Here is a 121,896-nt window from a genome sequence, read left to right as displayed (position 1 = left end):
GGGAAGCAGATTTTCCTGCCTAGATTTTTTTTTTTCCTTTTTTGATATGGGGTCTTGCTATGTAGTCCAGTTGATCCTCCTGCCTCAGCCTCCCAAGGACTGAAATTACAGGCATGTGCCACCACCCCTGGCTCTCCTGTTAAAATTAAGATCAGTGTTTTCTTTTTCCCCAAGTAGACCTGGTTTTGCCATCCTTGGGTGGCACTGTGGTGTCCTGTGGCCTCATCCATGATGCCAAGCACCCCACAGGAGAGAAGCAGTTAGGTCCAGGCCTGAGGCACCCACGGGAGTGAGGGTACAAAGGATCCTGAGGAAGCGTCGGTCCAGCCAGGCATCTCAGGGACCTTTCCCTGTCTCATTTGGTCTCAGAACTCTGGAGACTTATCTATTCTGAGGTCTGCACCGTAAGAACTGCCATAGTTACAAAAATCATATGTCCCGGTTCAGGCCTGAGCTCTGCTCCTTATGGGCGGTGTGACTGCCTTGTGCCTCAGTTTCCCCATGTATAACATAGGTGATAACCCTAAGCTCCACAGGATTGTGATAAGTGTGGAACCAGAGTGGGTCTGTGGAGCTGGTCACAGTGGCACACAGCTGTAACCCTAGCAGCCTGGGGGAGGCTGAGGCAGGAGGATTGCAAGTTCAAACCCAGCCTAGACAATGTAGTGACTTAGTAAGACCCTGTCTCTAAATGAAAGAAAGGTCTGGGAGTGTAGCTCAGGGAGAAGGCACTGTGTTCAATTCCTAGTACTTCAAAACAAGGACAACCACAAACCACAGGCTGGTTTTGGTTCCAGGGCCTGGAGGTCAGAGCGCCAAAATCCTGGTGTCAGTCAGACAGGCAGGTTCCTCCTGAGACCAAGAGGAAAGGATACAAGGTGGCTCTCTCCCGGGAAAGGACTGTAGGGCGGCCTCTCCCCATCCGTCCGTGGCCAGAGGCACGTGGCTCATGGCCCCCCGGAAGAGAAAGAGCCTGTAATTGTGTTAATTGCCACAACGCCAGCTCTGCAATTAATATGCCAGGAACAAAGAGCAAACGCAGTAATGATGCATAATTGGGCCCCAAAGACACCCTTGGCCAAGCCCCGCTGGTTACGCTCCTTTTTGAATTAGTGAGGATGGACAAATTAACATTGGTCTCCCCTCAACCTCCTCAGAGGGGACTGGGGGGGCCTTGCATCCAGGCGCTGAGGCCCAGCCTTTGGGGTCTTGGTATAACAAGGGCACCAGCTACCAGCTGCAGAGTGAGGTGCCCTGATCCTTCCAGAACCTGACTCTGTGGAACCAGCCTCACAGGCCACAGATGTGGGAGGCCGAGATCCAGGGGTCTGGGCACAGCTCTTTGTCTTTTAGGGTGTAGGGCCCCCACACCCAGGTGGGTACTACTAGGGGCTGTGGGGACCACTTGGGTCACATTTTGAGATTTGATGCTCGGGTTCAACCCTGTGGGGTCAAGTCAAGCCCCAGGACAGCTGGCTGACTACTAAAGAGGAGCGCAGACCCCCGAGAGACCCAGATGAGCACAACTCTGGCTCAGGCCTGGGAGCTCGGCTACACACTCAGCAGCCCCTGCACATCCCCAGGCCCGGCAGAGACTCTTGCATCTGGGGCTCCCATGCCTCGACCTCCTCCTAGTGCAGCTCCTGGCGCTGGGCACAGGGCAAAGACCCACCTTGCCCTCCTCTCTGTCCCCCCATGCCTGTGCTTCCCCTCCAGCCAGCCACAGCCGGGTGCAGGAGGGGTTCCCCGGAGGAGCCTTTGCGCTGGGGTGCCACGATGCATCCCCTAAATGGATGCCTGGTTCTGCGGCTTCCCCAAGCCTCTAGGGTTGCAGAGGTGGTGCAGAGCAGGAGCCCAGGGGTCCCTGCCATGCTGCCCCCAAGCTCAGTGCCACATGTGACAATGTGGCTGTGATGTTCTGGGGCCCCGGCTCCAGCCCTGGGGATGATGCGGGGGGGAGGCCCTGCAGCCACCCACCTTGGTCTCCATGGCAGAGACCTCAGGACTTCATTTGCTGGACCAAGGAACCAACAGATGGGGACAGGTAGGGAGAGCAGAGGTTCAGTTGTCCCCTCCCTGCCTACATCTTGGGCTGTGGGTGACCCGGGACAGTCCAAGAGTACTCTGAGCCTTATTTTGCACATGTATCTGGTTCTGTTAATTAGTATGTTTACAGTCCATAATGCTGATGCTCACTTTTGGGGGTAGACCCGTACACTTACCAACCCTGACCCCTTTTTTTGCTTGTTTGAAACAGGGTCTCCCTATGTAGTTCAGGCTGGCCTTGAACTCACTATGTAGCCCAGGGTGGCTTCAAACTCAGTGATCCTCCTGCCTCAGCCTCCCAGGCACTAGATCACACCAAGCCTGGCATTTTAATTATTTTTATTCCCCCATCTCTAGATTCCCTTCCTATTTGCAAAAGATCTTGCCAGGTGTGGTGGTGCACCCCTGTAATTCCAGCACTTGGGAGCTGAGGTAGCAGGATCACCATGAGATCAAGGTCAGCCTGCACTACACAGCAAGACCCTGCTGGAAAAGAAACCCCCCAAAATGATCTGTGTTCCCTATTGCCTTTCATTTTGTTTTAAAATTAAAATTATTCATATTTGGGGTTGTTCACAGAAGCCATGTGATATGTAAGCTGTGTGTCTGGTTTTTCTTAACACTGTGGTCTCAAGGTGCATTCATTTCCCTGCAAATGACACATTTATCCTTCTTTGTGGCTGCATACTACTCCATCTTCCCAAGCATTCACTTTCTCCTGAAGCCCCGCCCCTATGAGCCCCCCCCAGGAGGACTGGGGAGGGGAGACCTGAGAAGTGTCCGGGAAGGGTGTGGTGCTCCAGCCTCGGGGAGGCTGTGTCTGCTCCTGTGGGAGGGTGTGTGCTGGAGTGTGATCCTCGTGGCCCTGGGGGCATTTCTTCTCTCACTGTGCCAGCCCAGCACCTTGGTTCACTCACAGTCTCACTGTGCAGTTCAGGCTGGCCTTGAGCTCACATTGTAGCCCAGGCTGGTCTTGAACTCACAGTGGTTTTCCTGCCTCAGCCTCCTGAGTGCTTGACTACAGGCATGCGTCACCGTGCTGGGATTTTTAAAAAATCTTTTTGAGACAAGGTCTTGCTATGTAGTTCAGGTTGGTTTTGAGTTTATTTTGTAGCCCAGGTTGGTGTTGAACTGGTAACCATCCTCCTGCCTCGGCCTCCCAGTGCTGGGATTACAGGTGTGAGCATCTACACCGGGCTATTTTTGTTTGTTCATTTGCTTTTTTTTTTTGAGTTGAGAACTTACTATATTTCCCAGGCTGGTCTAAGATCCAGCAATCCTCCTGCCTCAGCCTCCTTAGGAAATGGGGTTACAATTGTGTGTTACCACAGTTTTTCATTTTTTTAAAGTTACCCCTCGGTTTCCTCCAGTTCCAGGGAAGTAAGCGCGATAGGACCCAGGTGTTCTGACTGGCACTGTGGTGCACGCACATGCTCCCAGCCACTGGGGAGGCTGAGGCAGGAGAATCATTGGAGCCCAAGAGCTGAAATCCCATCTGGGAAAGACAACGAGACTCCATCTCCAGAAAGAAACAAAGAAGGAAAGAAAGAAAGGAAGGAAAGGAAGGAAGAGGAGAAAAGAGCCCCATTTCCTGATTCTCAGTTCAGTGCAGCCATGCTGGGAGCTGGGCTCCCTTCTGTCCTGGCCTTTCCCTCCTCTTGTCCTCTTCCTCCCGGCCACAGTGTGGACAGAACATAGCATATTTGACTCGAGTGTCCTCAGAGGTGGGGACCACATTCCCTGCTGGAAATGAAACAGTCAGGGAGGGAGCACAGATAGAAAATGTCAACCTTTGGCCCATCTTTGGAGATGCAGAAACGAGCTGCCTTCGCTGAGTGTGGAGGTGCATGCCTGGGAAGCTGAGGCAGGAGGATGTCAAAATGGACCCCACCCTAGGCAAGTGACTATGAGACTCTGGCTCAGAATAAAACAAAGGGCTGAGGCTGTACCCTGAAGTAGTGAGCTGCCTGGTCTCTGCGGGGAGGGAGGCTCCCTACCCTGGGAATTCTCACCAGCTTGTCCCGGCTGACGCGCTGAGTATGGGAATTCTCTCGGGTCTTCTGCCAAGGGCAGCACTGGAAAAGGTGAACAAGCCCACAGGTGCCAGTCTGATTCCTGAGCCCAGGGGGTACCCCTTTGGAAGTTGGAGTTCTTCCTCCTCCCCTTCTTCTCCCTCCTATTTCTTTTTTTTTTTTTTTCTTTTGAGACAGGGTTTGAACTCATGGTGATCCTCCTGCCTCAGCCTCCCCAAGTGCTGGGATTACAGGTGTGTGCCACCATGCTTGGCTTCGCCTCCTATTTGTATTTTTTCTCCCACTTTTCTCCTCTCCCTCTCCCCCTGCTGCTTCTGCTTCTGTTTCTCCTTCTTCGTCTTCCTCTCCTCCTCCTCCTCCTTCTTTCTCCATCCGCTTGTGATATTCGCATTAAACTCTGGAAACAAAGAACTACATTCTCAATCCTTTTTCTTTTGAGACAGGGTCTCACCATGCAGCCCAGGCTGGCTTTCTTTTTGGGAGTGGGTCCTGTCCTGGGAATCAAACTCAGGACCATGTGTTTGCCAGGCAGGTGCTGAGCTGCTGAGCTGCCCCTCTTTAAACTTTCAATCTTCCTGCCTCAGCCTCTTGAGTGGTAGGATTCTGTATCTGGGGGAAAATTAAAAAATGAATAAGTAAAAATTAAAAGAATTTTCCCCTTACAGCCATGGAGTCACCAGGCCAAGCCGCAGAAGCCAGACTGGGCTGGGCTGCCCATTTGCAGCTAATGCAGGGAATTCTGGTGGCCATCCCCAGGCTGAGGTGCCTAGTGGCTGGCTGCTTTCTTCGGGCCTCCTCCCTTGGGGCACGTTTTAGTAGCTGCCTCTGAGGACCCTCAGCTCATCTCTGTGTCCTGTGAGCGCTTCCTGCTGCCTCCAGACCCGGGAACTGATGTCCCCAGCAAAGGCAGCCAAGCCCCCAAGACCTGGGCTGTGCAGAGTGTTGGCTAGGATTCTTGGGGTCAAAGGCTTAGACACTGTTTTGGGCTCAGATGGACGACAAACAGAATCCTGGAGTCCTGCTTCTAGCAACGTGCTCTTGAGCAAATGTGACATTTTGCTCCTCTATGGAGTGGGAACAACATAGTCCCCATGTAGAGGCAGACAGCAGGTCATTGGCAGGCACCGGGCTGGGTGTGCAGCACTGGGGTTGGCAAAGTCAATCCTGGTACCCACTGCTCCAGGGCCCCCAGTGCTGCCTGTGCGGGCAGCTGGCCCAGCTGACAACAACTTGTCACCGCGTCCAGACCGAGTCCCACCTCAGAGCCCTTTTGAGGACTATCAAGCCATTGCAGGGGAGACCTTTGAAAAATGACAATATTGCCAGGTTTGGTGGCTCACACATGTAATCTCAGCCCTCGGGTGGAAGGCTGAAGCAGGAGGCCAGCCTGGACTATACTGTGAGTTCAAGTCGAGCCTGAGCTACACAGTGAGACCCTGTCTCAAAAACAAACCAACCAACCAACCAAAGGAAAAGCAAAGTGCCGGCATGGCTGGGGCAAGCATCAGGTGCACCTGGAACCAAGTGCCCAGCCTCCTGGCTTCCAGGCTCCGGGCTGAGCTCTGTGACTGGCAGCTTCCTGCAGTGGCATCACAGTGACCACAGGTCCACTGAGCTCACCAGCTGCCCGTGGCCCAACCTGATGCTGGACTCTTTTCCTCCATCTCTTTCTCTAAGGGACAGTGGGGGCCAGAAGATACAGGGCTAAGGGCTCCAGATAGGGAGGAGCTTTTGTTTGTGTTTTTAATAGAACTGAATACATCACACTTCCCTTTGAGTATCCAGTGCAGTTCTGAAATTAGACCTTCCTGATTTTACGTTCTGTAAATCTCAAAGATCCCTGGAAAACCTACGGGGTACATTCTTTCTAAACCCTCTTGAGACATGAACTCCATTAAAGAAAATCTATCAGCAATTCATTTAGTTCCTCATCCGTTACGTACTGAGTGGCTACTCTGTCAGGCAGGATCCTAGGTGCTTGGAAGGCTCTGGACTACGGAGGGGAGAGAGAAACTCCATCCACCTAGGTACCCTAATCCAAGCCTCTATCTAGGACACACTCACTTTTTTTGTTTTTTAAAGACTGGATCCAGCCACGTAGGTCAGGCTGGACTTGAGTTCACTATGTAACCAAGATTGGCTTTGAACTCACTGGACTTCTCCTGCCTCAGCCTCTCGAGTGCTGGTCTGTTCTTTTTCTCAGGCAAAGAAGGAGACTTAGGAAATCCTGCAGCCTGTGCAAGGTCTCTTGTAGGAGAAGCAGGCAGAATCCTGAGCGGCCCTGGCTGCACCACGCTGGCTCCTTCACGCTGGAACGCAGCTGGAGCAGACACTCCTGGGAGACTCAGAGACTGCAGGTTAGGGTAGGTGCAGCGGGGCGGGAGCACTTCCGGAGGGCGGACGTCATCATGTGCCTTGTGACACAGCCCTGGGGAGACGCCTGCCCTGGGCTCAGCTGTGCCGCGGGCTGCAGGCTGGTGATGAGGTGGCAGTAGGAAACCAGTCATTGAGTTTATGAGCCAGGAAGAGACACAGCCAACAGCAGCATGATGACCAGCCCGACCTGGTGACAGGATAACATCTTTGGCTGGAGAAGGGTGGAGTGTGGTGTAAAGATGGGGGGCAGGTGTCCTGGAGGGTGCAGCCCCAGAAGGGAGAGACTTCACTCCCCTGGACCCTCGGCTTCACTAAAGATGCTAAGAAACACGAGACACGGGCAGGAAGGCGTGTTCGGATCCCCTCCTGGCCGGCCAGCCTTTGTTCCAGGTCTTCCTGTTCCCTGGAGAATCAGGTCCAAATTCCTGATGCATCGTACAGCCCGGCCTCAGTCTACCTCTTTAGGCTCCTCACCCAAATTATCCCCAAACACCCTGCCCCTCCTGGAATGCCGACGCCCCCTTCCAGCCAGCTGCCTACTTGTAACCCCCCCAACAGATCCTTCCCACACCTCGGCCCTGTGCACTCTGGGAGGATGATACAGGAGGATAAGTTTGAGCCTGGTCTGGGCAAGTCAGCTACTTGGTGAGACCTTGTCTCGAAAATAATTGGATAAATAAAAAAAGACTGGGATGTAACTTAGTGGGAAGATCCAGGGTTCAATTCCCCAGGTAACCGCCCCAAACCTTGGCCTTTGACATTGTTTGGTAGCTCATCCAGCAGCCTGGCCATTCCGTCCTGAGGACTGAGGGTACATTTTAACACGCCGTGGTGTCTCAGCCCGGCCAGTCATGCCTCTTCCTTGGCTTCCTTCTCTGGAAAATGGAGCCGCTCCTAGCAGCGTCCACGACTTCCCCGGGCCTGGCCCTCAGGGTGGGGCGCTTCTGGGGTCCAGCTGCGAGATACCTGGGACACAGGGAGCGGGGATGAGCCCGGTGTGCCCGGGTCCTCCGCGTTCCGGGCGGCGGGCCCTCCAGGGAGAGCCGGCGCCGCCAGCTCGCAGGCTTGGTCCTCGAGCGGCCCGGCCCGAGCCCACGCGCGCCGGCCTGACCCCAGCCCCGCGCGCCCCCGCGTCCCGTCCTGCACCTGCAGGGGGCAGAGACGCTCAGGGCGGACGGGGCCGCCGCCGGGAGGCGCGGGGGGCCGCGCCCTCTGGGGTGTGAGGGCGGGAGCCCCGGCCCCTCGGGCTGGAGGGGAGCAGCGCCTCGGGGGCGCAGGCCCCGGCCCCGCTCAGGAGCGCGCGCGTGGAGCGGACGCGGCGGCCCGGGCGAGGGGTCGGAGCGCGGCGCGGCCGGGCGGGGGCGGGGGCGCGGCCCTGGGGGCCAATGGGAAGCCCGGCCCCGGCGCGCGCCCGCCTGCCCGCGCGCCCCCGCGTCTCCTGGTGCGCGCGCGTCGGGCGCCGCTCCCCGCCCGTCCCGCCCCGCCCGCGCGCCCCGCCCCCGCCGGTCCCCGAGCCGGACCCGAGCGCGCGCCGCCGCCGCCGCCATCTTAGTCGCCGCCGCCGCCGCCTCAGCGAAGCGCTGCTGCAGGCGGGAGGGCGCCGCGGCCGGACGCGGCCCAGGGCTCGGCACGGCGCCTCCCGCTCGGCCCCCGCCGCTCGCCGCGCCGCTTCGCGCCGCTCCGCAGCCGGCCCCGGGCCCTGCTCGGCGTCCCGCCCGCCGCCCCCGAGCCCAGCGATGCCGCGCCGCCCCGCGCCCGCGCTGGCCCCGGCCGCCGGGCTGCTGCTCGCCGGGCTGCTGTGCGGCGGCGGGGTCTGGGCCACGCGAGGTAAGCGGGGCGGGGCGGGGCGGGGCGGGCCGGGGTCGCCGGGGCCCGGGGCGCGTGGCTGCCCTGCCGCGGGGCTGGCTGGTGCCGCCGAGCCCACCGCGGGGGCGCGGAGCCGGCTTCGCTCCGGGCTGCGGCGTCCGCGTGTGGCCGGCCCGGGGCGCGCGGGTGCGGGGCTGCTTACATAAGCGCCCCCTCCGGAGATCGCGGGGCCCGGGCTGCGCCCCTGGACCCGAGCCCTTCGCGCGTGGGCTGTGCGAAGCGTGGAGCCCCGCAAACTTCGCGCTCTCTCCCTCCCGCCTTGTCACCTCAGGGGGAAATCGCGAGCGGGGACCCTGGCCGGGGCGGGGGTGGGGGACGGACAGACGGACGCGCATCTCCCCTGCAGCCTCTCCCCGGCGGGAGCGGGTGGATCGTGCGGAAAGCGCTCCGCGGCCTCAGCACGAACGCGAAACCCCGCTGGGTACTTAGGATCGGAGAATGGAAATTATTTTGCGGCTAGGGAGCAAAGAATATTTCTGAGCTGATTGATGGTGATTCTTTTTAACCTTCATCCTGTTAACCTTTTGAACGTTCCCTGCCTTTGGGTATTGACTGATCGTGCCCGACGAAGAGCTTACGCATTGCAGATGCAGGCTTCTGAATGGGGCTGGAAATCGTAAACATTTTCCTTGGCCTTGGAGTGAAGAGGGGTATCCTAGAGGGAGTACGTGAATCTACCTGATTTATTTATTTATTTTTAATCAAAAGAAATTTGGAGGAGGAAGGAGGATTGACAGAGCTCTAGATGCAATGGTCATATCCCAATTTAGCAAGCTGTAAAAAAAAAAAATTCTTTTTTTCCTCTGGGCATGACATAGAGAAGTATGGTGTTTGCAAATTAAAGAGCAGAGGCAACCGAGGCATCTTTTGTTCCAGCGTCCCTTTATTTTCGTAGAGGATGATGAACTTTGAATATTTCTTTCATTTCATTTGTAACATTTTGTCCATCCTGTCAAAATTCGGATGTTCTCCTGCTTGGCAGGTGCAAGGTCATGAGTTCAATCCCTGGTACCAAAAAAAAAAAAAAAAAAAAAAAAAAAAATTCAGATGTTAGTCACTAAGTACCTTAATCGCCCTCAATTTGACTTTTAAAAGTGAAGTCCGTATAAATTGGAAATGTTCTTTCCAGATGTAAAATATATTTCTGAAAATCTGATATAGCCAAGAGGAAAATGTCAAAAGTTTTTACTTCTCTCGAGGGTAAAAATATGCATTTTAAATTTGTGCTTTTAGTTAGTCACTGATAACATTTAACATCTTGTTAAATTCCATGTTTTTGGGGCTGGGGATTTAGCTCAGTGGAATAAGCATCTGCCTTGCAAGCGTGTGGTCGTGAGTTTGATCCCTAGTACCTTGTAAAAATACAAAAAAAAAAAAAAAATTCCATGTTTTTGAAGTTTCTCCACTCACCTACATTTGCTATTCAGTAACTGATTACTTTGGTTAAACAGTTGGCATCGATTTCAGCTCCTGACCTGCTTTATTTTGGTGGCCTGAGAACTCTTGTGGGAAGGATGTTTTGTGTATAGTAGTCAGTATTCTCTGAGCTTTTCTTGGTGCAGTTATAGTACTTCAGGATTCTTCGTCTTCAAAATCAAACCATTCTGAACATCAGTTATTATTTTGCTTTTTTTTTTTTGAGCCAGCATGGTTAGAAAATATCTCATGAATATTACATAAAATGCTAATAAAACAATTTAATTTTGAAATGTTGCAAATGAGTTTTAAATGTAAATATGCAATTTGTGGCAGCACTGTGTGGGTTCATTTGAAAAGATCATCTCAACTAATTTTTGTTTTTGTTTTTTGGAGTGCTCAAGATGGAACCCAGGGTCTGGCCTGTGCTAGGCGATCATTTTTCTACTGAGCTGTGTCCCAGCCCAAATGCTGCATTTCTCAATTTCAGGATGACGTGAATGCTGTTCGTCCTCCAGCTACCTGGGGATAAAGATCATATCCGAACTGCTGGCGAAAATGAGAGATTTCCTCATTAGAAACTGCATTGGGCTATTAATTAGTTTTGTAGAGAACCCCTGAAATTCACTTTAATTATAGTTGTAGTTCTCAGAATATATCAAGTAAGCCAAAACATTAGGAGATGTATCCTTGGCGTGCCCCAGGTAGCCTCGATGTGGGCTGCTACCTTCTTTCTACTTCTGGAGGTCAGGAAATAGAAATTGAAGCACAGCAAATAGAAAGCTAGATGCATGTTTAGAAAAAAAAAAAGCAAAAGTAATCATTAAGTAAATTTTAGAGCCAAATAGTATTCACTGTAATTTTCCCATTTGTACACATGTCTCAATGAGACATCACACTATCATTTAGCATTTCATCTCCTGGAGCTCTTGGGCATATTATCTCCTACTTTACGTTTTCATTTTTTCTGTCACAGTTAACTTCCAGTAACCTGCCATATTTATCTGTATGTGTTGCTTGTTGTGTTTCCCCTCAGTAGAACAAGCCTGAAGAGGCAGGGTGTTTTGTTCACAGACATCCTATGTGACACTGCTGCAGCCTAGAATATTAGTGGTGTGGTGGAAAATTAATGGTTGGGTAGCTGTGTCTCAGGTTAGACAGCATAGATTTTTTGGCTGGGAGGTACTGGGAATCAAACTCAGCACCTTGTGCTTGCCAGGCAGGCACTTGTGCCGCTGAGCTATGTCCCTGGCCCCAGCATAGTGTTTTTACAGTCTAATTTTCATCTGGCAAATAAGTGTCCTATACTGAAAAATGCATCACACGCTACCACAGAAGTAAAAAGCAAACCTGAGTCCTGCGCTGTGATCCATTCTGTTGATTGCAGCGTTGGGGATGTTAGACTGGAAAAGTCTAGCTGAGCCTCAGAGACTTGGAGCTACCACTTTGAGCCTGTTTTTTTTTTAAATAAATACCGTAATTGTTTGCTATTTTGAAAGATTGTTTTTGTGTGTGTGTGTTTTTTCCCCTTAAAATCTATTTTACTTCGGAGGAAAAAAAAAAACAATAAAAACAAAGGGCTGGCGATTTAACTCAGTGGCATAAGCACCTCCCTGGCAAACAGGAGGTCAGGAATTTGATCTCTGGTACCAAAACAAAACACAAAATTTCAAAACACCAGTCATGAGATAGCAGTGCTACATACATTGTGCATTGTTATCCCCAAGTCATTCACCCAGAGAGAAGGTGGTTTCTGAATTTGTTATTCTCTGTGTGTGTGTATGTACGTGTGTGTGTGTGTGTGTGTGTGTGTGTGTGTGTGTATGCATGTATTCGAGTTATTGGGGATTCAACCCAGGGGCTCTGAATGTATCCCCAGAACTTTTTATTATTATGATGATTATTATTATTTGGGGACAGGGTCTCTTTAAATTGCTAAACTGCCCAGTTGAGACTGAAAGTCACCGTCCTTTTGCCTCCGTCTCCCAGTGCTGGGGTTCTGGGTGCCCGCAAGTCCCAAGCTTGTTACCTTGCTGTTTAGAAGCAGTTTTAAGGGAAGAAGTTACTAGAATAGAGACTTCAATATTACCCATAGTGTAACATTTTAATTTCTTTTTTTGTCTGAATTTTAATACTGAAAGCAAATAATGTCTCATAGGAGACCTCTAGCAGAGTGTATTCTATTTTAATTGCTTTAACTTGATTAGTTGAGATCTTCAGAGAACTGGAAATTTACCCTTTGGCTACATACTTTCGGAAGAAAAAACATAAAACCAAACAGTTTCATAGGAAATCTTTTTCTTTTTTTTTTTTGTCTTTTTCCTTTTTATCGGTACCAGGGATTGGACTCACGACTGCCTGCTTGTAAGGCAGGCGCTTATGCTTCTGAGCTAAATCCCCATCCCCAGAAATCTTTTTTTCAAAAGGAAGTTTTAGGAGCTCATATCTTGTATTACCTGTGTTGATGGTATTTGATTTTTAAGTCAGAAAAAAGCAACTAATTCTTCAGTTTTAAATTTGAAGAACATTGCCTGGTGTCGTGGCATAAGCCTATACTCCCAGCACTCAGAAGGCTAAGAGGCAGGAGGATTGTTTGGAGTTCAAGACCAGCCTGGGCTACAAAGTGAGCTCCAGGCTAGCCTGAACTGCATAGCGAGACTGTCTCAAAAACAAAATAAAAAGACAATAAACAAAGAAGAATATGACCAGAAATGAAATTTTTATGAAGTGTATATTTACAATGAAATTAGAAATGTAGAAATTCACAGCACTGATTTTAGGGATTGGGCACATTAAACCAATCCTGAAAGTAGGAGAAGAACCAAAGGACTGTTAAAATTTTAGGAAACACAGTTACTGAATTAATTTTATTGCTAAATGGGAAAATGTACATTATTTAATTTATTTATTTTGAGACAGGGACTCGCTATGTTGTTCAGGTTAGTTTTGGACTCAGTATATAGCCTGAAACTCTTGAGTGATCCTCCTGCCTCAGCCAACCAGGTGCTGGAATCACAAACATGCACCACCACACCCAGCTTTGTTTTATTAAAATGTAATAGTTTGGATGAAGTTTTCATTTATAAGAGTTGAAACAACATGAAAGGTCTGCTTGTCCTCAAAACCATCAAGAGTCTGTTTCTTCCATGCTCTGTTGTGGTTCAGGTCATTGTGCCATGCTCTTTCCATGATTTTGATTTGACAGGAGCACAATCGCTTGAAGAAAAAAAATTTCTTTTTGCAGTATTGGGGATTGAACTCAGTGTCAGCTTTTTAAATTAAATTTGGAGACAGTGTCTTACCAAGCTGCAAAAGTGCCCAAGCTGGGCTTGAGTTTGTGATCCTCTTGCCTGGAAGCCCGCAGGCTGGGTTTACAGCCATGTGCCACCACACTTGGCTGAGACGAAATTTTAGAATGTTGATCTGCCATAAAATATAGGTTTGAAGTGGAGCATTAGGCAACTTGAGAATAAATAAGACACACACGTGTAAACATTGTGTTGGTTCATTAGTGTGACAAGCTGAAAGAAAAAACATGTACATGTATATGTGTATAAAAACAGTTAAAATAGGTCCACTGCTGATTCTCTGAGCTTGCTGAAGAGGGGGGTTAGTGCTGGTATTGTTCCCACATTGAAGGCAGATGTGCCCTGGGTGACTGATTTGGAGATGACATTGTACACTGTATGTGCCACTGTTGCCCTCTGCTTTGATGCATTTTGAAACTTTGTTGTAGGTTCTTCTTCTTCTTCCCCTTCTCCTCCTTCTCCGTGTCTTCTTTTCTTTCTGTTTATCCTTGAATAAAATGGATTTGAAAAAAAGTCTTGAGCAGTGGGAAAACAAAGTGGAGCCTTAGGAATACAGGCCCAACACTGTAAAAACAACCTATGATGCAGTGTCATATTCTTGAATTCTGTCGCCTGCAGAGGCCACACAGGGGCCACAGGTAGGGCCCTCAGGCCCGGCCACCCGCAGGTGAGAATGTGATGTGCTCGCTGGCCTCGGACTGACAGCTCTGCTTCCCTGCGTTTCAGGCATATTTTTGCTCATTTTCTCATTGAGCTTTAGAATGATATTATTAGATTAAAGATTTTCACAGGATCTGTGGTTGAGTCTTTTTTTTTTTTAAATTTTAAAGGTTCTGGGCAAAGACTCAATTACTTCAAAGTGACTGAATTTAGAACATCTTGCAAACTTGTAAAACATATCAGAAGGTTAACTTCTTCCCATTCCCGAGCCCCAGCGGGGTGTGAGGCTGCACATGAAAGGAGGACCTGTGCCCGCCTTTCTGCCTTTCTGGTCAGGCTCGGTGTCTTTCAGCCCTCTGTTTCCATCCAGTCCGACTGTCCTGTGATAAGAACTACTGTGGAGCCTGTTACTGCTCAAGTCTATCTAGATCTGTATTTAACTCATGGTTTAGGATGAAAGAAGACCACATTTTCCTCCACTTTTTTTTTTTTTTTTTTTTTTTTGAGACAAGTTTTCACTGTATAGCCCATACTGGCCTTGAATTTGAAATTCTGCTGCCTGGGGCTCCTGAGTGTTGGGATTATAGATGTACACCCTCATGCCTGCCTGGCTTCCTACACCTTGAACTCACTGTGTAGCTAAGGCTGGCCTCGGACTCACAGTGATCTTCCTGTGTATACCACTTTTTATTTGAAAAAAAATTATTTGAAAAAAAAAATAAAAAGCCTTAAGAATTTCAAGCTAGGGATGTAGCTCAGTGGTAGAGCCCTTGCCCATGGGTGAGGCCTTGGGTTCAGTTCCTAGCAGTGCCAAAAAAAAAAAAATCATCCAACCAAAAAACAACCTAAGCAAAGAAGAGCAAATAAAGCACAGCTTTGTTGACACACTGAAATGGCAAATTTTTTTTTTTTTTTTGGTATTGGGGATTAAACCCAGGGTCTTTACACTGAGGTACAATCCTAGCCCTTTAAAAAATGGTTTTGAGGGCCAGGGATGTAGGTCAGCGGCACAGTGCCTGCCTAACAAGTGTGAACTCCTGAGTTCAATTCCCCAGCCCCCCCCCCCCAGATAAAATAAAAAATTGTTTGTGAGACAGGGTCTTGCTTAGTGGTTAAAGTGCTCAGGCTGGGCTTGAACTTGTGATCCTCCTGCTTTAGCCTTGCAGAGTACCAAAATTACCAGTATGATCACCACGCCTGGCTTCACCTTTCCAAAATGTGTAGTTCAGTTATTTCAGTATATTCACCAAGTTGTGCGACTGTCAGCACTATCTCATTTCCAGATGTTTTTGATGCCCTCAAAAGAAGCCCTGTTCACATTGGTAGTCACTCTCCATCCCCTGGTTTCCCGTTTCTTGGAAACCATTAATTCACTTTTTGTTTCTGGACGTACTCATTCTGGACATTTCCTATCAGTGGACCCTTGCCTTTCTTTCTCTTGATTATATATGATTTTCCCCCCTTTTGAGACACGGTCTTGCTGTGTAGTTCAGGCTGGCCTTGAACTAACTACATAGTGCGGCCCTGTCTAAAAACAATGAAAAGACAACAAAAGCAGACCCTGGGGGGAGGCGTGGTCTCTGTTCTCTGGGTTGGGTACCCACAGTGGAAGAGGTATGCCTACAGTGTGAGAGGTAACTCTTTTTTTTTTTGTCTTTTTCCTTTTTATCCGTACCGGGGATCAAACTCACGACTGCCTGCTTGCAAGGCAGGCGCTTATGCCGCTGAGCTAAATCCCCAGCCCGAGAGGGAACTCTTACAGTGAACAGCAGGCTCAGCAGCCTCGGGGCTTGCTGGTCCTATAACCTTTGACCACCGTAACCAAGCAGGGCAGCAGGGCAGCAGGGCAGCGGTTTCCAGCCCAGGCGCCCTTCTTCCCAGGTGTCTGTGCGAATCTTACTGTAGTTTTCTGCCTCTGGCACCAGGTGCCCTGTCACCTGGCTGGTTCCTTGCTTTGCTGTTGTCTTACATGTGCTTGCGTTCCAGGCCTGGGGACCTTGAAGGATCTGTCCTCTTCTCCGTGAAGCAGGTATCTCTTCCCGCGTGGGCACCCAATAGCTGGCAAAGCCATTCTTCTTGTTCCCTGGATTGTGCCTAGGGGCTTATGCACATGCCAGGCAGGCGGGCAGGTCCCCACGCTGAGCCACGGCTCGGCCCCTGAGCCACTCTTTCCTCACCTGGGCTTCAGATGCTTGTGTACCTACCGCCCCTTCCTGCCTCTGCTGTGCGTCCGGGCCTGTGGCAGTTCTTGCCTCTCTCCCCCTGCTGGCTGGAGGTTTGCGAGCTTCTCAGCAGCCCCCAGACCTGAAATCGCCCCGTCTGAGGCTGCGGGGGGGGGCGGGGGGGCGGGGCTGCAGCGTGCCTGCTCAGGTAAGTGACCAGGTCCCGCACGCAGGGTTTGGGGAAGAGAGGCCTGCGCAGCCGCTGCTGGGTTAGGAAGGAAGCAGCTTCTTCCATTGCATCGTCTGCACCATGCTGACCTGCTGAGAAGTGTGGTTTGTTAAATACAGCCCACGTTATTTTGTCAGGTTCTTTGATTTTATTAACTATTTTTTAGGGCTGGGGATTTAGCTCAGCGGCATAACCGCCTGCTTTGCAAGTGCATGGTCGTGAGTTTGATCCCCAGTACCGATAAAAAAATTATTTTTTTATTTAACCAATCTTAATTGTAGTATGAAACACTTAGAAATAAATGTCAAAATGCATTTAAAACTCAGTAGAAAAACCCAAAACTTAGTAGAAATGAATGTCATCTTTGTTTAATACCTACTTAAAATGTAACAAAGACAAAACATAGAGCGCAGACATTTATTCTGAACTTCTTAAATGCTTACCAATTTTTCCCATACAGGAACTTCTCTTTTCTCATTTTGTCTGGTACAGAGAGTCAAACCTGTAGGTGTTCTGTCACTGAGTGGCCTTACCAGCTCCTTTAATTTTTTTTTTTTTTCTTTTTCTTTTTTATCAGTACCGGGGATCGAACTCACGACCGCCTGTTTGCAAGGCAGGCGCTTATGCTGCTGAGCCAAATCCCGAGCCTAGCTTCTTTAATTTTAATTGGTGAGGTTAGTGAGGCTTGAACCCAGGGCTTCATGGATGCTGGTTAAGTGTTCTACCATTGAGCTACACCTCCAGCTGCCACATTGCCTTGGTGGGGCTTGAACTTGAGAGCCTCCTGTCTCCGCCTCTAACCGTGCTGTGATCACATGGTGGGTACACCATTGCATCTGGCTTCTCCTTCCCTCTGCCATCCATTCTCCGTTTTCTTCCTCTTTAGTTCAGGCTGGCTTTGCATGCACTGTGTAACCCCAGTCTGGCTTCAGATCCCCCTCCAAGCTAGGATCTCATGTGCCACCTAGCACACCTAGCATTCTTTTTCTTTTCTTCTGGTGATGCTGGGTTTTGAACCCAAGGCCTCAGGGCCAGTGATTATCACGCTAAGGGTGTGCTCTGTCACTGGTCTGTGCTGCTAGCCTCTGACTGTGTGTCAGTGTCAGCATCATCACCTCTGAGAGTTTTCTAGAACCACAGGTCCTCTGGGTGGCTTCTTGGTAAACCCGCAGTGCCCACCCACATGGAAAGATGGCACCCTGGTGTCCTCCATTAGCTGCAGGGCAGAGGCTGTTTGCCCCCTTGCTGTCCCCTGCATCTCGCAGGCAAAGAATGGACTGAATTCACAGGAGACGGTGAGCACAGGCGGAAGTAGAGGCTCATAGAGGAACAGGCTGGCTCCGGACAGGGGATTAAGACGCCGGTTGAGCAGATTGTGTTTACCTTTAGAATACCTCTGCTAATTCATACGGGTTTCCTATTACGTGTGGAATTAGTAACAAGGACATCAGAAGCAATTAAAATTCCCTGGTAATCCTTATTGTTTTCCACCATGTGATTCAAACATTACCAAAGCAGTTTGTAGCACAGACAAGCTCAAATATAATCTCCTGGCCTGCCTTGGGCTTTGGCTGTCACAGGAACAGTGGGTGACTAACAGGTGGGCTTCAGCCGTTGTCGGTGCTGGGTCCTCGATAAGCCTAGACGGGATTGTGCAGCCCGAGCTGGCAGGGCTGACCCCAATTCTGAGATTTTACTGTAAATACCACTGACACCTGATCAGGATTCCCATAGGAAGCATTTTTATTTGGTCAGGATTTAAAACGTCTGTCCCCAGGTGTCCAGGACTTCTCTTGCTGAGCTGAGGAGCCCTGGAAATGGGCCTTCAGACCCTGTGGCTGGGTGGGCAGCTGCACTTAGTGTGTGCCAGGCCCTGGGCTCCATCCCAGCACCAGAGGAAAACATCCAGCACAGAGGAAGGTTTAACACAGCGGACTGTGGGTGAGAAAGCATTTGCAGCTTCTTTTCTCTGTAGCACTGGTGGAGGGCGCGCTTCACTCCCTGCTGCTGCTGAACAGCATCCCTAGCCCTGAACGGTTTCACGACAACGCAGTCCCCTTCTCCTTCCGCCGACTCTAACACTTGTCTGGTGAAGGGCGGTTTCAGGGAGTCCTTCTCCTTCTCGCCAGTGGTTATTATGCATGTGCTCATTCAGCTGGTTTTCCCCAGCATCATTCTGCCTGTGCTTAGGGGCTGGAGCTTTTAAGCATAAAGCCAGTGACAGGTCCACCTGGGCAGTGGTCTGGTGGGTTTTTCTTGTTTTGCAGGAGGCATGTACTAGGTTTCTGTCATCACAGGGTTAGAGATGTGGCCAGCATGGCTGGGGTCCTTCCGGGGCCTTCTCAGGGAGGGTCCTGGGGTCCTGGCAGAGAATAAGGAAGGCCATCTTGTTCCCTGAGCTGGTATCTTCTGCTTACAGGGTTTTCGGTCCCTGTGGACACAGTGAAGGAAGACAAAGGTGGCTAGTAGGGCCGGGTGTAGTGGCTCAGGCCTGAGGGAAAAGGCCCAGGCGGCTACTTGAAATCCCGGTTTGGTTTTGTCTGGAAACTGCTCGGGGGAAGAGAGAGGATTGGAGGCAGGAGTGTCCACTTGTAATAGAGTACTCACTGTCCCCCTTTTTTTCCCTTTGGGATGGGAGTCTTCCTGTATTGCCCAGGCTGACTCAAGCCTCTCCTGCTTCAGCCTACTGAGATCGTAGGCTGACTGTGCTTTCTTATTGGAAACCCAAGTATAGGCAGGTAAACTGAGGTGAGTTGGTAGGGAAGGCAGGCCTCTGAGAAGTCGCTTACCATAGCTTACAAAAATTAGGCCTTCCGTAGACTTGGTGATGGAAATCTGCTACCCTGGACACTTAACACTTTTACTTCACTCTCAGTTCCCTTACCAGGTAATGGTGCCCGTCCCCTGGACTGCCTTGTCCCCCAGCCCTAACTGCCCAGCTTTGCTCCCTGAGGTCAGAGCCAGTTTTGATTCCCGAGGACTGGAAAAGGCAACTCCCGTGGATTAGTGGTGGACTGTGAGACGCTTGCTCGGCCAGGGTGGCAGGAGGCGTGGATCTGCGGTGAAACACTGTGTGTGTCCACTGGCCCAGGGCCGGGGTTTGCAGGTCAGGGATGTGGCACAGAAGCCAGTAAGTGAGCTCTGAGGGACGGTGCCTGGGGCACCTGGTGGTATCCAGTCACCCAGTTGAGGGACCCTGGGCTCTTCTGGGAGCAACCTGTGGGCCCAGGCTCCTTAGGACACTCTGGAGGAGGTGCTGTGCAGGGTCCCTCTGGCCCTACACAGTGGAAAAAGAAAATATAGTTACCACAACAAAGGATAAGTCAGTGGCACTAAAATACCTCATTCCAGGGACCTGGGACATAGCTCGGGGGCACAGTGCCTGCCTGGCAAGGCCGAGGTCTGAGTTTGAGTCCCAGCACCAAAAAACAACCAAAAAAACAGAAAAAAGAAAACTGTGTTTCCTCTCTGAGATTACACTCTTAACGTTCTGGTATAAATTTTTTCCATGGAAAGTTTATCTGCATAAAAGTTTAAATAGAATGTGATCGTATTACACAGAGAATTTAGCTAATTAATTTATTGTCATCATTACTATTTTGTAGCAGTGCTAGGGATTGAACACATGGCCTCAGGCATGCTGGGAAGCTGCTCATTCTGTCACTACGCTGTAGCCCTTGTCCTGAGTAGTGGTTTATCGTGTTCCCTTAATGTCACTTATTCACCCGACATCTGGCTGCGTGTGGTGGCACATGCCTGTGTCATCATAGCACTTGGGGGACCGGGACAAGAAGAGTGCAAGTTGGAGCCTCACCTGGGCCAATCAGTGAGACCCTGTCTCAGACAATAGAGGGGAGGATACTGGCGCAGTGGGTCAGTGCAGAGGCCCAGGATTCAGCCCGCAGCACCGCAAAGAAAGAAAGAAAGAAAGCAGAAAGCACTTGTGTTAGAGCCAGGCCTGCTGGTGTGCGCTTGCAGCCCCAGGGGAAGTGGCGGAGCCTCGGTGTTCAGAGCCAGCCTGGGCGAAGGGAGGAAACCGGTTTCTCAGAGCCAGACCAGAGCAAACATTGGTTCCTGTGTGTGCAGATCATCCCTGGAGGGGCATGGCATAACCTGTGTGGTGAATCTTTATGGTTGCTACAGTGTCTGGTTCCCTGACCTTGTGCTCAGAAATTAAGAGTACTTCAGAGAACTTGTGTGGGTTGTGTTTATCCATATTTACTGTATTGAAAATTAGAAGTGAGAGCCTATTAAATAATGTGATGATTAATTTACTTAAAATAGCAATAATAAAGTAATTATGTGGTAATTTAACAGATTTTTTTTTTAGTGAATCATGGCCGTATTTTCTAAAACAAAAAGCAGTTTAAGGGGCCAGGGAAGTAGCTGAACAGTAGACCACTTGCCTAGCACGCATGTACTCCTGGGTTTGATCCTCCAGCACTGAAAAACAAGTGAAAACAATTTAGTAAGAAGACGGCATTGATGTACAGTTTTGCTGATCTCTGCAATGTCCCACCTAAGGGAGTTTCACCAGGTTCTGGGCTCAGTCTGTGGCTGTGTGCTCTTGGGTTACCGGAGATGAAGGGGATTGGTCGTGACGCAGGGAAAGCTGGAAAAGAGGCTGGGCCCATGGGTATCCCCGGAGCACATTCTGCTGGCTGTGTCTGGGGCAGTGGCTGATGTCACAGTATGTTAGTCACCTGTAATTTGCTTCTCAATAATAGTTAAGGTTGTGAAGCAGTGCTTGAGCCAGCACACCTGTAATCCCAGTACTGGGGAGGCTGAAGCAGGAGAATCATTGCAAGTTTGAGACCAGCCTGGACTACAAAGTGAGCCCAGGGCCAGTCTGAACTGCATGGTGAGACTCTGTCTCAAACAGACAAAAAAACCCCAAAAAACAAAAAACCCATGCTTGCGGTAATTTACTCAAACGTAGAAAGGCAGTGGAGTTAATCCACCTCTTCCTGTGACCAAGCCTGCCCTCAGATTCAGTCCTGCTTTCTTGGGTGGTAGCAGAGTTGCACCCAATGAGACCTCGTGTGGGACTGATAAGTGTCCCCCAGGGTCAGTGTCAATCCCTTTGAGCCCAGGATCCAGTGCACTTGTGTGTACTCACTTCTGGTTCCTTTTAAATTTTAATGTCAGACTTTTTCTTTTTAATAAGCCAGAAGGCAGGGTGAAAAAGGTGAATGTTAAAGTCAGGAGGCTGGGGAAGCTTGTTATGTAGTGGTGTATGCTCATTAGCTGTCAAAATGTTCAGGAAATCCTGAAAGTTAAGGCTTTCTAAAAAAAGTTTAGTCATTAAAAACATTACCATCAGCGGCATAAGCACCTGCCTTGCAAGCAGGCAGTCATGAGTTCGATCCCTTGTACCGATAAAAACGAAAAAGACAAAAAAAAAACCCCAAAAAACAAAAAACAAACATTGCCATTTTTGTCCTCACAATGTAACGTTTTTGAGACCTTTAAATGGTTGATTTCAGCCAGGTGTGATGGCGTTGGCCTGTAATCCCCCAGCTCTGTGAGGCTGAGGCAAGAGGGTCAAAAGTTCTAGCCCAGTCTGGGCAGTTTAACCACTTAATGAAACCCCATCTCAATACAATGGGGGTGGGGATGTAACTCAGTGTCAAGGCCTCCCCATCACTGTAAAGTACTTTATATAATTACTATACTTCGCAGTGTTTGCTTTTTGGGATTTTCTGGCATCTGGCTTCCTCCCACCCGGGATGTCTGTGGAGGCCTGACGTGAGCTGGTGCTGGGCTTGGTGGGGAAGGCTGAGGACTGCCTGGGCAGGTTGTCTGTTTGTTCTGGCATTATCCCTGATGGCCAGGCCTTCTTCAGCTTTTGCCATAGTGTGTTCCGTGAATCCTGTTTCCCCTTGAGAGGTCATCTAACCCTTTCTGCCCTTTTATGTGAAAGTCTTTTATTGCTAAAACCTGGCAGTTTGCCTTCCTGCTTAAATGGCTCACTTACTTCTACGCTGTTGCAGTAGGGTGTTAAGTGCTTCTCTAAACTCCTAAACTGGAACCACATTTGCTAATTTATTTTAAAAACTTGAGCTTCTGAATTGTATGGCTAGAATTCTAGGAATGGAAGGGACTTTAAAAGTCTTTGAGCTCAGCCCATCTTACCAGAGAGGAAACAGATGAAGTTGTTTGATCCGCAGGGTGAATTTTTTATAGCCCAGGATATGAAAAGCAGGAACGTACAGTGGAGTCTGATTTGGGGTGTTTTGGCACTGTTTTTTCAGTAATAAACATTCAGAAAGCCTACACTTGGGTGACTTATTACCTACCATATCTTCCATACACAGATGAATCAGGAAGGTAGATTATAAAATCCAAGTGACTTTTGTTTTTTTTTGGAACTGTGGATCAAGCTCATGACCTCAAGTTTGCCAGGCAGGTGCGTATGCCGCTGAGCTAAATCCCCGGTGCCCAGACTGATATTTTAACATTTCTGCGTAAGTAGTTGTTGTACTAACAGAGTCCCCATTGTTTTCAATTTTGTAGCATTTTTTAATGTAAGTATCTCAGAAATTTGCACCTGATGTTCCGATCACAGTTACTCCATGGACAAGAGCTTTAGGAGTGATCTGGGAGGTTTTAAGGTGTAGTTCCAGTGTAGGCCAAGTCCAGTGTAGACCAAGTCAGTTCCTCTCATTCAGAAAGCAGCCTTCATCGTCAGAAAGCCCCTCGCACTTAGGCATGTGGTGCTGCATAGGAGGCTGAGGCAGGAGGGTCCACAAGTTCACAGCAGCCTGGGTAACTTAGCATGACCCTGTCTTAAAATAAGGGACCTCAGTATAGCTCAGTGCTCGAGCTCTTGCTTAGCATGTGTGAGACCCTGGTTCCATTCTTAGCACCACCAAGAAAGAAAGCAGTCGATCATCCCAGGTTCTGCCTCTAAATCCCCGCGGAGTAAACTTTGGCCTTCCTGGACTGTGGTGATCCATCGGTTAAGAGCAGACTCAGGCTGAACTGCTGGGTTCCAGTAGGTCCCAGCTCTGCCCCCCCTGCTGTGTGTTGTGGGCCGGGTTAGTAAATCTGTCTGTGCTGCAGTTGCTTCATCTCTGAAGTAAGAACAGTAGTAATACCTGCTCTCATAAGCTTGTTAGGGAACTTGTGTTTGGAACACTATAGTAAATGTTTGCTGTTTCATTAATTCTAGATAAAACTCATCTCACTTCCTTTTTAAATTCAGATGAAATTTATGTAACAAAATGAATAATCGTTTTAAGTTAATGAACTTTATTTTAAAACAGATGAAGTCACAGCTGTAGGTTCGCAGTACAGTGCAGGGGGAGATATAGAGGTTGCCTGCAGAGCCCTGGCCTCCTGCAGGACAGTGCTGGTGCTGTGTTCCTGAGGGTCAGGGAGCCTGTGCTCAGGTGTTGGGGGTGCCCCAGCCCGCAGCTCACGTTACAGCCCTGGTGGAGTTGTGTGTTACCTGGCCCTGATAGATACGCACTACCGTGATTGCTGTATGGTCTGGAGCTAGCCCCACTGCCCTGGAAACCCTCTATCACCCGCCCCCTCCTGCCTCTATAAACCCCTGTCTCTTCAGACTGTCGCAGGGCTGGAGTCACACAGTATGGGACCTTTGCACAAGGCATCTCTCACTCACGTGGGTTGAAGTTGCCTCCCGGTCTTCCCTTAGCTTCGTGTCTGACTCCTTTTTTGTACTCAGTAATACTCCATTACTGGATGCACCAGTTCATCTGCTGCAGGACATCTTTATTGCTTTCGGGATCTGGCAGTCATGAATAATTAGGGATAAAGCTGCCACCACCCCTGGTGCAGGTTTCGGTGTAGATGTGAGTTTCAGTTCATGTGGGTGAATAGCGAGCAGCACAGTTGCTGGGGTACGCGGGAAGAGCGTGTTTCCTATGTAACAGGAGTTCAACCCTCTCACTTCACGCTTCCCACACTGGATGTGTGCAGTATCGTGCATTGGAGCACTGTGGTAGGCCGTGGCAGTGTCTCACGCTTGTTGGGGTTTCTGTTTCCCGATGACATAATGTGGAGGGAGCATCTCTTGGTGGGCTTACCTGTCATCTGTAGCTCTTCTTCAGGAAACTGTCTGTTCCTGTCTGTTGCTCAGTTTTTGATTAGGTTATTCATTTTCTTTTTGTTTTATTTTGAGGTAGGGCCTATGTTGCCTACCTGACTTTGAGCTTGTGGTGTCAAAGAGTTCCTGTCTCAGCCTTCCAAGTACAGTAGTTAGTACTGCAAATTGGTGCCACTGTGCGTGGCTGTTGTTGAGTTTTAAGAGATCTTGAATAACAGCCCCTCATGAGATGTGTCTTTTAGAAATTTTTTTTTTGGTCTTTTTCCTTTTTTTTATTGGTACTGGGGATCGAACTCACCACTGCCTGCTTACAAGGCAGGCGCTTATGCTGCTGAGCTAAATCCCCAACCCCTTACAAATATTTTATCTCAGCCTGTGGCTTGTCTTCTCATTCAGTGTCTTTTGCAGAATAGAATTTTAAGTTTTAATAAATTCTGCTTATTTTTTATTTTAGATATAACACCTTTTATGTTGTATCTAAAAAATCATCAGTAGCCTGGGCCACATAGTCACACTGTCTCAAACCAAAAATAAAGTTCGTCACCTGATAATCAAGGCCACCTAGATTTCTTCTGGTGGATTTCTTCACCTTTGTTTTCTTCTGGGTGTTTTACAGTTTGTGTTTTACGTTGGTCTGATGACCAGTCCCAGGTCTATGATCCAAATTTTGTGGGGGAGGGTGCTAAGGATCAAACCTAGGTCTCACACATGCTGGATAAGTGCTTTACCTCTGAGCTGCATTCCAGCTCCTGATGGAATCTTTTTAGAGCGAGATTTGTTCAGCTTGTGTATTTCTTCTGGTCTGAGTTTTAACATATTCTGTCTTTCAAGAAATTGATCAGTGGGAAAAAAAGGGAATCGATCAATTTCTTCGGGTTATCAAATTTGTTGGAACAGAGTTAATAATATTCCTTTATTTGTCAGATTTTGTTGGTACATTTTAGATACACATAATGATCACATTCGTCATAGAGAATTTCTGCCTGTACATGATATAACTTGGTTCTTTTTTTCTCATTCTGCTACCCTCCCTTCAACTCTTCCCCTTTACTAAAGCTTTGTTTCCATTTTTTGCTTTTTCCCTTTTTTACTTTTCTCCTCTTTTTGCCCTTACCTTTGCTTGTTCCCCTCCCCATTTGAACATTTCCTTCCTGTTTCACAATACCTGATACACACTTTGGTCCTTATCTACACTTTTGGTTTCTCATACCAGAGAAACAATTCGGTACTTACTTGTGTATCCGATTTATTTCACAGAAGAGTATGGTTTTAGAACCAGGTGTGGTGGTACACACCCGTAATCTCAGCACTGAGGAGGCTGAGGCTGGAGGGTTATTGCAAGTTTGAGATCAGCCTGGGCTACAAAGTGAGCTCACGGCCAGTTTGAACTGCATAGCGAGACCCTGTCTGAAAAAGACCACCTCCCCACCAAAAAAAGTATGGTCTCGAGGTGTATCCATTTTTTGTTTGTTTGTTTGCTTGAGACAGAGTCTATGCAGTTCAGGCTGGCTTTGAACTCAGTTTATAACCCAGGCTGGCCTTGAATTTTGCAGTGATCCTCCTGCCTCAGCTGGGATTACAGGCATGTACCACCACGCCGAGCTAGAAGAGAGGCCGTTATTTTGTTTTTTTTTTTTGAGAGAATTTGTTGCTGTGAGGTCCAGGCTGGCCTTGGACTGCTGGGAAGTCCTTACCCTTCTGCCTAAGATTGAAGCTTAAATGAGTGGTTTCAGCCTTTCTTGTGTGTCACGTGTTGTGTAGCAAGTGTTCTTGGTGGCTCTGTCTTGAGTTCCTCAGAACTCACACAGACCTAGGTGGGGTGGCGCTGCACACCTGCACTATGTTAATGTTAACAATCAAGACAGCAGAAGCTCACGCATTAGCCTAGGCCTACATAAGGTCAGGACTGTCAGCATCTCCCACCTCCACATTTTGTCCCTTTGAAGGTCTCTGGGGCAATGAAACAGCTCCTGCAATAGCGATGTCTTCTGCAGTCCCTCCTGAAGGACCACCGGATACTGTTTGACAGTGAACTTTCTTTTAATTTGCAAGTAGAAGGGGCAAACCTTAAAATAATGGTAAGAACAAAGGATGACATGGAAATACCTAAGCTGGTAGTTTATTAGCACTGGACATTATGTACTTGACACATTGTTTGTATGAGGTTTTTTTTTTTTTTTTTGTCTTTTTCATTTTTATCGGTACCAGGGATCAAACTCACGACCGCCTGCTTGCAAGCAGGCAGGTGCTTATGCTGCTGAGCTAAATCCCCAGCCCCCTCGTCCTTTTTTTTTGAGCTAGGTCTTGCTGTGTAGTCCAGACTGGCCTTGTACTAGGGCAGCCCTTCTGTCTCAGCCTCCCAGGTCTTGGGAGCACACCAAGTTTTATTTTATGAAACTTACTTTCTTTTTTTGGTCTTTTTAAGACAGGTTCTCACTATGTAGTCTGGCTGGCCTTGAACTCATCTTATAACCCAGACCAGTCTCGAAATTGCTGCAATCCTGCCTCAGCCTCCTGAGTGCTGGCTTATATAAAACTCCTGTACGACTGGCAGCTCTGTAGTCTTGTTGGCAGTGTAGTCACCACAAACATGAGTAATATGCTGTGCAGTGACATTATGATGGCTGATAGGAATTTTTCAGCTTTACTGTAATCTTACAAGACAACGGTCATATTTTTGTCCCTTGGCTGAAATGTTACTTCATGGCACATGAAGATGCATGGATTCACTGTTGTAAATTTCCCACGAAGTACTGCTTTTACTACATTCTACTTTTCTGTCTGTTATCTATCTGTCTGTCTGTCTTTTGTTCTTTCTTTCTTTCTCTTTTTCAGACAGGGTCTCACTATGCAGTTCAAGCTGGCCTTGAACTCACTTTGTGGACCAGTCTGGCCTCGAACTTGCAGCAGTCTTCTTGCTTCAGCCTTCTGAGTGCTGAGATTATAGGTGTGCACCACCATGCCTGGCCTTTTTCTCCTCCCCTCCCCACTTCTTCCTCCGCCTTCCCTCTCCCTGTCTTTTTTTTTTGTGTGTGCAAGGCATCAAACTTTTGCATGCTGGCATGCTCTACCACTGAGCTGAACCATCAACCCCACAACTTTTGGTAAGTTTCTTTTGAGACAGTGTCTCCCTGTGTAGTTTAGACTGATTTTGAATTGGTCATGTAGCTCAGATAGGGCTTGAACTTGTAGCAGTTCCTTTGTCAGACTCCTGAATGCTAGGATTACAGGTGCATGCCACACACTTGTCACAGAGTTGTTTTTTGTGTAGCTCAAAATATTTAAAAATTTCTCTGGAGGGTTTTTTTTTGTTTTGGTATTTTGAGACAAGGTCTCACTATATACTTTAGGCCTGCCATGAACTCAGCTATGTGGCCCAGCTAGCCTTGAACTTGAAATTGTCCTGCCTCCGTCTCTTATTTACTTTTAGGGGTATATTGGGGATCAAACTCAAAACTTCATGCTTGTCAGGCAGGCACTTATGCCACTGAGCTAAATCCAACATGCCTCAGTCTCTTATATGCCTGGATTGTAGGTGTACACCATTGCGCCTGGCTGGGAGTACTTCTTTGACCCATGTGCTATTTTATTTTATTTTATTTTATTTTATTTTTTTGGTGGTATTGGGGATCCAGCTCACGGTCTCATGCTTGCCTGGCAGGCGCTTACTGTTTTGTTCAACTTTATAATATCTAATGAGATAGACAATTCTTTTTAAGGAAACAAGAGACATCGTTGATAACCATTGTTGATAACCTTGTACTCTGTTTTACTTCATGTGCTATGTCTATCCTTGGTTGTGACTGACAGCTTTGTTTTGCCATATTTGACTTTATTCTCTCCCCCCCAAAAAAGTAATAAGAACTAAGGAGTAATAAAATCCAAAATGTGTAAATTTTGTTGTAAAAAAGAGAGGGGAAAAAAAAGATCTCTAACGGATATAACAGCAAGTGTGTTTAGGGGTGTTAAATAGCTGACTATATTAATGTTTTTGGATCATTGAACACAGCTGTTTACAGTCTCTCTGTTTGAATGTCCACTTTGTATTCTTTGATACTGTGATTTGAGCAACTATTTCTAAGATGATAATATGTAATCTATTAACAGGTGATTTCTTACTGTTTTTTTTTTTTTTGTATTTCTGTATTACGTGTACCCTTACACCGCTTTGTTTTGTTTTGTGTTTTTCTCTTTTTCCTTTTAAATAAAATTAAAAAAAATATTTCTCTCTGTTGCTGATTTCTGATTTCATTCCATTGTGGTCTGAAAACAGTAGACGTATGATTTTTTTTTTTTTTTTATCCTTTAGAGCACTTTATTTTCCTCTCTTTTGTACAATGACAATTACACATTTTGGGTTTTATTACTCCCACAGTTCTTATTACTTTTTTTTGAAGACCAAATGTGACATAACAAAACAGAGTCAGTCAAATCAAAAGATGGACGTAATACATAATGTAAAAACAAAATACAAGCTGATCAACAGTGGTTACCATAATGCCTCTTGCTATCTTGAAAAGAATTGCCTAGGGGCTGGGGATTTAGCCCAACAGCATAAGTGCCTGCCTTGCAAAAGCAGGTTGTCGTGAGTTCGATCCCTGGTACAGATAAAAACTAAAAAGACAAAGAATTGCGTCTATCATCAGTTATAATAAAATTGAACACAGAAAAGAACAAAACCAATAAAACCAAAACATTGGAGACATTATAGGACTTCAAAAGAAGATAATAGTCAACCAGAATGGGCATCATAGTGAATCTTATTTAGTCTTCACAGTTGTTGCCTATACTTTCGAACTTGGTACTATCAAGCAAAACAGAATAGAGGAAAATCAGTCAAAACAAGATGGTGAGAGCAACACAGAGTTTCAAATCAAGTTAATAGGAAATCAAAGTGGGTTATAATAATATATCCTGCTATTTTTTATTTATTTTTCCCTTAATTAAAAAGATAAAAATAAAAAAGTAAATAATAAAAAAAAGGAGATTGAGATAAGAGGGCATAACAACAAAACAGTGGAGGTCAAAACATAACCATTTAAGCAAAATAGTGTTTCACCACTAGATATCCTGACATAAAAGTAATTACCGTAGTATCTCTTTACTTGAAATCTTTGAGTATAACTTCGTGTACTATAGCATCAAACATATCAAGACAATGTAAAATCATTCAAGAGAATGACATTATTACAGGGTATTTAGAATCAACTAACAGAAAATGAACAATGGTTTCTGTATAATCTCCTTGTCTATAAAAGTTTTTGTTTATATTATCACATATAATAAAATCCAATAAGATGCAACATGTTAAGACCGATGGAGACAGAAGAGCAAAAGCTTGATGGGACTTCAAAACAAGGTGATATTGGGGCTGGGGATTTAGCTCAGTGGCATAAGCGCCTGCCTTGTAAGCAGGCAGTCATGAGTTCGGTCCCTGGTACCGATAAAAATGAAAAAGACAAAAAAAAAAAAAAAAAAAAAGATGATATTAAATCAGCACTAGCTACTAGGATGTCTTGTTTTCTCCAAAATAGCTGTTCCTACCATCCAACCTTTTCTGCCTCATTTCTGTTGAGCTCTTTTTCTGTCATTAGTTGTCAGTTTGTCTTCTTCATTTTGCTTTCTGCTCCATTCATTGTGGCCTCTCTGCCACTGTTTCTGGAATCTTGGTATTTTTCTTTTTTAAAATATCCTGCAGTATTCTCTGTAGAGTTGAATTGGTGGTTGCAAATTCCCCTAGTTCCTCTTTATCCTGGAAGCACCTTGTTTTTCCATCAATTTCTAGGGACAGTTGTGCAGGATATGTCAATATTGGCTGGAGGTTATTATCTTTCAAAGCTTGAATTATTCCCCCCCCCCACTCTTCATGATTTGATGGTTGTGCCAAGAAGTCTGCTGTAATTCTGATGGGTGTTCCCTTGTAAGTGATCTGTTTCTTGTCTCTGACGGCTTTTAATATTCTGTTCTTATATTGGATTTCTGGAATTTTGATTATTATATGCCTGGGTGTAGCTCTGTTTGGGTTGTAGGTGGCTGGGGTCCTTTATGCCTCATACATCTTGCGTATCTTTACCTTTTGCTAAATTAGGGAAGTTCTCCTGGATTATTTCTGTGAATAGCCTTTGTAGTTCATTTGTTTGTATCTCTACTTCTCTTTTTTTATTTTTATTTATTTATTTTTTTTATCGGTACCGGGGATCAAACTCACGACTGCCTGCTTGCAAGGCAGGCGCTTATGCCGCTGAGCTAAATGCCCAGCCCCCTACTTCTTCTTTTATGTTCTTAATTCTTAAGTTATAGATCCTCTTATCATCTTCTAGCCTTTGTATTATTGCTGATTATTTCCTTGTTATTTTTAAGAGGTTTTTCATTTCATGCTCCCACTTTACAAATCTGTCCTCCAGTTCAGATAATCTATCCTTAGTTTCTTTCAAGCTGTTATGTCAGCTTTCAATAGAGTTTTTAGTTTCCTGGTAATTTCTTTGAACCTGCTTCACGTATTCTATGTTTTCTCTATTTTCTCCATTAAACAATTCTCCCCTTTTTTTCTGTTCTTCCATTCCATTATCTGTTTTTTCTTGGGCAGTGCTTAGCATTTCTCTAAGTATTCTACTTATATCTTGCCTTACTTCATTAAATACTTCGCTTTTGAACTCGTCTATGAGGCTCTGGAGATATCGCTTTATGTCTATTGGTGCCATGTCTGATATTGCATGTTTTCTGTCCTCATTCTCCATTGCATTTACCTTTCCTGGATCAGTGTTCTCAGGATTGGGGACTGAGGACCCTTTCTTTTTGCTCCCTCTTCCCATACTTTTTGTTCTTTCCATACAAGCGTATATAGGAGGCCCAGTTTCCTTCTTTGTCGGTTACAGTTTGTTTGAATCTGCCGACTAGGCATTCCCGCCCACTGCAGTGTACTAGGGAGACACAGACCTGGACAGCCTCTGCTGGGCCCGCCCCTCCAGGTCAACCTACTGAAGGCTTCACTGCTAGGGTGCACCACCAGATGCTGGGACCTGGTTTGGGCTAGCCTACTGGGTCTTAGTCTGTGGTGTCACTCAGGCCAAGCACTCCCCACCAATCCCACTTGAGAGGGGAATATGCGACTAAAGTCACTGCAGCGTCTGTTCCGGCTAGTCTGCCTGCTCCTTAGAATGTCCTCTGTTGGAGCCTCCTAGTCTATGGAAAGGTCCCCATTCCTCTTACTTATCTCAGGTCGATGCAGGGCTCCCCGCCAGTCCTGCTCTCAACTCCATTCGCTGATTCCCACTCTCAGAGCTTTCATGGGTCTCTCTCCCTGCTGTGCCACTTGAGACACAGCAGCGGCAGCAGGAAATTCAAATCTCGATTTCCAGAGGCATCGGTGTCCAGCTTCCATGCTGAGATTTTATCTGTTCCGGTTATAGCACTGGGATTGCATTTCCAGTTGGTTTCTCTCAGCTTAGTTGATTCCTGGGTCGGCAGGGTATATCTCCCCTTGCTTAGGACTCCCCACGCCGCACCATTCCTGGATTCTATGCTGGCTATCTCAGAGAGCCTCTGTAGCTGCTGTTATGTATCCCCCGTGTTATCCCGGAAGTCATGTTGTATGATTTTTACATTGACTTTTTTAAGGTGGTGAGAAGCTCCACGGTAGAGCTTTTGCTGCAGTGTATTTCAGAGATGACTGCTTCTCCTCCCCTGCCAGAAGCACGAGGCCATTTTTCTGGTGTTCACCATGAGGACCTGGTAGACCTCCTGGAAGTCAAGTTGTGGGGACCCAGAATCCCTTGTGACTGTCTACCAGAGCTTGTAACTCTCAGTTTAAGCACATGGAACCCTAGTCACAGGTCAGTGTCCCCCCCTTACAGTTGTGATGCTCTGTGTTCACTGGGTCATCTGAGTGGTGCCAGTGGGGGCAGCAGCAGTTTGCCCTGCAGCCTCACTGCTCTGATGAATCACAGAAGTCTTATGATTTTTCTGCCTGTTCTGCTATTTTACTTGCTATTAGGACCAAGTGCGAGAACCAAGCTATTTGTGTCTGGAAACCAGAAGTGCCCAGCGTGACATTTCCCCTGGCACTGGGATCAAACCCAGGGCCTCGCCAGGCACTTGTTGTACCTCTGGGTGACATGCCCAGCCCCTGGCATAGCACTTTTAAAACGTGCAGTTTACTGTCAGGCAGCTTTGTCCTGTTCTCAGATGTGTGCATTGTGCCATGCAGAAACTCCTGCCTGCTGTAAGTGGGCACTGCCCGAATCCTTCCCTTCCTGGTGCCCAGCAAATGCTGAGCTGAATCTGCTCTCTGTCTCTGTGCTTACTGCTCCTGGATATCTCATGTCTATGTAGTCATGTCATTCATCACTTTCTGTGTCTAGTTTCTTTGAACTCATGTAATTTTTATTTTTATTTTTGGTACTGAGGATTAAGCCCTGAGCCTTCACACTGAGCTACATCTCCAGCCCTGCTGTCATTTTCTGTTTTTCTTTTTCTTTCTTTTTTTTTTTTTTTTATCGGTACCGGGGATCGAACTCACGACCCCCTGCTTGCAAGACAGGTGTTTATGCTGCTAAGCTAAATCCCTAGCCCCTCATTTTCTGTTTTGAGGCAAGACCTTACTGGGTCTGCTAAACTGCCCAGGCTGGACTTAACCTTTTGATCCTCTTGCCTCAGCCTCCCAGCGTGCTGGGATTGTGGATCTGCGCTACCTTGCTGGGTGTGATTTTGAGAATCAGCCACCTTGTAGCCGCTGGTGCTTCATTGTGGTTATGGCTCCACTGTGTGCCTGTATCACATTTTGTTTGTTTGTTCATCTGTTGATGCTTATTTTGGATTGCGCGTACCTGCTGGTTTTCCGATTCGTGCTGCTGCGCTGTTGGCTGTTGAGGCACCAGTGTCTGCCTGCCTGCTGTCCCCTCTCGGGCTAAGATGCCAGGTGGAGGGACTGGGTCCTGCAGTGACTGTATTTGGTTCATTGGGGAATACCAGCTGCAGGCAGAAGCATTTTAACTTCCCACCTGCAAAGCAGCCTGCTGGCCTCCACCCTCCCTATCCCAGCATCTCTGTGCCCCAGCTCCCCCAGCATGGTCTTTCCTCTCAGACACCTCCTCAGTCTGGGTGTCCCTCTCAGATAGGGTCTGGGGGCGTCTCAGCGGCTTCCCATGCCAGCTGTATTCATGCCTGCCCTGGTGCTGCCTGGCTGCTCTGTGCTTCTTGCCAGTTCTCTTCCAGTCTTGGCATTTCCTTTATTCATGGCATCTTGGGTGTCGCCCTTGCTCCACATGCCGTCTGTCCACTCTTGCATCCCAGCATTCCTGGATTCGACATCATAGGGGAAGACAGTTAAGCACTCTCAAGCCTTGGAAGGTGACCGAGGCTTCTGGGTTTCCGGGGTACATACAGATCTCTTGGGGTGCCTGTGTCCCCATTGCATTCTTAGTCGCAGTATGTGAAGAGAGGCCTCATCAGACACCACACTGGAGTCCCACACTGGACACCACACTGGAATCCCAGTTGAACAGCTTTTTTGGGGGTGCTTGGCACTGAGTCTGTACTCTCGAAGCTGATCTCCCATGACCCTCCTAGGAACCCTCTGAGAAGTTTTCCAAGTAACTTATTCCTTTGAATAACGTTACCAGCTCTTGTGTCTTCCTGCCTTCTAACGGTACAAAAGCCAACTGGAACTTCCTCCATCCTGAGGGTGGAACTCGTCAAACACAGATGGCAGTGTCCATCCTCCCAGTTGGCAGATTTCAGCCGTCCACCTGCACATCACAGGGTCCTGGGACTCCCCAAATCACTCAACAGTGCAGCCTTCCTGTCCTCCCCCGTCTTGGACTCTAGCTCATCAATCTGTTGATCCTGCTCTGCATAATAAAAATAAGTGTAAATGTGCTTCTTGATTGACTTTCATCGTCTGTGTTTATCACAGAAATGTTACATATACAGTAATCATTCTATAAATAACGCAAGGGCTTCATGTCAGAGTCTAAGCTCACTGTCGTTAGTTTTGTAGGACTGTAAATAGTAAAAGCAAAAAAAAAGAACAAAGGATCATGATGTTTCTGGTTGGCATTTATAGGTTTATCAGACAATCTTAGGCAGCGTGCGATTATACTTGGGTAGCAGGTGCGAGGGACTTTGCATTGATAATGAATGCTAGCGGGGCTTGAATACTGTGTGGCCTTTTTTGAACTGTGTGTGATAAGGTTTCCGTTGTATGGGAAGGTCAGGAAACTAAAAACACATGTGAAACTTGGGAATCAGTGCTCACTGTTACCTTATGATTCAGGACAGTGATTTGCCTTGGCTTATTTTAATTCAAGATGAAGGCGATACTGATAAGGAGAAGGAAAAGGGCAGGCCCAGCCTGCATTTCCTGATAACAGTGCAGAATAGGGCATTTAAGGAAATCATGGCATGTACTTTGTGTATAACTAGGTTTCTGATTGGCATTATAAGAGCTTGTTGATAAACAAATGTGTGTACATCAACCTTCTAAAATGTTGTAAGAGAGATCTGCTGTGGATTTGTTCCTGTTGTGCTGCCTGAAAACATACATACTCTGGATGACTGGCTTTATGGGCTTTTTTTAGATGTAGTCTTTTTATGTTGCCCTGACTGGTTTCAAACTTCTGGACTAGTAATTTTCCTACCTCAGCCTCCTGAGTAGCTGGGTCTCCAGGCAATAATGATGCTGATAACTATCCATGTAAGATACGAATTGAGGGATTCCAGGCAGGCACTTACGCCACTGAGCTATCCCTTGCCTGAGTTGAGGGATTCCAAAGGACTCTGTTCCAAAAATTTTCCTGACCTGGTGTGGTGGTGCATGCCTATAATCCTAGCACTTGGGAGGCTGAGACAGGAGGATCCCTGGGAATTTGAGACTAGCCTGGACTACATAGTGAGGCCAAGGCCAGCCTGTAAGAGATAGCAAGACCCCGTCTTTTTAAAAAAAATGTTTTTCCTCCACCTGCTTGCAAGGTGCCTGTGTTTCTGTTTTCATGTGAAATCATTGAAGTTCTTTGCAAAAAGCAAGTATGGGTGCCTTAACTCATTAACATCTGTAGTGCCTAACTGAGAATTAGTCCCACCAGTGTCAGCGGGGCCATGCGGCAGTGGGAAGCGTGAGCAGGGAGTGTTGATTTGATGCCGACAAGGTGGTGAGGAAAAGCCAGTTGTGGAGTGGGGATTCCCAGGAGGCTGCAGGCTGGGCCCTGGTGGAGATGGCACCCAAGGTCTGCATCCCTGGGTACTATGCTGCACGCACATCTGAGAGCAGCCCTGCCTTCCGTGGCAGTGCTGAGGCCATGGCTGCAGCAGAAGCAGGGCCTGTGCCAGAGCTGGTGCCCCTGCAGAGGACCTTAGGAGAGAAGGTTAGAGACACGTCCCCTCTGAAGGGCAGTAGGCAGCAAGCGTGGAACTGCTAAGCGGGTCTTAGGCTCTCCCTCTCACAGGGGAGCCCCTGCTTGTGATGGCCCTCTGTGTGAGCCTTATGCAACACGGTGGGTCCTGGGGCTCGAACCCGGGGTGCCATGCCGTAGAGCTGTACCCCCAGCCCTTGTTAGACAGTTTTAATTTTTTTTTTGTCTTTTTTGTTTTTATCGGTACCAGGGATCGAACTCACGACTGCCTGCTTGCAAGGCAGGCACTTATGCTGCTGAGCTAAATCCCCAGCCCTGACAGTTTTAATTTTGAGACAGGATCTCTCTGAGCTGCTGAGGACTCAAACTTTGGTTCCTCCTGCTTCAGCTTCCCTCAGAGTGGAATTACAGCCGTGAACAGCAAGCAGGGCCGGCTCTGTGGTTCTGTTTAGTAGTGTGTGGCATTCTGAGTCCAAGTCCAGGTGGGGGTTCAGGAGCTGCTTCGGCAGGAGCCTGCTAGGGGCACTTGTGCGTCGCCCAAAGGCCAGGGGACATCGGGAGGCTTGGGCAGGTCTGCTCTTCCGCCCTCCAGGGCACCCACTTTATTAGGTGAGGTTTCTCTGGCTTTGCTCTCTGCTTCTTCTCTAGCTCTCCCTGTCTTCTTTCTTTTTTGCCCTTCCTCACAGCCCTGCAGTACCTGCGCTAAGAGGCCAGAGACCTTGTAATCCTACAGGGTCCCTGTGCCCACCCACCACGGTTCCTGGGGATGCTGGCCTGTAGGCCCCACAGTTTCCTTGAGCGAGGATCTGTACAGCAGCCCAGGCCAATCGTAAATCGGCGACTCTCCTGTCTTGGCCTCCCAGAAGGCTGTGATTACAGGCTTTGGAGCACCATCACCCCTGGCTCGAACAGCTCTTTATGCTTTACCTCTGGGAGTCTGGAGTAGGGTGGAGAGCCTGCAATGTCCCTAGGGATCCTGTAGTTAAGGGTGGGGCTCCAGGTCTCCCTGTGTTGGGGGGAACAGCTGAAGGGTGTTGGCTCCCAAGACCCAGAGGACCCATCTGAGCATAGGAGCACCCTTGTCCTCATCCCCTAGAGTCCCAGCCAGACTCCAGGGAGGCCTCTTCCTTCCTAAGTGCATATGGACTACACCTGTCACCTTGGGGACTCCTGTGAGAGTCTGCAAAAGCCATTGTCACTGAAAATCTTTCTTGTTGCTGGGCATGAGGCGCCTGTGCTACAGTGACTATCATGTCACATTTGTGACATGAGAGAGGCGCTCAGGACATGTGACAGTTGTTTTTGACACTCAGAGGCAGTGAACATGGAAGGCAGATGCAGGCGGCAGCCTCATGCCCACCCCGGTACGGGGATGGAGCCAGGGCCTCGCCAGCCCCAGGTGTTCAGAGACCTGGCCACCGTACCAGCTCCATTGTGCCTGCTGATTCCTGGCTGGCTAGTTTCACAGGGTGAACCTTACATTGATTGAAAAGTAACCCAGTTAGAAAAGTAATTCATTTCTGTGCTTCATGCCATGGGCATGTTTTTATGTGCTTCTAGAAAAGTTTGTCAAGATGATATTTGGAAAATTAAGTAAAAACACTGATGAAAACCCACTCCAGTGGTAGAAAAATGAGCTAGTACTAGGGAGTGTAGCTTCTTTCTGCATGGTTGTTTCTATTGCTGAGAATGAGATCCAGGACCTCACACTGGGCACACGCTGTACCCCTGAGCTCCACCTCACTGCCAGCTCAGTGTACACTGTGCTTTTTCAGGACATTTGTTGGAGACCACTTTGAGCTAACACATGTTTTCCTAGTGGCAGGAATAAACACTAGCCGTCCTTGCTGGTTTGGAGCTGTGATTATGCTGTGCTGTAGATGGTGTGTGCTCAGATCCGATCTTCAGGCTGTCCTGTGGAATAACCTTGGAACTTGTTTAAAGAAAGAACCTTGCTAGACTTCACGTCATGCACCTGTAATGCCAGCTACTCAGGAGGCTGAGGCGGGAGGATCACTTGAACCCAGTAGTTCACCATCAACCTGGGCAACATAGCATATAAAAGACAAAAAAAGAGGAAACCTTTATACTCTTTCATCTACCCACCTGCCTTCGCAACTGATTCGCTATTTTTGAAGTTTTATTTTCATTTTAAAATGTAATTTATAGAATTCTACTCAATGTAGGACTATTCATAATAGAATAATATTTATAAGATATGGCCTTGCCACACGCCCCGTTTTATTCACCTAGAACCTCACCGTGTTCCCTTGCTTTTCTCGCTGTGTGGTCCAGGCTGGCTGGACCACACTGAGGACCACACTGAGGATCGCCTCTGAGTGCTGGGATTACGGGTGTGAATCCCACACCTGGCAGGACTTTACCATTTTAACCATGGATGCCTCTTCCTTTCCATCTTAAAAACATGAGGGGCTCCTGAGGGAGGGAGCACTGGGATGCCCCTCTGTACTGCTGATCAGGAAGCAGTCCTGGAAGCTTCTCCGGCCCCAGCCTTTATTCAGACCAGACTGTGTCCTGGCAGCATGAGGTTAACTTGTGTCACTTGCCCCTCTCTGTGTCATCAGCCAGTAAGCCCTCTCCAAAGGCAGCAGCAGGCCTCCTCATTTCAGGTTCTTCCTGGCTGCTGTCCTGGGTAGTGAGGGAGTGTCCAGGACCTGACGGGAAGATGTGCCGCTGCAGTCTTGAATACAAGTGAGTTCTAGAGCCACATAAAAGAAACACTTGGGTTTCCAGTTATGTGGAGGCACTAGATGCAGACGCCAGCTTTCTGAGGTCAGTTCAGTTCCACTCTGTGCTTTGTAACAGCAGTTTTCACCAGGACTGTGTCTGTAGGGGTTAGACGCTCCTTAACCTACTGTTTGGTATGTGAGCACATTTTTTGAGGGGTAGAGGGTTCAAGGCTTTGGATAGCTTTCTGAAGAGGATGTATGGTCTGAAAGGTTGTGAACATGCTTGAACCATAGGCTTTTATTTTATTTTATTTATCTTTTTGAGAAAGGGTCTCACTAAGCAGTTCAGGCTGGCCTTGACCTCACGTTGGAGCCCAGGCTGGTCTTGAACTTGCCACGATCCTCCTACCTCAGCCTGCTGAGTGCTGGAATTGCGGAATCATAGACTTGCAGGTACTGCATTTGTCTCAGCTCTGGGGACACTCCCATTTCAGCCAGACTTGACAGCAGAAATGTTAGTTCCACTTGACTTCTTTTTATTGTGATTTTTAAAAGCACATTTGTGATCATCACACCCTGATTTCTCAAAAATAACATTGTGACAGTTGCTGTCTCTTTGCTAATCGTGTAGCTAAATGATGCTTTTAGAAGAATCAGTCTTGATGATAAGCAAAGTGACACACAGTGCCTGACTAGTGACTGGCGTGCTGTAAATGTGTTGGATCTGATGTTGATTGTGCAAAACGGGGCGTATTCAAATGAGTAAGACTTTCAGATCAAAACAGGACTCTTTTCAAATGGCAAGCTTGGGAAAGTGGTTAGAAAGAGTTTCTAGCAAAATATTAGAAATTCAAATCCAATGCTCTGTAAGAAGAATCATTATACCTTGGCTATATGGAGTTCGTCCCCCAAACACAAGGCTGTTTGAGCCTTCAGAACTCAGGTGGGTGGGCCAACAGGCTTACGTGCAAGAGCTCACAGAGATCTTTGGGAAGCTGGCATTGGGTAAGATGCCGTTCCTCCACGAGAGGACTTCCAGTACATCGGGAGGCGGGATGAACCATCTCGACTTGGTAAACATCTGCAGAACCTGCTAAATCCATAGGAGTGAACAAGAATTGGCAAAGCTGCAGAAACCTGTAAAGCATCATCATTCGGGGTTATTGGTGCTACAGTTTTTTTTTCATAGCAGAATTGAGTTAAATGGCACACACTACATGGAGATGTGTATATTAACATAAATTACTTCATACTCCAAAATGGTCAGATCATACGGATACCAAGTAAATTGTGTGTATGTGTGTGTGTGTGTGTGTCTTTTTGAAATAGGGTCTCAGTGTGCAGTTCAGGCTGGCCTTGAGCTCACTTTGTAGCCCAGGCTGGTCTCCAGTATGCAGTAATACTGCTGCCTCCGCCTCCTGGGATTATAGGCCTGAGCCACCACATCCGGCTTAAGTAAACATTGAGTGATGTTAAATAATTACAGTGAGCTTTTTAGGCAGTAATACCTTTGTGGTTAGTTTTAGAAGGAATTGTCTTTTAGAGAGGTGTGTTGAAGTATTAAGGAGTGAAGTTACATGACTGGAATTTGTTTAAAAATAATTGAGGAGCTGAAGAGGTGGCTCAGTGGCAGAGCACTTGCCTGGAATGCTTGCAGCCGTGAGTTCAATTCCCAGTACCATTAAAAAAATTGGAAAAAAAGAGACAAAAACAGAAAGTAGTTGTAATTAGTGACGGGGGTGGCCCTGTATTGGTTGCTGTAGTTGCCGAGTGGTAGGTTCATGGAATCCATTCTACTCTGTCACCTTTTGCATGTTACACTTTTCACATAGCATCAAAATGTAAAACTATTCAATATATAATTTATTTGATCACATCTAGTTATTGTTAAACAAATGTTCACAGGGAAGTAGAGAAACTGGTAGTTTTGCGTACCGTTGGTGCAGATGTAAAGTGTTTTGTCACTGGGGAAACAGCCCTGCAGTTCCTTAGAAACTTACAGGTAGAACTGCCGTGGGACCAAGCTGCTCTCCTTTGGGTGTATTTACAGAGAATGGAGACAGGGTCCCAGGAGATGCGTGCACACCCATGCTCACAGTGGCATTGTCCTGTCACCACCAAAGAGAGGAAGCAACCCAGTGACCATCCGTGGGTGAGTGGACAGTACAATGGAATACTGGTCAGAGTACATATAGATGAAGCCTGAGGGTTTATATGATGAAGCAGCCACTCCGTGACAAGCTCTGTGTGATCCCACTTACATGAGGTAGCTAGAGACAGCAAGTAGAATAGAATGGTGGTTGCCACGGGCCAGGAGGGAGGAATGCTAAATTATTCACTGTTACCGAGAGGAGTCCTGGAGAGGCTTGGGGATGATGGTTGCAAAAACAGCAGTGTAGGGCTGGCTTTAGCCCAGCGGTTCCTTCCAGTCTGGCTTCCCAACCGCCCGGACCAATTGGTCCGGTGGTTCGAGACCCGCGGGCGCTCTCCAGTCCTTTTTAAAAAACAAAAAACAAAAAACAGCAGTGTACTGAACTGGACACTTAAAAACAATTAAGGTTACTGGGTGTGGCGTTGGACACCTGTAATCCGAGCTACTCTGTAGGCTGAGGCAGGTGAATTACAAGTATGAGCCCAGCTGGGCATGTAAAGGCAAAATGTTTTAAAAGGGCTGGAGATGTAGCCCCAAGGTAGAGTGCTCACCTAACACACACAAACTCCTGGGTTCAGTTTGTAGCTCGGGCAGGGGATTGGTTTAAACTGGTGTAGTGGCCCTGCCTATAGTCCCAGCTCTGTGGGGTGCAAGGTCAGAGGTTAGATAGAACCCAGCAGTTTGTGGCCAGCATGAGCAACATGATGAGAAACCTGTTTCCAATAGCAGCCAAAATAAAGGTTAAGATGATAAACTGTAAGTTGTATAATTTTATCGTAATTTTTTTGTCTTTTTGAGATGGTCTCGCTATGCAGTTCAGGCTAGCCTTGAGCTCACTTTGTAGCCCAGGCTGATCTTGAACTTGCAACAATCCTCCTGCCTTAGCCTCCGGAGGGCTGGGATTACAGAAGCCACCACGCCCAACTATCATAATGTTGAAAAAGCAGTTATTTGAAATTTGAAGGAAAAATTAGAAGGCTAAAGTTTAATCTTTCAAAAGTTAGATTGTAGGAATTTTTTACAGGATGTGGTTGCAAATAATTTTTTGAGGGGTGCAGGGAGTGGAACCCTAGGCCTTGTGCCTGTGAAGCACAGACTGTCAGGGAGTACTCCCCGCCCCCAAGTTAGCATTCTCACTGGCTGCTCTGCTGTGCAGGTTCCTAGTTTCTAGGAGTCTTTCTGGGGTCCTGTAAGGATGCAGCTAGGTGAGTGGCCAGAAGGAAGAAAGGAGAGCTCTTTGTGTTTGTGCAGTTTTTTTTTTTTTTTTTTTTTTGCTTGTTTATAACAACAGCAGAGACCAGGTTATTTGTAAGCAAAAGACATTGGTTATTTTGCAGTCCTGTAGGCTGAAAGTTTCGATACCAAGCTGCGGCATCTGCTGAGGGCTTCTTGCTGCATAACATGGCCAAGGACCTCACTTGGAGAGAGAGGGGATAGTGCCAGCTCACTCCTCCTCTCACAGAGCTGCTCATGCCATCATAGGGCTGTACCCTCCTTGCCTTAACTAATCTGTGGCTCCTGGAGGCCCTGTCTGTGACCTATCAGCCTAGGAACTTGGGGGTCAGTGTCCAGCCTGAGAATGCTGGGGGACACCCTCAGACCACCTCAACCTTTCCTTGGGATTCCCCCCCTTTTTTTTTTTGGTCTTTTTCATTTTTATCGGTACCAGGGATTGAACTCACGACTGCCTGCTTGCAAGGAAGGCGCTTATGCCGCTGAGCTAAATCCCCAGCCCCGGGATTCCCCTTTGCCCTGCCATCCCTCCTTAACTTTCAGTCCCAGCTGGGACAGCTGCCCCCAGCCCATTGCTGTAGAAGCCTGGACTCCAAACGGCAGGCTGTGATTCTTCCTTTCCTGGCTGTGCCTGGCTGCTCTCTCCCTGCTCCTAGGGCTCAGGGTGGGGTCTCCACCAAGAGAAAACCCCTCTGAGCTCTTCTTCACCCTGCACTTGCTTTTCTCGTAGCATTTAATGGCTGGCCCTCTCCCAGGTCACTTCGATGAGCTGGGCTAGCAGTGACAACTGCGAGGACAGGTTTCTGGGGCTGTGTACTCCTCCCAGAGGGCCTGGCTCAGATCCATCCCCACCATGCCTGATGCCTTGGACATCACAGGATGTAGCTGGTGTGATGCTCAGTGCTTGTTACCAGCATGGTGAACACAGGACAGGTTTCACTGTGCTACTGGGACAATTAAGTGCTTGACTGATTTAAGGATCTATTTCATGCTGAATTGTTTTTACAAATTAAAAATTACTGTCACATGGAAGTAATACACATACGTTATGAAGTTGGCTATTTCCAAGTTTGCAGGTAATTATAATGTGGAAAACACTGAATTTCTTTAATGAGGCAGATCCAAGGCTGTGGTTCTTTAGGGGACAGGGAGAGGGGCGCTCACGGTCCTGGGAAGTGTCTGGAGACAGCGCTGGTCATCCCAGGTGGCAGAGGTGTTGGCAGCACCTCTAATGACAGTAGGCCAAAGTTGCTGCAGAGCACCCTGAGAGGCACCAGGACGCCCCTCATCAGCAGTGTCTAGCCTGGGATGTCCTAGTGCAGATCTGGCCTACTGGTCAGAGCAGTGTCTAGTGTGTACTGGAGGAGTGACGTGCAGGTTTACTTGAAGCCAGGTTTACTCAGGCTTTAAACACGAGCTCACAGAATGGAGATTCTTTAAAAGTGTTCGGTTTCAGGAAAAGCATTACTGATAGATACTTTTTCCAAGCAGAGAGAAACGGTGCTGTCCTCACAGAAGCTGTTACTGGGAGTGGCCCCAGGTGTAAAGGAGATTGGTGTGTATACATTTCATGTTTGTGCTACTTTGGTTGGCTAAAATTTTCTCTTTTGTTAAAAAGATTTTTGTTGTTCATTTGGTTTTAATGCTTAATAGTATCACTGCAAAATACTGCTTCCCTTCTTTGCTGAATAAAGGGTAAAGGCCCGAAGGGCTGGAGAGCGGGGACTTGCTTCAGCCACAGTTACATATTTAGGAGGTGCTAATTGGGAGGTGGCCATGGGAACCACTCGACTAGGTAAGCCCAGGAGCCTGCTTAGCCCCACACTCTCCCAGCTCAGTTATTTCTGAAACTGAATTTACGCTTGCGATTAATTTATCAAGACGTGCAGAGGGGCCTTCACCACCCTATCCTCCTCACAGCAGGAAGGCCCAGCTTTTGGTGCTGCTCCTGACTTGTGATACCCATTCAGGTCTGGCTGGTTGAATGATCTGCTTCTAGCACCACCTAGCAGGCTCCAGGCCCTGGGTTCAGTCCTCAGCACTACAAGCAAATAAAACACAAACAACAGAACCTCCCATTTACAGAGTGAGTGAGAAGCAGAATCCACACATTAGCCACCGTTGTGCTTATTGTAAGCTTCCTGTCCTTTCTCCCTCACCCTTGGGAAACTCTGACAGCTGCTGTGAGCTGCAGAGTCAGAGTGTGGCAGGGTGGAGAAGGAGAGGGCTTCCCAGTGCCACCCAAATCACGGGTCCCTTTGCACCTTCCAGTGTGCTCAGAGCCAGACATTGGACCTTGTCTTGCGCTTCTCACCACGGCCTGGCAGATGCAGGGTGCAGTGCTTCTGCTGGCCCTGGAGCCCGTGTCGCAGCACATCTCTCAGGTCTCCGCCTGTGCTCCTGCCACTGCTGCAGGTGTGTCAGCCACCAGGCTCTGCCTGGCTCTGTGTCCGACACCTGTGCAGTTGCCCTTGAGAAGGTGAGGCCTGTGACATGTTCTGGCCCATTATGTGAGCAGCCATGTCCGTGCCTTCACCCCACCAAGCACTCATACTTCCCCCCTGCATGGGGAGAAGCAGTGTTGGAGGGTTGGCAGCTTCGTCACGGGGGCCTCTTTGCAGCTGTGGTCAGCCACTGCCTTTGCCAGTGAGGTTCCCCGCTGGGAGCAGAAAGTGTGTCCATGTCAGGCAAGCACGATCAGCAGCCGGGAGAAGCGGAAGGGACTGGGGTGTTCACTGGTTAGAAGGACCAGGGAGGGGGATTGGTCTGATCCTAGTTAGAACCTATGACTGGGGGCAGTACTCAGAGTCAGAATGAGCCATGCCTTCTGTTTCGATTTTGGAACTGCATGGCTACCGTATTATTTAAAGCGTGTTTTGAGGGGATAAAAGATCAGCTGGCAATTCTAAACACAGCCTAAGACACCTTTCTGTGAAATGACCTCAACGGAGGATCTGGGAACGCTCCTTTAGTGAGTAGCTAGTGGGATTTTTAACTGAAGCTGAGTAATTTGGAGCATGTCACCAAAGGTAACTTTCGCCACCTGGTGGCAGTATTCCTTAATTGCAGATTTCTTTTGAAGTCTAGGATTCACAGGTGAAATACCCTCAAAATCTGAAATAATCAGCGGTCATTATTTAAGGAACCATATGACCACCTATGTCTTCTAAACTAAGAGGCGCACCTCAGATTCTAGTTTGGATTTCTCCATATGCACGAGCAGCTCAGAAGAGAGTGATTTGGGGTACTGGTGGATATCAGGGTGCCACGTTGCCTGGGGAGACTTCGGAGCCAACCTGCCAAGTCTCTTGCTCGTGTGGCTTGGTTTAGGGACCAGCTCCTCCGTAGCCCATGGGTGCTCGGGATGCCTAACTTTATCACTACCTGCCGTGGTGCTGAGGATGGAACTTAGTGCTCTGCCCTGCGAGGCATGGGCTCTACCACTTAGGTACATCCCTAGGCCCAGGAGGCACGACTGTGTTCTGTACTTGCTTTGCTGAGGATTGAACCCAGGGCTTTTGCGATGAGCTGCATCCCCGGCCCATTTTTTATTTTGAGATGGTCTAACTAAACCACTACATTGCCCAGGCTAGGTGTCAACCTGTGATCCTCCCTGCCTCAGCCTCCCAGAGTGCTGGGTTTATAGACAAAACGCCACCAATGCTGGCTTAATTTTTATATTTAAGGTTAAGGCTGAAGTTTAACTATTATACTGTTTTGTCTTGAAACAAAATTAAAATCTACCACAGCCATAAAGGATCGTCATGTCCACAAGTATTAGGTGTGTGTGTCCCAGATAAGCCTCACACTTACCAAGGATCTGACTGACAGCGTTGCTGTTCTGTATTTTAAGTTAGTGCTGTGTTGTTTGAAATGTAGCTGGAGTTTAACTATGGAGAATGAGATGAGATGCGTGAGGGGTAGATTTGTAACACAGGTGACTTTTATTCCTAGACCACCTGCTGGCAGTCAGTTGTCTTTGTGAGTTGTTTTTCAAAGGGCTGATTACACAAACATCAATCACCTGTTTCTATAAATGTTTTATAGTGCAAATTGAATGTAATGAAATATTAAAAATACCATTCATTAAATATTGAAAAAGTTCAGTCTCTGGAACTGGCCAAAGATCTTCATTCTGCTGCCAATTTAAATGGGCAGTGTAGAAATTTTAAATTATAAAATGAGAATACTGGAGGGAGGGTGACTGCAAATATAACTGTAGAGTCACCCCACATACAACCCTTACCCATTTCCTGGAGAGACCTGCAGCCTTTCCCGTAGGTGGCAGATCACACATTGTGTTATTAATCATTTATCATAGGTTTTCTGCAGTTTGCACTGCTTTATCTTTTTTCATTCTTGTATAACTAAAGTCAGTCTCCTTTAGTTTGTCAGAATTTTTATGGACTCAAATACTAGAATGTTTCATTATGTTCATATTTGTATTAATAAAACCTTTTAAAGTTTGGAAACAAATAGGAATCAAATATTGTTCTTTATTTTAAAGGGGAAAAAAAACCCTGAAAAATCAATAAGCAACTAACCAAAAAAACAATAACAAGCAAAACTACCACAACAGCAATAACAGAAAACAATATAGGTTTTCAAAACAAGATGATAGGAACTTAAGAATGGTTGTTATATTGTATATTGTTATCTTCACAATAGTTGCTCAGGCTTGCAGATACAAGAATAAAACAAAACAATGCAACAGAACAAAACATTGGATTTCAAAAGCAAGACAGAAGGAAATCCCTCACAGTTGCTATAATGCCTATTGTTATCTTCCAAATAGGTGCTCAGGCCACCAGCATTAGGCCTGCAAAGTCAGTCAGACACCACAGCATTGAGTTATTTTTTTTACTTCATTTGCTGTCATCTTAGCCTGAGCCCCTCGGAATCAGCCAGTTGCGTGGGGTGCGGGGGCGGGGTGTTAAGGCAGGACACAGATTGATGTTGCTCTTCTGTTCTCCCAGCCTGAGTGCTAGCTGGCCCACAGGAGGGCGTGCTTTGGCTTCTTGATTTCTCTTCCTGTTCCTGTTCCTGTTCCACATGGCTTCAAATAGTGTTCTTTTTTTGGCACCAGGGTTGAACTCACGACCTCATGTTTGCCAAGTAGGTGTTTATGCTGCTGAGCTAAATCTCCGGCTCAAATATTAATGACAAATTAAAGTTGGTGACAGTCCGCGGTGCTGTTCAGAGGACGTTCTTCTGTGAAACAGCTTGCTTGTTTCACGTCAGTCACTCCAGGTGTGTCCCGGCTGTGTCATAGTGTGGTTTTCTGGAGAAGACACCCGGAAGCCAGAGGTAATGGTGCACACCCATAATCCCAGGACTCTGGGAGGCTGAGGCAGGAGAAATGTAAATTCAGGCCCAACCTGGCAATTTTCTGACTTAGTGGGACCCTGTCTCAACATAGCAAACAGGGCTGGAGGCAACTTGGTACAGAGGCCCTGGAGTCAGTCCCCATTACCCGGAGAGGACGCAGAGGCCCCACCCTGGTGCCCAGGAGGCTGTCGCACCTTCAGCAGGGCCGTGCTGCCTGTCCCAGTGACGCCACCAGCTGCCTCCTTGGTGCTGCCCCAGAGTGGGACAGTGGTGCTGCCACCTTCTGAGTTCTTTATCACCAGCTCTCTGGTCCCAGAGCAACTCCTGGGGGCGGAGATGTTTCCGAGGTGCTTTGCTGCTTGGTCTCTGTGATCTGTGTTGGGCGTGGAGAGGGGTCCCTCATGATTACGACTGTGGTTAACCTTCTCCTCAGGCTTTCTTGACCTCTTTGGCTCACACAGCACCTCTGGGTTTTCGGGCTTCCCTGTGTGGAACATCCACCTGGCACCTGCCAGAAGCACCCCCTCCCCCAGGTAAAGCCCGCATCGTACCAACCCAAAATAAGTGGCCTCAAAGTGAGGCCAGAGACCAAAGAGAAGTGAGGATGCTGCCTTGAGACCCTCGGCACTAGAGGTCAGCACTGTTTAATGACACTGAGATACTGTGTGCCCTCCCCACCCTCTCCAGAAACACTGAGTTCAGGACAGCTCTGTTTCTGGGGGCTCTGTGGCTGGTAATGAGACCATACACTGCCTGCAGGGGGGTGGGTAGCAGCGAGAACCCAGCTGTTTCCTGTTAAATCAGCCCACTTGGAGGTTTGCAAAAACTTAAGGCCTTAGAACCCAGTGGTGAGTATGCATGCAGTCTCAGCAACTCGGAGACTGAGGCCGGAGGATCACGTGAGCTGAGGAGTTTGAGGTCAGCCTGGGCAGTGTATAGAAACTGGCTGAGAGAGCTGCATACACAGGCACCACCGGGCCCTGCATGAGACTTTTCCTCTGTAAGTGGCCAGGATCCTGATGTGCAGGCAGCAGCAAGGGAGAGGAGGAAGGTTGGTGCCTGGCAGCTGTGATGACAGGAATTGGTTTTGTCTGGAATTACTTGTGGTTTTGAATTCTTTTGTGATTCCAGGGATTGAACCCAAGGCCCCTGCACTGATCTACATCCCAGCCCTCTTATGTTTTTTTGAGATAGAGTCTCACCCAGACTGGGCCCAAACTTGCCATCCTCCTACCTCAGCCTCTCAGAGTGCTAGAATGACAGGTGTGTGGGTGAGCAGGTGAGTGGACAAGGAAAACCAGCAGCTCTGAGCTGGTGACCTCAGAAAGCTGGGCATAGCCAGCTAGGGTCAGTGTCACAGTCTGCGGAAACGTGGCCCAGGCCTGGGGGCCGTGAGCATGGCTAAGCACAGCATGCAGAGTTAAAGTAGCAGGGCCCAAGAACAGTGCTGACCTTGTGCCCAGTGTCAGGGAAGACTGCCTTTCGCCAGGGACCTAAGGGAGCATGTCTTAGAGGAGGCGGTCAAGCCAGGAGGTCAGCTGCTGTTCTGGGGTTGTGAGGCGTGGAGTAGAGGGAGCACAGAGCTGACACTAGGTCAGCCACCTCCAAAGCGGATCATTTTTTTTTTTTAGAAATTCTGCATTTAGTTTCATTTGGTGTTTATAAATATTGTCTTTACTGCATCTGTTTGCATTTTTATTTCTATTGCTAATTTTAGATAATGCCCTGGCACCTAATTGTAGTGAAGAAGTAAAAGCATTTTTTCTTTGTAAATTTTCTGTAATGGCCTAAAAACAGTGGTAGTTTGAGCTTACTTATAGCCATTGATTTTTCCTTTTACTTGATTTTGGGAGCAGTTTCTTTCTTCTTGATGAGATCTCGCTGAGCCTTGACTCACTTCTGTTGCCAAGGCTAGCCTTGAGCTCCAAGTGACCCTCTGGCCTCAGCCTCCCATTACAGGCGTGTGCCACCATGCCCAGTCTTTCTTCCAATTGCTTCACGGATTCGGATGATTTCTACAGTGTTTACTCTAGAATTTACAATTTCATGCAGTTTCAGTCTCGATACCAAATACTATAACAAAAATGTGATTGTTGCTGTCTGACCGGATGAGAGTTGTAACAGTAGATGCAGGCTGGGGCGGGCCTGGGGTGCAGCTGGGTGCTTGCCTAGCGCATGTGTGCCTGAGTGCCCATACCAGCACAGGTGAACGCCAAAGCCAAATCCGTGTACATCTTCCAAGGTGGTGGAGCGTGAAACAGGAACTCTAACCTGGCCTGTTTTCTCCTTCAAAACCTAGTTAACAAGCACAAGCCCTGGCTGGAGCCCACCTACCACGGGATTGTGACCGAGAACGACAACACAGTGCTGCTGGATCCGCCCCTGATCGCGCTGGACAAGGACGCGCCGCTGCGCTTTGCAGGTAGGCGCTGCCCAAGTTGTCTTCCTGGGTGGGCGGGGCGGGAGGTGACGGTGGACTCTCACGCATTCCAGCGCTCAGAGCAGTCTGACGGCTCCTGAGAGCTGGCAGCTGCTTATGTTTCTAGGCACTGCACGACTTCTTTTGTTAGTCAGGCTGGTGGATGCCAGCTGTTCTGGTCCTTGAAAAGCAGGTATTTAGTTTAATGACATCATGCAGCTCTGTTCCTCGATGGTGAGTGCCTCCCTGTGGTGAGCAAGGTAACATCTGGAGCAGTGGGACTCCAGCCTCAGTGCACACGTGGTGGCCAGCTACTCAGCTGCACATTCAGGTGTGCTCGTCCCCGCCCTCACTGCCCCCAGAGACCCTGATGCTGCTGGACCCTGGCGTTGGGGGTCTGGGACTCCAGCACCTCAGTCTCTGTGACCCACAGTGACATCTGAAGAAAGTTGAGTAGTCTCTATGGAGATGCTTTTGCATGGGTTATTTTTTTTCCTGTATTGGTTATTAACCCCCAGGACTGCTGGACTGAGCTGCATCCCAGCCCTTTTAACGTTTTTTATTTTGGGGGCAAGGTCTTGGTCAGTTGCCCAGGGTTGGCTTGAACTTGTGCTCTTCCTGCCTCAGCTTTCTCGGTAACTGGGATTATAGGCACGGAGCACAGTGCCCAGCCAGACACAGACTTTATTTTTATGAAGTAACTCAGTTTAAGAATATTAAAAGTAAGATGCTTCTGGTGGCATGTGCCTATAATCACAGCCACTCAGGAGGCCGAGGCACAAGGATTGCAAGTCTAAGGCCAGCTAGGCAACTTCTTGAGCTCCTGTCTCTAAAATAGAGAGCTGAGGGTTTTAGCTCAGTCGTTGAGCACTCACTTAGAATGTATGAAGCCTGGGTTCCATCCCCAGTCCCAGAGGAGGAAGAACAAAAGGACGGTAACCTGTGTCTTTATGGAAAGGAAGGGTGGGACAGCATGGAGATGATCATCACAGGACAGCTGTCTGTGCTGGTGGCACTTCAGAGTCCTTTCTCGGTCAGAGCTGCTGTTGTGTCACATGCACTGTTGTAACATCTGTTCTCGGAGAATGATACAGTGCTGCCACACACTTCTTGACCTCAGGGTCAGAATAGACATCATGGAGCTAGTGTGTGTGTGTGTGTGTGTTGAGACAGAATCTCACTCTGTAGTGCAGGCTAGCCTAGAACTTGCTTATGTAGCCCAGGCTGAACTCTTGGCAGCCCTCCTGCTTCAGCCTCCCAAGTGCTAGGATTATAGGCATATGCCATCACACCCAGTTTGCAGTTAATTTTTGAAAAGCAGTTTTCACATGAACTTTTTCCAGATCAAAACTTCTGTTGTTGACAAATGTTCTGTTTGCAGATAAAAACAGTTGGATGAACTTGTATAAAATGTACCCTCTAGCTGGGTGTGATAGTGCGTATCTGAAATCCTGACATTCTCGGAGGCTGAGGCAAGAGGATCACAAATTCAAGCCCAGCCTGGGCAATTTAGTAAGACCCTGTGTAAACCCCACTGCTGGAACAAAATACCTGACACCTGCTACTGAAGGTTTGCTTGGTTCATGGTTTTAGCCCCTGGCTGTGGCTCTGAGGCAGAAACGCTTTGGTTGAGCCGGGTGCCAAAGGAAAGCTGCTCACCCGTGGCAGTCAGGAAGCAGAGGGAGGAGGAGGCTGTGGGCTGGGGCACGATGTCCCTGGTCACGTTCCTAGAGGCCGCCTCTGGACAGCGCAATCAGCTGCAGCTTACCAGTGGCTTCTCCCACAAAGAGTCACCTTCCAAAAGTCCCACTGTGAACCTAGGGGCCCATGTGATATGGGGACATTTAGATCTAACCCATCACACCCTGCTCAAAGTGAAAAACCAAACAGGCCGGGAATTTCTCTGTGTGAAGACCTGGGCCCAAGCCTCGGAACCGAAAAGCAGAAGCAAAACAAAAGAAAACTGAATCAAACCAATGAAACCTGTGTCAGACTTTCATTCTCCAATGTAAGGCAGTGACTGTGAGGTTGCTGCTGAAGAAAGAATTCAAAATAAAGCCATACTTGATTCTGTTCAGGCGCACCTCCCACTGCAGAGGGCCTGGCCGCCAGCTCTGCTGAGTCTTTGGGGCTAGAGCGCCCGTGGGCTGTGCCTGTTGCTGGGTGTCAGAGAGGGGTCGGGTCGGGGACCGAAGGGGAGGCCTCTGTACCACGCACGCCACAGTGTTCATGTAGTTGCCCGGGTGATTTCCATGTGTTTTCCTTCCAGATTTAAAATCATGTGTAGCTTTGCGTATCGGTCTGATTACCTAGATTTTTTTTCCTTTGGTACTGGGGATTGGTCTGAGGATCTTCACACCAAGCTACATCTCCAGCCCATTTAAAAACTCTTTTAAGTCTTCCTACATCACCAAGTTCCCTCTCTGAGCTGCATGTTGATCATCGTGAAGGGACACATACCTCACAAACCTCATAGGCTTCGAGGATGCTAGCTGTTTACTCATGTGCGCAGAACTTACAGTGGTCATCCAGCATGCACAGGCCCTGGGTCTCCTGTCTGCACAGCACACACACATGTGCACATGGGAAAGAAAAATCCCCAAGCAGAGTATGAAGTACAGTGTTTGCTGCTGCTGGTATTATTAATAGTGGAATCTCCTAGAAACACGTTTTCACTTAATATTCAGTACGAAATATCTTTCTGTCTTCACAGTGTTCCGTTTCCTCAGTGTCTTACAGTAACTGTGGCATAAGACAGGCCAGGTCCGGACTGGCTTTTGAGCTTTGGCTGTGAGGTTGCATTAGTGCAGCTCTGCTGTAGGGCAAGCAGCTGATACCAAGTGCCGATGGTGGCTCGGGCTCTGGGCTGTGCTGTCACTGTCCCCATCTTCAGATGAGAAAACTGGCTCAGAGCATGTCTGTCAGCTGCATGACCCTTGTGATAGTGATGTTGTCTGTCTGTCCCTCTCATGTTGGTCCTCGCTAGTGGAACAATACTCTTTCCTTGGGTGGAAAACAGGAATAACCCGAACAGACAGTAGTGTTACCTGGTGTAACCTGAGCTGTAGCCAGAGCCCCCATGAGTGGCGGTGTTCAGTGGTGGGCCTTCGTAGGGATCTGTAGCTGCCAGGTACTTACAGAAGGCTCAGGGGCTGTCTTTGTCTCCAAGCCCTATTGACCTGGGTGGAAGGGGAGGCCAGCACTGTGGGGCATGGAGGCTGGAAGGTTCATGCTTTAGGGCCAAGGGGGACAGGCGTCGATGATAGGGTTCAGACAGTGGGCAGGACCCCTCTGGGAGGAGCCCAGTGCTCCCGGTCAGTCCCCAAGACAGCAGGTAAGAGGGGGATACATGTTTCTGCCACAAGTGCCAAGTCTGGAGTTCTTGGAATGCGACCTAGCACTTCCCCTGTGCTAGGTGAGGCCCCCCCCCACCACAGTTAAACCCCAGTCTGCAAGTGGGGCTTTAGGTCGGTTGAGAAATTGGAACCTCTCTAGGGGTTTAGAGGAACTGGGCAGAAAGCTATCACATGTGAGCAGCGATCCTGAGAGTTCTCACTCGCAGCGTGAGACGTCACAGAAGGCCTGTGTGCTGGGAACAGGGACCTGAGCCCCGTGATGCGTGCGACTGTCTCCAGCTGGATGCACCAGGGAGGTGGCGGGTCTCAGTGCACCTGCCCTTTGCCTTGCTGCCCCGCTGTCCCAAATTCCACCTGGGTAGCAACAAATTCATTCCTGCTTCCCTGCCTGGACCCCATGTCACTGGGAACACTGCAGTCTGGGATGGAAACCCCCGCCCTCTTCCCAGCCGTATTCCTCAAAGGAAAGACCAGTGTGTGTACAGCAGCTGGTGGACGAGCTGTTCCTTCTGCGCAGCCCTCAGCGAGTTGTTCTCAAGGGCTTTGCTTGTCACCAGCTGAGGGGGAGGCTGCGGAGGAGGACTCCTAAGCCTAGGAGTTTAGGGCCAGCCTGAGTAACGTTGTATAGCAAGACCCGGTCTTCTCAGAAGTGCACCCAGGATGTGATTCAGCAGTGGCTGTGTCCATGCCTCGCTCAGGCCAGTGTCCATCCTCTGGCCAATGTGTACTTGGCGCTCCTAGAGCTGGACTCAGCCCCTCTGTTACACTGGCCCCACCCCGAGAGTCTCCTGTCTCAAAAAAAGAAAAAAAAAAAAAAACTATTGATAGAGACTGATACTTGAATTTTTATTATAATTTTCTCATGAAATAAAATATATTTTTAGGAGGAACTGAACCCAGGGCCTTTGTACTAAGCTACATGCCCGAGCTTTTCATATTTTTTTGGGGGACAAAGTTTCATTAAGTCACCAGGTTGTGGGGCTGGGGATTTAGCTCAGCGGCATAAGCACCTGCCTTGCAAGCAGGTGGTTGTGAGTTCGATCCCTGGTACCGATAAAAATGAAAAAGACAAAAAAAAAAAAAAAAAAGTCACCAGGTTGCCCAGGCTGGCTTCAAACTTGTGGCCTTCCTGCTGCAGCCTCCCACAGTGCTGGGCACCATTGTACCCATCCCAAACTACTGGAATAGATAAAAGCCCATTCTGGCATCTGGGCAATTCAGGGCCAGGCATGGGCTGAGTTCAACCCAGAAACCACATCTGCAGAGCCTGCGCTGCGAGGCGGTGAATGAAACCAGCTGTCGTGGTGAGCCTGGGTGCTGTGGCTCTGTGTGCAGGCGGGCGTCACCAGCCAGCTTGGTGGTGCACGGCTGTGCTAAGCATGCAGGCTAGAGCTAGTGTGGCCGAGGGGATGAAAGTCTAGTACTGTTTCATTTTAGCCTGAGTTTTAGTTTAGATGTGAACAGCTCTGTGTGGCTGCTGTCCAACACCTCAGGCAACACACAGATCTAGGCTGTCTTGTTCATGTCTAGGAGGAGGAAACAGGGACAGAAATACTGCCACAGTATGGTTCATCAGTAGCAGAAAGAGTTGAAATGATCGCACAGTCACACAGTGAGAAATGGTGATAGTAAGCCAGTGTGGTGCGCGCACCTGCAATCCCAGCACTTGGGTGGCTGAGGCAGGAGGGTTGCTTTGAGCTTATAGAGAGAAGAGTAAGTGGAAGACGGTGGTAACAGCAGACATGTCAGATGCTTTCCTTATGACAAGCAGTGTTTTAAGCATGCTGCATGTTTTAATTCACGGGCTTCGCACGCGTAGGTAGCAGTGGAAAGGGGTAAAGCATACAGCAGCCAGGGTGAGTGCATCTGACCATACTCAGGGTTGTATAGAAAACAAGTCACAAACACTGCGTGTCACTTGGTACCATTTTAAAGACCTTTAAGTCGTGCAAAATGAAACAGCTCTGTTCAGGGGAAATAATGGCAAAATCTTCAAAAAAGCAAAGGAATTTGGAGAGTGCTGCCTTGGGGGAGAGGAGATGGCCAAGGGCACACGTGCTCAGCTCTGCCCTCTGCTGGTCACCGGCGTGGCTGCAGGAGCTGTGCTGACCTGGGGAGAGGTGTTTCTGCAAAGCCATAGTCCATGTGGTGTCCTTGCCGCTGGCTTCGGCCCTTTTTGTTTCCCATCAAGCCAGTGTTTACCAGCAGAGGGTTCAGACTTGTTCCCTCGGTGGGTGCTTTAGATGAGAAACCACTGGTGTTGGTAAGAACAAAGGGTTAGGCCAGGGGTTTAGCTCAGTGGCATACTCACCTGCTTGGCACATGCAAGGCTGTAAGTTTCATCCCTAGTACCCCCTCAAAAAAGAAGAAGAAGAAGAACAAAGAGTTAAAATCCTTTGTTCCAAATGTCTGCTTATTAACAGTCTCAACTACGGTCCTCCAGGTGTTCTACACCAACACTTATCTCTAAATTAGTGTTATTTAAACTGTACACAGTAGCTGATGGTAAGTGGCACTCAAAGTAACATTTTGCTAGAGGATCCAGCTTGGCTGTGGGGATTGTAGTAGGTGGCCGCTGAGCGTATTGTTAATTGTATGTCAAGCTTTTCTGTGTAATATGTGACTTAATTTCCTTGTTGTTCCGTCTCCACTCTTTCCTGAATTACTGACACAGGTTTATCTTCTCTCCCTTTAGAGAGTTTTGAGGTGACAGTCACCAAAGAAGGTGATCAAGGGTTCTTTGTCTCCCTCTTATGATTATTAACCCACTAACTTTATTGATAAAATTGGGAATCAGCCCTTAAACAGAAGCAGCTGTCATGCTCCTGTGTCCCACATTTATTCTCCTACTTTGTCCCTCTTTTTAAATGTATTGATGAGGGTGAATGTCATCAGACCCATGGTTAGAAATATCCGGAAATCAGACATCCATTTGAACCACATGGACAGTACCATGCATTTTTGTTTAATCAAACTTCAGAGATTTGTTTCATAACAATTTTCTGTTTGCTGGAGTTGTGGAAGAGTCTGATTTTTATGTGAAATAACGTTTGTGCAGTTTCATATATACATCAAATCATTTACGATTGTTCCTCCATGGGCAAGGATGTAAACATGGATTTGGAACTCTCTACTTCAGCTTTGAAGCCAATTCAGCTGTGGCGACATCCCCAAGCCGGTGTCTTTCAGGGTTGACAGGATGAAGCCCCCCCAAAAAAGGGTAGCAAATCCCTCCCCGTGACAGAGCCGGGTGACAGCTGTTGAAATGGATGCCTGAAAGTTGGTATTTCTACCTCTTGTTTAGCAGTTTGTTTTGATTCCCTAATTTTAGCCAGGCTCATTGCACAGGAAGACTTGATTCTTTGGATTTTTTCCTTGACAGAATTTCTGTAATTACGGTGCTGGTCCTATATCTCACACTTCTTTCTCTCTCCACATTTAACTGCGTTTTATCCTCCCTCTGGTTCAAATCCAAAGAGCTGCCCGGCCCTTGGCCCTCGGATGGCTGGGGCGGCCCTGGCGTGCTCTGGCCTTGGCTGTCCACTAATGAGACTCCTGCTGCCCTCGAGCCCTCTTAAGTGCTCCTGTGGAATGCCTGTCTGTGTTCTCTCTCTCTCTTTTGTATTCCTGCATGAGTGGATGCAAAGTACACATGTTGCTTGGGAAGCCAGACTCCGCTGCTTTTGACTAAAGCCCCAGAACTCACCCGTGTTAAAGCACAGTGCCCCCCGCTTTGTCCACGGACCCTCCAACCCCTGGCTGCCAAGTTGTTGTTGTTCATTTTCTTTGGGGGAGGAGGGGACGTGCAGAGGATTTGTGTGGCAGAACCCCTGACCTGTTGTGCTTTGACTCCCCAGGTGAGATTTGTGGCTTTAAAATTCATGGGCAGAATGTCCCCTTTGACGCAGTGGTAGTGGATAAGTCCACTGGCGAGGGGATAATCCGCTCCAAGGAGAAGCTGGACTGCGAGCTGCAGAAAGACTACACATTCACCATCCAGGCCTATGACTGCGGGAAGGGCCCTGATGGTGCTGGCGTGAAGAAGTCTCATAAGTAAGCGGGCTGGCGAGGAGAGATAAGACCCCGCTGACGAGACGTGTGTGTGTGTGTGTGTGTGTGTGTGTGTGTGTGCGCGCGCGCACACACATGCAAGGGAAGGGAGGGACAGGGACTGGTATCTGCACCCACAGATTTTTTTTTGTCTTTGAGATGGGGTCTTGTTGTGCAGTTCAGGATGGGCTTGAACTCGCTTTGTAGCCCATGCTGGTCTCAGACTCACAGCAATCCTCCTGCCTAATCCTCCCAAGTGCTGGGATGACAGCTATCACCACCATGCCCAGCCGATATTGTCCTTTAACTTTGTAATTATTGAGAACAGACAGGTACCTGACATAAGAAGGTGTCTACTGTGAATCCCCCGCCTTCATGTTCCGGCATAGATTGTCAGAGAAAAATCTAAGTGTCTGTCCCCTTTTCCAGCTAGCTATGGTAGGGCCTGAATGCATGGGCTCGCACAGGACAGGCAAAAAGCTTCTGCCACTGAGCCCCAGCCCCAGGCCTCTTTTCTTGTGTATTAATTATTAAACTCAGCTTCAAGGACATGGGACAGTCAAGCCAGATTCTTATTTTAACTTTTTTTGGTCCATGATGAATTGAAAACAATAAAGTCTGGTTAATTTTTTTTTGTCTTTGTACAAATTTTGTGAAACCAAGTAGCAGATAAAAATAAATTTCAAAATAGAGCAGAATTGGTACCTTTGGGTGAAAAACAGAAGGAAACCGCCCCAAACAGCTGTTTCCTCTTCTGTCCAGAGCAACTGTCCACATCCAGGTGAACGATGTGAACGAGTATGCGCCTGTGTTCAAGGAGAAGTCCTACAAGGCGACGGCCACTGAGGGCAAGCAGCATGACAGCATCCTGAGGGTGGAGGCCGTGGATGCAGACTGCTCCCCGCAGTTCAGCCAGATCTGCAGCTACGAGATTGTCACTCCCAACGTGCCCTTCGCCGTGGACAAAGATGGTAAGTGTAGAGCGGCTCTTGCCGAGAGTGGTCTGTGTCCGTGTTGTCCCTGAGCAGGAGTCTCCACGCCGTCCTGACAGCTTCCCGGGAGCCGCCGGTGTCCTGTCTGCTGGGCTCCCTTTCTCCCTTCCCCGCCCCTCATCCCTTCGTCCTGCCCGCTCCATCTGCCATCATGGAGCAGCCTGACCTTTAGACAGTCGTCTTTCCTGCTCTCCGTGCAGTGAGCGCTTTCCTTCTGCCCTGAGCGCACCCCCAGCCCCGCCTCCTCATGCATGGGGCTCATACTGCCTGACTTCTGCCAGGCCCACTCTGGTCTTAGAACACAGGTAGCTGTCTGCCCTCGGCTTCCCTACGAGGTCACAGTTTCCATTGCTAACTGGCCCGCAGCATGGAGTCTGGTGGCAGTATGAGTACATTCTCTCTGCACTCACGGCGCATGCCTGTGCCCCCAGCACTGGAGAGGCTGAGGCAGGAGAGTGCTGTGAGTTCAAAGCCAGCCTGGGCTCCGCAGTAGGACTCATGTCTCCAAAAAAGCAGACTTGCCTGGAGATTTAGCTCAGCGGCATAAGCACCTGCCTTGAAAGCAGGTGGTCATGAGTTCGATCCCCAGTACCGATAGAAAAAAAAGGCAGTGATGACAAAAAAGCAGACTTGTCTTATAGGCACGCAGGAGCAGGAAAACAGTCCGTGCCCTCCCTACTTTGAGACTGAACCGGCACTAAATACACACCCCATCGCCAAGTCATGCCCCCAGTGAACACCCTTTGGGTGTAAAATAGAAGGAAACCGCCCCAAACAGCTGTCACATTTAAAAGTAAATTTTTAAAATTTTTTAAATTTACATTTAAAAGTACATTTTTTAAAAAGTTTTATTTTTTTATTTTTGGTACCTGGAATTGAACTTAGGACCTTGCACTTACCAGGCAGGCGCTATGCTACTGAGCTATAGCCCCAGCCCCAAAGTAAACCTTTTTAGCAATAAATATTGAATGTAGCTTAAGCTTATATTTAATAATTGAGATCTAAAATGTTTGTCTTCTATTCTTTTACCTATAAACTATTAAAGTTAACATAAAAGTGAGCATGTACTGCAGGAATCTGTGGAGACTGAGTAGTGGGGATTCAGGGTCTCCGATAAGCGCTTTGGAAAGAGTGCTGGGTGGGGGACCTCAGCAGGGCCAGGCAGGCAGGTGCCCCACCCCTGAGTGTGCTCCTGGCAGCCTTGGCAGGGCCTCATGCTCAGGTGCTGGGCAGTGAGAGGAGCAGTGCTTCTTACTGCCTGCCCTCCTTGACAGGTTACATAAGGAATACAGAGAAGCTGAGCTACGGGAAGGAGCAGCAGTATAAGCTGAGCGTCACGGCCTACGACTGCGGCAAGAAGAGGGCCGCAGAAGACGTCCTGGTGAAGATCAGCATTAAGCCCACCTGCACCCCTGGGTGGCAAGGTGAGCCGCCCCCTCTCCCACTCGAGCATCTTCCTGCAAACTAAGAATCCTGGGAGCCTAACATGGAGTTTTCCTCCTTCCCTCCCACACTGTCCTCTGGGCCACACAGGCTGGAGCAACAGGGTTGAGTACGAGCCTGGCACCGGAGCTCTTGCTGTCTTCCCAAACATCCACCTGGAGACATGTGATGAGCCAGTGGCATTGGTGCAGGCCACGGTTGAGCTGGAGACCAGCCACATTGGGAAAGGTTGTGACCGAGACACCTACTCTGAGAAGTCCCTCCACAGGCTCTGTGGTAAGAGGCCGTGCGTCCTGAGCCTTCCGTCTTTGGAGCAGGGGACCCTGACAGTGGGCCAGGCCACGTGTGTCTGTGTGCGATGCCAGCCCACAGGCACTGTCATGCTGCTGCCTGCTAACCCCCTAAAAGGCTGTTCAGGAGGTCACATGTGTGTGCGCTTTAAAGCCACTGATTTGAAGAAAGGAGCATATGTTGCAAATCATCCAAATAGAGATGAGGTGAGAATAAGCTTGGGAGATGGGGCAGGGCCTGAGCTGAGGAGTTAGAGACCGGCCTGAGCAGACAGTGAGACTCCATCCGGGAGAGAAAGCAGAGCAAGTTTATATGAAACAGAGTTCATTTAAGAATTAAGGAAAAAACTACAGCCGATGCATAGCCTTTGGTAACACGAATCAGAGAATCAGCCTGAGGATATCCAAAACTTCTTTTATGAGACCGGGTCCTGCTATGCAGTTCGGGTTGGCCTTGAACTCACTTTGTGGCCCAGGCTGGTCTCAAACTTGCAATGATCCTGTTGCCTCAGCCTCCCAAGTGCTAGGATTACTGACGTGCGCCACCACGCTTGCCTCTAAGATACTTAGGTCTGACTGGAGGCATAGCTCACATTGCACATCACAAACTACTTGTGGAGGAGCTGAGAGATAAGGACTGGGAGACTGGACAGAGGACAAGCTTTCCTCTTTCCTGTCCATTGTGCAGCTTTCCAGTTCGTCTAGATGAAGAGAGGTGAGGTCAGATGCCTCTAGTGGGAGTGCAGAAGGCAGAGTGTTCACTTAGCCATAAAACACTAGGAGCCTCTGTGGCCCCTTGTGATCAGCGGGGGCCTTTGTGTTTCAAGGGCAGTGAGCAGTAGCTCTGCAGGGAGCTGTCTCCTAAACTGATGCCCCTCCCACCACCTGGATGAAGCCTGTAGTTAGGAACCTGCTTTTGTTTTTTTGTTGAGACAGGGTCTCAACAAAAGGTTGAGACAAGCTATGTGGTTCAGGTTGGCCTTGAAGTCACTGTGTAGCCCAGGCTGGTCTTGAACTCACGGCAATCCACCTGGCTCAGCTTCTTTTTTTTTTTTTTTCTGGTACGGGGGATCGAACTCATGACCACCTGCTTGCAAGGCAGGTGCTTATGCCATTGAGCTAAATCCCCATGACAGTTGATCCTGGCATTCTGTCATGACAGTTGTCAAACATTTTTCTTGTACTTTGATTTAGTAAATCCATTTCTAGGACTTTGCACTGGAAGCGTAAGCATGGGGACAGACAGAGCCTGTCAAGCAGAGGTTGATGAGGGGAGAGAGCAGGAGCAGCCCCCAGTCCCCCGGGACACTGGGTCAGCACATCACAGCAGGGCTCTGTGCTGAATGGTGACCGGGCATTTGCGGTTCTGCTGTAGGAGACTCTTAGAGGGAGAGGGAGAGTGAGTGTGTGTGTGTGTGTGTGCATAGCAGGACTCCATTTAGCTAACAGATACCTCGCATGTAGTCATAACGACTTGGGAGGGTTCCTCCCCAGATGGTGGGTATTTGCGTGGGATTACAAGAAATGCGTGATGTTTTTCATCCTCCTTCCTGTAAAAAGCCATCTATGGTTATTATCATATTTTTGTCTTTAAAAATCGCCTGATTTTAAGGAAGAGTGAGCGCGTCGTCTGACTGTGACATGAGAACAGCCCTCAAGCGCACAGCTTTGAGACGCTTGTGGGTGCCAGGCTCTTTGCAGAACTGACCTTCAGCGTTGTCGCTGTGGTTTCAGGGGCTGCTGCGGGCACTGCCGAGCTGCTTCCTTCCCCCAGCAGCTCCTTGAACTGGACCATTGGCCTCCCCACTGATAATGGCCACGACAGTGACCAGGTCTTTGAGTTCAATGGCACCCAGGCAGTAAGGATCCCTGATGGTGTGGTTTCCATCAACCCGAAGGAGCCCTTCACCATCTCCGTGTGGATGAGGCACGGGCCTTTCGGCAGGAAGAAGGAGACAATTCTCTGCAGCTCGGACAAGACAGGTGGGCTGTGTTTCTGTAGGTGGCGGTCTTCCCTGCTCCATGGGCATTCCCAGGCATCAGGTTCCTCACCTTACCGACAGCCTGTCGGAAAGCTGCTTGGTCCAGGTGTCCCCTGGGTTTGGGGCTGGACAATACTCTGTCCTCAAGACAGATAGGGCCCAGGGGTGGTCAGCAGCCGTCAGGGGCGTGGGGCTTAGCAGAACACAAGCATATTTGTTCCTAGATGCTGCATAGCCCAGCTGGAGGGGTCATTAGTGCAGATGAAATTGTGTCTTCAAAACCCATGAGGAAAACAGCTCTCACTGTCCTTGGGTGCTGAGCTGGCCGTTTACCTGTCAGAACTCTCTTCACAGATATGAACCGGCATCATTACTCGCTGTACGTCCATGGGTGCAGGCTGATCTTCCTCCTCCGTCAGGATCCTTCCGAGGAGAAGCGGTACAGGCCTGCAGAATTCCACTGGAAACTGAATCAGGTGAGCGAGTGCAGAGCTCGCCAGGTGTGCTCTCGTAAGACAGAAATGGGTCTGCAGCCCTGCCCGTGTCCGGCCGGCTGTGCATGGTGGGCATTTATGACTCATGGTTTCTGTGTCTGGGTAGCAGGATAGCAGACTAAACCCACCCATCTCCTTTCCTCTGAAAGCCGGAGGGTTTTTTAATGTATTACATTATTTAACATTATTTTAGATAATAAAATACTGATAGAAAAGTTAGGTATTTAAAGTATAAAAACTTCTGTAATTGAAGTAGGGAGCATTTGCCTAAAACCTGAGGTGGAGATCTTTATGTCTGTTCATCGCTAGGGCTGTGTCTGGGCTGGTGCCAGGAGCCCTGGGTGACTCAGCAGTGCGCAGGCGCCGCCGGATGTGCTGCGTTTTCAAGGAACCGGCAGTCCTGACATCTCTCAGATACCACACAAACCACTAGCTCAAGGGAGTGGCAGTTTTACACTGGGTCATGTCTTTGTAAAGCTAACTTTCCGGTACTTTCTGTGATAAAAAGCAAACATCCGTGAAAAAACATGTGTCATCTCCTTAAAAAAAAATACACATTACAGGGAAATGAAGGCTGCCATAAGCTTGTGATCCTGCCGCCTCCCCTTTCGAAGTGCTGGGAGTGCAGGAGTGTGGTGTCACGCTTGGTCTCATACCTTCTCTTGTTTTAGGGTTTGAGGCAATAAGGCAGTTTTGGCCTTACCTTGGTTTTATTCGGCTATGGAATTAGCAAAAGTTGATGGTGTCAAACCAGCTTCGGTGGCGCCTGCCTGTGATCCCGGCACTCACGGAGGGCCACTGTGAGTGAGTTGATGGCCAGCCAGGGCTGCATAAGCAAGTTGGCATTACATAGTGAGACTTTGTCTCAACAAAACAGAACAAAGCAAAACAAAATGACAGTGTGAGATGTGTCTGTGTTTGTTAAAATATAACGTCAGCTAATGGAGTTAAAAGGTGGATAAGAATATAAGAGCACAAAAGAGAAAAGAAAGGCGAAGAGATGAGTGTCTGGGTTTTTTTTGTTTTGTTTTTTCCTTTTAATCATTTCCTACCGATGTGATTTTAATGTAAATAATTTTTTCTCAGAGGCTTTTACTGTAATTTTCCTGAGAAACTACAGAAAATTATGGTCTGAGTTGGGTGTGGTGTGCATTTGGGAGCCCTAAGGCAGAGGATTAAAAGCTTGAGACCAGCCTGGGTTACATAGTGATTTTAAGATCAGCTTTGGACTACAGGCCATTACCCTGTATTAGAAACAAACATAAAAGATAAATCTGGAAAAAATGTTTATAGCAGACACTTTAAATATGTTTCTGTTACAGTAACCATACAGTAACCATGTTGCATAATTTCTGCTGATTGCATATTTTTAAAAGTTTTATGATGGGAAGTTTTTCACATTTATACAGAGAGACTGGTGTAAAGAAAACCCTTACATGCCAGGGGTGTAGCTCAGTGGCACAAGCACTGGCCTGGAAGTGGTAGGTCGTGAGTTTAATCCCTGTACAAAATGAAAACTCTGTGAATCTTTTGTCCATCTTCATCGAGCACCAGCTCTTGGACACTTATTTCATTATTGTCCCCATTCTTCATTTTTATTTTTTGGGGCTGGGTCTTGCTATGTTCAGGCTGGCCGTGAACTCACTGTTGTAGCCCAGGCTTTTGGTTTTGAACTCATGGTGATCTCCGTGTCTCAGCTTCCAGAGTGCCATGATTGTAGGCATGCATCACTGTGCCTGGCATTTTCCTCATTCATTATCAATGGTTTTTGTTGCCACCCTATAAAAATTGATTTAGTTCTGAAGAAATCTGGGATAGTGCATTTTTTCTTTGGAGACATGCATCTTTCATTGTGTCTCTTAACAGCACAGTTTTTGCATATTTTAAAAAATGTGCAGGAACCAAGATATTTGTCACTGATAAACTGTGTGCTTGGCATGCAGGAGGCTTCAGTTCAGTCTCCAGCACCAGCAAAATTAAAAAAATAAAATGGACTGGGGATGTAGCTCAGCGGCACAGTGCCTGCCTGGCAAGTACAAGTTCTGAGTTTGATTTCTGGTACAAAAAATGATAATAAAGAAAAAAATTAAAAATAACTCCTCATATTATCAAATGTCCAGTACATGTTCAGATTTCAAATTGCATCTTAAATATATCTGTTTCTTCAGTTTGTTGAATTAGTATGCAAATACATTGCAGTTGGTTGATTCATATCTGTGATGGCTATTCCCAGCAGGAAAGTTAAATTTTGTTTGTTCATTTTCTTGTCTCTTAGAGATAGGGTCTGTGCTGTGTTGAGCTCACTTTGTAGCCCAGGCTGGTTTCAAACTCTCAAGGATCCTCCTGATCCTTGGCCACCTGAGTGCTGGGATTACAGGCATGTGCCACCACACCCTGCTAGGAAAGTTAAATTTGCTGAGCCACTTGAGCTGTATGGTCTTTGTGCATGCCAAGCTGTACTGAGCCCAGGGCTGTTTGTATTTAAATCATCAGCTGGAGAAAACACATCTGTGTCCTGTGGTAGTTCATATTCTGACACTGCAGGTGCTTGGGTTTTGATCCACACCAGGAGCCGTCCCCTGCAGCCTGATGCAGACGTTACCAGTAGGAGGAGACTGGGCAGCTCCCTGTTAGGGGCTCTGTCCTGTGATGGGTGCCATCTGGCTCGGAATGCCCTGCAGACAGTGTTGTGACGTGCCCCTTTTTGGGGAGACACGTTTGCAGAACACTTTGTTATGAGATTTTATGATAATCCTTTTCTTTGTAGGAAGACAGGTAATTACTGAGGTGACTTTGTCTTTCTCGTGTTTTCCGGCGGCGAGGCAGGCTGATGCTCCATGGTCCCTTTGCCTTGGTAGGTCTGTGATGCGGAATGGCACCACTTTGTCCTCAATGTGGAGCTCCCAAGCGCGACCCTGTATGTGGACGGCGTTCCCCACGAGCCCTTCTCGGTGACCGAGGACTACCCACTCCACCCGTCCAAGATAGACACCCAGCTCGTGGTTGGGGCTTGCTGGCAAGGTAACGTTCTGTCCCTGGCTGTCTGCTGTGTGATGGGGATAGGCTCCCAGCAGTGTCTACACTCTGTACTCTGTCGTTTTCTTCCTTTTCCTGTGCTTCTCTCTTCTGTGCCATCCCACAGTGTAGCCCCATCTCTGGGCGCCGAGGAAGGTGTGTTCCAGCGCCCTTCCTGTGAGCCTGGGAGGGATGGCACAGACGAGAGCGTACCTGGGGGATCTGGTTTATAAATGAATTCATGTGTACCAGGGGCAGCAGTCAGTGGTGAGGCACCAGGATAGAAAGGACATAAGAAGACCTGGACCCCAGGGGCTGTTCTGGAGTTAGTGTTTGGCAAGCTGGTAGCAAGCTGGTGAGGGAATCATGACTGTGCACCTGTCTGCAGAGGATTTGGTGGAAGTCTCCAGAAAGATTGGGCTGTGGTGTGGTCAGCTTCCCCGAGCGCCGGAGCCTCTCACACACACGTGCCGAGCAGCAGTGCGCATGCAGTCGCAAGTCCTTGGAGTGCTGCCACGGGGCTGCGGGGATCACTCGAAGAGGACGAATCAGAGCTGCAGATCAGGGCCATGGACGTGCCCCATGAGGGCAGCCCATGCTGACCAGGCGAGCCACGGCTGCTTTGCATGTGACAGTTGGGACACAGGCGCCCTCAAAGCCTGGCTGTGACAGTCCATAGGCCCAGGGAGTGGCCCTGGGGAAGAGCCTGCTTGCCTGCTCTGCTCACTAGGGAGCAGGCTGCAGCAGCAAGGGTCCCCACAGCTGTGTGGTGGGCAGGAAGGCGCCTGTGAATTCTACTGGTGACAGGAGTTGTCGTTACTGAACACTGCTGTGGTTTGTAACCTATGTTTCCCCAAACCGAGCCTTTCCTTCGGTAATAATCAGTGGAAATTAGTACTAACTTTTCCCATCCAAGTTTATGGACCCCTGTGTCTACCCTGGAGATTCTAGCAGTAGCCTTTGTGCTTGGCTCTGTCTTGGGTCATTTCAGGCCATCACTCTCACCACACATGCTTGCTTCTGCTCCCTGTGTAAACATGGTGCCTTCGCGTGGCATAGATGTATCAGAGAGCTCAGTTCCCAACACCGTTTCTCATTTTCAGTAAATTTGAATTTCATATTTTTCCTGCAAATTCTTTCATATGCAGGGAAGTAAGATCATATATTGCGATGAACTTCTTTAGTGGATGCCGTGTTTAACTGCAGTCACAATTATCCAAGAGAAAGTGGAACATGGGACCATGGGTTGAGCACTGAAGTAGACAGGACACAGGACAGTTCCAATTTGCTGCCTTGATTAAATGCTACTTTCTGAATTTTATACACACACACATTTTTTTAGGGGTGCGGACGAGGTCTTACCTGTAATTCAGGCTGATGTTAAACTTAATGTGTAGCCCAGGCTGGCCCCACCTCCTGAGTGCTGGGCTTGCGGCAGGGCTTGAGGCAGCTTATGGCTGCCCAGTCCCTGATTATTTTGAAAATTGAAGTTAAAATTCAGGGTAAACCTGAATGCGACTTTACATTCTGGGGCCTGCACTCCTGTGGTTAAACTAAACCGCTGTGTCGTGCGTGCCCCCCCTCCCCTCTGCCTGGCCTCGCCTTACTGTGCCTGCGCTGTCTCTGGGTTCCCAGCCCAGATGATTGGCTCCCTCTTCCTCTCAGTGGCTGAGCCACTGCAGGCTGCATCATCTGTGCACTCAGATGTGTCCCTGTGCAGTGCTGTGCTGGAGGCCCCTGCGGACCCCCGACAGTATGGGGCAGCATGGCAAGATGCAGTGTGCTGAGCCCTGATCACACAGAGCTCTCGCAGCTCCGCTGGTTGCTATGGGCTGCTTTGTGCACGTGCACTTAGCCTCTCACACCCCTCTTGCTGGAGAAAGTGTCTTCAGATGGCTGCTTATCTCTATTACTTGAAGTACAGATGCAAACCTGTCTTTAAAAAACACCAATCACATGAGACCATGAGCGGACTCAGGGCCCTGTGTGTGCTGTTTACCTAGAAGCGGGCAGTATAGGCCCCCTTGGTGCCCTTCTGCCCAAGACTCTGGCCCGGCCAAGGCTGTCAGTGTGCAGTGTTCTGCCCTTCCACCCCGTTTGAATCTACTTGCATCCGATGAGGAGGGCATGGGAAGATGGAATAAAACAAAGCTACACAGCAAGAGGGCGTTGGTCTCATTTCTGGAAAAAGGTGATCTGGCTTGCTAGGTGTGGAGTACGTACTTCGAGAGACAAGATGGATTTTCTCTTTGGGTTTGTGTTTGGTTGCTTCACAGCTGAGTTTCACGTCCAGTTTGAAGACCCTAACCTCTTGGTCCTTTTCTATTGTCTTTGTCTTACTTTTCCGCAGAGTATTCAGGAGTTGAAAGTGACAATGACACTGAGCCTGTGACTGTGGCCTCCGCAGGTTGCTGGATTTTTCTCCTACAGTTGACTGTTGTGTTTCATTTAAAGATGAGACATTGATTCATTCCACATGTCGCATGACGAGCCGAGCTGCATCCAGCCCCCACACCCTTCCAGCTGCTTCACTGCATTGTGCCCCCATTGCCGCATGGGGTTCCCTTTCTGTCCACTCTGCCCCACTGATGTGAGCGCTGGGACTCACCCGTACAGTTCCTCTGCCAACGTCTCCCCGGCCGGCTTGGGGGCCACCTCATGGTGCTCCTGGCCTGAACTGCAGGGCAGGAAGTGACCCGTTGCTGGAGTTCCTATCCTGGTCGATACTGAATTCTAATTTTTTGCCCCCAGTACCAGGAATCAAACTCAGCACCTTGCACTTGCCAGACCGGCGCTGTGGCACTGAGCTACACCCCGGCCCCTAAATTCTAAACACGTTTCCCAGTGAGCTTGATCCTTGACAGTAGCTCGCCTTGGCCGGAGCCCTGGTGGAATGGGCCCCATTGCAGGAGCTGTCTCCTCTCTCATCAGTGAGGGCAGCTCTCACTGGGACCCCTCCGTAGCCTCTCAAGGGCCGGGTTTTGTTTTCCCTTTCCTTGGCAACTCTGCCCTTCCTGGTTATCATCAGAAGTAGGAGACATGAACGATGGGTCTTGACCAAGCAGCAGCTACCCCAGAAGGGAGACTTGCATCTCTGTCCCCTCTGCCCAGCTTCTGTGGCTTCGTCCCCAAGCATGTGTGTGCAGGGCTAGCACAAGTGCAGCGTGCCCAGCCGCCCACAGGCAGTGGGGAGCTGGCGTTGATGTTCGTGCTGCTGTGTAATGGGAACAGGACCCAGCGCCAGGGTGTGGCCAGGTGTGCAGGGACTTGTCATGGGACCTTGCAGCCGTGAGCGTGGGACCCGCGGCTCCTCCCTTCCCCAGGCCATGTGCATGATCATCGCCGATTTAATGTCTTCATGTGCCTCCATGTAGATTGCAAGGCTAACAGGGTGGGTCTGGACTAACCTGCATGCCCATCCATCCAGCTGCACTGCCGGTAACACCACGCTGAGAAACAGCTCCGGATGCCCGGCTGCTGCACCGCTCACTTCCCTTTCCCACCCCCCTCACTAGGTGGTGACCTGCACATGGCCCAGTTTTTCAGAGGGAACCTGGCTGGCCTAACAGTCCGCTCTGGGAAACTCACGGACAAGAAGGTGATCGACTGTCTGTACACCTGCAAAGAGGGGCTGGGCCTGCAGGGCCCTGAAGACAGCGGGGGTGTGCAGGTAATGAGGGCGTCTGCCTGCGCTGGGCTGGGGCAGTGGCTGCAGATGGCAAGGTTGGGTATGAGTGGATGAATCTGAACCTCAGAGGTTACGTGTCTTACCAGAGAAGATCTCACTGCAGGTACCTAGCTTTCCTTAGCCAGGTGTGCTGGTGCACTCCTGTAATCCCAGCACCTGGGAGGCTGGGGCAGGTGGGTCACAAGTTTGAGTCCAGACTGGTGACTAGTGATTTAGCAAACCCTCCCCCCCCCGCCGCCAAAAAAAAAGCCAGGCATGGTGGCTCACGCCTGTAATCCCAGCACCTGGGAGGCTGAGGCAAGAGGATTGTTGCAAGTTCAAGACCAGCCTAGGCAACAAAGTGAGCTCAAGGCCAGCCTGAACTGCATAGTGAGACTCTATCTCAAAAAAAACAAAACAAAACACCATTGTTGCAAAAGATTTGATCTTCAGTACCCAGAAGAAGAGAAAGAAAAGAACTTGCAACTCCATCAATTCAGATCAAATCCAGACTTGCCAGGCACAGCAGTGCATACCTGTGTCCTAGCACTTGGGAGGCTGAGGCAGGAGGATTGCCATGAATAAGAGGCCAGGCTGGAATACATGGCAAGACCTTGTCTCAAAAAACAAAGCGACAAAATGCAGACTGTTCTGTGCCAAAACCTCAGTGGCTTCAGCACCTCACAGCAAGAACCTTGTCCCCTCCCTCTTGCAGATCCGAGCAGGCCCCAGCCAGTCGGTGCTGACCCTGGAGGGCGACGACATTGGGGAGCTGGACAGGGCCATGCAGCACCTGTCCTACCTGAACTCCAGGCAGTTCCCCACGCCAGGCATCCGGAGGCTCCGAGTCACCAGCACAGCCAAGTACGTCCTGGGCTTTTGCATCAGCTTCTTCCTCCTCAGGAAGGCTGGGAAGCAAATGCGCGTTTGGGTTTGCAAGATGCCCTGACTCCCTCTGAGGAAAGGCAGAGGCGAGCACAGGCTCCTGTGAGGCCTGTGTCGTAGGGATGGGCGCTCATGTGGGGCCTACTGTAGTCTGTCCCCTCCAGGTGCCTGTGCAACCCTTACACACCAGCCCGACACGGCGCTCACACTCTCCCCTCGCTCCCATTCCTTGCCAGGTGCTTTAATGAGGCCGCCACATGCATCGAGATCCCTGTGGTCGAGGGCTATGTAATGGTTTTACAACCCGAGGAGCCCAAGATCAGCCTGAGCGGCATCCACCACTTTGCCCGCGCAGCCTCGGAGTTCGAAAGCCCTGAAGGGGTCTTCCTGTTCCCTGAGCTGCGGATCATCAGCACCATCACTCGGGAGGTGGAGCCCGAGGGGGATGGGGCCGAGGACCCCACAGGTAACAGCCGCTCACAGAGCTGTCCGCCTAGCTCTGCTGGACAGCCCCAGCTGCCACCTGGGGTCCAGTCTCTTCTGTGGGTCTGGGAGGTGGATGTTGTATTGTGTGCACGGAATGCTCTGAAGCCTGGTCCTTTGGGCTGACGTCGCCTTGGTCTCTGGACACCTGTGGTCTCCGGGTCCTTCCCCTTCTTCTGGGTCAACCACAGGAGGACGGCATCCATACCATCCTGGATGCTCGCTCACCATTCAGTCCCACACTCTTCAAGCCCCAGTTCTTACAGCCAGTGCTTCCCTTCCTGGTCCTTAAAGGGCTTGGCAAGCTTGTACCAAAGCAGGCCAGCCTTTGGGGTGACAGCCTCACCGGCCCGTCCTCACAGTCCCCATGGCTTCTGCAGTCCAAGAGTCCCTGGTGTCTGAGGAGGTGGTGCATGACCTGGACACCTGCGAGGTCACTGTGGAGGGGGAGGAGCTGAACCCGGAGCAGGAGAGCCTGGAGGTGGATGCTGTCCGGCTGCAGCAGAAGGGCATTGAAGTGAGCCACTCGGACCTGGGAGTGGTCCTCAGAGGTGAGAGAGGCTCTGCCTTCATACAGGGTGGGGCAGGGTGTGGGGGGTTCATGCTGGAGGGACAGTGCCCCATGTGCTGCCTGTGTGTTCCCCAGTTGGAAGGGCACAGTGGGGGGACCCACGGGCTCAGCCACCCAGCACCTGACTTTAGCCGCTTTCCTTTAACCCTGCAGGCGTGGACACCATGGCCAGCTATGAGGAGGTTTTGCATCTCCTGCGCTATCGGAACTGGCATGCCAGCTCCCTGCTTGACCGGAAGTTCAAGCTCATCTGCTCTGAACTGAATGGTCGCTACCTGAGCAACGAGTTTAAGGTGGAGGTGAGTTCAGGGCTCCTACCCAGAAGGGGCAGCAGTAATCAAATACCTCGACTCATTGTTTTGATACTGGAGATCGAATCCAGGGCCTTTGCATTGAATGAGCTCCATCCCCAGCCTTCTTAATTTGAAACAAGGTCTTCCTAAGTTGCCCAACTGGGCACGGATTTATGATCCTCCTGTCTCACCCTCCTAGCAATTAGAAGTGGGCAAATCCATGCCCAACTAAGGACCTTGACTTTACTTTTTTGGTCCCAGGAATTGAACTCAGGACGTTGGGCTTGCCAGGCACTTGCCATGCCACTGAGCTGTATCCCCAGCCCAGGACCCAAACCCTAAAGTTGTAAAAGTCCAATGTTTGGCGCAGTTATGGTTCATTCAGGGTCATCCGAGGGTGGTGAGCGACTTCCGGCCCGGGCTCCGCTGCAGGTTAGAAGTGCACAGACTGCAGGGACCAGATCCCCATGACGTGGCCGAGCCACAGCCTAGGGAGCCTTGGGGTGGGTGAATGTGCGGGTGGAGTCTTCTCCTGTGAGAGGCCTGAAGCACGCTGTCCCCAGAACACTGCCAGAGACCCAGAGGTCTGTGCAGCTGGTTGGGGCCGGCCTATGAGAGAAGGTGGGGTCCTTGGCCCGCCTCCAGCCAGTGCCCTCACTCTGGCCACAGTGCCTGAGAGCAGCAGCTCGTCCTGCCCTGAGATCCCCACGGCCCCACTGCAGCGCCATCGGCACTGAGGCCCTGTGCCTGTCAGAAGGGACCCATAGGTCCTCTTCCCATCCTCTGCACCCACTGTGCCCTTGGGCACAGCCCAAGCCTCACAGCCCTGGCACAAGCACTTTCCTTGTGCTGAGGAGTAACTACCTGGGAAGAAAGCAGGGTGGCACAGTGCTGTCCCTCGGGCAGCAGTGTCCCCGAAGTCCCAGGCAGACACAGATGCACTGTGATCGCCAGACCTGGGCATGGACCTGGGCGAGCAACTGTATCCAGTTCTTGAAGCAGCTTCTGGCTGTCCTGGCCTGGCCCAGGGCCACTGCAGTGGCCTGTGTAGGACATCCGTGGGGCGCTGGTCTCCAGCTGCCCATCCTCTCTCTGCTTTACGCCCCCCACAGGTGAATGTGATCCACACGGCCAGCCCCGTGGAACACGCCAGCCACATGGCTGCGCAGCCACAGTTTGTGCACCCTGAACACCGCTCCTTCGTGGACCTGTCGGGTCACAACCTGGCCAATCCTCACCCGTTCGCAGGTAGGCTGGGCAGGAAGCTCTAAGACAGGAAGGCGGTGGCCTTGAGCTGGCACATGGTGTCCCTGACACCCTGTCATCCACGAGGGGGTAACAACTCACACAGCCACAGAGCAGGCGGGCACGTCCCAGATGCGCCCCACTGAGATTTCCCCTTGCTCTTGGCAGTCGTCCCCAGCACAGCCACGGTGGTGATCGTGGTGTGCGTCAGCTTCCTGGTCTTCATGATCATCCTGGGGGTGTTCCGCATCCGGGCTGCGCACCAGCGAACCATGCGGGACCAGGACTCGGGGAAGGAGAATGAGATGGACTGGGACGACTCGGCCCTGACCATCACCGTGAACCCCATGGAGGTAGGAGGCCAGCGTGAGCCACAGAGCCTGTCCATGTGCCTGCGTCCTATGAGTCCAGGGCCTCGCTCTCAGATGGGTGAACTGAGGCTGAGAGAGGCCTCACTGGAGGCCACACCCTGGGGAGTGTGGGATGCATGTTCACACTGGGGTTTGCGGCAAGAACTGGGCAGCAGGTCTCACCCCTGGCAAGGTCCCCTTGGAGGGTGTTACCACCCCTTGGAGGGTGGTGCCACGAGCTGGACTCATGCTGCCTCCCCCTTGACAGACGTATGAGGACCAGCACAGCAGCGAGGAGGAGGAGGAGGAGGAAGAGGAGGAGGAGAGCGAAGATGGGGAGGAGGAGGAGGACATCACCAGTGCCGAGTCGGAGAGCAGCGAGGAGGAGGAGGGCGGCCCCGGCGACGGGCAGAACGCAACCCGGCAGCAGCAGCTGGAATGGGACGATTCCACGCTCAGCTACTGACCAGCGCCGCTCTGTCACCCCAGACTGCCGCCCTGGCCCCTCGGTCCTCAGTGTACAAAGTCCTTTGGCCAGCAGGTCTGCAGACCCATCCCTGCCCGCTGCCCTCGCTTGGTGTTAGGACCGTAGCTTTGCCCTCGTCTGCCCTTGCCCGGCTGCTGCTTGGTATCCAGGGCCACAAATCCCCTGCTGCTTCTGCCAGCCATGTTGGGGACCATATGTCTTCATCCCCTGCCGGCCCACACCTCCAGAAAAACTGCAATGACTGGACTGGTGACAAAGGGTAAAAATCGCTCACTTCTACCCAGTAATCAGTTTCTCTTTCTTTTTTTTTTTTTTTTTTTAAAGTTTTTATTTTTTCCAAACTAGTGCATGTATAAAGTGGCAGAGTGGGGGTTAATATGTAGATGATCAATGACTTTTTAATATTTTGTAAATAAATCCGGATTCTCTGTGTCCTTCGTGCTAGTGTAGTCAGGACTGTAAAGTGATGCTGAGTGCAGGGGGCTTGGAGACCTGGCTGCCGCTCAGGGACCCGGTCAGTCGGGTACCCTCCTTGGAGCAGAGGCCTGGCCTTTGCCTCCTCGGTGTTCGGCCCCACCCACACTCCTCTCTGCCCGCACCTCGAGGCCTGGACCGGCTTCCCAGGTGGTAGAGCGCACGGGACCCGCGGGAGCCTCAGCTGCTGTGCGGAACGTCCGCAGGCTGCAGGCTGCCTGCACCCACCGCCCTCCTCCCAAGCCACACCCAGAGCCCAGGGTCCTGCTGCTTCTCAGGGTGGAGGCCAACATGGAGCAGGCAGTCTGACGGGATCTGGGACCATGCACGCTGTCTTCCTCCCCGCCCCATCCCCCTCGAACCCGGGTGTGAACTGCTGCTGGTGTGGACCATGGGTGCCATGCTGTGCCGCGCGGCCGCCCTCCCCTATCCTGTCCCGGCCACTGCTGTGTGGACAATGGGCAGGTGTCCTGCAGAGGCCCTCTGCGTGCATAGTGCTGGTGCCCCCTGGATGTGTATATTGGTGCGAGGTCGGGAAATGTACACACTACAATAAAGCTCTGGTTCTAACTCTCTCTGAGTGGGGCTCTCCTGTGTTAAACCCCCCCCCCCCGTTCCTTTCTGAGCCGAGAACATAAGAACATAAAAAGACCTTTATTTCTTTCCAGCTTCCTTCACTGCTCACATCAGGGTTCCACCGATGCACCCAGTCAGTGCGGCTCAGCTTGCCTTCCTGACAGACCCACAAAGTGACTTAAAAAAATAGAAAATATTTCTGCTTGCCAGGCACATGGGCCGCACACCTGAGCCGCATGTTGCCAAGGGTGTGCAGCAGCTGCGCCGGGCCAGGAGCACCCAGACTTGTTACAATAAATAACGCGACACAAGCAGGCACCACAGCTTTCCTTCCCCGAGCAGAGAACCAGCGAGTGGTCTGCATGGCACCGATGGTCCCCAGCTCCCACATGCAGACAGCTGGCACCTGGCTGCAGAGCCTCGGGAGGCTGCTGAGGGCACTGCAGCATGAACCAGGTCAGGAGTCTCAGGATGCTTTTTTTGGTTTCTGGTTTGCAAGTGTTGGCAGCCAGGGCCTTGCACATGCTAAGCAGCGTACGCCCTGCCAGCTGAGCTTCATCCCCAGCCTGTGGGCTTCACTCCAGGAGTGCCGCTTCCTGGGCCTGTGGCCAGTTGCAGTGGCCTTGGAAGGGCAGGAGAGGCCTGGGCCTGGACCCCTCAGCCTACCCCTAGGAGGCCTAAGGCTTTGCCTCGACCATCTCCAACTAAGCACTGTGTGGGAAGGGTGCTGCTTGCCAGTGGTGACACCTCCGAGTGACAGCAGGTGCTGTCCCTCCATTCCAGATGGCCTGAGACGGGGCAGCTTGCACAGCATTGCACCAAGGACACCACGTGTCCCCTTCCCTGGGGTGGTGACCAGGAGGAGCCCAGCCATGCTTCGTCTTCCCAGAACAGCTTGACCAAGCTGTACAGTCCTTGGTGGGGACTGGGTGCCCATCCCCAGCCGTGCAAGTTCATGGAGTGGTCTGGCTATTTTTTCACCCGACAGTGAACCGGGTAAAGGTGTCCCCCGTACCAAGAGTCACATCAGCAGTGACAAACAAGTGTCCCTGAGTCTACAGCATACGTGGCTTGCTCCAGAGCAGCCTAGGACTGGGTCAGTGGAGGAGAGGCAGGTGGGTGGGGGCACCCAGTGTGGGAAGAGGCAGTGAGCCCGGTCCTGTCTCGAGAGGAGGTGGCAGGTGACAGCTAGGCACCGAGCCCTGGCGGCAGGCAGAACCTGCGGAGAGATGCCCTATCTTGGGGAGTCTGCTGGGCCGCCCACAGCGGAAGACAGTTGGCCGGCTGCCTCCCCTCGGGGTGCGTGTCCATTTATGGCTGGCTTCTTAATTGTCTCGGTCACAAATAAATAACCAGTGTAAACAAAAGGCGACTATGTGGTTCTTCCTCATGAGGTACGGCCAGGCTCGGGGCCTGGCCCCAGGACCACGCTGTGCCTCCCAGGGCGGCCCGGGACCGGCGTGGCTGCAGGCGGCTGCTACTGCCTGTTATCTTTGGACACGTTGTGCGCCAGCCAGTTCACCTTGGTCTTCCAGCTCTCGCGCAAGGCCTCGTTAAACTTCACCCGGAAGTGCTTCAGCGCCTCATCCTCGGTCTTCCCCAGCGCCAGGGAGTCCTGGGGCAGGGTCACGCGGCAACGTCAGCCCCAGGTGTGCGGGGAGTTGGCGGAGACCCCACGGCTCCCTCGGGAAAGTGCGTCACTCTGATCCCAAAGCCAGACTGACTGATCCCCTGGCCCACTGCAGGTGCCAAAGGCCAAAGGGGTCTTGGGCCCACAGCCCATCCCAGTGCCACGGGGCCTGCCCTGACTTGGAGGACGGGATGGGGGGCACAGCTGCCCCGAACTATCTCAGAGACAACACGGGAAGGGCTGTGGCCATGAGGACATGGGCACTGGTGGGACAATGAAGGGTCACCCAGCACCTGCACCAAGCAGATATAGGCCTGGGGACTCTGCTGCTCCAGCCACGTCCCGCCATGCCCCACGCTGGGGCCCTGGGTGGCATGTGGACCAGGCCAGCATGTGCCCTGGAGGTCCTGCCCGGTTGGGGCCTCCTGTGGGCTCGGCCTGCCCCACGCACCTTGAGATACTGGATGTCTTTGGAGGAGCTGAGCTCGGGCAGGCCCGCTGCCCGCATCAGCGCAAAGAGGTGCAGGAAGAGGAGGCCATGGCGCCGCAGGATGGTGTAGGCGCGTTCGCAGTAGCCCCGGAACCTGCCGAGAGGAGGCAGGCAGGTGAGGCCCAGGTCCTCCGGCCACTCCGCATCACACTGCACTGTCTCCGTCATAGTGTCCACGCAGCCCCGCCATTCCACCTCCCGCAAACCACCTCCACCACTGCCCAGGAGGACTGGGAAACCTGTCCCCTCCCTGGCGGCCCGGGCAGCCTCGCCTCTCAAATTTCTCGCTGTTATTCGTCTTCCCCTGCTGAATCACGTGGACGAAGTCATAGGTGAGGATGAATGGGACCCGCTCACGGTTGATTCCAAACTTCGTCTTGAAATTTCCCAGGAAGTGGCCAAAATCAATGTGGAACAGCTGAGGGGAGGGAAGGGAAGGGCAGAGACAAAAGGTGTCGGGTCCCTGCGCACAGGGGACATGGAAGGGCTTGGGGACACCTTGGCAAGCTGGAGGACGGCCACCCACACCACACCACACCACACCACCACTACCTGTCCACTCTCGCGGACCATGATGTTATCGCTGTGCCGATCACCGATGCCCAGCACATAGGTGGCCACGCAGTAGCCAGCACAGGACAGGGTGAACTCTTCGATGGCTCGGTCCAGAGCATCCCTGGGGTGGGGGGTGACAGCTACATCACTGTGCAGCCGGACTCTGTTGCCCTGGCTTGGCCTGAGAAGGATGCAACTCTGGGAGCTGCAACCGAGGGCACAGCAGGTCCTGGGTCACCCAGCAGCACCTGGCCTCACCCTGGGGAGAGGGTGAGGCTGACCCCCCTAAATGGGGCATGGCCGTGTGGTGAGGGCTGCGGGAACAGCTGTTACTGAGGCCCCAGCAGGACACAAAGGCCCAGATACCAGCACGTGCAGAGCCAGGGCCAAAGAGACCAGCAGAGACGCATGGCCGAGCCAGTGACACTGGGGGTGGTTTCTAAAAGTCCCGAGATTTGCGGGGCACGAAGCGGGGACCGAGACCTGCCCCATCCTGCAAGGCATTCTCGGCTGCTGTCATGGCCTGTTCCCTGCTGTCCCTTAGTGTCCACCCTCACAGGCCAGCCCCCTGCGTCACGCCGCTGGGGAAGAGGCCCTACCCCGGGTTCTTGGACTTGAGCCAGTTGAGTAGGGCGTCCTTGTTGAAGGCGGCCGTGGCTGCCATGTTGCTCTTGTTCAGCTGGATGTTGGCAATGGTGTCCGAATGCAGCACCACCTCGATGAGGCCTGTGTGGTCACCAGTGGGGAGGCAGCCGTAGGGGGTCATTCTAGGGGAGGGGGTGAAGGGCCGGGAATGCAACACAGTCAAGGGCTGTCCCTGGGCTGCTGGATGCCCAGGGACTCGAGGCACCCAGGAAAGTGCCAGGGGAGGGAAGCAGGCCGAGCTGGGGGAGCTCCTGATACAGGGCACACCGGGGCCGAGCTCGGATTTGCTTGGAAAAAACAAACCAGGGCACAGGAAGGAGATGTCCCTGCTTTCCCACACAGGGCAGCCAGGGAATGTGGGAACGAGACACTGCCCTGTGGCTCCCCGCTCCCCTACCGCCTCCTCTCGGCTGCTAGGGCCACGACTCGGCACGGGCTCTGAGGCTGGCACCGAGCACGGGCAAGTGGCGGCGTGCCCACCTCAGGTCCAGGCCCTCCTGCTTCCACAGCACGTCCATGAGCTGGATCATCTGCAGCGTCAGCATGTCCTGGCGGAGGTCTGCAGCAGCGGGGAGGGAGCGCAGGGTTCCTGGTGGGTCCCACCACGCCAGGCTCCAAGGGTCCCTTGCCCCATGCCAGCGCTGCCCAGCCTGGCTCACCATCCCCGTTCTTGAAGATGATGCCCACACTGCCGGCGCTGCCCGCCTCCTCGCTGCTGTACATGATCCACAGCGGCTTCATCTTGGAGTCCATGAAGGTGCACTGCTCCACGCTGTGGACAGAGAGTGGCGGTCAGCAGTGCATCCAGCGGCCAGGGCACAGGGCCCGGGGCAGGAGGGGCCGGGGCTCACCACACTTCCTCCAGCAGCGTGCTGGGGTCCAGCGGGGACTGCAGATGGGACAGCGCCTCCAGGTAGGTCTCCTGCCGCATGCACAGGTGCATCAGCTCCTTAGTCTGAGGCTTGGTGGTCTTCTGGGAGCTGACCTTCACGAAGTCATTCAGCGCCTTCAGCTTGCTCAGTGCTTCCCCCTGGCGGGGAGAGAGGGGATGCGGCAGTGGGCAGAGCCTGGCCTGCTCCGGAGGGAGGGTGGGGCGAGCCCAGAATCTCACCTGCTTCATCAGCACCTTCATGTGGTGGGTGCTGCCCCGGCAGTAGGCCTCCATGATGAGGCCAAAGCGCAGGGCCACCGATGGCACGTGCATCTCGGAGCTGCAGGGAGGGACACGGGGCTGACCCTTGTCAGGCCAGGCGGCAGAGCCCCTTCCCCAGCCCCAGCGAGGGAGGACCTGGGGCAGTCCCCCCATCCCTTCGGGCCAGGGTGGGCCCAGCTACCGGAGGTGCCAGAAGAGGAAGTGGCCGATCTTGCGGTTGGCCAGCGCACGGTCCAACAAGAACTTGGTCAGCTCGCAGTCCAGGTAGGACTCGTACTTGAGCACCTGGACCAGCTGCAGCAGGTATTGGAAGAGCTCGTCGTCCCTGCAGGAAGGGAAGCAGCTGGGCCCCAGAGCAAGGCCACTGGGCAGGAGTGAGGCTGGACTTGACTGCCCCTGAGCCCACTTCCAGGCCCACGGGGCACTCACGTCAGTTTCCGCAGGGACTTGATGGCGAAGGAGCCCACGTGACAGTCGGGGAAGCTGAAGTCCAGCAGCTCCAGGGCACTCAGGACGGGCAGCTCGGGCCAGGAGCAGAGCAGACAGAGCATCTGGGAGCGCATGGCGGTCAGTGGCAGCAGGGGATGCTGCCCATGTGCCCCCAGCTCTGGCTCTGGGGGGTCCCTGCACCTACCTGGGCCACATCCTCGTGCTTGTGCCACTTGGTGACCAGCAGCAGGCGGGCCAGCGCCTCCGGGAAGTGCTCCTGGACCTCGTGGCGCATCTTCCACACCAGGTCCTTCTCGTGCTCGTAGAGCTCCCCGGAGCCCCGCCGCTCCAGGATCTCCCGCAGCTGCAGCTGCTGAGGGGCGTGGGCAGCATGAGGGCTCTGGTTCTGCCAGCTCCACGCCCTGCCCCGGGCCCCAGCTCACCTCCTCCTCAGTGGGGTGCCCGCGCTGCTCCCCTTGCCGCCCCAGCTCCAGGATCTGCAAGGAGTTGCCCTGCACTCAGCATCCCGCCCAGCCAGCCCTGGCACCTTGGCACTGGGGCCGGGCACTCTGGCTGTGGGGTCTGTGCTGGGCACTGCAGGCTGCTGGGCAGTGCCCTCCCACTCACCATGACAGCCAAGTGCATCACTGGACACGACCCACTGTCCTCACGCAGCCAGATGGCTCCCGGACGCCCGCACCCCCAAGAGCCCCAGAAGCAGAGCCCGCAAAGCCCCTCTGTCCCACCGACCTTCTCCAGGGCTGGGTAGTACACGGGGTTTGGGGCCACCTCCGGCAGGAAGATGACCAGGGCGGCCGTGCTCTCGGTGTTGGGGTTGCCGCGCACAGTCCCCGCGGGGTTCAGCAGCTCCCCTTTCTCATCTGGATGTGGGGACAAGTGGGGTTGTTTGAGACAGGCTGTGGGCTCGGGGGGTGCCCACCCCAACACTGCCGCCTCCTGGGCCTGGGCCCACCTGGGACCGAGGGCCACATGTACAGGCAGCGCTCCCCGGTCTTGAGCTGGTCCCGGTAGTCGAACAGCATGATGTTGGCCCAGGCGATCGGGCAGTCCTGCGGGACACAGCAAGGGGTCAGGGCTGGCCACGCGCTGGCCCCTGCAGGAGACAGGAGAGGTCGGCCCCGAGTGGCCTCCGGCACCCCACCCACCGCCTTCTTGGACTTCTTCTTGGTGGAGCGCGCCTTCTTGGCCTTCTCCACCACGGCGTAGAGCGCAAAGCAGAGCCGGGCCATGCGCGGCAGGTCACACACGTTGATGTCAAACTCCAGCCGCTGCTTCCAGACGGGCTCCGAGCACACGCTGACCTCCGAGCTGGACACCGTCTTGCACAGCATCTCGTGGCCATGGAAGAGGCCGGCCTGCACCACCAGCTGGGAACAGGGGCACAGGGCACAGGTGAGCGGAGCCGTGGGCACCCACCCCGGGCACCTCCTATGCATGCCACTCCCACATGGGACAGAGTCCACTGTCCAGATACGGCAGGGTTCAGTGGAGGCGGGCTGTGGCCTGGGTGGCCAGGAGGCCATGGGGCGGGGACAGACCGAGTGTATGTGTGCATGTGTGTGTGTGTGAGAGAGAGAGAGAGAAACACAGTCTCTGCCCCCCAACTGTGGAACCTCAGACATGGCCCTTCCCCCATTCTGGGCCTCAGTTTCCCTCTCAGGGCTGGGTACTTCCAGAGCCCCCACTGGCTCTAACATCCTGGGGCCTCCTTTGTCCTTTTTTGGAACTCAGGACCTTGTGTTTGCCAGGCTGGCACTTGTGCCGCTAAACTAGATCTCCAGCCCAGTCCCTTCAGTCTTAAGAGCCAGCCCTGTGTGGGCGAAGGGAAGGACTTCCCCTGTGGCCTGATCAACCCCCCAGCTCCACCCTGCCAGCCCCTCCTGAAACCCCCTTCTCTTTGTCCCCCCATTCTCACCAGTGGACTCAGCCCTGCTCAGCTTGCAAAATTACTCCTATAAAAAGGGGCCGGGGGCCATGTATGGTGGCGCATGCCTATCATCGAGCACTACTCCCACTTGGCAAGACCCAATTTCAAAACAAAAAAATAAAAGTACACCTGTAACCCCAGCACTCAGGAGGCTGAGGTTGGCAGATTGCTCTGAGTTCCAGGCCACACGTGAGACTGTCTCAAAAAACCAAAACAAACCAAAAAGTGTGTGTGGGGGGTGTTGCTCAGGGCTAGAGCCCTAGGTTCAATTTCCAGTATCCCCCCAAATAAAGTAGGGGACCCAGGCAAGAGATCTAGGCTATGTCCAGGTGTCGCATCCCACAGGAAGCCCTATGCCTGACCGATGGTTCTGAGGGACCAGGGGACTCCATGTGTACCCGCGCAGAAGAGTGACAGTGGGGTGCAAGCTTCTACTGTGCATCCTTGAAAGCTGGGGGAACCGAGCCCCGGAGAGCAGCACCCCTGGGTGCACCGGCCCGGGGGGGCCTCTCCCCAGACCTGCCTCCTGGGCCCTGGCTGCGCCCGACCCCAACCCCCGCCAAAGTCTAATACCCAGAAGCAGCCCGGCCTGATTTCCACGAATCGGCCTCCCCGTGCCTCTCCCTCCCCTCTTCCTGTTTTGCTGTGCTCACAGCCGTGGCGGTGGCAAGGATGCCGGGTAATGTGGTCAGGTGGCTTTCGTGTGACACCCTCGCTCTCCTTCCTCCGCCACCCTCCAGGCCGCAGCCACCTTGTTTGTGCAAAAAACTCGGCTCCTTCCCCGCCTGCCCGGCCGGCCCGGGCCAGTCCTACCTTCATGCGTTCGTCCGCGTTCACCTTGCTGCCCTGGATGAGGTCCACACAGAATGGCTGCTCCAGTGACCACAGGGATGTGGAGGAGGGCTGGGGAGGGGACGAGGGAGCCACAGCTCACACCCCTGGACGCAGCTGAGGCCGCTCAGGTGGAGCGAGGGGTCACAGGGTAGTGGTAAGGCGCAGACACTTGTCTCCAACAACAGGCTTTACCAGGAGACTGGCACCCGGACACCTCACAGCAGAGGCGCAGACGTTGGGGGCCCCCCACGCCAACATCAGTCACCCCAGCTCCCCCAGCTCCAGTGAAAGCCTGACTCACAAGGGCCCCAGACTCAGGGCTGGCCTGGGGTAGAGGGGCAAGATGGGATGAGGAAGGGACTGGAGGTCCCCACGTCACTCACCTTCTTGGTGGGGATGGGGGGCGGTTTGGGGCGTGGCTTCTGGACCTGGGGGGCCGGGTCGCCCTGCTCATCCCGCATGGCCAGGATGGAGGAGGAGTGTACCATGGTGAGGTGGGGGGTCAGGCCGTTATGCAGGCAGCTGCAGATGTACTGGGATGGCAGGGTGTGGGGTGAGCTGCCCCAGTCCGGGTACTGCGTCCCCAGGACCCCCAGGCCTGGCCGTGCGTGCCCCGCCCACCTTACCTGGAACTGGCAGAGCGCGTAGCTGCCGTACAGGTACTCGTGCCTGCCGTTCACCTGCAGGGCGTAGTCCTCCGGCTGCTCTACCGCCTGCTGCCGGAAGACGGTGGCCTTCTTGCGCAGGGCGCAGGCCATCAGCGCCAGCGGCATATCTCTGCTGGACACCTGGAAGGTGAAGCTCTCCTGGGGAGCGGGGGGAGGGTTAGCCCCCTGCGTCCGGGCTGGGAGGCTCCGGGCAGCAGGTCAGGGTCTCTAGTGCTGTGACTGGGGCCTCCTGAGGACAGAGTCTGCCTAGGGTGGTCATGGGGAAGGCACCCAGGAAGGACCATTCAACAGGCGGATGGACCAGTGGACAGTGCCATTTGGGCATCTTCTGGAGGGACAGTTGGCCGAGCCCCTCCCGGACACGGACACTAGCCCGCAGCATCTGAGGTTGCAGGGAAGCGGGTGGACTTCGGGGGCCTGGTGACCACCAGGGGGCTGCACAGCGGAAGCCCCTCATGAATTCCGGATGCAGCAGCTGGGCTGGGATCCCCAGGAAGCCGGCGCCATGGGCTCACCTCGCTGCCCTCGAACTTGACGTTGACCAGCAGGGCACGGCTGGGGACTGGCTGGGGACCAGGTGCCCCGCTCCTGGCTGAGGGCTCGAGCTGCAGGGGGAAGCTGTACTGCAGCCAGGCCTCCCAGCCCAGCTGCTGGCGCCGCACGGCCGCCTCCTCACAGAACTGGCGCATCTTGGCTCGGAAGTCGTTCACCTCCGGGTCATGCAGGGAGTCGAACTCGTGGAGGCCTGGGGCGAGAGGTGGAGGGGTCAGTGTGGGTGCAGGGCTGGCCCTGGACCCCGGCCGCCTGAGCGGCTACCTTTGCCAATGAGGAGGCTGATCTGGGAGTTGATGAGCTTCTTGACACGGTCACCTTCCCGGGCCACCACGCGCAGCACCGGCAGGAAGAGCTGCACGTCACACAGCCGCCGCTGCTCGTCCTCCAGCTCCTGCTGCTCGGCTGTCCGGTTGACACAGGTGAACACGTAGGCCTCTGGGTCGCTGAGCATGTGGAAGAGCGGCTCATACTGCGCCCGGTGCCACAGCACCTGCGGGGACAGCGTGCTCAGCCTTGCGGCCTGGGGTCCCACCCGGTACTGTCCAGGCGCACGGTCTCACTGTCTGCCCTGCATCTCCTGGTCACAGGGACCTCTGCAGGCCACCCTGGGAGACCATGGGTGTGATCTTCAGTCACCCCCGGCATTGCCTTGACATTTAAATGTTGGAAACTAAGTCAGAAGAGTTTAGCATGCCAGTTGGCTGTAGTGGCGTCGGCCTGTAATCCCAGCACTTGGGAGGCTGAGGCAGGAGGATCGCTGTGAGTTTGAGGCCAGCCTGGGTTACATAGTAAGACTCTGTCTCAGAAAGCAAGAAAGAACAAACGAACGAAAGAAAGAGGAAGAAAGTAAGGAAAGAAGGAGTTGAACATGCCAATGGGGCACAGAAAAAGTCTGCATGCACAAGGCCACTAGTGTAGACTCCAGGTGATGTCCCCAGGGCCTCTCAGGGGACAGCTTTGGCTTCAGAGCAAGATGCTCCCCTGGGTGACCGGGAAGAGGAGAAAGGAGGGAGGAGCTTGGTGCTGCCACCTCGGGAGGGCCGGGTGTGGTCTGGCCATGTGACGGCAGACGCAGGGCTGCAACGGCCCAGCGAGACGCAGAGGAGGAAGACCTTGAGATTCCGGCGGCAGACAGACCTCAGACACATCCCGGGAGATGTGTCTGAAAAAACAACTGGGAGAAAACGTTCATTATTCTAGAGCAGGATTTGGCAAACTATGGTTTCTGTTGTTCTGTTCTGTTTTGGTTTTGGGGTACTGGGGATTGAACTCAGGGCTTCTGCACTGAGCAACAACCCCAGTGTATTTTCTACTGCATAGGCTGGGCTAACTTCAGTCCTCCTGCCTCAGCCTACCAGAGTACTGGGACTGCAGGTGGGCCCCACTATGCCTGGCTGCAAAATACAGCTTTAGGGCCCGTCCGGCTCAGCGCCTGGCTCCCGGCACATACCACAGCCTTCGTCTATGGACCATCGGGCTGCCTTCACCGCGGCCTCGGCTGGCATGAGCAGGCCCAGAGCTGAATCACTGCAGCGGGCACCACAGCCGCCAGCACCGAGCTATTTACTATCATGGAAACAAACACGAAGAAACCACAATCAAGCTGTGGCATGAGACGAGGCTGCAGGACTGGTGTGAAGTTCTTTTGAGACAGGGTCTCACTATGTATTCTGGGCTGGCTTTGCACTCACTACAGAGCCCAGGCTGGCCATGAATTTGTGGCAATCCTCCCGCCTCGGCTTCCTGAGTGGGGGAACAAACAGGTTTGCACCCCCACATCTGGCTAGAAACATTATTGCTGTTGCTATTGGTACTAGAGCCTGCACCCCGGCCCTGTGTACTGAGCTGCTTGCAGGCCCCTTTTTAATTTTGAAACAGACTCATTAAATCAGGCAGCCAGGACTTAAACTTTCAATCTTCCTGCCTCAGCCTCCAGAGTGCTGGAATAACAGGAGTACACCACCGTGCCTGGCTAAGAAACTTAATTTCTAAAGAAATCTCCCAGGAAGGGGAACCAAAAAACCCTTCAAGGATAGTACACTGGTTTGACCACTTCTTGTTCTGCTCCTGAGAACAGTTTTACAGCTGTAAGGCCACGCCCTGTGGCAGCCCACGCCAGGCCCACTGTGCAAGAACCACAGGCCCTCTTTTCTGATCGGGGGTCTTTTTTATTTTATTTTTTTTTGTCTTTTTCGTTTTTATCGGTACCAGGGATCGAACTCACGACTGCCTGCTTGCAAGGCAGGCGCTTATGCTGCTGAGCGAAATCCCCAGCTCCTGGGGAGGTCTTTACTATCTTACTATGCAGTTCAGGCTGGCCTTGAGCTCACTTTGTAGCCCTAGCTGGTCCTGAACTTCAAACACTCCTCTTGCCTCAGCCTCCCGAGTGCTGGGATTACAGGCATTCACCACCACGCCTGGCCACAGGCCATTTGAATGTGACAACCACTACCAAATACTGCCCAGATGGCCCATGCTTTGACTCAGTAATCCATTCTGCAAATTACACCCTAAGACCTGAACTCTTTCCCAGAATGACAGTCACAAGGACAGAGACGTTTCTGAACACAAAGGCCTGTGAGTCACTAAGTGGCCGTGAATGGGGTGTGGTTTCCAAAGCAAGACCCAGCTGGGCAAATGAGAGCCTGCGGGGTGCAGCCCTGTTGGTCAATTGCTGGTAATCTAGGAATCTAGTAATCTAGTGACCCAGCACCGGGAAACCTCTGCTGCTAACGGGGGAAGCCAGATTCTCAGTGATAAGTGGAGTTGACTGCAAATTTCCAATCGTTCTTGAAAAATGCTTTGGCTTCTAAAATGTCATCGGAAGACCCTGAGTCTGAGAAATGCCTGGTCTGTTCTTCTGTCTGTCCTCCCGTCTGTCTATCTTTCTGCTCCCGGGTCTGAGCCCGGGTTTGGGATTGGTGCTGTACCTTCTTGATGGTGCTGAGGTTGGCGTTGCGGGACACAGGGAAGTTGAGGTAGACACCCGTGGGCAGCAGGAAGTCCACCACCACGCTCTGGTTCTCCTCCTCGGCCCAGCACTCCATGGGGCAGTCCACACCGGGGGGCATGGTGTTGTTTACCTCGCGGCAGTGGAGGCCCGCTGTCCTGCGGGCGGACAGGGGGCAGCCTGAGGGTCCTGCAGAACAGGAGGAGTCCTACCCACCCCCCTCCAGGCCATTCTTGGGCCACCTCTCCTCAGGGAAGGAGGCTGCCCACTGCCCACTGCCCGAGCAGCTGGGCAAACACAGCCCCATGGGCCAGGCTCCAGGTCAGGGCTGGGTCATTCCTTGGGGGACCCAGCACACTGGACACAGCTGGGGTGCAGAGGGAGAGGACACCTGGCTGGACAGACACTTCAGGACCTCAGAGAGACCAAAGCCTGAGGGCTTTGGCTTGAAACACCACCACCACCACCATCGCCGTCTGCGGTACCAGGGAGTTAACCCAGGACCTTCCCGCCGGGCTATGTCCCCAGCCCTTCTTATTTATTTCCTTTGTTAATAAACAGGATGTCATTAAACTGCTCAACTGCTTAGGCTGGGCGGAACCTGCCATCCTCCTGCCTCAGCCTCCCTGAGGTGGGTACCACCACACCTGGTTTATCCTCTGAAACTTTCTCACCAGAAACCAAAGGCTTTAAAATGGCTCTGGCCATCTGGGGAACGGCTGAAATGTCTCAGTCACACCCAGCGTCCAAGTCATCCCCCGCTGCCTCAGTAAACAATACTACATACACGACTGAAGGTCCCTGTGTACCCCACGCAACCAGGGGTACCTCCCCCTCCTCCAATAGCATCCTCCCCTACCCAGATCGCCACCACCCTTGTTTACAGTTTCCAGGTTGAGTTTTATAATTTCAGCGCACAAACGTGTACCCACGGGGGTCCCTGAGGTTCTGGGCAGGTTTAAAAATAACCTCACAGAACGGCACCCCCACCAGCAGCTCCCCAGCCCCTCAAAGCGCCTGCATCCGGGGGGCAGGGAGAGCAAAGCGCCCCATCCTCACTCTAAGCCCGTATTTCATTGGGTCGAGGAAGCACCCCGTCTTTACCCCCACGCTTGGCGATGAACCTGAAGCGTTGTTTCTACTTTTCCTGGGGTTCCAGGGACGCTGCAGACACTCCGGTGGTCAAGTCTCTGTGGAGAAGCCGGGGGAAGGTGAGCCCCGTCCGAGTGCAGTTCTTAATGTCAGGGTTACCAGCAGCCATGTCCAAAAGACAGAAAAGACACAGGTAAAGTGAACTTTCATTGTACATTTTTATTTAACCCAAAATGTCCCCAAAGATGGCCATATCGACACATCAATACAGAAAAATTACCTCCGCCCCCCACTCAAAGAAACAGGGTCTCACTATGCAGTCCAGGCTGGCCTCAAACTCTCTGTGTGTAGCCAGGGCGGGCCTTGAACTCACAGTGATCCTCCTGCCTCAGCCTCCCAAGTGCTGGGATAACCGGTATGTGTGACCACACCTGCCTTGGAAATGGCGAGGTCATTTTAATGGACATTTCTCTGATGATCCCACAAAACATTTACCTTTCAAAGACAGCTTACTTATAACCTGGACCCTTTTCCAAACAGGTTGCTGTTTTCATGTTTACAAAATCACTTTGCCTACCCTGAATGTCACCCCTATGTGGGAAAGAGGAGCTGGAAACATCTCCTCGTTTGAATCATCTTTTTGCTTTGTCTGGTGTCTTTTTGATCAATAGAAGTTTTGTTTGGTTTTGCTTTTTTCAGAAACCAGGGATCGAACTCACAACCTTGCGCTTGCCAGGCAGGTGCTTATGCTGCTGAGCTAAATCCCCAGCCCCGAGTAGAAGTTTTTAACCTTGGTGTCTAATTTATCCATCTCTTCCCTTCATGTTTCGTGAATTTTATTGTTTAAAAATCGCTCGTGGGCCAACCGTATCGTTTAAGACTCGTGAGGCCCAGTCCAGTCCCTAGCACTGCAAAAAACCCAAAGAACAAAAACCCACACCCTGCCCTGCTATAAGATCCCACTCTCCTACGTGACACGGTCCCAAGGACGCCTCTGTCTCAGGAGCTGGTCCCCGCTGCCAGTGCTGGCTGCACCCGGGCCTCGTCCTCGGAGGTCACAGACGACGTGGGACCGCACGTCGCCTGTCTTCCCAGGAAACTGCTGCAGGTGGTCACTTCCTGATTGTGAAACCACAACCTCTAGGGTTCCTCTTTCTGAGCAAGGCCAGGCCAAAGCCTTCCTCTCTGATTCAAAACCTGGGGTGCAGTCAGAAACCCCGGAGAATCCACACAGGATGCTGAGCATGCAGAGGGACGTCACATGGTCACTGGATCAGCCAGGCTCAAGCTCCTGGGGACTCTGACCAGGTTCCGAGAGAGACACTCCTGATTCTGCACCCTGCAGCACTCCAGAATCTGCTGGATTCACCCTGCTGGGGCGCAGAGAAACTCCTCCTTAGAAAAACCTCATTCCCCACGGAGGTTCCGGCAGCACGCAGAGGTCATCGTCACCCGCCAGAGATGGTCACTTAGGGACGGTGCAGCAGGACACAGCGGTCCCTTCCGGCTCTTTGCACAGCACCACCAACTTCTCCCAGAGTGAAGCCAGACCTGTGACCCCCACAGTGACACTGGCAAATCCAGGGACAGATCCCGCCCATGGAAGCCGAGTAGTGCAACCACTTTGGAAAACTGGTGCCATCTACTGAGGGGGACACAACTGTGCCCAGGACCCTCGAGTCCATGCCAGGTCTGCACCCTCTAGGGACGGGGGCCCGGAGGAGCTGGAGGACGTGTTCATGAGGGTCCACGTGGCCCTGCCTGAGACCCCTGGATGTGCGTGAGCAGAGGTGGAAAGGTGCACTGTGGGTGTCACTGCACACTGCCACCGTGTTGTGTGCCAACAGCAGTGGATAGTTCACCCCGGCAGGGCCGCTGGCCACAGCCCGACCCAGGAACGCAGCACAGGGCACCTCAGCTCCTCTAATCCCCCAATTCCAGACGCAGGGTCCAAGAAACAGCCGTACAATGGCAGACCCACAGGAGTGGGCCTTTGGCCCAGCGGCATGTCACGAGTCACGTGTGTTCACACAAAACAGGAACCCAGGGACTGGGCACACAAGTCCCCTCTTCTTGGGGCAAGAGGGGAGGGGAAGCTGGGTCTGGTTTGTCCAAGTGACCAATGTCCTCCTCGCTGAGGGAACCCAGGCCACGTACGCTGCTTCTTCAGAGGCTGCTCTGCAAAGTGGCCACGAGGCCTGCAGAGCGGGATGAGACGGGTCCCTGGGAGCCATCACCGCACCCCTGCTAGACCCTCTCACCTTGCAGATCCAACATCTGGATTTCAGAGCTGAACCAACCAACTCACCCAAGAGAAGGTGCCTGTCACAGAAACTTCTAGAAGGTGGTCACACACGGTCCACCTCCCTTGCATTAGCCCAGGCAAGGTGGGTGCAAACCAGCAGCCACCTCACTCATTTATAGCCTCAAACAGTTCTTTTACACTGGCTGAGGGGCCACACGCCTGGAATCCAATCCAGCACTCGGGGGCTGAGGCAAGAGGATCTCAAACTCAAGCCCAGCCTGGGCAACTTAGTGACTCAGGAAGGCCCTGTCTCAAAATCAAAAAATAAGAGCAGGGCTGGGGCATAGCTCAGCATGAAGGCCACTCCCCTGTACTGTTAAAAAGAAAACAAAACAGCTGTCTATTCCAGCTTCGTGTCCTGGCCAGCTCCACGGAGGCCGAAGCAGGCTCATCTGCTGGGGCTGAGTCCACAGCCACCTTCCCCTTGGAGCTGCTTCCTGGCACAGCCTGTGCTGGGCCACCAAAGCCCAAAGAGTCTTGAAAGTCTTGGTGGTGGCAGCCCAGGTGACAGACCTCAGGGCGACAGGTAGGTGACGGGGAGCTGAGGAGTCTGCCGCCAGGTTTTGTTACAACTGCATCTCGAGACCAGAGAGGCTGTCGGGCAGGGAACTGATTGGTCCTGATTTTGTTTTTTCGGCACTGAGGGTTGGACCCAAGCCTTCGCACTGAGCTACAACCCTGGCCCTTCTGGTACTTTTTTTTGAGTCGGGTATAAGATGCTCATTAGGTACTGTTTGAGCAAGTGATAAAAATAAAAAACGAAATGGCTAGATAGACTGTTAGTCACTCTCTCCTTGCTGAGACACCGATACCAACACCTTCCCGGGAAGGTGGCCCCAGGGCAGGGCGGTGTGGGAGAGGAGAGGAGAGGAGAGGCCTCACAGCACCCCATCAAGGCCAGGAAACAGGGAGCTGGGCGGGGTTGACCCCTTCCAGCCCACACCGGTGACCAGCTCTTCCCACCAGACCCCCTCCTGACAGCAAGTCAGCTCTCTGCCCCCACAATCCAGATTCTTCCCGGCCCCTGAAGGACTCCCTCTCATGCCTTTATCCAAAGCCCTCAGTCCCCGGCTAAGAGCTGCGCGAGCCCTATCAGTTCTGGCCCTGCTGAAAAGCCCAAGTCCAAAGTGTCCTCGGAGACTGGAGGCAAACTCCACCTTGAGCCCTTGTGAAAAGCAAAAGAGAATTAATAAACACGAGTGACACACAGTGGAGCAGGGTAAACCTGCCCAGTGCAAGAGAGGAACCGGTGTGGCCCGGAATGGGCTTGAACTTGCAATCTTCCTGCCTCAGCTTCCCAGAGTGCTGGGAATGCAGGGACGCACCACCACGCCCAGCCACAGAATAAACTTGATTTTCAACTCTGAGCTTATCTTAAAAAAAAAAATGAACTTGTGCTGTCCTGTACATACGATACGCACAGTCCGCTCCTCATTTTCTGAACATAAGACAACTTCTAAGTGATAGTTTTATTAAATTCATCTTCCGGATTTATGTGATGACAATGTGAATATTTTCAAAACTAAGCCACACAGTGTTCGATGATTTTCTTTCTTTTGTTCAACTTTTTGCTTCTCCTGTAGCTTACAGTCGCCTAATTTTTAACTTTGTTTTTCTATGTACAAATCAATAACTCTACACACACTCTTCAGCGGAACTACAGAACGCCTCCCGACACAGCAAACAGGCCAGACAGCCCATAAAATGCATCGCTTCCTAAGATAGCTTTCTTGGGGTTCTTGGCCCTTTTGATCTAAACAGACCCAATGCGCTGGATAAGGTCTCTCCTAGGTCTTCTCATCACTATCTTTACGGTCACTCACTCGGTCTTCAAGAGCAAATACAGCAGTGCCTCAGGCCTGCAGGTGTAGCTCGGTTACAGAGCGTGTGTGTGCCCAGCACACTCAAGACCCACGTCTGATGCCCAATATCCAAACAAAGGAGCCACAGATTATCTGACAAATGTTCTGACAGTAAGGCGTCTCATAGCTTTGCTGGAGATATAACATAATATCAATGTGGATGAAGTCAGTATTTTAATTCTCTCTTTTTTTTTTGTGGTACCAGGGATCGAACTCACGACCTCGAACCTGCCAGGCAGGCGCTTATGCCGCTGAGCTAAATCTCCTGCCCGGGATTTTAATTCTCTAGCGCCACAAAAACAAACAAGAGCAAAAGCAAATAAAACAAGGAGGCGATCTTACTCCAGGAAACACAAAAGTCTAACATGCAAAAGAAACAGAACTGCCACCCTGCAGGGACACCACAGAGCAGAATCACGTCTGACGGCAAAGCTGTGTTACTGCAGCTCAGCCCTGGGCGCCAGTGTGTGCCCTGGCTCTTCCATCCCCAGAACTCAACCCTGCAGCCCACGTAGCTGCCTCTGCACAGCCAAGGGCAAGCGCACTCCACACTGCTCTATCCCCCGTCCAGCCAGGACACTGCGGAGTCTCAGCCACAGAGCCCAGGTCACAGGTCCTGGCTCCGGCCGCTCAGAAGCGGGCCTTTTCACTTTCCGTGGTGGGGCTGGCGCTAGCTGTGGTTTGAACACGGTTTGTCCCCACCTTTGTGACAGAGCCTTGGTCTGCCCATGGGGATACTGAGGGGCAGGGCCGCCTGGGAGCCCTGGGAAGGGCGCCCTGAAGTGGGAGCTGTTATATAAAAGCCCAGCACCCTGCTTTGCTCTGGCTTTCTATTTTGTGGTCATGAGTTTGATCCCTGGTACCGATAAAAAGGAAAAAGACAAAAAAAAAATTACTATTTTGTGACACACTGTCTCCCTGTTTCACCCACAAACCGTGAGCTAACATAAACCTCTCTTCTTCCTAAGTAGCCAACCTCAGGCATTTAGTTCTAATAATAAAAACACACACACGAAGCTGCTGCAGTGTTTTCCACCCGACCCCAAGGCTCAAGGTAAGACTGACTGATGGACACCTGGGCTGCGTTCCTGGTTCAGCCGCACAGCGGGCAGGGACGAATGTCCTCCAGCAGCTACTGAACAGGGGAGCAAGGGGGTGATGTTCTGGGAAAGTCACATCTCAATCTCCCTAATGTGCTATTTTTCTTAAATGACAATGACAGAATTCTGGGAACTGATTGTAGAAACACGGCAGCACGGGCCCACTGTCCTGTAGCTTCTAGCACTGTGTTCCAACCCCACCGTCCCTGAGCTTCTGTATATGGGCCTTCCTTGTTCCTCAAGCTGGTTTCGAACTCCTGAGCTCAAGAGAGTTTTCTACCTCAGCTTCCAGAGCAGCTGTCCCACCCTGGCAGGATATCTGGAGTTCTAGAAATTCACGGTGAGCCCCTAAAGTGTGGTCTTCTGCTCACGGTGCTGGGTCTTACTCAAAAATGCTTCTTTTAACTCAGAAGTGTCTTTGGTTCTAGAAGCTTCTCCTGTATAATTTCTCTCCTTAATTTCATTTTTTTTCTTTTTCCTGGAACCCCCATACTGACCTAAGTCCCCAGTACCTCCTCTCCTTTTCTTGAGACCAGGTCTTGCTAAATTACCTAGGTAGAATTCAATTTGTGATCCTCCTGCCTCAGCCTCCCTAGTGCTGGGATTACAGACGTGCACCACCACAGGCTACTACTCTGTTTTCTAAAGGCTTTGTATATTTTTTAACTCTATATTTCCATTTGAGTGGGTTTTGAAACAGAACAGAGACAATGGTATGCATTCAGTCAGGGAAGAAGTCTATGACCGGAGGCCACATCTATCACAAGTTCCAGGCCAACCTGGGCACCCTAGGGAAACCCTGTGTTCTGTGTCTGAACTGCAAATAATAATAAAAATAAACTTTTTTTTTTTTTTTGTCTTTTTCGTTTTTATCGATACCAGGGATCAAACTCATGACTGCCTGCTTGCAAGGCAGGCGCTTATGCCGCTGAGCTAAATCCTCAGCCCTAATAAACTATTTTTAAAAGGCATTCTGGAACAAGGACCAAGAACGTCTGAACAGGTGTGTGGAGGAAACGCCATTCCCCAGCCAGGTCTACAGGACCCACGGCTCACACCTCTACTCAGCACAGCTGAGAGTTCTGGAGAGTTCCGGAAACCTCCAGATCCGTTCAACTTGGAGGCAGGAGACAGGGCGCCCAGCAAAGCAAGTTCTGTGTCCGCCTTTCCTTCTGCCACAGTAGTTTTGTCTTTATCTGATTTACAGGTTGAATGTTTGCATATTTACCTATTTGGAAGGATGCTGGGTGTTGGACCTTCCCACTGAACTACATGCCAGTCCATTTCCAATTTTTCATTCTGAGACAGGGTCTCACTAAGCACTCAGGTTGTTCTCAAAGGTGTGACCCTCCTGCCTCGGCCTCCTAGATTACTCCATTTCCAGTTACACTTTAATTTCTAGAAGTGATCCGTGACCAAGAAGGAAAAAATGTTTCACTTTTTCTCTCCCTGATGAGGCCTGAACTCCTGGGGTAAAGAGACTGTAGCACACACTTTCACCCACAATTCCAGCTTCTAGCCTTGCTGCACCCCACCTTTGGGACAGTTACACGCCGGAGGCTGCAGCTCACAGATGCACCCCTCGCCCAGAGCCCCCAGATCCCCCAGCAGCACAGCCTCCTCTTGGGAGCCGGCTGAGGTCTAGTTCACTTCCCCTCGCTTGCTCCTAGCATGAATTTGGGGCCCTCTTTGCTCTCTTCCTTGGGGTGTGACAAGTCCTTCCTGGCTAGAGAGTGGGTTTTGTTCAAATTCTTGTTCTGTTTTGATATTTGAGACAAGATTTTCCTTTATGGTGAAGGCTGGTTTTGAACTCACTAAGCTGGCCTAGAACTCACATGGATCCTCCTGCCTCAGCCTCCCAAATGCTCACACCTTATAGGTGTGCACCACCATGCCCCGCCTGGCTTCAAATTCTTAATGTACTGCAAAACAGTACTCCCTCATTCTCTCCAGATGCTGCTCCTGTCCCCAACCTACCTCTCCGGGATGGGCCTAGAAAGAGCCCCAGCAACGGCCCCCCGGCCTGGCAGGTCACAGGTGCAGGGACATCAGGGAGAGTCATCCCACATGCCTGCTCTTCAGCTCCTTAGATATCTGGAAAGAAAGCATGAGAAGTGGGTTAGAACCGAGGTGCTCAGGGACCTGGTGCACAATCTCGGACTGGACTTAGCTCAAAAGCAGCAGCTTCAGCCTGGTCTCCTTTCTGACAAACCAATCCCACTCAGCTCCCTCCATCAGCCCTTCTCGCCACCTGCCTTGATGCCACCGCAGCTCCCTTGGGTGGCATGGAAGCAAACCACAGGGGCATTTCCTGGATGACTCACAGCACTTTTCAGAGCTCTTTCTGTGTTTTGTTTGGTTTTTGAAAGCAAAGTGATTGATCTGAGTCAGGCCTGGGTTCAAATTCCACTTCATAGCTGCAAAAAGTAGGTTCCTGAACCCGGGCGCAGTCCCTGTGGGGATCTGGCTTCAAAGCCAGGGCTAAAGGCACATTTGGGATGAAACGGAAGGTGGGAGGGGAGGGGCTTCTTCCACCACCGAGGCGGGAGAATCCGATCCCAAAGAGGGAAAAAGGATCGGAGCTGAGCGCTGCGCTGCGGCTCGGCCAGGCGAATTCCAGAAGCAGGAGTCACCTCCCAGCCCAGGCCGCTCGCCCTGCGAGAACTTTAGCCTGGAGCCCACCGGGCCGGTGCGCAGATCTACAGGGCCGGCTTCTCCGGGAAGGAGGAGAGCCCGGGAGCCTACTGGGAAAGGTGGGTGTGAAGGGGACACATTTCCCAGGGCCACCTGGGCCCCCCGCTGCTGACCCCAGGAGGACAGCCGTGTCCACCGTCCCCTCCAGCGGCATGCGGGAGGACGGCCAGGGCTTCCCCAGGAGCTGCTAGCAGAGGAGCAGCCGGGGCCCAAGGCCCAGGAGGGCACAACTTCATCCTCCGCACGGCACAGCCCTGGAGACGGCGAGCCCGCAGCAGAGACAAAGCGCGAGGCACGGCGAGACCGGGAGGGCAGGCGGGGAGAACCGGACCTCAGTCCCGGTCAGGAAACCGGGCGGCAGCGCAGAATCCAGAGCCGGCCCGCAGAAGGCGCGTCCGCGGAGGAGGCCGCCAGGACCTGTGCACCCGGCTCGTCCTCCCCAGCCCTCCGGGGTTCAAGGGCAAAGCTGGGGAGGTCACCGGCGTGGGGGACACGGCGACGGGGCGCGCGATGCTCGGTCCGGAACCAGGGCAGGAGGAGGGGCCGGAGGGCGGCACCGAACTGCTCGGTCCGGAGAGTAAACAGTGGTCCCAGACCTGGCCCTGCTCTCTCCACGGCGGGCGGCGGCGGGGACCCCGGGATCACCCCGGGATCGCGACCCGGGAGGCACAAAGGATGCCGCCGGCCCGGAGGAGCGCATCGCTGCCCCGCCCGGGGACCAGGGCGGGCGCGACCCCCCTGCCTCGGCCTCGCCCTCGCCAGCGGGGTCCTGACTCCCGCCCTGCCGGACCGGGTGACCCCACCCTGCGCCCAGAGCCCAGGATGGGCGGGGCGGGACGGTGGATGGGGCGCGGGGGGCGCAGACGCCCGCACAGGTGGGCTCCGTACCGGGTGCTGGTGCCAGGGGCGGGGCGCGGGCTCTGGAGACGGTGGTCCAGGGGACACGGCGGGCGGGTCCGGGGGTGTCCGGAGGGCGCCAGCCACCCGGGGGCGGCGCGGGGCGCGCAGGGCCGGAGGGCGCGGGGCCCAGGCGAGCAGACATCGGCGAGGGGCGCGGCCGGGGCGGGGCCGGAGGGAGGGCGGGGCCGCGCCGGGTGGGCGGGGCGCGGGCGGGACGGCGATGGGTGGGCGGGGCCGCGCTCAGCTCCCGGGCGCCAGGCGCTGCGCCGAGTGCGCGCACACAGTCCTGGCTGAACCGCGCTCCAAAACAACCAGAGAACCGAAGGAGCGTCTGCAAGGCGATCTGCAAGGCGGCCTGCCTGCCGGGCCGCGGGCCGCTCCCGCATCCCAGGGCAGCCCCAGGAGGCGCGCAGCACCAGACCCAAGGAAGGCTGCAGCGGAGTCACCGAGTCACCCGAGGCGCTGGCTTTGTGCTCGAACCCGAGGCAGCCGGCAGCTCCCCAGCCCAGGGCCTATCCGCTGGGGCTCCTCTAGGTCGATGTGCAGATAAGTAGGTTTCCCTACACTTTTCGTGCGCCTGGGTCCCTCGTAGTCTCCCACGGTGCAGGCAGGCGCGGCTCCTCTTGGCGGGTGTGTGTGTGTGTGTGAATGAACCCCAAGATCGGAAGTCGAGGGCTGCACCCTCGTGTCCATGTTGCACCCAGACCCAATCCACACAGCCTCTTGGCGGTGGAACGGGCGCGCGCGGCTTTGGTTTGCAGCCGGCCCGTGAACAGAGAGCCCTTTTGCTCTCTGGCGTCCCTGTCTCCTTAGAAGGTTCTTTCCCATCCACAGCTCCGGATTGTGGCCTTGCGCAGTGTGGGTGAGGACCAGGATCCTCCCATGCGTTTCCCGCGGGTGGAGACATAGTTTACGGGACTTTTAATCGCTCTAGGTGAAGCCCAGAGCGTGGCCAGTGCACTCCGGGTGACACCGGAAGCACAGAGTCCGAGGTGGGGTCCCCAGGCCAGGCGCTGCCCACGGGCCTCGGCAGCCTCTGCATCTCCAACACCCAGGCCAGGGATGACAGATCCCCCCAATGGAGACCCTGCACACAGGCGCGGCTTTGTAAATACACTCGCTGTAGGCTACGCGCCCCACACACTGCCACGCACGTGGCGGGCCTGGCTTGGCATGGCCAGAGAAGCCACTGGGTGAGGGCCTGCTCAGCAGCCGGGGGTGGGGGTGGGTACTGCGCCTGGCTCTGCCCTGCGCCCTCCACCTCTGGCTTGGGCCTGGGGATGGCGGGTGACTCAGCCAGGGTGTGGAACAGGGGTCCCCCCTGCAGGCCACCCGCAGTGGGTGAGGCCCCAGGAAGGAGAACTAAGTCACTCAAAGTCAGGGCCAGACCCTGGACTGGCAGACAGAGGCTCCTATCTCCCTGACGGCCACCTAGGTGCCTGCCCAGTTGGACAGCACCCATCCAGTGCCAGGCCACCACCAAAATCAAGGCAGACAAGCTCCTGAATTCCTCTCCCAGGCCTGCAGTGGACCCCAAGCTGGGAGGGAGATCCCGTTTGCTCTCCAGCATGGATCTTAACAGAGATCAAACTAAAGGACAAGCAATGGAACCCACTGACCTGGCTGGAGGTACAGGTTAGAGGTGTCAGCCACCGGTTTCTCCAGAGCCCAGAAGAGAATCCCAGATTCTTTGAAATGGCAAAAACCACGAAAGGTCACATCCCTGTATTTGAAAGATGTGCTGAGAGCACAGTGACAAATTCTGGAAAGACAGAGAGCACAATGAGTTGTTTGGAGGGAATTATGGGACAAGGAGGTGCATGGAAGTGTCTAGAACACTGTGGTCCTGCGTGGAAGGCAGACACCAAGAGACCGGCTTGTCTGAGGTCACACAACTAGTTAGGGCAGAGAGAGAGGAAAAATCCTTCTGCCGACTGCTCGTCACAGCTTTGGTTCCTCTAAGTTGTTTGTGAAACCAGGTGAGAATATAAATAGAGAACAGATAAGTGAGTTTCACTACAGTTGAAGATCAGATTAAATAAAAAATGTAGGTTTCTGCCCCTCGGCTTGCTATGGCCAAAAGGAGCTGGTCCTCGGAAGGCCTCAGGACTATCAGGAAACCAAGTGTGTTCCTGCCGCCACCTCTCGACCTTGCTCTATCCAGGGGCACTCGAATCAGGGAGCTGATGTGTCCTCGTCCCTCTCCTGACACTTCCCGGTCGGTCACCTCGCCATGTTGCAGTCCAGGCCTCCTCCTGCTGCCCACTCGCAGCCCAGACCCCGCCCTGCTGAATCTGCTTTTCCTCTTCACACTCACAAGGGCCACCGAGTTCCTAGGTGTGGCCAGAGCAGACCTGGAAGGCTACAGTCAGGGGAAATGAGAGGCAACCAACCACGAAGCAGGGAAATGTTTGTTTTCAATTAAGGCGCTCCTGGTTAAAGGACCAGTTTCCTCCCTTCTATTAGGTTGCTAAATCAATTGGTTGCTAACTGATAGACCAGGAGACGTATTAAGTATGTATATTACAGTATTCGGAACGAAGAGAGTCCAGTTTTGATGATTTTTTGGAGTTTCTTTTTTTTTGTTTTTTTTTTTTTTTTGTCTTTTTCCTTTTTATCGGTACCAGGGATCATCCCCGAACTCATGACTGCCTGCTTGCAGGGCAGGTGCTTAACCCTACCCCTAAATTTCCGCCCCTCTTTTTTTTTTTTTTGAGACAGGTTGTTACGGCTTGTATCTAAACGTCCCCCCAAAGTCTCATGGGGTCATTGGTGGGCTTTTTCAGAGGTGGCTGGGTCTAGACGTGTGATGCTGGGATTCAGGGTGTGTGATTACTAAACCGCTCACCTGATGGGTTTGGCACTGCCCTAACCTGCAGCCTACATAGACAATAAAAGGGGCAGACAGATGCTGTTAAGGCCCCGGGCTTGCTCCGCTGCCCTCTGCTCACCAGGTACTGCTGTCCACCCTGTCTGAAAGCCAGTCAGTCAGAGACAGAAACCTCTACAAACCGGGAGCTAAATGAAATTTGCCTCCTTTAATTTTGGGTGTCAGATATTTTGTCTCAGCCATGAGAAAAGTGACTTAAGACATGGGGGTCTCTCTTGGAAGTGCAGGCTGATCTTGAACTCACTACGGAGCCGAGGTTGGCCTCCAGCTCCTGGTGATACTTGTGTCTCAGCCTCCCGAGTGCTGGGATTCCAGGCGTGTGCCACCACACCCTGCGATAACTTTGCTTTTATTTGTATAAGTCTCACACACAGTACTGCAGTGTATAACAGAGCATGAAACCACTACTGTACTACATAAAAAATCAACAATTACAGTACCATGGGAACAGGTTATCATACAAAAAAAAGACATTGAGGCTCTGTAAGCAAGGTAACAGAGCTGCACCCCCCCAAAAAAAAACAGGTTGTAAGTAAGCAGCAGGCTGTAAATCTAATAGTCATTGAACATCTGGGCTGTTATGTGAGAAATGTCTGTATATGAGGAAAGGAGGGGTCTTTGCACAAGCAGCTGCTCAAGGGAGAAGGAAGCCTCCATTTTTTTGTGTAATCTGTCCTTGTTCCCTTAATTTTGTTTTGTTCTATTTTGGGGGGTGTTTTATTTTTTGGCCTTTTGTTTTTTGAGATGGGGTTTCCTTATGTCACCCAAACTGGCCTCAAATTTCTGAGCTCCAGCAATGCCCGGCTTCCGCCTCCTGGGTAGCGGGGGCCAGCGCAGGGCACCCCACCCCACGGTTCCCTTGGCATTGTTATTCTCAAAGCACAGGGGGCAGGAGCCTAATTCTGAGATGACCTGCTGTCATCTCTACATGTTTTCACTGATTTCTGAGTTCTCAGTCTCCACTGAATTCAGAAAAGTGGCTCAACGGTAGTTAAATAGCAAAGTTAATTAAAATGTTAATCATTTTTGTTAAGTCAAATTCCCAAGCTCAGACCAGAGTTTACCCTTGGTTGTGGCTCCCAGAGTTTGGCACCCAGGACAGGGTTGGGGTTTGGGGAGCAGAGAGAAAATGACCCTTGGTTCAAGCTGTCCACTCATTCACAGTCGGCCAGAAAGCATGTGTGGTTACGGGAGCGCAGCCCTGGACTTGGCTCCAGATGTGGGACCCTCCTGAGGTCTCCAGAGCGGTCCCTGTGGGTAGGAAAGGGCACTGGGCTGACCTTGGCTGGCCGAGGCAAGGATCAATGGTGGGGCGTAAGAGTCCCTCCAAGGGGACACGCAAGTGGGCCCTACCTGCCCCTGTGTCTGGGAGTCTGGATTTCCCAGGTCCAGGATGAAGTCCTTTAACTTGGGCGGTCAGCATTTCATTGCTGTGCACAGATACACCAGAAAAGAGTCAAGGAGGAAAGACTGGGTTATGTTGTGAGGTTTCGGTCCATGGATAGCCGGTCCCATGGCTCTGCGCTTCTCAGGGGATGTCACTCCTGCCCCCCGGGAGGCAGAGAAAGAGGGGAAGAGCCAGAGAAGAAAAGGCAGAGGACAGATGGAGTCCCCACGGTCACACCCCACCGTGACCCACTTCTTCCCACAAGGCGATAACTGTGATCTCATCAGGGGCTTAACTCATGATCCTCACCATCCTGTCACCTTCCAAAGCCCTTCCTCCAACAAGACTTCTGGGATGTTTGTTTGTTTGTTTGTAGACAGGGTCTGCCTAGGCAGCCCAGGTTGGGTTCAAACTCTAGGTGACCCTCCTACCTCGGCCTCCCAAGTGCTGGGGTTACAGCCATGCACCACCACCCCGGGCTCTGGGGACATCTTAGATATAAACCTTATCTGTTATAGACACCCTCTGTGTATGGGACAGGCCAGCTGTTCCGCGGTGAACCAGAGAGAAAGTCAGAGCAGGGAAAGCAACATCATGGCGAATGTGTGCCTTCCCCGTCAAGGGTCAGGCCAGAGCTCAGGCTCTGTGGAAATGGTTTTCTAGAATCTCCTGTGACATCTCCTGATGTGTTAGAGAAACTGAGAGAAACAACCTGTGCTCAAAGGTGGCTTCCGAGGCAGCTGGCTTTCCTGAATCGCACAGTTAGGTAGTACTAGTACCCGAGAGACACCCAGGCCCCTGAGCTCAAGTCCTGGTCCCAGCCTGGGGCTTCGCAGAGCGGGTGGAGCCAGCAGGATAGCTCCTGGTCCCTGGGACCCATGTCCACTGAGCAAGGTCCCCAACCTTTTCTGTGTTTGTCTTGAGACAGTGTCTCACTAAGATAGTAGGCTGGCCTTGAACATGTGACCCTCCTGTCTCAGCCTCCCAAGTAGCTGGGAATAAAACTTAATTCACTGCACCCAGCATATTACGGAGGTTTGAAGAATGCAGTAACAAATTCTTTAACATTCCCCCCATTAAATTCGGGCGGGCTCTGACCATCTTGACCAAAAGACCCGGTACAGGTACACTACGCTTTGGACAGGAGAGCCAGGTGCTGGCACTGGGCTCAGAAACGCTGGCTTTCAGAGCTGTGAGTATTGAGGCAAAGCATGACTGTCCACGCTGTCCTGCCACAGTGCCAACCACGTGGAGGCCCAGGGAGGACACCCAACATTTCATCCCCCAGCCAGGTCCCACCTAGGAGAGAAGAAACCCCGAATGGTTCCAGCTGCCCACTGGGCCATGACCAGGTCCTTTGGGGGAGGCTAGCAGGGGACCTGAGCCCCCAGCGAACCCCACGAGCTCCAGGACAGCCTGGCCTGGCAGAGTGACCGGATGTCACCTTCAAGACTGGGTGAGGAGGGACCTCAGGGCTTTGGCTCTGTGTCTCACTCCTGCCACTGGGGATGGACACATGGCCTCCAGAGAGAGCCGTGCCCTGGGCAGCTCAGTCCCTGGCACCAGACGCCCAGGCTTGGGGGCTCCTCCAAACTCAGACAGAGGGAACTCTCAGTGCAAAGTCTTCCCGTGACTGCAGGAGTCAGTGCTGAGGAAGGTGCCAAGCCAGTCACAAAAGACAGAAGAGTCCGTGTCCGGAACGGGGATCTCCAGAGGCAGGCAGGGGGCTCCAGCTGCCAGGACCAAAGAACCGGGGAGAAATGGGGGTTCTTCTGCCAGTGATGAGAATGCTCTGCAGCCGGCCGTGGGGTTTCACACCAGAAGGAATCGCAGTGTGTGACCCACACAGTAAAGCTCCCTATGCTGGAAAGTGGGGGGAAAGAAGGACCCGAGTGGACAGCGGTGTCGGGGTGGCTGGTGCGTGCCGAGCGGGGACCCTGTATTGCTGGGTGTCAGGGAGAGCGTCCTGAGGCTGAGGTCAGCTCACTGATGGCCAGAGGGGGCTGCACAATCAAACGGGCCATGCAGTGCACATGCTCAGTACCCCTCAACCAAGGGTTTGCTGGCTAATCCCACTGGGGCCCCTGGTCCCTAGGCGCCTGGGGCACAAGCATGGGGCCCGGACTTGGTGCTTGACTTCCACTCAGCACTCACAGACGCACCTTCCCATGCACCCAGGGAGGGAGCCCCAAACCAGCCCCTTCTGAATGAGGAGCTGATTTGCAGTACAGTGTTACCAAACCACACAGAAGCTAGTCCTCAGTGACAGCCTCTAGGGGGCTGGATCAGAGACAGGATTTGCAGATCCGAAAGTCAACCTGCGCAACATCTAAGAGGTGGTCAAGACAAAACAGAAAGAGCTGCAGACAGACTTTGTTTTGAATCTTAACTGTCTTTTTCTACTTTGGTTTTTTCGAGACAGGTCTGGCCTTGGGATCACTATGTAGCCTAGGCTGACTTCAGAATCACCGAGATCCTCCTGCCTCAGCCTCCTGAGTGCAGAGAATCCAGAGGTCGGATCCCCAAAGCCTTTCTATGGACCCCAGCGGAGTCTGGGGATGGACTTAGGGGGTGAGTGACAGTCCCCCTTAAGTTACATGTAAAATGTGCCTGCGGGAACCTTTTTCGGAGGAAGCCTCTGAGGTTCTCAGCAAATTTGCAAAATGATTTAAAACCTCACAAAGGTCAAGACCCAGTGGGTAGTCTAGGGTAGGCTGATGATGGGTTTTTCTTTGGCAAATACCTTCATTTTACAGCTTTAAAAAAACTGACCCATAAAAGTTGCACACGCCTGGCAAGCACGAGGTCACGAGTTCGAGCCCTGGTACCAAAAAAAAGTTGCATGCGTTTGGGAGCAGGGGAGATGTGAGGCTCTCTCCATCATACACTGCTGAGTGACGTTCAAAGCAGCTTGCACCCCTCGCACATCATCTCCATGTGACAACAGCGTTCCAGAATCTTCTAGAGCATCCCGGAATCCACGGGTTGGGGGTGTGGTGCAGGGCTCTGCCTCCAGCCTGAAAACTGCAGAGCGTCACACGGACCCTCACCGCCCTCTACATGACCCCACTGTGCAACATGACGCCACCATTCAGCTCCACTGATCCATTTATGTCTTCCTTGAGATGCGGCTCCTTGCACTGCCCCAGCTGGCCTCAGATTCTGAGCCCTCCCAAGTAGCTTAATGTGTTTTCAACTGCAAATTCCAGGCCCTCTTCCATCTTGTTGTCAGTCTACACACACGTACATGCACACACGTGCGTGTGCTAGAACTGGGGTAACAGTGGCCATGGCCTCCCTCCCGAGGACCTCAGCTTCCTGCAGTCCAGCCCACATGTTTAGTATCAGCCCTGCAGGTGCCCGCTGTGCCCCTCCGCCCCCTGCCACTCAAGCCTCCTCCTTCACCCAGATTTGGGGCCCTCCTCCTATTCCCAAGATCCCGGGTTTCAGTCAGTCTTGTCTACACTGCCCCAAAAGCGGGGGCACCAGCAAGCATGTCTTTCATTCTCTAGGTCTCGTCTCCCTCCCTCTGCAGAGGCCCCGCGCCCTCCACCCCCAGAGCCCCTCCACCCCCAGAGCCTGTTTCTGGGCCACTGGCCCCCAAGCCATTTCTCTCTCCTCCCTCTTCCTCATCAGCTAGCCTGGTCCTCGAGTGCCCAGCAGACACCCCCATTCCTGGGCCTGGTGCCCATTTCCTCGGGACTCATCCCCACAGCCCCTAGACAGGCATCCGGTTAGGAATGAGGGAAGCAGCCAGGTGTGGGGGTGCACGCCTGCCATCCAGTACTCAGTACTCAGGAGGCTGAGGCAGGAGATCGCTGCAGGTTCAAGGCCAGCCTAAACTACACAGTGAGAGCCTCTCTAAATAAATAAATAAGAAAGAGAACAGAGTCCAGGGAGGGAAACAAAAACAATCACAACAGCAAAACGAAACCTTGTGCAGAGGGACACCGAGGCAGGACTTCAATCCAGGTGGGCTCCAGAGCCCTGTCCTTGACTCGACACAAGCCCCCTCCCTGGACAGTGAGGAGGGACCGGACAGTGTCACTGCTAGCTCAAGGGTCCTGAGGTCCCCGGCCAAGCAGTCCCACCCACGGGCTCGGCCTGCTGCTGCTCAGGGCCACCCGACTGCTTGCTGGGCATCAGGACATCAGGTCCCCTGGGGACCCTGTGCACCGGTGAGGGTCACGCGCTGCTCCGCCGGAAGCCACCTGCTCACCAGCGTCAGCACACAGCGCAGCCTTTGCACCGTGGGCGGGACGCGGGGGTGGCAAGAATGGCCCAAAGGGAAGCTGAGTGGTTTCCTGTTTGTTTAGGTTTTGTTTGTTTGTTTGTTTTCGATTTTCGATAGGGCCTCCCCGTGTAATCCAGGCTGGTCCTGAACCTGTGCTCTTCCTGCTTCAGCCCCCCCAGTGCTAGGATTCCAGGTGTGCACCATCAAGCCCTGTTAGGAAACTGAGTGTTTCAGAAACAAGGAAGACCAGTCACTAAATCAAATTTTCTGTGGCGTTAGGCTGGGAAAAACTGTAAAGGCCCAGCAGAGCTATTCACTGTGGGGAGGCTGCACTGCAGGTGAGCCCTGCACGTTACAGGAACTTCCCGCCCACTGGACTGAAAGCCCAGTGTCTCCTGTTAAAGATCAGTGAACCAACGCATACAGACGTGCTTTAAACTAAAATAAAATGTTTAGATTGAAGTTATAACCATTTAATAATTCTCGACATACACCGAAGTTTTAATCACTCAACCAACAAGTCAGCCAGGACAAAAGGGCTTTAAAATAAAAAGCTTTTAGCTAGGCATGGTAATGCATGCCTATAAGCCCAGCACTCTGAGGCTGAGGCAGGAGGATCACTGGTTTATATCTAGCCTTGGCCAATTTAGAAACTTAGTGAGACTCCCGAGCCAGGCATGGTGGCTCACGCCTATAATCCCAGCCTGGGGAGTCGGAGGCAGGAGGATTGTTGAGAGTTTGAGACCAGCCTGGGCTACAAAGTGAGCTCATGGCCAGCCTGAACTGCATAAACACCCTGTCTCAAAAAAAAAAAGTGGGGCTGGGGATTTAGCTCAGCGGCATAAGCGCCTGCCTTGCAAGCAGGCAGTCCTGAGTTCGATCCCTGGTACCGATAAAAACGAAAAGACAATAAATAAATTAAATAAATAAATGACAAAACAAAAAAAAAATTCCTAACACCACACACACACACACACACACACACACGTGCGCGCTTGTACAAAGTTTTGATAGAACTATGTATTTCTCATCGAAATCCCATCTAATCATTTGCCACAATCATTTTCCCCAAGCTAAGGTTGGAATTGCTGCACCGGGAGTAGCGGAAGTCACAGAAAAAACATAAATATCTTCCCAGAGGATCTACGCGTCTCAAAAGTTAGGGAAAATATTCTTTATAGTAAAATAAACACGCATGCATCGTGGAATAGACTTGCAGTGAAGTTAGCGTTAAAAATAGAAGCCTGCAGCTTCAAAGCAAGGTCATGGCTGGGTTGGGACTTGAGGACCAGGGTCACGCATCCCATCTCTTCGGGCCAGAGGAGGGGGCGGGGAGTTAAATCCACTGGGCAGGCTGAAAAAGACAAAATTACTACGGATGGTGAAGCTCACACAAGTCATTTGCAGGAGGATCACAAGGGGGCGAGTGGAAAACCCTTCCCACATGCCAGCGTCTGCCTCCAGAAGGTCCCCCAAGCGGCCAGGTGTTGAAAGCTTGGTCTTCAGCTGGGTGTTATTGGAAGGTGGCGGCTCCTTTAAGAGGCGGGCTTAGTGGGCGGTCTTAAGTATCCAGGGGGTGTGGCCTGGCAGGAGATGGTTACTTCCCTGCCACCAGAATAGGAGCTGCTCACCTTGCAAACGGGGCACACAGCCTGCCACCTCTGAGAGCTTGGGGCAAAAACCTTTCCTCTTTTGAAGCCGATTACCTCAGGTGTTTTGTAACAGCACCTGAGATGAAAGCTGGTCAGCAGAACCACACCGTATGCACTTGAATCACTTACGGCACAGACGCCTGTCATTTGAAATGTGTTCCCTCCTGCCCTGTGGGCTGCAAAGATCCACTCTTTGCATGGCAGAAACGGTACTCCGGAAGTGGCCGGGACCTGCTACAGAGTTTTCACTATTTCTGCTCCAATGAGGAGGTACTGTTAGCCCAGCCATGGTTTAAGCAGATTGCCATGGTTGCATGTGTTCAGAGTCTAAAGCCCCTACCCACGGGGCATGGCAGGACACACTTGTGAGCCCAGCATTCGGGAGGCTGAGGCAGGAGGATCGCTGCAAGTTCAAGGCCCCTTTGGGCTACACAGTGAGTTCGCGGCCAGCCTGCATTATGTGGAGACCCTGCCTTCCCAACACAGAACAGAAGTGAAAGCTCTTCCATCTGACACTGACACCAAGCCACTTTTCCCCTCACTGTCTCCAAATGACAGCGGATGCACTGTGTTATTCAAACACCCGCCACATGGCAGCACTGCAGGGAGGAAGGCCCAGGCCTGGAATCTGGGTCGCGCTTGACCCTGGGCCTCAGCTGCAGGAGGCACGGCCTCCGACTCTGACCTCAGTGCCCGCCACCGAGACACATCTTGAGGGAATTTTTTGAGACAGACAGGGAAGGGGAAACAGAGGATTTTGGTGTTTTCTGCCCCACAAGAAATTTCTCATGATGTGGTGTGTTGGAGGTGAAGACCCCGGGGTTAATCACTCCTTTCTGGACCCAAGAAAAGCCATGTGCAGAGCGTACCAACACTGGGCCTTGACTCTTCACGGCAACTAGGGGCCACCTGAGGTGACGGTGATGTCACTTCATTCTACGGGCCTCCAGAGTGAGCACCGTGGCCCAATCCAAGCTGATAGGAAACCATCCACAGGGCTGCCTCAGTTTCCCTGCCATGCACAGCACGACGCCTATCTGGTCTCCCTGCTCTAAGCCACTGCAGGACCACAGGGACCCGGGTCCCCGAGAAATGGCTTTATGTGCTTCTGGGGTTCCCCAGGGCAAGCACAGCTGCTCCATATCTGCTAGGGGATCAGGGGAACAAAGACTCACTAACTTCCACTAAAACACTGGCAATAAGGGGCCAGAGATTTGGCTTGGTGGCATAAGCACCTGCCTGGCAAGCACGAGGTCGTGAGTTCCATCCCAGGCACAAACACAAAAACAAAAAGCATAGGCAACAAGAATGGCTGGTGTTTACCCAGCATGGACCGTGGATAAGGGGATTTCCACTCTCTCTCACTCCCTAATCCATAGGGTTACAGAGCCAGCAGCAGGTCCTGTAGCTGCATTCTACACACAGGAAATGAAGGACCAGAGGTTAAGTCGTCTAGTGAAGGTCACCCATCTGGGAAGCTAAATTAGTGCTTGAATATGAACTCATCCCATCTAGGGTTCAAGAGTTTTAATGACTACAGTACAGCAAACCTGTCATCATCCAAGTAGCTAACAATCAGGAAAAAACCTGTCTAACCTAGCCAGGTGGCGTGGCACATGCCTGTGACCCTGGTACCTGGGAGGCTGAGGCAGGAGTGTTGCAGGCAGCTGAGTTAGAAATATAGGCAGTGAGGGGGCTGGCGGTTTAGCTCAGGAGCATAAGCACCTGCCTTGCAAGCAGGCAGTCGTGAGTTCGATCCCCAGTACTGATAAAAATGAAAAAGGCAAAAAAAAAAAAGTGTTTACTTAATATTAAAAAAAAAAAAAAAGAAATATAGGCAGTGAAACAGGGCTGGGCCTCAAAGGAGCCAGCGCAGGAGCCCAGATACCCGGCAACTTCAGGGGAGACAGACAGATACCTCCTGCTGTGGGCCAGGCCTCAAGACAAAAGACCAATAAATGCATCCATATCCTGAGGATGATATTCTAAATATCACCCTGAGGAAGCCAGGAGTCACCATCCAGAGCCCTACGAGTCACTGCTCCCTAAGCATGCCCACTTTCTACGTGACTCGCTTCCCCATTTGTCCCCAAGTTAATCAATTTTACTTGAACTATTAATCTTACTGGCCAACCATAGTTCTGTCCCACTTATGCCCATCTGCCTTGTGAGTTCCCAGTTTTCCCCCATCTAAACCCATCTCACCCCATGATTTTGCTCTATAAAAGTCCCTAGAAAAGACTGCATCCTCGGCAACCCACTCGGGACCCCTTCTGTCTCTCTCATTCAGAAGCTTTCTTCCTCTCAATAAATATATTCTGCGCGTCACCTCCATTGTTCCTAAAATTCATTCTTCGATTTTAGAGAACAGGAACTTTGGGCCTAGTGGGTTGGGAGTCTCATCTTCCTGAGTCAGGAGGATCGACACAAATCCAAGGACAGCTTGGGTGACACAGTGCGTACAAGGCCAGCGCGACCACGTAGTGTGACTCTGTCTCCAAACCAAACAACAAAAGATCTAATCCCTGTGGCAAGAGAAATACATTTACGTTTGTGCATCATCTTTGAGGACTATTAGTGAAAGGTTTCCTTTGACATTTTTTAGTGCCCACCAAAGTGCGGCGGGGGTGGGGGACTGCTGCCTTCCTGGGGTACCGGGTCACCCTGTCTGCACAGTGCTGGTGCCAGGAGCCCCGGGAGTCTTCAGGTCTTTGACGCAGCTATGTGTATGAGTCTGGGAGGGACCTAAGTGTCCCGCAGCGGGAGTCGCGTGAGAAAACATTGTTCTCCTAGCTTTGGGACTCGAGGAAGGACAGGTAGGGCAGGAAGCAAGCAGCCAGCAAGCCGGGGTCTAATGGAAAAGGTGCACCACAAACACTCAGGCTTGGCTCCCCCTAAAAATCCAGAGCAGCAGGCCTGCGTCATCCAGCGGGGTCCGGTCACAGAGAAGCAGGAGCTGGGCCATCGGGCAGCGTCATTCAAACAGCCAGAGGGGGGCTGGGGATTTAGCTCAGCGGCATAAGCGCCTCCCTTGCAAACAGGCAGTTGTGAGTTTGATCCCTGGTACCAATAAAAAGGAAAAAGACAAAAAAAAAAAAAAAAAAAAAAGTCAAACAGCCAGAGGGGCCGGGCAGTGACACGGTGTCCAGTGCGTGCTTGGTGTGTGCCAGGCCCTGCGGAAGCCACACAAGTGTCCACCCACAGATGGACAAGCATACGAGCAAAACCAGGTCCAGGCAATAGCAGGCTCAGCCCTGAACAGGAAACTCCGATGTACCCTGCAGCGTGCTGAAGCCTGAAGGCACCGGACTAATTTCAATCAGCCACGGAGCGGGCGTGGGTGGGGGCATGCCAACTATCTCAGCACTTGGGGGGCTGAGGCAGGAGGTCAGCTAGAGTTCAAGGTCAGCCTGGGCTCTACAGGGAAGTCAAAGCCAGCCGGAATTACGAACTACGCAGTGAGACCCTGTCTCAATTAAAAGAAAACCAGAAAAATCTCCTACATTAAAAAAAAAAATAGATTCAGGCAGTCGTGAAAGGGCTTCCACTACAGAATTCCGCTGCTGTGTGTCAAATTCAAAGACAGAACACAGGTGTGTGCGGGGGGTGTGGGGGACAAGGAATTTGTGTGTTGTGAGTAAAATTTTTCAGTTTTGCAAGAGAGGCAGAAATCTTGGGCTGGATGGTGGGGCCAGTGGACAGCACACGTGCCAGAGGCCGAAGAACTATAACTCAGAAAGGTCACAGCCCAGCCAGGCATGGTGGCACACGCCTGTCATACCAGCCACAGTGGTAACTGCAGCAGGAGGGTCGCAGGTTTGAAGCCAGCCTACAAGTGTCCTGCTCCAGCCTTGGCCTCTGCTACCATGAAGGTTATGCAATTTGTCCATTGTCACCCAGCAAATAAAAGCGGCTAACTGCAAACCAGGCCTGACTCCCGAGAGCACAGTGGCTTGGCTGTGGCACTGGCCCTGGTGACCGCAGCCCGCCCACCCCACCCCACTGCACATGCTGGCCTGGGCCTCCACAGGCCGATCCCCTTCCCTGTTTGTGACTGAGCTCCTCTCCCAGTGTCACCAAGGGAGAGGGCAGCATAGACGAGGGGCCCTCCACAGCTCCTGACCACCTGCCTGCTTTTCCCCCCAACGAGACTGCAAACTGTCACTCACTGGCACCACTTTCGAGCTGCCACACCTCTGGCTCCCGCTGCCCTGGAAAACACCCGCTCCTGGGCACCTGAGTCTCACCCGGGCCGCCAGGCTTCACTTCGGAGCTTGGATGCTCACAGAGGGGTAACTGTGGCAGCCAGAGGGGTAACTTCGGGGGCCCCTGGGACGGAGTGGACGCTGGGGGAGGGAGTGGGGACTCACGTCGTGCCGCCCACGGAAAGCCACAGTGCTGGCTGCAGAAAGAGGAGGGGAGTCAGCCTGGTGTTTCCTTTCCACCTTGAAACTGCCCAGTTTCTGATATGATTGCAGGGGATTTCCGCACTCCATTCGTGACCATTCACTTCAGGGCTTAGTGAACTGCAGGGAGAGGGCTGGAGGTCTGCACTCTTCATTCTCCACGAGGTGCCGTTATTGGCACAGGGTGACTCTCCTTTCCCTGCACACCACATGGGCCGTACGAGGCACCGTGCCGCACAGCTCTCCTCACCCACCCGTCCTGTCACCCCGGCTGGGAAGCACGCTGGTCCCCCAGGGAATGACTGAGGGGTCCTCCCCAGGCTGACAGCTGTGTGAGTCCCAGTGACGGAAGCACTTGCTGGACTCGGCTCCAACATGAGACGGAGAGAAGCAGCTGCCCGGGGAGGGAGGGAACCTCGCTCTGTGCTCTGCCCAGTGGTGAGAAAATAACCCAGCCTGCGGGGAATCGGCCCCAAGTGGGGCATTCACTTCTCCCTTCAACTGTAGTTAAGAAAAACAAGGTGAAGCAGGAACTGAGCCCCACAGCCGGAGGAGGCCACACTGCGCTTCTGCCTGCCGTGTTCTCAGCACAGCCCCGGCCCCTGGGGGACCCCAACCCAGCAAAGCAAGAGAAGGCCTGGCTCCCCGCCCTTCCTCGGCGTGCATGGTGCTGCAGGAGCTGAGCCAAGAAGCTTGGCACGGCCAGGTCTGGCCTTGGGGACCAGCCCTTGGGGTCCTGCCTCAGTTCCAGAAGCAATCAGGGCCTTGATCTGGCCGGTGCCCCGTCCCAGGACACATCGAGCTTGGAGGCCTGGCCCGGGGCCCTCTGGAGCAGGCAATGGGTTTTTAAGCTCGTGCTCTCTCTGCACCCCTGGGCATCACTTGGATACAGTAGCACGCAGAGCCCTCAGCAGCCGGGGCCACCGCAATCCTGGTACCAAGACCCTCGCCCCAGCACTTTCTCCTCTGGAGGAAGCAAAGCTCCTCTCTGTTGCCTTCTGCTTTCAGGAAGCCTCATAAGTGGCGAGGACCTTGGTCCCCACGTATGGCACCTGTCTATCTGGCTTTCACAGGGAAGCACTAGGGGTACCTTCACCCCCAGGCCTCCACCGCCCCACAAGAGAACCGTCAGGACCAGGCCCACAAAGCAAGGTGCAGAGGACCCAGCCTTGGCCAGGGTTGTCCATCAGTTACTTGCAAAGTGCATGAGTCTAATATTCAATTTTTTTTTTGAGATCAGTCTATCTGTGTAGTACACCCTGGCCTTGAATTCACTATGTAGCCCAGATTGGCCTCAGAACTCACAGAGATCCTCCTGCCTCAGCCTCCTGAGTGCTGGGATTACAGGAGTGCCAGTCCACCATGTCTGGCTAACTCTTGAATTAGTTAACCCTCAGTTTCCTGGACTCTAAAATGGAGATATCTCACTAGGCAGCCTCACTGCAAACACATGCAAAAGGGTCCAGTCTTTGGGCGGGGTCCTATGGTACAAAGCCCTAGAGAACACCGGGCCACCCAGGAGGTGTCCAGTGGGCCTCTTCTGAGCATGGCTGTTGCCTTGTGCCCCCTTTGGAGCAGGGGACTGTCCTCTCAGACAGTCCTGGAAGGGGACATCTCCTCCTCTCCCAAGGGGCACCTGCCACACACACTTGCTGCGTCCCGGTGGGACTTTTAGGAAGACCTGTGCAGATGCCCTGCTGGACAGGGCAGTGTGGTGGGGTCCCCAGGCCCGCACCTCCCTCCCCGGGGACACTTGGGCCTCCCCAAGTCCTTCCCGGATCCTTTGATCCCGGGGTCCCCTCCTGGACAGCGCGGCCAGCTGCGCAGAACGCACGCTCCTGAGCCCAGGAAAAACTGCCCAGTTCCCCTGACTCCGCGGAGGAAGCCTAAATAAAAACAGGAAACTAAAATGTTTTTTAAAAGCCTCATTCAGGCCGAATTACGGGTAAGAGTATTTTTTTAAGGGCCGGAAATGTAAAGCTAGGGGCGGTTTCGCTGCTGTAACCCGGGCCAGCACCCGCAGAGCTGGTGGGTGATGTCGCCCTCGCCCGGGCCACGGACCGGGCACAGCGGACGGCCGGGGCGGGAGGGACCCAGAAGGCGGACTTCGGTTCTCCCTGTGCCGATCACCGCGCAGGGGCGGGGTGCAGGGCTCGGGATGGAGCTCGCAGCTCCCCACGGTGCACGCGAGGCCGCCCCGCCACGGGGCGCGCAGCCCGGACCCTGCCGCCCGCCCACAGCCCGGGGACTCCGCCGGTGCGCGCGCCTCCGGGGGGCGCACGCGTGCCCTGGGTGCAGCCCGGGACGGGTTCCCCGACTCCCGGCCCGAGCCGGGTTCCTCCAGCCAACCCGGGTCCCCCAGCCCGGCCCGGGACGCGCGCTGCCCGGCTCGCTGGAGGTGGGAAGAGCTGCCTGAGACCAGGGCGCACACGCTACGCGCGCTGGAGCCGCCCGGGGCGCAGCCGCGACCCCCCGAACCCCCCGCGGCCCCCGCCCGCCCCCCGCGCGGCGCAGGGCGCTTACCCGGCTGGCGCGGCCGCTCGGCGAGGGCGCAGCGCGCGAGTGAGGGACGCGGAGGCGGGGCGCGCAGGGCGGCCGCAGCCACAGCCCGCACGCGCCCTTCCCGCTTCGCTTCCTTTTCTCTCGGAACAGGAAAACAACAGGTCTCGCCCGCGCCTCCCTCTGCCCTCGCGGCTGCGGCGGCGGCGGCCCGGGGGACTCTGGAAGCTGTCCCTTGGCCTGTTCCAAACAAGTTTTCTTTCCATGCAAAGCGAGCCAGCGGATAAGGTCCCTGAGCCGGCACAGCGCCTGAGCAGTGCACCGGGGTGGGGGTGGGGGGCTCGAGGGGTGACCGCAGGCCGGGCGCCCAAGGAGGGTCCAGGCGCCAACGCGGGCAGTCGCGCAAGAGGGAGGTGGAGAGGGGCCCAGGGAGACGCCCGGGGCGCAGAGTCTCTTAAGAAAATAGGATGAGAGCCAGGCGTGATGGCACAGGTCTGTCCTACCAGCACTTGGGAGGCTGAGGCAGGAGGATCCTTGTGAGTTCGAGACCAGCCTGGGCTACATAGCAAGACTGTTGTCTCTAAGTAAATAAATACATGCATAAAAAGGGCTCGGGTCCTTGAGCACGCTCAGCACAAGACCTAAAGCGCTGCTGTTGCCATGGGGGTCTCTATCCCAGGCGAGCGTCCGCCTTTTCCGGCAGGGAGAGAGCTCAGGTGTGGGAAGACTGGGCAGGTGGCTGCAGGGTCCCAGGCTTGGGCTCTCATTGGGGACTTGTGGGGGAGCTAAGGAGAGCGGCAGCAGGTCCTTCTAGGGGAACACTGGGTGAAGCCAAGCACCCTTCTCAGCGGGTCTCCTGGGGCTCCCAGCCTCCCCTACTCCCAGCTCTGCTGCCCGGCCTTGGACAGAGGACTCAGCCCAGCATGGAGATCCTGGCTTTAGAGGCGAAACCTGGTGGCCGGGATCTTTTAGCCCTGCTTTGGGTGGGTTTCAGCTTATTTATTTTTGGGGGGTGGGAGGCTCACTATGCAGTTCAGGCCAGCCTTGAACTCACTACATCGCCCAGGTTGGCTTTGCACTCAAGGTGCTCCTCCAGCCTCAGCGTCCCAAGTGCCAGGATTCCAGGCGTGGGCCACCAACTCCAGCTTCTGGGTTGCAATTCAAACGCTGCACTCTGGTTCTGAGTTCCCTGGGCTGCGGTGGATGGGGGACATTTTGCAGCTGGTCTCTTTCTCACTCTAGACGCTGCCTGAGGAGGGAGGTGTGCCGAGCACCCAGACCCTCACCCGAGTCCTCCTGAGTCCTGCTGCAGCCCAGCCAAGTGACCTGTCATTAAACACCATCACCCCAGTTTCTGGATAGGGCTGAAGCATTCTGGGAGGGATGCAGCTTCTGGCTCCTCTCTCCTTTTACCCCACCACGCCACGTCTTGCCCTCTGAGAAGTTTCACTTTCCTGAGAGCCTGTGGCACTTGCTTTTTGAGCCTCTAATCGAGGACTTACTGTGGCCCTTACTCTTTTTGCTTGGGATGCCAGGAAGCTCAAACAACTTAACATCCAAAGTTGGTCTTCGTTCCTCAAGTTCCTGACAGTGTTGCTCTGCCTTCCCCTCCCTGGTTGCTGATCGTTCTCGGTCTATTTTTAACTGTTGTCATGTGTGTTTTGGAGGAAGCTACCTCAAGTTCCCTTTGAACTGTAAATAAACTGAAGCGGTTCTGGTGGCAGATTTGCAGCCCTGCTGGGAGGGAAGGGCACACATGTGGTCCCTTTCTGAGTGGAATCCAGGGGCGATGCCTGGGCCCAAATTATGGGCCCAGAAGGGCCCCAGCTTCTGTGGAGCGCTGGTCAGTGGTGCCCGGGGCCTGCTGGGCCATGGCCTCGGTTCCCGGAATGGCCCCTGCAGAACTTCCCCTGAGGCCGCCGACTTCCACAGCTGGGAGCCCGTGCAGTACCAGGCCTGTGCTGCCTTCAGCCCCGAGAGACTTGGACCCCGAGGCCCCTGATGGACAGCGGGGCACAGAGCGCGCAGTGCCAGACACCGGCAGGAGGCTGCGGCCCCAGGTCCTCTCCTGGGAAGGTGTGGGGTGCAGCCTGGCCCTGCCCGCGTGAGGCTGTGCAACCTCACGTGAATGACTTATTTCTCTCTCCGTGCCTCTTCCCCCATTGGGAAGATGCTAGCGGCTGTGCTTGTGTTTAGAACTCTGATTAGGACTACGTGACTCAATCAGTGTAAAATGTTATACCCGAAGCCATCATGGTGGCGCACACCTGAGACCCAGTACTCAGGAGGCTGAGGCAGGAGGGCCCCCATGAACTCACGTAGTGAGTTCAAGGCCAGCCTGACTGCATAGCAAGACAGTCAATCAACGTATGTTTATAGGAATGCCTGGTAGTAACTCCCAGAAAATGTGAATTTTTTTTTTCCTTTTTATCGGTACCAGGGATCAAACTCACCACCGCTTGCTTGCAAGGCAGGTGCTAAATCCCCAGCCCAGAAAATGAATTTTTGAATTATCCTTCTAGTTCTTCTAGAACATTCCATGAGCTTTCAGGATAGGATATCTCTGATTTAGAACAGGATGCGGCAGCAGCCCCAGTGGAAGATGGCGACACATTCTTGCAGATCTACTCCGAGGGTCAAATTTAAAAACAGAGTAGGGGCTGGGTGTGAAGCTCGGTGGCAGAGCATGTGCTTGGCATGAACAGGATCCCTCCTGGTTCAGTTTCCAGAGGGCTTTGATAAGTGCCAGAGTTCCCAGCTGGGTACAAACTTGCTATCCTCCTGACTCAGCCTCCCAGAGTGCTGGAATCACAGGTGTGCACCACTGCGCCCAGTTGTCAGGTGTTTCTGTGTGGCCAGGCCTCAGGGATCCAGGAAAGTGATGGCCCAATGTCCTGGGTCCCCTGTATGGGTCTCTAGACAGAACCCATGGACACTTTCTGTAAAACACACATTGTCAAAGCCCAGGCCAGCTGGGTTCAGGTCCCAGGCCCACACCTATAGCTGTGTGACCCTGGGGACCCCTTCAGCCTCAGTTTCCCACCTGGCACTGGAAGATGATCAAATCCTTGCTGCTCTGGCTCAGGGTGAGGATTAGGTGAATCCAGAGTCAAACCAGGTGACGATGGTTAGCTTTTCTTTTTTTAATCCTCTACTAAATTGGCCATTGTGGTAGCACTCTGGGAGGCTGAGGCAGAAGGACCACGAATTTAAACCCAGGCTGGGCAACTTAGTGATTTAGTGAGACCCTGTCTCAAACAAAAACAAAAACTCCTAAAAGGCCAGGACTAGCTCAGTGTGAAGACTTTGGATTGAATGCCCAATATTTAAAAAACAAACAAACAAAAAACCTTGTAATCATCTTCCTAGTCCAGGGCTTGGGGGAGTTTGGAGGAGTGGGGGAGAGAGCAAAGAGGGGAGTCAGCTGAGTTTCAGGGTCTGGGTCTGAAGCAGCCTCACGGTGTACCCCTGGGGTGACCCGGTTTGGCAGTGCTGAACCCTGGGAGAGCAGGCGCAGGGTGCAGGGCCCGGGGCTGGAATAAAAGAAGATACACTGTGGCCACCCTCAGGGCTGCAAGGAGACTCAGGGCAGACGAGAGCGGGAGGCCTGGCACCGGTGCCACCCTGAGTGCGGAGGAAGGCGGGTGAGGAGGGTGGCTGAGCCCTTGAGATTAGGTTCAGAGTCTCCAGGAGCAGAGAGAAGGGTCCTGCAGGGTGGCCCAGCCAGCGAGGAAGGCACTGGTTGCGACTTGCGTGTTAAAAAGTCTGCAGCAGAGAACCGGGCCTGGTGGCTCATGCCTGTAATCCCAGCACTTGGGAGGCTGAGGCAGGAGGATCATTGCAAGTTCGAGACCAGCCTGGGCTCCAAAGTGAGCTCAAGGCCAGTCTGAGTTGCTAGTGAAACCTTGCTCCCCACCACCAAAAAAAAAAAAAAAACAGAGTTTAAACTATGCCGGGTGGTGCACACCAGTAATCCCAGCACTCACGAGGCCAGGCAGAAGGATCGCCTTGAACTGAGGCCCGCCTGGCTACATAGTAAGACCCTGGCTCAAAAATCCCCCAAAAAACAAACAGGAAAAAAAAAACCAGAAAAACAAGAATAAGAAGATGAAATTGAAACTCCCGTGCACAGCCCGAGACTCTTCCTGCTCCAGCACACTCTTGGCTGTCTCCTTGCTTCACCCGCCTGGGCTCGGTCACATGGCAGCTCCCCTCTGCCTGGACACTGCAGGAGGCTGGCACCAGGGACGGCCGTCCGGAGCTGCGACCCAGGCCTGCACAGGGGTCAGAGCCCGGGCCTGGGGACGGGGTCCTGACCCCACGAGGCCACAGTCTGCAGTGCAGGACCTGTGGGCCCATCTCGCTCTGGCCCTGCCTGAGCTGCCCAGGGTGGCCCAGCCAGCGACGTCCTGGGCACACCAGGCCTGAGCCAGGCACCTGGAGCCGGGCACTGTGGTGCAGGGCTGGGAGCATTGAGCCTCCTGTGCCCGTCACTGGGACCAAAGAAACAGGGAGGGTGGAGAGGGGTGTGGGGACAGGGGGACCCCAAGAGAGACAGGACACCGGTGCTGCGCCTGCCCCGTCTGGTCTGTCTGTTGGGTTCTGCAATTCCTCACTCTGGTCCCGTGCTCCACTTAAACGCTGCGCAGTTGTTTCCTAGGGCAGCTGCAGCCAATTACGTCAAACCAGAAGGTTTAAAACAAAGAAAGGCCAAGTGCAGTGGCACAGGCCTGTAATTTGCAGCAATCTTCCTGCCTCAGCCTCCTGAGAGCTGGGATTACAGGCAGGCACCACTAAGCCCAGGTTTGCAAGTCTGAGTCTTTGCCAGGGCAATTTAGGGAGGCCCTACCTTAAAATAAAAAGTAATTTTAGAGCTGGGGATATAGCTAAGCAGGACAAGTGCCTGCTTGGCAAGTATAAGGTCCTGTTTGATTCCTGGTACCAAAAAAATTTTTTTAAGGGCTGGAGATGTAACTCAGTGTTAGAGCACCCCTGGGTTCGCTCCCCAGTACCCTGGAAAAACAAGAAACAAAGAGAAAGAAAGAAGAAAAGAAAAAAAAGAAAGAAAAACGAATAACTCCAACAGATCATTACTTAAACCAAAAGCTCCCAGCCCTGCAGATGCTGGTGTCCTGCAGCCGTGAGGGGTCACAGCCAGGGAGTCCAGGCGGGGAGGCCGGTCCCCCTCACAGGGTAACTGTGGCCCAGGCACAGGGAAGGCGCAGTCTTGGAAATTTGGATCCATGAGAGTTACTTTCTGCAATTCTGTTCAAGGTCCGGAAAAAGCAGCTTGGTCCGGTGGCCCAAACCTATATCCCTTGCAATCTTGGAGGCTGAGGCAGGAGGATCAGGACTAAACCTAGCCTGGGCAACTCAGCAGTTTGGCAAGGTCTTATCTCAACAAATAAGCAAACGAACAAACACCAGGACAAAGCAAGGTAAAGAGTTACATTATTGAGGGTAATTCTTTTCTTCTTCTTCTTCTTCTTCTTCTTCTTCTTCTTCTTCTTCTTCTTCTTCTTCTTCTTCTTCTTCTTCTTCGAGACAGAGTTTAGCTATGTAGTTCAGGCTGGCCTTGAACTCAACCAATCTTCCTGACTCAGCCTCCTGGGTGCTAGAATTACAGGTGTGTGCCACTTCACCTGGGAGGAATTCTTTTTTCCTACAGTCAGTGACCACTAAGTTTCAAATAATTGGAGCTAGACGTGGTGGAGCACCCCTGTAATCCCAGCACTCAGGAGGCTGAGGCAGGAGGATCGTTCAAGGCCAGCCTGGGCTCCATTGTGAGCTCCAGGCCAGTTTAAACTGCATAGCAAGACCTTGTCTCAAAATAACAACAACAATAATATTGAAAGAATCATGCATTGGTGTGGAGTGGTGGTTGCATTTTTTTTTCCAGTGCTGGAGATTAAATCCAGGGCCTTTCCACTGAGACACTTCCCGTGAAGTCTTTTTCATTTATTTTTATTTTGAGGCAAGGTCTTGCTAAGTTAGCGAATTGTCCAGGCTGAGCTCAAACTTGAGAGTCTCCTGCCTCAGCCTCTGAGGGCTGAGATCCCAGGCGTGCACGCCCACATTCTTGCCTCACCACAGGGACAACCCTGCAGTCCGCAGGCCGTGTGCCTGGCAGTCGCCAGGAGCAGCGCAGGGAAGGGCCACCAGGTCAGCAGGGGCCACCTCTGTTCCCACACTGACTGCTTCCTGCTGGACGGGCTGGATGGCGCCTCCTGGAGTCCCCCACCTTGAGGGCAGCAGGTGGCCTTCTGGGAGAAACTGAGTGACCTGAGCTGGACCTCCAATTCCGCTCTCCTCCTCGAAGGCTCCTAGGAGACCGCCTGAGTGCAGCCCCGGCTTGGATCGAATGTTCCAGAATGTTCCACCGGTAGACGGGATTGTCTAGCATTGGTTCTTGGCAACAAATGACCTGAGTCGAAGTCAAATCTGCAGGCAGCCATTGGGCCTCAGAAGCGCAGAGTGTCCGGGAAACCGAGCAGCCAGCTTGGGGCTGGGGCATGCTCCCTGTGGGCGGCCGTGGTCCCAAGTCCCAGCTGGCAGGAGCAGGTGGCCAACGTGGCCACGGCCCTGGAGAGGGGGCCACACTCTCCGAGTGGGCCGAGGATGCCGTGCCATCGAAGGACTAGAGCGACCAAGGGCCACTGCAATGGGACACTTGGGGCATGTGCCCAGCTGACCCCGACTCCTATCGCCAAGGAAGGATGGTCCTAAGGCTGCTCAAGTTTCTCCCAGGACAGTGGGTGTGGGGCCAGGCACACATTCTCCTGGGGTGAAGGGATCCTTCAGCTTGGCAGTGGGACACAGGGCACAGGGGACAGCTGGGTGGCACTGGGAATGTGCCAGGGCTGCCTGGCTGCAGTCTCCAAAGGCCCAGTACATTTTTTTTTTTTTTTTCTTTTTCCTTTTTATCCGTACCGGGGATTGAACTCACGACTGCCTTCTTGCAAGGCAGGCGCTTATGCCGCTGAGCTAAATCCCCAGCCCCAGGCCCAGTACATTTTAGGGCCCAGAGAGCAGCCCATACCTGTGATGCCACAAAGTGCGTATCTGACCTTTGGCCTGTTTCCTGGTACACTGCTCCTGAAATCTCCCTGCTGTTCTTTGCCCCAGGGCATTTGAATAGGCGGTGCCCTCTGCCTGTGCACCCTTCACAAACACACACACACACACACACACACACACACACACACATGTGTGTGCACTTTCTGCATTGGCTCACTGCTCAGTAGACTTAGGCCCTGGCACAGACATGATTTGCATTGCCTCTGGCCCAGAGGGGTCCCATCTTTGCCCCTTCTGGGGCAAAGATGTGTCCTTCTGGTCAGTAGGTCAGTTAGTCAGTCAGTTACAGCTGTCAGCACACTCAGTGGCTGTGGTCTGTTGTCTCAGCTGCTCCCTGCACCAGGGACTCTGCCCGGATCACAGTCAGGTCTTGGGGTCACCAGCTCTGTCTGGCACGGAGGCAACAGGGCGTTGAGGAATATGTAGGTTGCTGAGAATGAATGAATGAATGGCAGAGGTGTGGTGGACAAGGCCATGCTGTCGGAGGACGCAGGCCACAGCCAAGGGAAAGTTGGACAAAGCCCCCTCCCGGCCAGCATGAGGACAGCCTGCGTCCCTCCAGCAAGACCTCGAACCCGTGACCCTGCCCCGCCTGGCAGCCTCAGCAAGCAGGGAGCTGGACCCGCTCTGCGCAGTGGCCCTTCTGGTCCCGCGTCACCGGGACATGGGCTCCAGGACGGATCTCGGTCCCCAGGTCCCTCCTCCAGCCTGGAAACGCTGCTCCCCGCGGGGCTGGCCCCACAGAGCCCAAGGGCAGCCCCCGTGATCCACGCAGCGTGATCGTGCAGCTGGCCTGCCTCCTCCCACTCCACCTGCCCCATGAAAGCGCTGGGGGCGAAATTCGTTGGGGAGGAAAACAGGAAGTGGGGCCCAGAGCAGGGCTGCAGAAACCTCCCGCATGACGGAGGCAGCTCTGCCACGCAGCATGGCCTGGCAGGCAGCCCTGGCCTGAGTGTGGGGGTCAGTGGTGCCCCCGGCTCGATGCGGGCACCAGGTGTCACCCCTGCGTCTGCTTCTCTGGTCCTGTCTCCTCCCCGCTCCCCGAGATGGGGGTGATTCTTGGTCCACAGACCAGCAAGTGGACACAGAGACACCGGGTGAGGTGGCTGAGGCCACCCAGCCTTCCCCACAGCTGGGCCCTGGTGCCAGGCTCTTTCTCAGGCTCTGATTTCTGTGTGTGGCCTGTTTTTGTTCTGGGCCCCTGATCAGGTGCAGCGGTGGGGCAGGGCGAGGTGATGGCTCCTTCGTCTCAGCACCTGGAGTTGGGGGTGGGGTGGGGCCTCAGGCTGCAGAGACCCCTGTAAGCTGCTCCCCAGCACCCCCAGCCCTCACTGGGCCTCAGGTTGTGGGGCCCGATCTCCCCAGGGCCCCTGATCCCTGTGTCAGCCTGGCACAGAGCTCCTGGAACCCCAGGGCCCCTCCTGGGCTAAGGGGGCTCCAGAGATCCCCACTGAGTCTGACTGCCAGGCCTGGCCCTGCCCAGTGTCCCGGCAGCTCCAAGCCTCTGCAGGTGAGGTCACTCCTGCAGGCATGCCCCCGCCTCATTTCCCCTTTGTTACCCCCCTGCACAGCCTGAGCACCCCTGCAAACCCTGGGGGCCCCACACTCCAGAGCCCCCAAACTCTCAAATCATCTCCAACAGCTCCCAGGGCCACACATCCCAGCCACCCTCTCAGGAAGGCTCTGCTGCCCGGTCAGTCCCCCAAGGCTAAAACCGGGGTGCCATGTACCCCCAGACTGGTCTCAGCCTCCCACGCCCAACCACTCCTGTAGAAGTTAGGTGCAGTGGCACACGCTTGTTATAGCAGCTGCTCAGAAGGCTGAGGCAGGAGGGTGGCAAGTTCAAGAGCAGGCTGGACCCTGCCATCAAATTTCAAAAGGCTAAGTCCTTGAAAGCCTGGGAGTGTAGCTCAGTGGTAGTTTCCCAGGCTTCAGTCCCAGTACTAAA

General features: G+C 52.3%; 2 protein-coding genes and 1 long non-coding RNA gene across 17 annotated transcripts; 1 reads left to right on the top strand and 2 right to left on the bottom strand.

Annotated features, from left to right (window-relative positions):
• Window positions 1–3,131: 3,131 nt before the first annotated feature.
• On the bottom strand, window positions 3,132–7,875 carry LOC134472905 (uncharacterized). Its single transcript, XR_010042919.1, has 2 exons — window positions 7,602–7,875; window positions 3,132–7,421 (listed from the first exon to the last, which is right to left on the bottom strand). It is a non-coding gene; the product is annotated as an uncharacterized LOC134472905 (long non-coding RNA).
• Window positions 7,876–17,898: 10,023 nt separating this feature from the next.
• On the top strand, window positions 17,899–73,992 carry Clstn1 (calsyntenin 1). 10 transcript variants are annotated; one of them, XM_063235457.1, is made up of 20 exons: window positions 40,247–40,360; window positions 43,085–43,148; window positions 49,221–49,343; window positions 55,392–55,421; window positions 56,554–56,749; window positions 57,509–57,717; window positions 59,013–59,162; window positions 59,272–59,457; window positions 61,206–61,454; window positions 61,808–61,929; window positions 64,806–64,968; window positions 67,313–67,369; window positions 68,478–68,632; window positions 69,345–69,493; window positions 69,751–69,980; window positions 70,378–70,548; window positions 70,722–70,867; window positions 71,974–72,109; window positions 72,275–72,459; window positions 72,725–73,992. In XM_063235457.1, the coding sequence occupies exons 1-20, from the start codon at window positions 40,262–40,264 to the stop codon at window positions 72,920–72,922; spliced, it is 3,018 nt and encodes a 1,005-aa protein (XP_063091527.1). In that variant the 5' UTR covers window positions 40,247–40,261; the 3' UTR covers window positions 72,923–73,992. The 10 variants fall into 10 exon arrangements, with proteins under 10 accessions (XP_063091529.1, XP_063091532.1, XP_063091527.1 ...); XM_063235456.1 differs by having other exon boundaries at window positions 70,360–70,548; XM_063235459.1 differs by lacking the exons at window positions 40,247–40,360; window positions 43,085–43,148 and adding an exon at window positions 17,899–18,037 and having other exon boundaries at window positions 70,360–70,548.
• Window positions 73,241–113,045, bottom strand: Pik3cd (phosphatidylinositol-4,5-bisphosphate 3-kinase catalytic subunit delta). 6 transcript variants are annotated; one of them, XM_063235450.1, is made up of 26 exons: window positions 112,896–113,038; window positions 97,423–97,565; window positions 94,187–94,303; window positions 86,955–87,084; window positions 85,831–86,008; window positions 83,162–83,390; window positions 82,861–83,090; window positions 82,304–82,483; window positions 82,061–82,210; window positions 81,657–81,746; window positions 80,062–80,283; window positions 79,869–79,965; window positions 79,646–79,776; window positions 79,339–79,392; window positions 79,101–79,268; window positions 78,896–79,017; window positions 78,648–78,791; window positions 78,425–78,524; window positions 78,165–78,343; window positions 77,973–78,085; window positions 77,794–77,872; window positions 77,268–77,435; window positions 76,666–76,789; window positions 76,386–76,531; window positions 76,075–76,207; window positions 73,241–75,608 (listed from the first exon to the last, which is right to left on the bottom strand). In XM_063235450.1, the coding sequence occupies exons 3-26, from the start codon at window positions 94,269–94,271 to the stop codon at window positions 75,471–75,473; spliced, it is 3,390 nt and encodes a 1,129-aa protein (XP_063091520.1). In that variant the 5' UTR covers window positions 94,272–94,303; window positions 97,423–97,565; window positions 112,896–113,038; the 3' UTR covers window positions 73,241–75,470. The 6 variants fall into 6 exon arrangements, with proteins under 6 accessions (XP_063091520.1, XP_063091524.1, XP_063091521.1 ...); XM_063235454.1 differs by having other exon boundaries at window positions 79,101–79,265; XM_063235451.1 differs by lacking the exon at window positions 112,896–113,038 and adding an exon at window positions 110,337–111,212.
• Window positions 113,046–121,896: the final 8,851 nt, after the last annotated feature.

The sequence above is a fragment of the Cavia porcellus genome, unplaced genomic scaffold (assembly GCF_034190915.1).
Source record: "Cavia porcellus strain 051 isolate PalLab524CR breed Dunkin Hartley unplaced genomic scaffold, mCavPor4.1 scaffold_25, whole genome shotgun sequence".
Classification (NCBI taxonomy): Eukaryota; Metazoa; Chordata; class Mammalia; order Rodentia; family Caviidae; genus Cavia; species Cavia porcellus.
This window is presented reverse-complemented; position numbering and strand designations above follow the sequence as displayed.

Excerpts from the sequence above, each read along its gene's own strand:
- Pik3cd (XM_063235452.1), bottom strand. The coding sequence starts at position 94,271 with ATGACTCTCCCTGATGTCCCTGCACCTGTGACCTGCCAGGCCGGGGGG. Across the intron at positions 78,792-78,895 it reads AAGTCCCTGCGGAAACTGAC|GGACGACGAGCTCTTCCAAT; the intron begins GTGAGTGCCCCG and ends CCCTTCCTGCAG. Across the intron at positions 76,208-76,385 it reads AACAGCGAGAAATTTGAGAG|GTTCCGGGGCTACTGCGAAC; the intron begins GCGAGGCTGCCC and ends TCCTCTCGGCAG.
- Clstn1 (XM_063235456.1), top strand. The coding sequence starts at position 40,262 with ATGGAGACAGGGTCCCAGGAGATGCGTGCACACCCATGCTCACAGTGG. Across the intron at positions 69,981-70,359 it reads TGGGGCCGAGGACCCCACAG|TCCCCATGGCTTCTGCAGTC; the intron begins GTAACAGCCGCT and ends CCGTCCTCACAG. Across the intron at positions 72,460-72,724 it reads TCACCGTGAACCCCATGGAG|ACGTATGAGGACCAGCACAG; the intron begins GTAGGAGGCCAG and ends CCCCCTTGACAG.